The sequence below is a fragment of the Rhinolophus ferrumequinum genome, chromosome 11 (genome assembly GCF_004115265.2).
Source record: "Rhinolophus ferrumequinum isolate MPI-CBG mRhiFer1 chromosome 11, mRhiFer1_v1.p, whole genome shotgun sequence".
In the NCBI taxonomy this organism is placed as follows: domain Eukaryota; kingdom Metazoa; phylum Chordata; class Mammalia; order Chiroptera; family Rhinolophidae; genus Rhinolophus; species Rhinolophus ferrumequinum.
Window position 1 is genome coordinate 19,930,214 of NC_046294.1, and position 144,179 is coordinate 20,074,392.

Genomic DNA, 144,179 nt, shown 5'->3' on the forward strand with positions numbered 1-144,179 from the left:
GGTTGTTATACAAGGTTACTTACATGTTAAAGTTTTATAGAGCTATACAAACATACAAACAAAGAACATGAGTGTGTGTATAATTGAGGGATCTTGATTAACTCTGGATTTTACCAATGTCAATATTTTTGCTTTTGATACTGTAGTGTGGTTGTATAAATCGCTAATATTTGAGGGTGGCTGGGACAAGGGTGCATAGGACTTCACTGTACATTTCTTGGAACCTCCTATGAATCTATAATTATTTTTAAATAAAAAAGTTGAAAATATTATATTTTTCTCTTTCACAAACCATAAGATTTTCTTTTAAAACCATTTTAAGACCATATGTTTCAGAGTTTATCAGTATTTTCAAGGAAATATTAATTGTAAGTGTGAATTAATAGATAACTTGTCTCTGCTTCTTAGAGTATCTGCTCTCCTAACCAGTGGAGGCTGAATTGTAACCTTCAGTCCCCTGACCAGACTGGTAAGCATGGAAGTAAAATTTTGCCTTAAATCACATCAATTTACTACTCTTGGAAATTAGAAATTGTGTCACAAAAATTCTAGTTGACCCCTGTAGACAAATCTGTGATAATGGAGCATTGGGCTAAGGATGGTCATATCACAGCACACTCAAGTAAGGACAGACTATGGTAACATTCCAACAATTACCAGTGACCATTAATTTGTTGTCACACTTTTGCTCCGGGATTTGTATATGCCTCCTAGGGGATAACATAACATGTTTTTGTTTTCTACTACTTGCCATAAAAAGTTGTTAAAGCAATTTTTTTTTGTGTGTGTGCAGTGTTAATCATATAAATATTTTCCTAAACCTCATAAAATTTTTTCTTACAGTTACAGATTTTAAGAATTTTAATATAACATGCATTTTACTAGTACCTAATATACTCTCAAGAGGAAATAAACTCAATACTCATGTGTATCCCAGTGAGGTTGTTGGTCATACCAATATTAGAATAGAGTAAATGTTTTAAAAGTGCACATGATTTTTAATTCAGTCTTTCTACTTGGAAAAATTGGATCCTACAGAATTTGCTAAGGAAATACAAGAAAAGATTTAGTTTGAAGTATATATTTTGTAGCACTGTTTCAAAAAAGCAAGGAAACTAAATATCAGACATTAGGCTATTGACTCACTATATAAACATATTTCTAAGGAGTGGAATAAACTCAGCAAAGGATATTTATGTGGCATTTAAAATATATATATACAATTTATCTGTCTACATGAAAGCCTAGAGTATAGCTATTAAGAACAGCTTTGATATCAGTCAGAACTGGAGTAAATAATTGGTTCTGTTTGTTACTCATATTAAGCTAATTAAATATACTTTCCTTTTTCTGTATTTTTTTTTACACTGTTAGTATGCTGTATACCATAGACTGAGTGACTTAAAACAAAACACATTTATTATCTTAAAGTTTCTGTAGTTCAGGAGTCCATGCTGAGTCTTTTGGGAAGTGTCTCAAAAGGTGCTGATCTCATCTGAGTCTTCAGGTCCTCTTTCAAGCTCATTGGTAGTTGTTAGAATTCAGTTCCTCATGGTTGTAGGGCTGAGGCACTCTGCAGCTAGAGGCGGCCCATGATTCCCTGCCATGTGACCCTCTCCACAACAGGCCTTTTGTTTCTCCAAGACCAACAAGGCAGTGGATGAGCTATATAGATTAGGCCCACCCAGAAAAATCTGCCTTTGATTAACCCAAAATCAACTGATTTGGAATAATGGTTATATTTGCAAAATCCTTCCACCTTTGCCATATACAGCTAATCACAGGAGTGAAATCCCATCATATCTCTGTCCACACTCACAGGGAAGGTGTTATAAAACGGGTGTGAGCCGTTGGCAATCATCATCAAATTCGGCCTACAAAACACACTGATGTTCACTGTGTTTATCTGTAATACTGAGCTAATAATTTACCAACTTAATTGGAATTATATAATAATTAAAGAAGATCAAGAATTTGAACCCCAATTACGGTATCAAAAATATGATGTTTGTGTTATGGTTCTTATAATTAATAGTATTAGTGATATCAGTATTCAAAAAAAGGACTTACAAAAAGCATGTAAGGTAGCAAGATATGAAAAAGGCAATGTAGCAACATTTACAGTGGCTCTCTCTGGTTGGAATGGGATCATGCATAATTTGTATATTCTGCTTATCTATCTCCATTATTGTATTAATATTATTAGAGTCTTTTGTATTTTGTGCAATAATTACCGACACTTACAAAGCATCTAATATATACTAGGGCACTGTTACAAATTCTTCTCATAAATTAACTCATTTAGTTCATGAGCTCCTATGAGTTAGGTACTATTAATATCCTTAGTTTAAGCTGAAGAAACAGGCTGAGAGGTTAAATGATAGCTCAAGGTCACCTAGATACTAAGTGTCACAATCAAAATAGTCATTTAGGCAGACTGGCTTTTGGTACTACTCTATTTTGCCTTTCTATGAACATTCATTGTTTTAGTAATAATACAATAAAAGGACAATTTACATGATTTAAATAAAGAAAAGCCATAGTAAAACCAAAGCTTAACATGTTAAATATGCACAGAAAGGGATGAGAATAAATCATGCCTCTTTGCAGGAGTCCTAATATGGTTTTGCTGTAGGGCAACTAAAGTTTATTAACAACCAGAGAGAGAAACTGAGTTTGGAGGTCACTGAATCTTCCTCCATCTCCATTTTTTTTTTTTTTAAATATAATCTTCTATAGTAGAGCTTCAAATATTCCGTGAGTCCCTGCAGTGGACTAGGAACCTGCTGGAGACTGACCACATCGCTGACGGAGAGAGGGTGGCTATTCCTGGGAGAAAATCTGCATCTTCCCAACAGCTCTGTGCTTGAAAGGGCTTCCACTTTGTTCGGAGTTGGTTTGCATCCTCTCCAACGGCTGTCCTTTTCTTTTCTGTATTTTTTATTTCCTCCTTTGCAATATCATTTTGCACAGAACTCCCACATCTATGAGAGTTTCAGCTAAAAAATCTGTTCCCCTAGCAAATGGCTCCCACCCAATCAGACACAGGGATCTTCCAACTTGTTTGACTTCCTGCCGCATGTCCTTGGTGGTTTTTGGAGTATTTCTGACTCAGGCAGCACCTGCTGGCACATATCAGGACTCCTGCAATGAGACATGATTTCCTCTCATGCCTTTCTGTGCACGTTTAATGTGTTCAGCAACAAAACAGTTTTGGTCCTCTCCTCCAAATTGTGGTTCAAATGGATCCCCTTGACTACAGCTGCTCAGCATTTGTTCATCCTTAGTCACTACTGTCAGAGAGAATCCTGCTTTCCCCTACAATTATTATTTTTTCAGCTGCTTCCTCCATTGTTTGCTTTCCAACCTTTCTTTTGTCCTTTGCGAGTATTAAAATAAAAATACCAAGGCCAAATGCCTCATTCTTGTTCCCTCACAGCATGCTCTGATTTAGAAAATTTTTGGATTGGGCTTGAAATCTGCGTGGGTGTTGGAGTGGGTGGAAGCAGAGAAAGAGATGAGTGGGCAGGAAAGGAACAGAGATCGCTTGCTCCTTTTTCAAACTTCCTATCTTTCTTCTTCTTATTTGTGCCATGGCATATTCACAAAAGCAGAATGGGCAATTCATTATTTTGTTCATTTGTTCATTCATTCACCAGATATTTACTGTGCTAGGCAGTGGAGCTAAAACAATGTATAAATGATTGGGAAAAAAAAAAAAAAGCACCAGTGTTAGAATCCCAAGACCTTGGTTCTCCCTAGCATTTAAACTTAGTATTGTAAAACTGGCAAGTTGTTGAACATTCATCAACTATTTAGTAATGATCTCCTAGCTGCCAGGCCCTGTGTCAACTGCTGGGGACACACTCATGAACAATACAGACGTGATCCCAATCTTCCGGGAGATTTTGGTCCAAGGATCTATTTCATCTCTATTTCATCTCTTTCATCCTTACTTAGATCAGTACACTTTGACCTTATACCTTGTTTTCTTCCTAATCCTTTCTGTGGGTCTTTCTACTTATTGGGCTCTATTCAAGTACAGACCTGCTCACCCCAGCCCTTCCCCTGCCAATGGCTCCATCCACTGACACCCTTACTTCTCTTGATCACCTGGTTTTATCTTATGACACCAAATCCACAGAGCAAGTATAGTTTAGAATAATCCAATCTGATGCCCATTAAACTGTAGCATATACAACCCCTAACTATTCCTATACTGCCTTTATTTTTAATCAAGAGCACAGCAAATCTCAAATTGTTAGAATTTGATGCACTGTTAAAATTTAAGTATGGAATGTATAAGCAGTCAGAGGGAAAGTGCTTCAGGGTAGCCTACTAAAATATATATCCTGTATATCTGCTTTGGGTCAAAGAATGTTTAATTTGTGAGGAAAAATTAGAAATCATTTGTTTCCACCTCTCATTCAATGTGTAAACTGAAGCACATGTGTAAACTGAAGCACTATGGTTAACTAATGGAAGAGACTGCACTTATGATAATGAGAACAAAAATAGCTGAAATTTATTGAGCACTTACTATATGGATATATTAAAATGTTCTGTGCAGAATTATGTCATTGAATGATCATACAATTATGTGAAGTGAGTAATGATGTAATCTGCACTTTACAGATGAGAAAATTGAAAATCGGAATGGTTATGTTCAAGCCTAACAAACAGAGTGGCTAAGTGGTCCAGTGAGAATTGAAACTTGGTTATCTTCTTTTTCTCCTCTAAACAATAATAAAAACACAATATTCATGGTGACTTATGTTTCTGCCTTCCTTCTTTCTCAGTGTGTCTATCCACTATACCATATAGTTCATAAATGGTTCCTCATTTTCCCAGAAATTTTTATTTCTCTCATGTGAACCCATCAATTGTCTGTCTTTTTTTTTTTTTAAGTCATAATCCTCTTTCAGTAGTAGTGTAGGAATTTCAAATAAAACAAGGTAGAAGTAGCCATTGCAATTCTATACTTCTCTATATTTGGTCTAGAAAATGTTGGTATCAGGATTAAGTTAGGCTGGTTTTTAATACCAATTGCTTAAACAAGATAAAGTTTTATTTTTCAAGTAAAAGAAGTCTAGAGGTAGGCACTCTGATGCTGGTATGAGGTTTGTCTGCTTCCCCTTCTCCTTCTACCTGCTCTGCCTTCCTTGGCGTATGACTTCCATTCAAGATGGGCCCTAGACCTCTGACCATTACTTGCACTTTATGTCAGCAGGGGCAAGGCATTGACCTGAGTTAGGACTCAAAAGAGTTTTCTCAAGGTCGGTTATGATTTCTTTTTCCATTTTATTAGTAGCTATATCTACAAGTCTGTGAAGGTGATGTACACTGGAACTTCGCATAGACCATATGCCTTCTTTCTTCCAGTGTAGGGGTTCTGTTAACAAGGAAAAAACTGTGGTGAGTGTGTGTGAAATAACATACGGTGTTTACATCATTTTATCCACACAGAATGTCAGATAGACAGAGATTTTAGCTTAAATCTTCAAAGAACTATCAACCTTAGATGCGGTGTTTTGAACATTAATAGTAGTTTTCAAAAAAATATTTAATATTTGGGAACCCATGGATTTGCCTCAGATATTTCTGTAGTTTGAGAGGAATAGGAGATGAAATAGGAGGGAAACAATGAGATAGTACTTCCCTGGATCCTAGCCTAAATAAAGAAAGGGCCCTGCATATACTGATTCATATTGCTGAGATTTGTTTGATTGCCTTTAGGGGGGAAAAAAAGAGGGATACTATTGCAAAATAAATAAATAAAGAAAGAAAACGATTTGTATATAACTGCATTTTCAAATTTTAGTTGAAAGTGACTTGCCAAACAAATCCATTACAGGTGTAAGCCTAAAGAACCCAACTCCCTTGATTACCAATTTATTACTCATTATACTACATTTCATTAGAATTAACCGGGAGGATTCATATACATGTCCCTAAGCTTTGGAATTTGTGTTCTTTTGCTAGCTCATGCTCTGTGGTTCTAATTGATTTATTGATTTATTCAATAAAGCAGATGCTGCACATAATGAGCAGTAACTATAAACTCAAATGAAATCAGCACAGCTAAAGGAGAAACCTTGCTCTAATTGAATACATTATGTATATGCTTATGTATTAAAATTATTCTTGTATTAATAAGAGGCATATTAAGGGGGAAAAACAGTATTACTTACTCTGCTACCTTTAAAATTATTTGTATAAGACTATTTTTATACAAAACTTTTTTAGAACAATTCCACTTCCGTGATGCTTCGAATGTTTAAGCAGACAGATAAATTGTTTCTTATTCATTAGTACTTTCATTTTTACAGTAAGGAAACTTATGCTTCAAACAATTTGCTAATGGTCACATATTTCATTGCTAGAAAGCATTGGATTCAGGATACGATGATCACTGATGTCTATAAACTCATCTTCATCTAAAAACACATAGTGGTAGTATTTTTTGGTGTCACATATGATCCACTCTGCTGGTGTACTCTGGTCTTCCATGACATTTTAGAAAGTCCACACACACGTTTGTGCCCACACAGAAAAACACGGGGGGTTTCAGTTTCCCCCGTCATTCTTGGGATAATGGACTCCTTGTCTTGGAACACTAGACTATCCTTCTGAGGTCAGCTTCTGCAATGGGTTAGTCCCCCTGACCCATGAATTTGCTCATATTTGCTCAATTGGAGTTCTTTTCCTCTTTTAGCCATGCTCATGATTTGAAACTTTTCATGGTTGAGTTCCGTCTAGTCTAAATAGGAAGACATCATGGTGAACCAATTGGAACAATGTTTTCCCTGAAGGAAATTAAAGACATCTTAGGGTGTTTTGGAGGTATTTTAAACACAGTGGACAAAAACAAACAAACAAAAATAAAGACAACCTTTAGAGATTTAAGTTTTTTACCCTGGATAAGTTTTATATGATACTACTTCTTAATTCCAGAAAAAAGTCTTCCCCTCACTCAACTCTTTTTCCAGGTTGGTTTTGTTTTTGTTTGAACATTAGAAGTGGTCCCTGGACCATCTGTGGTAGAAATGCCATCTTCTGACTCTAGAGACTCAGGAATCTGGCTGCTATATGGGTTCCACCTTATTATTTTATCATGCATGTTTGGGATGGAGAGCCACCACCCAGCCCTACTTAAAGGACCTTTCATTTTGCACAAGAATTTTTTGTCTAGGTTATTGGGTAAGCGAGCATGTTTTTATTATGTGCCATGCATTTTGCCTGAAAATCTATAAACAGGTAGAAAGTGATTTGCAATCAGTGTAAGTTGGCAGTAAAGGTACTTTGTGAATGCAGTGTAGCTGATATAATATTGTATTTCAGGTTTCAAGGACAATTTTGATCCCTGAGCAACGTGATTTCTACTTTTCTTGCCTTGAGAAGTTTGTCAACAACATATTGAGGGTTTATTGTATAGGGGAACTAAAACAGAAATGAAATGCTCTATTCCATTAAGGGTTATTCCACCATTGACTATAGGGTTCAAGAAAGAAAAGAAAAGAATAAAAAAAAAAAACATAAAAAATGTTTGTGTAATAACGGAAGCAGGCAAACCAAGTACAGTTATACATGGGACAGGCAGGTGATACGTGCAAATGCATATATGAATATTTGGGTATATTTTGCTAAGTGCAATTATTTACTATTTTTACTAAGGCTTCCACCTCTTAGAAAAGCCAAAAACTTTCAGTTCAGAGTTTAAATCATCCTTATCTAACTCATCTTTGATTCAAAATTAAACTAGCTAAACTGTCAATACTTGGCCATTATCTCTCTTATAAAAGAATCAACTATTTTTTTTAATTAGTTTCAGGTGTACAAAACAATGTAATAGTTAGACATTTATCATTTATATTCCTCACACAGTGATAACCCCCCACCCCCAATCTACTAACCCTCTGACATCGCATACAGCCATTACGTTTCCACTGTCTCTATTCCTAATGCTGTACTCCACTTCTTGTAACTATATATATAATGTCAACACAAAATTGTAGTTGACATTCATTATTGTTCAGCTTCAGCTTCAGGTGTACAGTGCAGTGATCAGGCATCTACATCATCCCTGAGGTGGTCTCCCTAATAAGACAAGTGTCCATCTGATACCCTACGCAATCTTTATATTATTGACTACATTCCCCAAATTGACTTCCGTATCCCCGTGGCAATCTTGTGGTTACAGATTGTGCTTTCTAATGCCCTCACCTTCCCTTTTATCCACCCTGTGGGGACAGAGTCCCAGAGAGCAGTTTCTAGGCTCTCGGCCTCCTGTGGGGAGTTGCTGGCTCCGGTAGTGAATGGCCATCAACTGTGATTGGTTGGCCATCAGCTGTAACCAGTTAGCCAATTGGCTACTGTTGTAACTGAGGGGCTGTGTTGATTGGTTGGTTGGTTGGCAGGCAGATAAGTGAATGGAGGACTGCAGATTGTACGGCTACTACTGCGTGTGTCTCGACTGGCCGCCAGAGAGAATATAGTGGCTATCTATGGCTCCGTGGGTGTTCCCTTTTGGCCTCACCATGTCCTGTGTTCTTATGTGGAGAGCAGGACCAGAGGCCCCAGAGGCTGCCACGCACGACACTCCCCACCCCCATCTAGCAACACTCAGTTTTTCCTCTATGTCTCTGAGACTCTTTCTGATTCGTTCGTTCATTTATTCTTTTCTTTAGATTCCACATATAAGTGAGATCATATGGTATTTGTCTTTCTCTTTCTGACTTATTTCACTTAACATAATGTTCTCTAGGTCCATCCATATTGTTGCAAATGGTAAGATTTCATTCTTCTTTATGGCTGCATAATACTCCATTGTATAAATGTACCACAGTTTCTTAATCCAGTCATCTACTGATGGGCATTTCAGTTGTTTCCATGTCTTGGCTATTGTGTAGAGTGCTGAAATAAACATAGGGGTGCATAATTTTTTTTGAATTAGAGTTTTGGATTTCTCCGGATAGATACTAGGGAGTGGAATTGCTGGGTTATCAGGTAGTTCCATTTTCAGTTTTTTGAGATACCTCCAAACTGTTTTCCATAGTGGCTGCACCAATGTGCAATCCCACCAACAGTGCACAAGGGTTTCCTTTTCTCCACATCCTTCCCTGCACTTGCCATTTGTTGATTTATTGATGATAGCCATTTTGACTAGGGTGAGGTTGTATCTCATTGTGGTTTTTATTTGCATTTCTCTAATGGTTAGTGAGGTTGAGCATTTTTTCATATGTCTGTTTGCCATCTGTATGTCCTTTTTATAAAAATGTCTCTTCAAGTCCTCTGCCCATTTTTTAATTGGGTTGTTTGTTTTTCTGGAGTTGAGTTGAGTGAGGTTTTTATAAATTTTGAATATTAATCCTTTATCAGATATATCATTCGCAAATGTCTTCTCCCATTCAGTAGGATACCTTTTTGTTTTATTGATTGTTTCTTTTGCCATGAAAAAACTTTTTTGTTTGATGTAATCCCACTTGTTTATTTTTTCTCTTACTTCCCCTGCCTGAGGGGATATATCAGTAAAAATCTTACTCCGAGTAATGTCTGTAAACTTTCTTCCTATATTTTATTCTAGGAGTTTTATGGTTTCAGATCTTACATTTAAGTCTTTAATCATTTTGAACTTATTCTTGTATATGGTGTAAGGAGGTGGTCCAGCTTCATTTTTTTGCATGTGTCTGTCCAGGTTTCCCAGCACCACTTATTGAATAGACTTTTTTTACCCCACCGTAAATTCTTGCTTCCATTGTTGTAGATTCAATGAGCATATAGACATGGATTTATTTCTGGGCTTTCATTCTGTTCCATTGATCGATGTGTCTATTTTTATGCCAGTACCATGCTGTTTTGATTACTTTAGCCTTGTAGTATAATTTGATTTCCGGTATCATGATACCTCCCACTTTGTTCTTATTTCTCAAGATTGCGAGGCTATCTGGGGCTTTTATGGTTCTATATAAATTTTAGGATTATATGTTCTATTTCTGTGAAAAAGATCCTTGGTAGTTTGATAGGAATTGCGTTGAATCTGTATATTGCCTTAGGCAATATGGACATTTTAACAATATTAATTCTTCCTATCCATGAGAATGGCATGTGTTTCCATCTATTTGTATCTTCTTTAATTTCTCTCTTCAGTGTCTTATAATTTTTTGAGTATAGGTCGTTTACTTCTTTGGTTAAATTTATTCCTAGGTATTTTACAGTCTTTGAAGCAATTGTAAATGGGATTGTTTTCTTAATTTCCCCTTCTGATATTTTATTATTGGTATATACAAATGCAACTGATTTCTGAATATTAATTTTGTATTCTGCTACATTACTAAATTCATTTGGCAGTTCTAATAGTTCTTTGGTGTAGTCTTTAGGGTTCTCTACATATAGTATCATGTCATCTGCATATAATGACAATTTTAGTTCCTTCTTTCCAATTTGGATGCCTTTTATTTCTTTTTCTTGTCTGCTTGCTGTGGTTAGAACTTCCAGAACTATGTTGAATAGAAGTGGAGAAAGTGGGCAACCTTGCCTTGTTCCTGAGCTTAAGGGGAAGGGTTTTAGTTTTCCCCCATTGAGTATGATGTTAGCTGTGGGTTTATCGTATATGGCCTGTATTATGTTGAGATATAGTCCCTCTATTCCCACTTTCTTATGAGTTTTTATTATAAATTGCTGCTGGATTTTGTCAAATGCTTTTTCTGCATCTATTGATATGATCATATGATTTTTATTTTTCATTTTGTTAATGTGGTGTATCACATTAATTGATTTGTGGATGTTGAACCACCCTTGCATACCAGGAATGAATCCCACTTGATCATGGTGTATGATCTTTTTAATGTATTGATGAATTCTGTTCGCTAATATTTTGTTGAGGATTTTTGCATGTATGTTCATTAGGGATATTGGCCGGTAGTTTTCTTTTTTTGTAATGTCTTTGTCTGATTTTGGGATCAGGGTGATAGTGGCCCTGTAAAAAGTGTTTGGGAGCCTTCCCTCCTTCTGGAGTTTTTGGAATAGTTTGAGGCAAATAGGTGATAATTCTTTTTTGAATGCTTTGTAAAATTCACCTGTAAAACCATCTAGTCCAGGGCTTTTGTTTGTTGGGAGCTTGTTGATTACTGATTCAATTTCTCTGGTGGTAATCAGTCTATTCAGGTTTTCCGTTTTTTCTTGAGTTAGCCTTGGAAGGTTGTATGCTTGTAGAAAATTGTCCATTTCTTCCAGTTTGTCTAATTTGTTGACATATAGTTGCTCATAGTAATTTCTTAATTTTTTTTTTTTTTTTTTTTTTTTGTATTTCTGTGGTGTCTGTTGTCACTTCTCCACTCTCATTTCTGATTTTATTAATTTGGGTCCTCTCTCTTTTTTTCTTTTTTCTTTTTTGAGAGTCTGGCTAAAGGTTTGTCAATTTTGTTTATCTTCTCTGAAAATCAGCTCTTGGATTCATTGATCTTTAGTATTTTTTTTTTTTTGTCTCTATTTCATTTATTTCTTCTCTGATCTTTATTATCTCCTTCCTGTACTCCCTTTGGGCTTACTTTGCTGTTCTTTTTCCAGATCCCTTAAGTGTAAAGATAAACTGTTGATTAGTGATTTTTCTTGTTTCTTTAGGTAGGCCTGCATTGCTATGAATTTCCCTCTTAGGACTGCTTTTGCTGTATCCCATAGATTTTGGGTCGTCATGTCTTCATTTTCATTTGTCTTTTGATTTCTACCTGGATCTCATTGTTGACCCATTCATTATTTAGTAACATGTTATCCAGCATTTGTGTGTCTTCCAGTTTTTTTTTTCCTGTAGTTGATTTTAATTTCATAGCACTGTAGTCAGAGAAGACAACTGGTATGATTTCAATTTTCTTAAATTTATCAAGACTTGTTTTGTAGCCTAACATGTGGTCTATCTTGGAAAATGTTCCATATGTGCTTGAGAAGACCGTGTATTTTGCAGCTTTGTTGAAATGCTCTGAAAATATTGATTAAATTCAACTGGTCCAATGTGTCAGTTAAGGCTGTTGTTTTCATATTGATTTTCTGTCTGGAAGACCTGTCCCTTATTGTCAGAGGTGTGTGGAAGTCCCCTACTATGATAGTGTTACTGTTGATCTCTGTCTTTATGTCAGTCAATATCTGCTTTATATATATAGGTGCTCCTATGTTGGGTGCATAATGTTTACTAGGGTTATGTCCTCTTGTCAGATCAATCCGTTTATTATTATGTAGTGCCAATCTTTGTCTTTTAATATATTCTTTATTTTTAAGTCTATTTTGTCAGAATAAGTATTGCAATTCCAGGTTTTTCTTATTTCCATTTGCATGAAATATCTTACTCCAACCCTTTGCTTTCAGCCTATGTGTGTCTTTTGATCTGAGGTGAGTCTCTTGTATACAGTGTATGCAAGAGTCTTGCTTTCTTATCCACTCAGCCACCTTATGTCTTTTGATTGGAGCATTAATCCATTTACATTTAAAGTGATTATTGACAAGTACATAGTTATTGCCATTTTTTTTTATTTGTAGTTAGATTGTTTTCATCTTTCTTCTGCTTACAGAAGCACTTTTCCTATTTCCTGCAGTGCTATCTTGCTGGTAATGAATTCCTTTAGCTTATTCTTTACTGGGAAGCTCTTTATCTTTCCTTCAATTTTAAATGATAGCCTTGCTGGATAAAGCAATCTAGGTTGTAATCCTTTGTTTTTCATCACTTTGAATACCTCCTGCTACTCCCTCTTGGCCTGCAAACTTTCTGTAGAAGAATCATTTTATAGTCTTATTAGAGTTCCCTTGTATGTGACCCGCTGTCTTTCTCTTGCTGCTTTTAGGATTCTCTCTTTGTCTTTAACCTTTGCCATTTTAACTATAATGTGTCTTGGTGTGGACCTGTTTGGGTTTATCCTGGTTGGAACTCTCTGCACTTCCTGGGCTTGTATGTCAGTTTCCTTCACCAGGTTAGGGAAGTTTTCGGTCATTATTACTTCAAATATGTTCTCTATCCCTTGCTCCCTCTCTTCACCTTCTGGTATGTTGTTGCGCTTGATGTTATCCCAGATGTCTCTTAAGCCATTTTCATTGATTTTATTCTTTTTTTCTTTTTGTCGTTCCATTTGGGTTATCTCTGCTAACTTGTCTTCTAAGTTGCTGATTCGATCCTCTGCCTCATCTAACCTGCTGGTAATCCCTTCAAGTGTGTTCTTTATTTCACTTATTGTATTCTTTAGTTCTAACTGGTTGTTCATTATGTTCTATACTTCTTTATGTCGTCACTAAGCTCCTTAAACATTCTTATCATCAGTGTTCTGAACTCTGTCTCTGATAGGTTGGTTACCTCTATTTCATTTTGTTCCAATTCTGGAGGTTTCTTCTGTTCTTTTATTTGGGACATGTTTCTTTGTTTCCCCATTCTGGCTGACTGTGTTTGCTTCAATATACCAGGTGGATCCCCTAGGATTCTTGGTTTTTGCTGGGTGATCTTATGTAGTATGTGTCCTTTATATTTGACTTGCACCACTTCCCTATTCTCCTCTGTGTGTGCTCTAAAGGTGACACTTGTGTTGTGTGTTTTGTCCTGTTAAAGTTGAGCTTTAATTGCTTTTGGCTTGTCTGTAGGTGGGATTGACTCCTAGGCTGACTAGTTGTGAGACGTGGCTCTGCCCACAGTGGATAATCTGCTGCATGAGAACTAACTGCTCAAATGAGGCTTGACCCCTATGGGCTCTTGTGCCTGTAGAGAATTCCCTCTGGGTGTGTCACTTGTAGGTCAAACCCGGTAGTACTCTGGTTTGGTCTGGAGTTAGCCTCTGGGTGTGGAATCTTTTGCCTCTTGGGCTGGTTCCTGGTGTAGGGCAATTTCAGAACAAAGCAAACCACCAAGTGCAACAACATCAATGGCAAAGAAAAAACCAAATACACTCACATGTAAAAACAACCGATAACCCACATTGAACACAGGCAAAAATATCAAAAATCCAAAAACAAAACAAACCAAAAATGCAGTGCCAGTCTTGGCTTAAGCCCACCAAGTAATCTCCATGTTGTCCTCTGCTGTACCAAAGAGTCCTCTGCATCTTGTGCAGGCAGAGCCAGCCACCTAGTGCCCAGAGTGACCCTGGCACTGCAGTTCTAGATGAGTGGGTCTATGGGTCTGGATGATAGTTTTTACAAAGTCAGTGCTGTTTCTGCTCTTGCCTGCACATATGCGCACTGAGAGTACCACAGCCAGCCCTGTGCCCAGGTCTCCTGAGTCTTAGGGTACTTTTTCCGTGGATGTGTGTATGTGAGAGAGTGTACATGTGGAGGGTGCAAGATTTCTGAGCTGCTGAAAGCCCAGAGCTGCCTCTGCTACCTGCTGCTGTGCCCCTGATGTGTCTCTGCAGTTGTAATTGCCCTGCCCTAGGCAGTCCAGAAAAGGTGGGGGCTGGGGTTGGAGGAGTCTTCTCTCTCCCAGGCGAACAGTGTCACATGCTTCCCAGCCTCTTCCCTGGATCACAGGAATTGCAAAGCGGGTTTTCCCAGATTCTGAGCGCTATGCTACAGCTCCTCTGTAATCTGACACTACTCCTCAGTTCAAGGCCAGCTTGAGTCTCTGGAAGGACAGGGGTAGGATTGGGATATTGGGTGGGAGGGGGCCAGGTAAAGTATTTACATCCTTTGTCCTACCTAGGGCCCAGCTGGAGGTCTCAGCTGAGGTTACTGACTCAAAGGCTGGATATACTTCTTTCTAGGCAGGAGAGATCAGCTATAGGATGCAAGGAAAGAGCCCACCTCCTGGCTCTTGTGGTCTCTGTTCTGTCCTGAGACCCCCTGCGTCTCTGCAGCCTTGAATGCAGCAGTGTCTCCACTCTGCTCCCTTCCCTCTTCCCCTACTCACCTAGTTTGCCCACCTTCAAGTAATCCTCGTACAAATCTCTTAGCTGTTCTGTGTGATGAGCAGAGATTCCTTTGATGGGTTATAGTTGTTCAATTTGTGGTAGTTCCAGAGGAGAATTCACGAAGACCAGCTCACTGCTGTCATTCCTATGACATCCAAAGAATCAATTATTTTGATGTTTAAATGTCCTTAACATTTTTTGGCTCCCCCAAATGCAAAGATTACAAAAACAATTAGAATATTTTGCAAAATGTTTGTCATTTCAGTACATAAATATACTTGAGCAAAAGAAAAATGACTAAGACCATCATAGGATTTAATTTATTATTTTTTCTTAGCAATTATTTCTCCAAAGAAAAGAAAGTAATGCAAACATATTAAACTCTATCCTTTAAGAATTTTATCTTTAAGAATTTTAATAAAATAGGCTGTTTATCTAATATCAAACAAATCTATTGTCTACCACAGATATTTAGGTTCCATCCATATCTATACCTCATAGATTATGGAATATGAGAATAAAGGCATATGTGTGTATGTGTTACATTTGTGAAGGTTATAAGAGTATTAGTTTTCTATTGCTGTCATAAAAAATTACCACAAATGTGGTAAATTAAAGAATACAAGTTAATTATCTTACATTTCTGTAGGTCAGAAGTCTGACCTGGGTCTCACTGGGCTAATATCAAAATGTCAACAGGTCTGTAGTGGAGAATATTTGCTTGACTTCTCTGGCTTTTAGAGGTCTCTCTCATTCCTTGGCTCATAGCTTCCTTCCTTCATCTTCACAGGCACCACGAGTACGTTGAATCTTTCTTATGATGCTATCTCTCTGATTGTTTGCAGCCAGAAAGGGTCTCTGCTTTCAAGGACTTATGTAATTAAATTGGGCCCACCTAAATAATACAGGATAACCTTTTCACGTCAAAGTCTTCAACCTTGATTTTATCTGCAAAGTCCTTTTTGCCTTGGAAGGCAATATATTCACAGGTTCTGAGAATTTGTCTGTGGACATCTTTCAGGGTTCATTATTCTCCCTATCACTAGAGTAAGTGTTCAGAGGGGAAATAGAAATATATATTAAACTGCAGAATTTTTTTCTTTTGCTGCTTGTTTGTTTTATTATTATTTAAACAAATGCAAATGTATAAACCAGAAGTTTCTCTTTGAAGACAGTGATAGAAAATGTGTAACTGATGCTAGTGGATGTATTAGGAAGGAGTTTTGAAGGTTCAAGAAATCTGTAGGATACTCTCTGGTAGACTTCAGCCGCAGGAATTTTGTATTTTGTTTTCCCTTGTAATGTTAAGCTATGAGCTATCAATTATAATTCAGGATTTTACCCAAAAGTTACTATAGGACTGTACCTGGAGACATTGCCCCAATTTTCCATGGTAACCAAAAAGGTAGGTAAAAAAAAATTATATACATATGTACACATATATATATATATACATATATACATATGCATATATATATATATATATATATATATATATATATATATATATATTATACAGTGGCAAATGAGCATATGAAAAGATGCTCCACATCACCTGTTATCAGGGAAATACAAATTAAAACAGTAATGAGTACTTCTGTACACTTACTAGAATGGTCAAAATCTGGAACCCAGAAAACACCAACTACTGGTGAAGATGTGGACCAATGGAAACTCTCATACATTGCTGATGAGAATGCAAAATAGTGCAGCCACGTTAGAAGACAGTTTGCAATTTCTTATAAATATAAACATACTTTTACCATATGATCCAGCAATTATGCTTCTTGGTATTTACCCAAATTAGTTGAAAACTTATGTCTACACAAAAATAAATCACTTGTCCACAAAAAAATTATCATAGTGAGCTTTATAGCAGCTTCATTCATAATTGCCAAAATTTCAGAGAAACCAAGATGTCCTTCAGTAGGTGAATGGATAAATAAAGTGTGGTACATCCAGACAAAAGAATATTACTCGGTGCTAAAAGGAAATGAGATCTCAAGCCATGAAAAGACGTAGAAGAATCTTAAATATATATTACTAAGTGAAAGAAGACAATCTAAAAAGGCTACATACTGTATAATTCCAACTGTATGACTTCTGAAAGGGTCAAATTATGGAGACAATGAAAAGATCAGTCGATGCCAGAGAAGTGGGTGGGAGAACATGACTAAGTAGAGCACAGGATTTTTTGGGCCATGGAAATACTCTGTATGCTATTATAATGATGGATACATGTCACTGTAGCAATTTATCCAAACCCATAGAACTTGCAGCACCAAGAGTGAACCCTAAGGTAAACTATAGACTTTAGATGAGTATGCTGTATCACTGTAAAATGCAAAAGCAGCTTAGCAGCAGATGTTAGCCCCCTCTGGATGGGCGTTATTTGCAGAGTACCATTTTCCTTAGCTTAGAGTAAGAGCAAATGAAAACATAATTAGAAACTTGTCCTTAAATCTGGCAACTATCCCTGGATCTACCCAAGGCCATAGTTGCACAACGCAAGTCCCTACACTTTCTTGCTAAGGTGGTTTTAAGTAATAGAATTACTTTAGATTGCTTGTTGACCGAATAAGGTGGAGTCTGGGCCATAGCAGATATCTCCTCCTGTACCTGGATCAACACCTCCGGTAGTGTAGAAACTCAAATACAAGAAATTAACAAACAAGCCACTTGGATAAAGCGTGGAGATGCTCTTACCATAGACTCAAAGGGTGCATTTGCCTGCATGCATCCAAGCCAAACAAGACACGAACAGGAGATTGCAGCAAAGAAAGTAAAGGTTTATTTAAGGAATCAACACCAAGCCCAGAGACACAGGTGAGCTGGTACTTTCAAAGACACAGCTCCCTGCTGGCCTCTAGTAGCTATGTTATATAATGGAAAAATCATTCATAGTGGTTACCATGGGAGCTGGGGTCATTGGCTCTCCTGATTGGTCAGGACTAAGGCAGGGAGTAGTTGATCATGCCGTCAGGTCCTGGTGTTGGTCATGGCATCGTTCTGCCCAGTTTTCAAGAAATGTGGTCCATGGGGACCTTCCACTTTCGTGAGTCGAGCTGAAACATAACTGAGGCTAAGGTGTTATCTTTGTTTGACTAAAATCTTATTCTAGTTTGAGGTTTGGTTATAGTACCTTGGTCATGATTGAGAGGCCTGAAGCTTTATTCTTAAGTGAGTTTGACACCGACCAGAAACTAATATCCTAAGGATTTAATGATTAAAAGGAGTGAACATACAGTATATGTGCAGGCAGGAGGATCTGGTGGAAAAAATGCCAGTGAGTCCTAGTTCTATCAGGCTAAACAAAGCGAGCTTGCATTAAAGCAGAATGCATGCTTAAGAAATGAAGTTCATGTGTGGTTGCAATGCTTCTTTAGCTACTTTTTTGATTTGTATGATACTAACTGGTTTGGTTCGTGGGACCCGTGGCTAAGGAGCATGCTTCAGTTTCTTGGTGTTGTACTCCTGGTTGTCACCAGTGTAGTGTCCCCAGTGTAGTGCGTTCTCTCCAGTGTCTTAAATGCATGTTCACAGCCATCAGCACTACACCAGATATTCCCACTGCATTTGGAGAAATGGAACCAAGATTAACAAGATAAACAGAAAAAAGTTTCCATGAACCTGACATCAAACCTATGAGTTTTACAATGATGTAAGAAGGAGTTTACCCTGACGGTAATTGAGATTGGCATTAATGCCAAATTTTTAGTCACCCTTCCATGTACGAGAGGATGACCCAAAGGAGATCTGTTACGTCAGTAAGCAACGAGGTCATTAAGCTGAGGTGGCTGTAATGCCTTGCTAGTTTATGTAAGCAAACTTGAAACCTAAGCCAAATCATTGTAAATGCACTCAAATCCAAAAAAACAAAAACAAAAAGGAATAATTTAAGAACAGCCAATCACAAACCCCCCACTAGACTTTCCTAAATAAGGCAACTGATTAAGCTACAGCCAATCAAACAATTCCCTTGCTTTGATTCTGCATCTCCTCTATAAAAGCCTTCTTAGCTTCTCTACACAGAGCACCCCTAATCACTTGCAGTTTGGCACTGCCCAACTGGAATCAATATTTGTCTAAATAAATTAAAATTTTTAATATGCTTCAGTTTATCTGTTAACTTATAAGTCAGTCAGTTCAAAGTTATACTTCTTTTCTTAAGACATAGTTAAAGGCTGAAATTTCAAACTGAACTATTTGGAAGGACATAGTGTAGGAAAATACTGACACTGTTAATTTTCCTACGTGCATGGGTGATTGATAATGCGTCAGCGCTAGACTTTAGTATAAAACTGTATTCAAACAAGATCTTTATTTACATTCATATTCCTTTTCAATTATGAAGTTAGCTTACACCTCTTTCCATAATGTCTCTTGGAGAGTCACAAGGAAGTTTTAGGGTACTGGGAGATGCTCATATCCTCAGTTTCCTTTTTGTTTAGGTTGAATGATAAGTTGTAGAGATTAACAGAATTTGAATTTTTAAATTTTTCCTATGGCTAGTTCTTAAATGTTTTCTTATGTTAGAGGCCTTTTGTCTATTTGCCATTTTCTTTTTTCCAGATCTTCATTCCAAAGAACAGTTTTACATAAACCCAGGTAATCTATTAGAAGGTAATTCAGATATATGATTTTCTGGGCAACAGGTATAGTTTTCAAAAGAAAAAAAAAATTAATATACCAGAATTATACATTGGTAGGGAAACTAAAACGAGTCCTGGGGAGACAGATTTGGTGAAAATCTATTTCTAGTCCATGTGCATTAAATCTAAGGTTTTATGCAAAGGGGGTGGAGAGAGAGAGAGTGCCCTTTATCAGAAGCCCTCATCTATTAGTATTTCCAAGTTACTTCCTTTTTCTTTCCTCCCCTCTCTCCTTCCTTCTTTCCTCTGTCCTTTTAACTTCCTTTTGTTTTCACTTATGGGGAAAAAAAGACAGATATTTTATTTAACATACACAAGTATATTTGAGATTAGCAAGGTATATGCTTCTGAAGGGTCAAATTTAAAGATGACTATGTCAGTATTTGGTCCCGAGTAGTTGAAGAAAAGGTTTGCTTTTAGTTAATCTATTCAGACTAAGCTTTCGGTGTATGACAAGCTCTATGTAGGTCTCTTGTTCTTTCTAGCTGCTGAAACAATGAATAAGGAACTTGGGAAAACACTAAGAGTAAATTGTTTAATAATTTCTCTTCTTTTTGTGGATCCACATTTCTCTTCACAATGAAAATATTTTCTTACCAAAATATCGGGTGTTCAAATACCATGAAAATTGTATGAATGTTTTTTATTAGGTTTTTGTTAAAATTTGACAATTATGTTGTATTGACTGATTGAACTGTGATCTTTTCCCCAAAAGTAGACTATTAGAATATTTGAAGATGCCCTATTTTTATTGAGGAAATAGATTTATTTAATCCAAGAATCCTGGATTGTATACAAATCTTGATTCAGATAACAGTTGGTAGATAAAGTGTGATACAACAAGCAAGAGTAAGAACAAAAATTATGTCAGATTTTCTTGTTCCTCTGAATACTTTTGCTCCTTTCCATTCACTCTAGCAATATAAGTTTGTATGGCATTTTCTGTAATTCTTTTCTGAAAATACTGTCAAAAATTATTTGGAGGACAATATTTTAACATCCTTAATATTTTAAAGTACATAGCTTTCTTGCTTATATTAGGCAGGTACCAAAAATGGCATTTTGAATGGAATAATCAGAAAGAAAATCCTGCAGAAGCACAGAAAAGCAATTTTCAAAATGTTATTCATTTTTTAAAAATGTTTCTGAATCTAATTTTTTTTACATTTACTTACAAGGAATATACATAGTTTTCTTATGCCATACCAGGAAAAATTTATATATGTTTATTGAAAAAATAAAGAAAGGTACTACATGGCAAGGGAGAAAACTAGTACTTTTTCTTAAAATGCAGTGATGAGATTTAGAGAACAGATTTAAAATTGTTTTTTTAAACATGAGTTTATTACCAAGAAATCCCTAATATGTATAATGTATACTAAGAAATCCACTGTTTTGAAAAAGCAATTCTGACTTCCTAAATTAACTGCCCATCTCTTAATTCTGTTCCAGTGATGAAATTAAGCTGGTACAAATCGTCCTGTAAAAATGCCACATGACAACACTTGGGTAAACTCATTTGTTGAAACTACTTTATGTTTATAATTTTTTCTCTGCAAGATTGAGTGCAATAACTATAAACCAATCCACAGTTTAGGTCAGTGGCTCTGAAATTTGAGTGTTCTTTGGAAGCACCTGGACGTGCTTGATGAAAACGCAGTGTGCTACCTTCTACAATAGCAAGTGAGCACTAAATTATCTTCATTGAACACTGTGCTAGGAGTTGGTAAACTCGATAGCCTAGTGAAGACTGTTGCAGATAATATACAATAGTGAAATAACTAACAGAAGTATTTTTGCCCCTTTAAACCAAACATTTATTCATGGAATGAAAACTATTTTTAAAAAAGCATTTCTAAGGAGAGCTTTTGTTTTGAGGGACTTGTGAATTTAGGGACATATTTAAAATAGTGAGTTTTATACATCATTGCTAATAATACTATGTTGATACGCATTTGTGGACATTGGGATCAAATCAAATGATAAATTTTGAAGACTGGGATAACTTTACCTTGAAAGTAGAATGATTAGAAAAAAATTGTCAGCTAATATTTGACAAGGAAGACAAGATTGCTCAATGAAGAAAAGACAGTCTCTTCAATAAATGGTGCTGGGGTAATTGGATAGTCACATGTGAAAAAAAAATTAAACTGAATCCATATCTTACACCACTCACAAAAATTAATTCAAAATGGATTAAAAATTTAATTGTAAGATCTGAAAACATGAATTCCTAGAAGAAAACATAGGAACAAAGCTTCTTGACATGTGTTTTGGTAAGGATTTTTTGGATATGACACCTAAATAAAACACAAGCAAAAAAGCAAAAATTACCAAGTGGAACTACATCAAACTAAAAAGCTTCTGCACAACAAAAGAAACCATCAACAAAGTGAAAAGACAACCTACAGAAGGGGAGAAAAAATATTTGCAAAGCATATATCTGATAATGGGTTAATATCTAAACTATATAAAGAACTCATACAACTCAATAGCAAAAAACCCAAACAACCCAATTAAAAAATGGGCAAAGAACCCAAAGAGACATTTCTCCAAACAAGATATATGAAAGGTCACTGAGAGATGAAAACACGCTCAACATTGCTAGTCATTAGAGAAACACAAATTAAAACCACAAGGAGATATCACCTCATACCAGTTAGAATGGCCATCATCAAAAAGACGCTGTCACGAATATGGAGAAAAGGCAAACCTTGCACACCTTTGTAAACCCAGTGTTGGTAGGACTGTAAATTGCTGCAGCCACTATGGAAAAAAGTATGGAGGATCCTAAAAAAATTAAAACTAGAACTACCATATGGTCCAGCAATTCCACTTCTGGGACTATATCCAAAGTAAACACTAACTTGAAAAGATGTTTGCACCCCTATATTCATAGACATGGAAATAACCTAAGTGTTCAGCAATGGACAGATGGATAGAGAAGATATGATATATACATATATAAATGATGTTATAATAATATGTATGTATATAAAATTATATTTTCGGCGATTAAAAAAAAAGGAAATGCTACCATTTGCAACAACATGGATGGACCTTGAAAGCATTATTCTAAATGAAAAAAGTCAGAGAAAGACAAATACTATATGATCTCACTTGTATTTGGAATCTAAAATAATAATAACACATATAAAAAGAAATCAGACTTGTAATAATCAGAGGCAGAGAGGGGAGCAGGGAAGAAGAAATTGGAGGAAGCTGGTCTAAGGTACTAACTTCCAGTTATAAGATAAATAAGTACCAAAGATATAATGTACAGCACAATAAATATGGCTAACGGTGATGTGTTATAAAGGAAAGTTTTTAAGAGAATAAATCCTAAGAGTTCCCATCAAAAGGAAACTTTTTATTCTTTTTTTCTTTTCTTCTTTTTCTTTTTATTATATCTATTGAGAAGATGGATGCTAGCTGAACCAACTGTGGTAATCATTTTACAATATATGTAAGTCAAACTATCATTCTATATACCTTAAACTTATACAGTGATGCGTGTCAATTGCTTCTCAATAAAACTTGAACAGAAAAGAAATAATTTAACATCTTGAAAAAAATGACTTTTTAAGTCAGGTCTCCTCAGTTAAAATATACATACTAGAATTAGAGCTTTACAGAATGAACAGAGAATTTTCTAACATAAGATGTAGAAGGTAAAATTTGTGGAATGTCCTGCTGTAATACATTGCTAGAATTATTACCAGAACTAAGAGTGTGTTAATAGTCTCAGTTCCCATCAAGGCATCAATGTGGTTGGAGTTGATAATGTTTAATAAATACTTCCAAAATAATAAGGGTAAGGATGGAAAAGTTGTTATGAACCTTTCCATCACTCTAGGAAATTATTTTCATATCATGGTCCCAGAGCCTCCAGTGGACAATTAAAATTGTCGATTTGCTTAGGGTGTAGTGCTGCAGAAAGGAGGTGAGGAACATGAAACATGGCAGGCAAAGCCTGTTTTGGGAGGCAACCTGGCTTCCAAATTCGAATTCAATCATAATTTTTCTGTTACTACATTTTGGTAGCATTTGTTTTACATGTGAAATTCCATTTGACAAAAGTTGCCTGAAGTTGAATGTGTGTGTGTGTGTGTGTGTGTGTGTGTGTGTGGTGGGGGGTGTGTGTGTACACTTTTTGCTGAAAGAATGAAAAGGGATTCTTTCATTTAGATTATAAAACAACATTGTTTCTTTCCATACTTTCCTTGGGAAACAATACATAATGATGTGCATGTACCAAAGCCAAGTATAAGGAGATTCTGAAATATGAACCCTCTAATAAAGGCAGTGCTAATGAAATTAATATCTAGGGTGTAGTGATTATTCTGAAAAGTTTACAGAAATGTTACCTCAAGGTACATTCCTCCAGAAAGTGTGACATACTGTGAAATGAAAGTAGCAGAAAGCCCAGTTTTGCACCTAGAAACCAGGAATAGAGCAATCATAACTGAGAACAGCTTCTGGCTGATCTCTAAACCAAGTAGCAAAAAAGACCCAATAATCAATTTCTTGTAAAGTGTCTCTGGCTTTAAATCCATGTTTTTACCCATTAAGAATGTGATCAGGATTCTCTGGCTTGCACAGCTGTCTCTTTCCTGTCTTTTGGGTATTATCATAATTTTGCCTTTTCACAAGGGTTATCTAAAGTTGCTTCTACTCAGAATTTTATCTCATCACCTTGTATATTTCCTCCAGAGTCTTATTGTAATCTGTTCCTATCCACTTGGTGGAGTAGCTGAGTGGCTTGTTAGTTTGTTTATTTATCTACATTGTTAATTGTCCGCAGTTTCCATAAATCACAAGGAGTATGAGGGCAACTTCCTTAATTGTCTTGTTTATCAGCCTCACCCACCGAATGCACCCATAACAAGCACTCAATAAATAATTGTTGACTAAATGGAGGAATGAGTATCCTTTAAGATGCATTCAGTAACCAAATATATGGAGGATAGACTATATCTTGTCCAAAATAACAATATGGCCATTTCTTCAGTTGCTTGAAACATCTTCTTTAGCCTGTGCTTATTAAACTGGGATGAGTTGGCAGCCCTGGAGGAATGCATGCAACTAGGTGATAATGATACTTTTTTAAGCAGATTTTTTTTTCCCCTCAAAGATTAGAGAGAAAGTTAAGGTAAATTATTTAAAATATAATTTTTAAATTAAATGTGAATACCACTAAGGAATGGAACGCAAATTTACATAAGTCTTTAAGATAAATTTAAATGAATTTACTGTTACCTGGCCAAATCACAGAAGGGTTATATATGCTTTCTTCTCACTAGAATAGTAGTGGGTAAAACATTGTGAGAAGTATTTTAGGGCATTTGTTCTCTCTGATACGTCAACTAAAACTACTTGTAATAAATAAAACTTTATTCCCTTGGAAAGCCAGTCATTTATCTTTGAGAATATTTATTATAATGAATAGGAATTTCAAATGACACAGTTATACCAGTTCTGCTTTTAAAAATAGAAAAAAAAGTCTGAAAGCCAACTGATAAATGCAAACCAACATGTTATTCATGCGTGCTGTCTTCAAAGGGCTAGATTTGTCATTGTTAACCTATACTTGGTGGCGTGTGCTAGGAAGGCAGGAATTGCCCTCAGAATGTTAGCAATATAAAAGCATCACTGTGTTTACCGCTGCAGGAACTCTTTTTTTTTCATGTCAGTTTTTAGCTCTCCTTTAAGCAGCTGCTTGGCCAATTTGAAATGTTTTGCTCAGGGATGACTAGGGTACGATTTTGAATGCTTTTTTCTCAGGAGAAATCATCAAACATCACTGAAGATAATTTTTTTTTTCTGAATAGGAACTCTATATTGTCATTTTCACTCATATTTCAGTCCTGTTTGTGAAGCCTGGTAATCACAGAGGAGAAGAGGAGCAAAGACAGTTAAGGGTAAAAGAAAGAGAATATATGCATGCTACATAAAGAAGTGAGGTGGGAATATGAAGAAAGGGAGTAGATGGAAAGCAAAGAGAAAGAAAAATCAAGTGATTGAAGTAGAAGCTTTGAACGAAGACTGCCGTTCGAACGAAGAAGCTTTGAACGAAATGAATGCCGAAAATATTTCCTTTAACTTTTTTTTATAAAGGATTGATTATTTTTGAGAAAGAGACGTTTTTTTAGCATCATTATTCTGATAAATACACCTAACACTATGTGATGAAAAGCACAATTTTGAAATCTTTATAAGAGTCCTTTGTCATTTTAGACTTTCACAACAAGGACAACATAAATAGTTTCATTAAAGTTATTTATAGGAAGAAATAAGAAACTGGTGTAACATTCTGAATTAAGGAACTTGGTTTTACTTCGAAGTTTGGCCACGCAGAGGGCATGCCTGCTCTTTTAACATGAATTCTCCCATAGTTGATTGAGAGCTGGAAAAGACTCTGCTTTAAGTCCCTTACCAGGATTTCAATGCCATGTGCAAGAAATGTTGGCTAACACAGTCCCTGCACCCCTGGGAAGATTCATGAATACTCTTCCCACCTCAACACTCAAGTTCTTCTTACAGAAGTATTGTCCATGTCATATGGAAAGATATACATACATATACATATATATAATATAATGTATATATTATGTATAATATATGCTGAAATATATTTATATGTTTTATATATATTATAAATTATATATGTAATATATAATTATATGATAATATATAGATTTTATATATGTTAATATTATATATGTGTGTGTGTACATATATATATATAAAATGTACATATATATGTATGTATATGTGTGTGTGTGTGTGTGTGTGTGTGTGTGTGTGTGTGTGTGTATGCTGGATAATCTTGTTACCAACCCTTTGGGTTGGAGACCCAAACTAAGGTCCTTCTATCCAGTGCTGTTCACGCCAATACTCATAGAACGCAAGTGAGTTTGGTAAAGCCGAGCAGAAGCTTTTTTTCTTTGATCCAAGAATGGATAAGGGTGAGCATTAAGTGCACCTTCTTCCCTAATGGGGAGGAGCCTTCCTTGTTTATAGGCTGTGGCGTGGAGTGATTACATTCTTCCAGACATGAGTATTTTTCTGTTGCACTTGGCCCATTGCACACGGTCTTTTCTATACACGATGCCCTCATCATCATCTTGGATTTTGCACTCGACATTTGGTTGTTGAGCTAGGTCCTCTTCATTTTGAGGTCAGGAATCCTTTTCAGTTCCTGTAAACAAGCATAACTCCTGACATAGTTTAGGTATAGAGAAGCGTTAGGGACTTTCAGATGGTAGCCCAGTGACGATTTCAACCATAGTGATCAAAACTATCAAATTGTCTGTTTAAAGCTCTTAGAATAAATGAAGCAGAATGAAAGCCCATTTCTCCGTGAATTTTCTCCAGCTATGCATAGGTAGCAATATCTGTTCTCTACACGGATAGTAAGTGGGTGGCTACTATTACTGTTGGATTCTACACAGCTCTCCTTAGATATTAACTTCAGATTAAAATTCCCTGGGGAGAAGAATTTGATTGATTTCTCTAGGTCATACACCTACGGCATCACTAGGGCAGGACAGGAAGTTTCAATGTCAGGCTCACCCAGCTTGTCCACAGAGGCACTATTGGAATTCCCCAATAGGAAATTATGGTGCCCTTCTAAACAGTTAAAGAAATAGATTCTGAACCACCAAAAATCAGTGTAGTCAGATGTTAATGCACCTCAGTATGGAGAAAGGGTGAGGTCCTACACATGGAGATCATGTGTTTTAAAAGCAGAGAAACCAAAGTCCAAATTCAGGCAACATAGTTGTGTCAACATAGTTGCTATATGATTTGGGGCAAATAAGCATGTGTCAAGGTTTCCCTTCTCATTAAATTAATTTTGAAAACTTGCAACAGTGATGTGAAGAGCAAATGAAGAAAACCTTGCCTCTGTTTATTCTAGAAATATTTATTGACGATCTGTACTTGTTTTCATATGCTAGTGGACTGCTCTAATTTATGGCTAAGTTTTCTTTTACTCTAAGGATTAAGGAAGCATCTCTGTCTTAGATACTGTCATGCACAGACAGAAAATTAAACATACAGTAACTCTTCTTTGGCGTCACACTGTGACACAGCACTGTAGGTGAGAACTTGCCATGAAAACTCACTTCTAGCAATTTAAACACAGATGCCGAAGCATTTGTTCTGAGGCTGTGTCACCAAACCGAGACTTAATACCTAACCTAATTGCAGTTTCAGCCTCTCCCAGCAATGTAATTTCACCAGTCAGTCTGGACTTTCCTGGTCAGCACTCGTAAGATGGTCGGCCTGATAGCGCCATCCATCCCCCAGAGGTAGCTTACCTGAGCCTGAAACAACCTCCTTTCCCCCTTCGGTCTATGAAAGTCTTCCACAGTGTACAGCTCCTCAGCGCTACATTCTTTGTGCTAGATGGGATGTTGTCCGATTCATGAACTGTTCAATAAGGCCAATAATATTTTAAACTTTACTCAGTTGAATTTTGTTATTTAACAGGCATTTAGTTCTAACTTTGAAGGTGAGAATTCTTTAAAAGGAAATCCTCAAGTTGCTAAAGGAGTGAAACCACCTAAGGCTTTTTCAGCCTGTTTTGGAGTACTTTGGGAAAGTAGCCAAAACTCGTGTTTTCCTAGTTTTCATGGTTCTACAACATATAATAAGTATCACCATGACAATATTCTCATGTCTTTTATAAAAGATCCAAAATCACTCAGCCATTAAATATACTGATATGTTGAATATGAGACAGCAGTTGAACTTAAAACCCTACTCCTTCAATCTGGTTTGTAAAAATAAGAACTAATATAATCCCTCGTCAATTCAGTAGGAATTGTCATTTTTTGTTCCATTTATCTAAACCTGGATTTTTTTTAATAGATGGGAAATGTGGTTATTGCATTCCATGTAAAAGAGGAGAGGCTAGACTGGTGAAACATGAGTAAAAGCAATGTAAGGGTGATATTAACGAAAGAGACATCCTTCACTTAGAAATTAACCGTATTAGGAATAATCAACACAAAAATTGTTATAAATTATGCAACATAACATCTGTTTTCTTTGCCCAACTTTCCCTTCCCCAACGGTGAAGTGTGTGTTGTTCAGATGTGCTGGGTAGGGAGTTATTATAAGATACAATTGGTGCTAAGGTTTCGGGAATCCTGCTCATAACGCATGACTCATGCTTCTAATGTCATGGATAAACTGAAAGAAGGACAAGTCTTCTGAGAAGCTAGGCAGCATTTATTATGCACTTGCTCTCTGTGCTATTGTGATTTATAAGAACAACAACATGTATTTCATCATTCAGATGCCCAAAATATTCTTTTCCTACAGGGTTTCTGGCTCACAGTTCCCAAACTCCTTGGAATTCCTTAAGTGTTGATGAGAGTGGTAAAGGTATCTTTTGTTATAGCAATAAGGTGACTTTTGGAGAGCACCTCAGGATGGGGGCTGGTTGCCCTGGAGACGACCACGTGATTAGTTAGTGATTAGAGGGTTGGAATTTTTAGTCTACCCCTGACTTCTAGAGAGGGGAGAGGGATTTGAGTCCAATCACCAATGATCAATGATTCAATCTATCATGCCTATATAATAAGGTCTCCATAAAAATTTTAAAAGGACAGGGTTCAAAGAACTTCTGAGTTGGTGAACAGGTGAAAATTGGGCAGTGTGATATGCCTGGAGAACACATGGAAACTCTGTGCCCTTTGCTCACGTGCCCTGTGCATCTCTTTCATCTGGCTGTTCCTGTGTTATATCCTTTTATAATAAACCAGTAATCTAGGAGGTAAATATTTCTGAGTTCTGTGAGCTGTTTTAGCAAACTAAGTGAAGCTGAGGAGGTGGTCCTGGGAACCTCTGTTTAGAGCCAGTCAGAAGTACAGGTGACAATTTAGTCTGGAGATTGGAATCCTGAATTGGAGGGGGTCTTTGGAACCTCCAATTTGTAGCTGGTTGGTCAGAAGCACATGTAACATCCTGGGTTTGTGCCTGGCATCAGGAAAAGGGGGAGGGTTGGGAGGTAGGAGGCAGCCTTGTATAGCTGAGTCCTTAACCTGTGGAATCTGATGTTATGTCCTGGTAGATCCTGTCAGGATTCAGTTGTATTGTAGGACACCCAGCTGGTATCTGGAGAATTGTGAGTGGTGTGGGATCCCCCACCCACACGCCAAACACACACGCATTGAAATTGGGTCCAGGAACCCACAAGACCCACTGATCCCTAAGTTCTGCAAGGCCAAGTTGTAACTAAAGCTGACCTGATACACGTTTAACTCCACTGGAGATTCCATGCAAATTGGTATTTATCTAAAGATGACCAATATCTCCATGTGCCCAATACTGGCAATGAAACCGAGGGTCCTGATTTCATGTATGATTTTAATTTCATATGTAGCCCTAGCACTCTAGTCAGTTTCTTCACAACATGCCCTGTAAGCCTTAGCACTTTCCCTTACTAGTCGTTAACCCCCTGAGGCAGCCAGATACAATGGCCAGGGGACTGAAGGTCCTAAGGTAGGGGTTTTCCTTAAGCTAAAGAGAACATTTTGACTTAAGTTAGGTTTCAACTCCTGAGCCCTAAGGTGGAAAGACCAACCCCCTGGCTATTATCTCATGAAACCAGAGAGAGGGACCCCAGGGCAGACTTCAGAGCTGTCCTCAAGTCCTGAATAAATGATTTATTCCCCTCACCTCACTTCCAACCAATCAGCTCCTAACACAAGCCCAACCCCTAATACATGGTGTCTTGTGATTTTGCCCTATAACTGACATGCCACCAGGGAGTTTGGTCTTTTGCGCATTAGCTTCCTCTTCTCCTAGATGGCACCATACATAATAAAATAGCCAATAATTTATCCATTGCAATTCTCGGAGTTTAGTATTTGGCTCTGTTAGTGCCGGGTGGATAAACTCTTTCTGTTTGGTAACAGCAACAATCCAGGGCTAATAATAAAGTTTGGAATCTAATTAGTGGGTAAAAGGTGAGAAGTGACGGGTTGTAACTCACTTTGTCCAAATCATTTATTTGAATGAAGTGATATCATGTGTTGTAAAAATAGATTCATAAAAGAGTCAAAAATGTATCCAAAATCTGCTGTTTCACCTTTTATTACTTGTATTTATTACTTTTTCCTTTATTGTATGAGGAAAAGAATGTTTCAGTATACATCATTATTGTGCTTTCGAAAGATATAAAATTGACAAAGAGAAAAAAAAATACTCTCTTTATTCAAGGAGAAAACAATTGTATGAGCAGCAGCTATCTCTGTGTGGCTTCCACAGTGCCCAGACAATATTGCTTAAACCTGCCCAAGAAAAACTCTGCAAGGCATTAAAGAAGAATCAGATATGTGTCTTATTTCATTTTCTATTCACCATGAGGCCCTGCAACCCCATGGTAGCAAGGATTTTGGAGACCTTGAATGAATGATTCATGCCACATCGGTGACCTAATGTCTGTTGAGAGGTGGTACTTTTGATTGCTATTTACCAAGGCAGTCTCCCACAAAGAGGGTGACTCCTCTCTCATCAAAAATCTTGCACTAAATCTCCTTTGACATTAAAAAATGCTACGTCCTACCTCTGATGAGTTTTCAAAACTGCAGACCGGGCACCTTCTGGTGAATAGCTTTACCCCTATTTACAGTAAAAAAATAATCCAACTGTATTTTACAAAATGGGAAGTTGAGAATTTTTTCTGGGCTTGGTGTATAAATAACATTCTAAAAATACAGTTTACATAGTCTTGCTGATCTCTTCTTTGCCACTGAGTACCTGAACCGACTGTAACAGCACTTGAAATGGTTTGCCTCTTAGCAGAAAATGATGGATTCAGTAATGTTATAGTCATTCCCAGTATAAGTGCGGATGGTATTGAGGTAACATATGTGAGAGTCTCAATTTTGTGGCACCAGTGTCCTTATTAGAGTTCTTCATGGAGGAATCAAAAATATAAAAATAATCTGCTTTCAGCCATTAAAGATTTTTCTTCCCACATTCACACTTCTGTGATGATAGCAAAATTCCCACCCTCTCCCCAAAGGTACGGATTTGGATAATACCGTTACGACCTAAGCTATATATAGTGTTCGGCCAGAAGATGATATGAAGTTTGAAGAGTATTTTGAACACTTAGAGAAAAGCCAGCTTACTCCCTCCTCTCAAGCCACTGCTGTACACCCCCTTACTGTGTTATCAGCAGTCTTACATTTCAGGGGCTGTTGCTGTTTTTCATATTCTTCTTTGCATCCAGGCAACCCATCTCTATTCTTAACTTGCATCCTGTAAGGCTTATCTCAAGAAAATAGGACACAACAGAACACTGTGCAAAGCAATTTTACTAAAAATCCTTCATCAATTCAAAGGCTTTTTCTGTTCTCACTAACGTTCTAATTGACATACGCATTTAGAAATTCAAATTACTGATTTTCAGATGTCCTCACTTATACTCACTGTCCACTTAACCACTCTCACAAACTTAAAATTCAAAAGGAAGAGTGTTTATTTGACAGATACAACACATTACAGACTGCTGATAATATCAGTAAATGTGACTTTGTTTAGGCATGACTGTAACTGCATGTTTTCGTTGGGTGAGCTTATGAAGGTGAGATAGTTTCTTGCTAACCACAGAAACTCTAAATAGATTTTTTTTTTTTTTGTGGAACAACTGTTATGTGTAAAATTAGCTTTGTTTAAAATTCACATTCAAATACCATATGAGTCTGTTTATTACGTTATCTTCTTTTTCCACATCTAAAAATCGTAAAACACCCTAAAGCAGTCATTCTCTTTATCTTCATCTTACAATCAACTGTTTAATTTGAATTAGCAAGCTAAACAATCACCATTTTATAGAAACAGAAGCATTTACATTGATAATATCTGCAGGCCAACTATTCACAACTGAAGTATGCATGGACAGTTATCAGATAAAAAAGCAAAAAAAAAAAAAATCTAAGAGTGATAAAAATTTTATTCTGTAAAATTATCCCTAGTTTTCTTTTCTAATTTTTACGTTATCTATTGCTGTGTAAGAAAAAAAAATACAGTTCTTAGTGGCTCGAAAGAATCTTTTTATTTTCTTCATACTTTTAGGATAAGGTAGTTTATCTCTGACTTATGTAGTGTTAGCTGGAGTGATTAGGAATGGAGATGCCACTTCAAAAGTGGTTTCTTCACTATATGATGTAATATTGTGCCTTTTGGCCTCTTTTTCTCTCCATGAGGCATCTCATACTCCAGGGTATCTTTTCATGACTTTTCTTCTCACAGTGTAGCATTTCTTTTCACAGTGTGGAGGTCACAAAGCAGTTGTACTTCTTACCTGGTAACAGGTTTCTAAGAGCAAGTGTTCTAAAAATTAGAAAATGGGAGCAGCTAAACGCTTTATGGTTCATACCTGAAAATTAGCACTGCATCACTTCCGACTTATTCTATTTGTCAAAATGGACAGAAAGCTCTTACAGAGATCAAGAGTAGAGAATTAGACCCGCCTCTCAATGGGACAAATGTCAAAAATCTGTGGCTATGATTAATCTCCCACAGCAGGAGATTTCTCTCTCCAGTCTTAATGTCCTGTAGTATATTCTAAATGGGACCTGATGAATTGTAGTTAGATGTTGGAAGCCTTCTCTTATAATTGTCAACTTTAAGAAAGGACTGCACCAAAAGCTTCTGATATTCATTACCAGCTCTGACAAAGACAAATCATGAACATTCTCAATAGAATTGACTCTTGAGAAATTCAGTTATCCTTGTTCCTCCAAAGAGTAGATAGACAGCTTGCCAATTGCTAAACTCTCTTTTTGCCCTGCCTCTTTGCTTTTACGTATTTTTCCTTTCTGCATAATTGCCCAGAAGAAAAGCAATCTCCAATTCTATTTTTAATCTACGCTCAAATTCCATTGGACACATCTCTCAAAAGCTCCCTACTACTATGATGATATCGATTCCCCATAAATTATATATAATTCAGCATATATCCAGCCCAGAGGGTGTAGCCAGACTCCCTTTTTGACAAGTACTTGTCATGAAGAGGGAGAATGGCCTTTCCTTTTCTCTTCAACATGAAGAATGGGAAAAGTTTTGACACTCATCTCCTGTGACCAATTCACAACTCAGTCTTTCCTTCTTCAATTAATCTCACTTATAAATAGAATCTGGCAGTAGGTAATGGAACTTTGGATGGCAAGATATTATTCAGCATATATTTATAATGTGGAGATGTGTTACTTTTACTAACTTTGGGGCATCAGCAAAATTCTGAGACAACATCCTGTTATATCAGCCTGGATGGAGTTCAGAGAGGAGTTTCGTCTAAATGTTCAGAATATATATAGATGGGATATAGGACCATAGTAAAGACCAAAATCACCTACAAAAATTATGTACAGAGAAAAAAACCTATGAGCATATACCGGGAAGTTCCAGCATTTCTATTTCTGAAGGAGGGTGGGGGAAAGGAGAAGGAAGAGATCTGAAAGGAAACCAAGCATGACTTTAGTCACAAGAAAACATTCAGAAGAGTGTGGCATCGTGGAAACTCTAAAGATTAGTATTCTCGGTTGAAGACAAATAATGTCCTCTAGCTTGTGTAAGCAAAATAGGATTTATTAAAAATATTATATAGTTTATAGTATCTTTTGGAAGATAACAGAATTGAGCTTAGATGTATAATAGCCCAAACCAGGGAAAATGCCCAAACTCACCTTGATGTACTCTAGCTGACATCTCACTAAATACGGCATCTACAGCATTGGAGTGAGGCAATCAAACACTCCACTCCACTCACCCAGAAGAAGCAGATTTATCTGTTACCATCCAGCTGTACACCCAATATTCCTGCCTAATATCTGATCTTGAAAGCCTAGAGGTCATCAATAAAATAAAAATCCACATTGTTTTACTGGCAGAAACAAAAGCTACTCTGCACCTTGTCAAGAGGTAAATGGGGTACAAGAAAGTGGATAAAGGTTATGTATTCAACGCCCAAAAGCCTTGACACTGATGGAGAGTGGTAAAAATGGATTATAACTGCAAGCAGGCATTTACCAAGTAAAAATTTGCTTCAATTATTTTCTTTAGGATGATAGACATTAGCATACATTTATGTACTGATAAAAAAATACTTAGAAGGATTGTGAGAAAAATAAGGTATAGATTAAGTTTAAAAATTTTTTAAAAGGCAAGAGGTAATGGAAATAAGATTATATATTGAGCAACTGGCCTTTAATTGAAAACTACCCTTCCTTGGACATGAAAGAATGCATGAAGGTAAAAATATGCACAAATTGTTTTAGGTGAGGACAGGAAGATAGAGGAGTGCCTGTTAATATATAGAGAAAATATGAATTGTTATCTTCAGCTGATGAAATGATGGGGAGTGGAAAGTGGGATAATTTGGGAAATCTGGAAGGAAATGTGAAGTTCCTTAATAAATACAGTAGTAAGATTACCAAGCTGTGTTTAGAATTCATTTGACACATGAAATTATGAGTTTAATGTGAATCCAGTCTGCTAGGTTATGTGATTTGGGTGCGATTAAAATGATGGATCATAGACTAACCTGGATAAAATGGGAAGTGAAGACAGTAGGTTGTTGATAGATAGTAAAAAATTGATGACATGAATAAAGTGGAGGTCATTATGTGTTCAAAAATATGTAAGCAGAAACACATGAGTAAATAGGGAGGAAGAATAGAGAACTGTGGTGATAGAATAGAACGCATGCTTTCAGGATTTTGACATTAGTTAGAATTTGGTGGTGATAAATCCTGATATGTGACCTTGGAATTGAGTGTCTGAAATGTGTTGACGAGAGGGAAGTTCATTGATAACTGGTGATAAGGAAGTGAATAAACTGAGACTAGAATATTGGCTGGATCATTCATAGAGGTGTTTATGGTTCCAGGAAGAAATTACTGGAGTTCATAGGGAAAGAAAAACTGAACCATTTTGATAGCTAAACTCTTCATTGCATCAGTGGGGTCACCTGCAATCAAGGGGTGAGTAGGACCAGGAATTGTGTAGATGAAAAGTAAAAGAGCCTTGTATCTCTGGTTGTTGAGAATATCAGGCAAATAGGTTTTTTGTTTGTTTGTTTGTTTGTTTTTGCAATAGGTAGAAGCTTAGCATTCTGAAATACAAATGGTAAACAAGAAACACAATTATTCTACCAATTAGTGTAAAAACAAAATAACACTTGAGGAGGTCGTAGAGCCCTGGATGCAGTCACACATTTCAGTTAAAGAGATGATGGGGATATTTTGAAGTGAGATGGAGATGCAGGAGTGTTGGGTGATCATGGTTTAGGGATCCAGAGGACACATTGAAAGGATTTAGAAGGAAAGGGATTATATAAGGAAATTATTTGGTCACAGTAAGAGAATAGGAATCAAGGTCTGGAACATGATTAAATGAAGGAGAAAGTTAGCCTTCCAGCAGTGACTAAAGTAAGCAGATCTGGGAGCCACAGTGGTCGAAATCCTGATAGTCTTTTAGAAGGTATTGATATCAGTCTGAGTCCTCCTGGAAGCACACACTGGGACAGAATTAGATGTGAAAGACAATTTCTTTGAGGGAATGTCTGGGAAAGATAAAGAGAGAGCACTGAATTAATAGGAAGGGAGAGTCTTCAGACCTCACTGAGGGCCCAACCTTTGAAATAAATGATGGAAAAAGAGAAGTTTTTGTTGAAAGAGCCTCAGACAGTAGCATGGCTCTGAGAAAATGTGGGCCATGATGATAGGGAGACCCCAGTCAAAACTGCCCATGAGTGGGGTCCTCTGTTGAGCAGAAATAGTTCCACTCTATATCCTGCCATGTGCAGTCAATGGCTGGGAGCATCACCTCAGTGCACTGAAGATACCAGGGACCTCAGCCTCTAACTTTAGTTCCCTGATGAAGCATTTCTTGAAGAGATCTTGGTAACACACCTCCATGGCTGTCCCAGCTAGCCATTCAGTCCCAGTGCCATCAGACTGAATAATTCTGAATTTCAGGGGACCTTCCTTTGAAGATATTTCCCGAGATTGCACACTTTTCTTCCCAGAATAAATCATAACATACACTTTTTAAGGTTTCTGTTGTACTTACATTTTAGTGAAAAGGACAGGAAAAAGCTCTTCAAAAATAAATAATGTAATTATGTAATATGGTAAGTTCTAGGAAGCTTGTTATGATGACTTTGAAAACAGAGATAAAGATTAATGACTTCTGTTGTAGTGTAAATTGATTATAACTTTTGGAATGACCTTGCCCCCAAAATATTGAATTATCGATCAATGTTAGCACACAGCAAATATTTCAGTCGCACTGAGGACCTCATTTTTAACTGTGTCCCACACAACTTTTAGTTTTTTAATCAATGACTTGAACACATGAAAAGGCATCAGCAGGTGGTAGGACGCTGATGAAGATCACGACTGTTTTGGTTGTGAGAGATAAAAGAATCTGAATCCAAAATGACCTCAAGTGCCTGGCATGGCAAACTAGTAGAAATTAAATAGAAATAAGATTCATCTCACAGTTCCAACATTGTAAGTGCACGATGGGGAGAATCACATTCTGTTCTGCTATGTCCAAAAAAAAGACCTGGTACCACAGCATTTAGACTTAGAGGTAACATTTTGTAAAGATTGTTGACAATTGAAAGAGCTCAGTGGCCTCCTGACAAGGTGCAAAGGGATATGCACGCATGGATGGAGACACACACACACACACACACACACACACACACACACACACACACTGTCAAGACTTGTTTCTCCAGGGTCTAACATACGTAGAACCCATCACGTATGATTCATCCCGTTAGTATTTATTCAAGAATTGATATTAGGACTACTTTTTTAAAGACATGAGCATGCTTAACCTGAAAGAAGACTCCTGGGGAGAAGAGTAGAAGCTGAGCAATTGTTTAAAAGAATCGCAGGGCCTTCTTTTAGAAAATCTATTAAGTTGTTTGGGTTAGATAGCAAGCAGCAGAACTGAAGGAAACAGTTCAAAGCTACTGAGTCAGAGTTTAGCTCCACAATTGGGAAAGCTTTCTAAGAGGAATGATTATCTAAAGAATTGACTACTTTTTGAAAGGCTGAATTTTCTGTCACTAAAAATGTTCCAGAACCTTACTTGTTTATTGCTTAGGAACATTTACTTATTACAGTATAACATCTCTAAACTCAGAATATCTCTTTCATGCGATATTGTCCTAAAAGTACTATTATAATTATTATTTGCCATGAATTCCTGATCACCCAAAATTGTCAGCATTGAACCTGAAGAAAGTAGTCACTGAATTGAAAGATAACCCTGATTGTTACCTCCCAGGAATCAAATGGCTGTGGGAGGAGAGTGTTGGTGGTGACTGGATATTTAGTCACATTCCTGAAGTTGGCTGATAATGTTATCTTGCCAATAGTATTGATAACCCAGAGAATGATCTAGTGTGGAAAATAAAATAAGCATCTTGGACTCTTAAGTTGGTTGACTCAAAATCATAAGATTTGGGGAGTGTAGAAACTTTAGAATTTATTAACCAAATTACTTTGCTTTTATTTTTCTTTTGATATATGCACAAAAGTAATGTATGAAAAAAGGTGCGCCTCATTAAGTCTAAAAGGCGGCTTTACTAAGTACACAACTTAAATGGTGACGCACTGCGTTGTTGATTGATTGGCAGTATTTTTGCCCTTTCAAATGGTATATAAACTAACACATGTTCAGCAATCGATTTTATCTTATATTTTATAAAGTATGATTTAGATTCCAGATGATGCCACCTTTTAAAGGAGGTGTTAAAGAGCATACACTGGAATTATATGGACAATTGGAACCTAACCTATTTCAATTGTATTTTAACCTTAAATTCCTTTGCTTCATGCTATGGGTTAATTTGTGACCTAACAAATGATATCTTGAAGTCCTATCCCCTGTACCTGTTAATGTGACCCTATGTGGAAGTAAATTATTTGCAGATATAATCAAGTGAAGATGAGGTTATACTGAACTAGAAAGTGTCTTAAATCAATATGACTTGTGTCCTCATAAGAGACACGGGGTGGAGGACACAATGCGAAGTTATAGAGATACAGAGGGAAGAGAGCCATTTGAAGATGGAAGCAGAGATTGGATTTATGATGCCAAAAATCAAGAAACAGCTGGAGCTACCAGAAGCTGGACGAGGCAAGGAAGGTCCACCCTTAGAGGTTTCAGAGGAAGAATGACTCTGCCAAAACCTGGATTTTGGAATTCTAGCATCATGAACTGTGAAACAATGTATTTCTATTGCTTTAAAAGATGTATTAGTTCCTAGGGCTGCTATATAAAGTATGACAAACTGAATGGCTTAAAACAACAGAAATATATTCTTTCACAGTTTTGAAGGTTGGGAGTCTGACATCAGTGTGTTTTGAGGATTATGGCCTATGAATGGCTCTAGAGAATTTATAGTGAGCCTTTCTCTTAGCTTTGGTGTCTCCCGTAATCCAGTAGCTTTCCTTGGTTTGCAACAGCATAACTTCAATCTCTGCCTCCATCATCACATTTTCCACCTATGTCTTTATATCTTCTTCTTATAAAGGACACCACTCATATTGGGTTAAGGGCTCATCCTACTCCAGTGTGACTTCATCTTAACTAAAGTACATGTTCATGTACAGCCACCCTATGTCCAAATAAGATAATTTTCCGAGGTACTGGGGGTTGGACTTCAATATATCTTTTTGCAGGACACAATTCAACTCATAACACTTAAATTTGCAAAAATTGTTATTTTCTGTATTGATTAGCTAAATATCTCAGAAATATATTTTTAGTTTCATGATATTGAAAACAATTTTCTTGTACGTGCCTTTTAAACCAGGTCATTAGACAAAATGTTAAGTTGTGATTACAAAGTATTTGCAAAATGCATTTTAAGTCTTAAACATTCATACATGTAAAAAATGTTATTTCATCAGGGAGATTGACACCTAATTTCATTATAATATATATTTGACTGTCTGTATTACAAAGAAATAATAGATACCATTTCTAGGACACCAAAATTTGAATATTTGAATTAATTATTAATTAGTAATGAAAAAGGTAATCATGTTATCTATTCTTTTAAACATTAAAAATTTTAAATAGACAATTCAAATCATATGATAGCTATATATTTTCTTTTAAATAATCATGTTCTAAGCTAGTAAAAATAAGCTGCTGACTTGCAATTATCAGCATAATCTGACTTGAACCAACTGTTTTCAAAGATAAAGTTATCTAGCTGGTATCCATTAATAGTCCCAATTATAATAGTTTAAACACCTACCGCTCATATTTGTAATGTTACTTTCTTCCCTGATAAGTGATTTAATTTTCCAGTGTTGTTCTCAGTAAGTGCCTTGGCTTATATAATGAAATATACGAATCTTTCCTACAATGATTTGGCAATTTAATTGAAAGTATGTAGTATGTGTGTATAGAAAGCCATTTCTGATCACTGATTGTACCCATAGTAGGAATGAAAATGAGCATTTCATTCAAAAGTGAATTTAGAGTAGTTTTATTTTCATGGTTGAGGTACCACAAATTTTCCTTCCAGTAGACCTATCACAATTCAAAATGTACTAATGTCTAATTGGAACACGCCATCTGTTAACTAGAAATAAAATGCCTGTGTCACATTTATCAATTCATTTGTCAGGTATGGGATGATGAAAAACCACTAGTGTAAATCTAACTACTCTTCCATGGTTTATACCCAGTGTAATTCATGGCAACACAGAAGCTTCCTAGGTTTTAGGCCTATTTCTTGCTTCCTTTAAGGTCAAAGTCTTCTCCTACTATAAAAAACAGAAGAGATAGTATCTTTCCATGAAAAATGAGATAAGAGCTGGTGTGGGAAAGGTATAACCCTTTTAAAAAAAGTGACTGAACTATGATAAGGGAATCTTAAATGACTTATCCGAAAGAAATGCCATTTTGTGGTCCGCGGAGAGTCAAGCATATAGTTATATTTCTTAGCTCCTGCAGAGGGGGAAGGTCTGTCAATAAACTGAAAAGAGAACTGACAACACTTTCTGTGGCTTCCTGTTGTGAAGACTAAGGGCCTAAAATGATTCCACTCAAGGTCCAAGGGCTTTAGCTGCTCCAATGTGCCTCTATTAACCTGGCATTAAATAAGTTAAGCAGTCGAGTTTTCCCCATGCAGAAATAAAGAGGCTAGTCACATTCATTACAGTGCATCCTGTAAGCTGCAGAGTACTGAACACATTTTGATTAACACTTATAGGAGAAATACCTTTTCTCTATGAAATGTCAAGAGAGACTTTCATAAATCACTAGGTTTCCTTGGAAATCAGTAGATAAAATGAATATTAATACAGAAAGCCTTTGTTGATTTTCTTGGGATATCCTTATTCAAATGCATTGGAAATTCTAGAACTTATAGTTTTACCATTCAAGGGAGTAAACTATGAAAATAAGATATCCTATTGATAAACATCAGCCATAGAACGCATAGAGCAAGAGTATAATCCCTCCTACAGAACTGCAGGGAAAGAACGTGAATTAATGTGTGGAATCTATGGGCAAAACATTAGGCTTAAGAAAGGAAAAGATTTTCTACCTGGATGGAATGTTTAAGAGGAAGGAGTTCTTTTCAGAGACAGTGAGTTCTCAAAAGTGGATTTTTGGGGTGGCCAGATGTCTCAGTTGGTTAGAGCGCGAGCTCTCAACAACAGGGTTGCCAGTTCAATTCCTTCATGGGATGCTGGGCTGCGCCCACTGCAGCTAAGATTGAAAAAAACAGCGACTGGACTTGATGCTGAACTGCACCCTCCACAACTAGATTGAAGGACAACGACTTGGATCTGATGCTGTTCCCCAATAACACATTGCTGTTCCCCAATAAAATTTATTTTTTTAAAAAAGTGGACTTTTCAGGTTATGTTCTTTGCACTAGCTTCCTTTCCTCTTTCAGACAATGTCTGATTCTTTTGGCGAGGTAGGGAGGAGGGTCCATGTGATTTCAGGGTGGCCAACTTAACTTTCTCTTCCAGGTGTAAAAACACATGATCAAAGTTAAGCCAGATGGATGCATCTCATTCTAAGTCACAGTGATTGGCTCATGTTTGACATGTGACCTAAACTGATCCCAGCCGAGGAGTCTCAGGATCTTTTCTGAGAGTTTGGGGACAAATGTGCTCTCTCTTTGCTCAATGTGTATGCGCATGAATGTAAAGTACGAATGTAGAAAGCATGACCAAGAATATAAAATATGCAAATGTTTTTGTTACACAGTGTGAGGAGAGGGTAATCTGAGGGGGCACGAGGAAGAGGAAGCACAGGAAATGGCAGCACAGAAAAGGACCTGCGCCCTGATAACACGACGAACCCCTGGATCAAATGCTACCTGAAGTAGTCATGTCTCTAGACTTAGTGACTATATCCAAAAGTAAATTTTCACTCTTCTTAATGTTAGTCTGAATTAAGTGTTATGTCACTTTGAACCCAAAGCAAACTTATAACCTTTAACTTTACTTGCAGATATACAAGGCAGACGAGAGATTTTAACAGCATCACGACAGGCTGTTGTGTTGGAGAAATTTGCTCCTTTTATAGTTTGCAGTACTAAAGTTTAGAAGAATTTCCTCTTAAAATGAAGACTATTATAGGGTTTTTATATGACGGCATCACTATCACTTAATTGGGAGTAGAAGGAGTATTTTAGTAACTCTGATAGCAAGAATTGCACATAACTCATGCATTTAGTTTTATTATCTTAGCTCATACGTGCATGTGGGTCTATTGTGACCGTGAATATCATTCATCACAATACTACAGCTGAAAATGAGTGATCTGGAAGTCTCTTTATAGAGAATGTTTCCAACGGGCTGCAACTGTGAGCTAAAAGCAGTAGCGCTGGACTGTCAACCTAAAGACCTACAAACCCCGAGATCTGTGCTTCTATGATACCTATATTTGCAAATGAACTCCTAGAAACTGGAATCCTCTGTTTTCTTGCTTGTTTGTATGGTTTTATATTAAATCATATATATTTTTTTCATTCCTATTCTGTATTTCCACACTGTGAACAAGTGTCATTTTTAATTTCTGCAGATTTAAAGATTTTTCGAGCAGATTCATTGCTGCTCTAAAAGATTCACTTCTCTTTCCCTGTCCTGTCAAGTGAATTCAGTGTCTTCACCTGTATCCAAAAAATGGTTCAATTCATTTTAATATGTCAGTTCCAACATCTGGGCTAATTACTTAAGCTTATTGTGACTCAGCTTTCTCGATGAAAATGTGAAGCATAATACTTTTCTTACAGGTTTTTAAGAGTTTTGAATAAGATCAAGTGCTTAGCACAGATTCTGATGCTGTTAAGCACTCAGGGATTGTTTCCATGTGTATGAAATGCATCTGACATAATATATGACTTAGAGGGCCTGTGGTGTATCCTCACATTTTCAAACTCAATTGAGGCTGGAGAAGAAAAATTGCTAATAGTTATGTATTACAGCTTCTAAAACATTTTGACACATATATTTTTTTAGTCTGCATAGAAATGAGTATAGCAGCATTTCTTTCAACTTACAGATGAGGAATCTGAGATTCAGTGAAGGGAAGTGATTGTGCACAAATAGAAAGTGGAAGGGTCAGAACCCAAATCCAGGTCTTCTGACCCTTGGCCCAGTATTCTTTCTGTTATGACTTCACCAAATTTAGTCATCATGACCCTTTTGTGAAAGAGCTCAGAAAAGATCATATGCGTGCTGTGACAAAGAGAAGGAGCTGGAGCAGCCTGGAAGTTAGTGGGAAACCCATGCCCGATAAATCGTCGAGAGTCAATGTGAGTGTGTACATGCGAAATCCAGTGAATGCCATGTACTTACCTTCATGTCTTGAAAATATGGAGCTTTGGAAAACTGGGGGAATTTTACTCTATGCATAGACCTGGATTAAAGAACATGTAGAGATTAAATATAATCTCTACACATTTTTACATTAGGATAATACATTTTTTTCATAAAAATTTCTCTTTTTTTATTTGTAGCATTGCTTTACTGTATGCTCAGAAAAAAATCTTCAAAAGTAAAAATGTAAAATGTGTAGTATTTAGATTAAGCAATATGAACATTTCTCGCTTAACAATGTCTTGTATATGATCTGGATAAAATTATTTTACTGAGAAATTTCTAGACTTGGAGCAGAATGTATTTCGATGTAGGAAAGTGTCAAGTAAGTAAGAATAAACCATAGAGCTGTACTTTGGGACTATGTGGATTTGGTATGTGGGAATGTGTATGTTCTACTGTGAACCAGTATAGTATTCGGTAAACCATTTGAAAAAAGTTGGTCAAACTCTATCACAATGATAAACATGTCTCTCTCACAGGTCAAAGCACAAGTCTAGAAGTCATTGCAAACAGAACCAATGCAGTGCTTCAAAAACAAATCAATTCGATGCTTGGCATCACAGTTACAGGTTGTAGAGATGAACTTGTGTAAAAATTTTATCTTCATTTTGAGGCAGCAATAGTGTGTGAGACCTGCAATAGTTTTTGCAATTCTGAACGCCAAGCTTTAAAGGAACTTTGATGGCATTATTACTCATCTGCTTATTTGCTTATTCACATACTTTCTCATTAGTGATGTAGTACAGTGGCTCAGAGTGTAGAAATCTAGTCCGGCTAATTGGTTGGCAGTAGTCTCTCTTTGCCAGTTGGCACCACTCAGAGGATTCCATCCAACCTGACTTGGTGACTGAAAAATCAGTGCAGGCCATTACTAGGAAGCTAGGGCTCTAGCGAGAAAGAAGGGAAAGTTTCCCGATCTGGAGGTGGAGGTGAATAAACTGAGTGTGGAACCAGTTTCATCATTAAGGGTTATTAATATGCTAAAGAATTTAGGAAGTGATATAGGGAACAATTGAGGCATTCATGCTTTGAGAATGTGGTCAATTAAGACTTTCATAGCCATAGTTAAGACTGTGTGAGTGGGTCCACTGGTCTGAGTTAATGCTAACGCATTTTGTAATGTCCTTATGAATTAATAGCTGAGTTTATAGGATATAATGAAAAGATTTCTTGGTACTTCTAATACCAGTTATTAAACCTATTATTTGAGGCTGTAATCTGCTATTGAAATTCATTTTATAATAAATGCCTCTTTTCTTAAAAAAAATTCATATATTTCGTTACATACACCCAGACTCTCTGTCGGGCCTCCCAAAGGACTACTCATGGAGACATCAGCAGCAAGCTTCCATTTAATCCTCGAATATTTTAAATATCTGAAGCTCTTTTCATCACTTACCAAGAGCTGCTGTTGTTCAGCATTGACAGCACTGATGTTTTTTCTCTCTATGTTGTCATCATTAGAGAGCTCCAGCTCTGCTATAAGGAAGTAGGAATGATAAGGGATCCTTTAGTCAGTCAATTGTGAGGTATGTCTGTATAATAGGGAATTATGCCAATAAAAAAAAGAGAAAAAGAAAATACAAAACTGATAGTTCAATAGTAAACTTTTACACCCTAGAAACAAAATTGCACTTGAATTTATCCTCAAGTTCAAAAGTCTTTTTAGTGTAGATCCCTGCTTTGTATGCTAAGTATATTTTCAAAGCATCCTACTGGTCATTGCACAAACTGTTGCTAACTGCCTCTAGGCAACTTGACCCTGTACCTATCTGAAGTTTTTTGTTTTTGTTTTGTTTTGTTTCATTTTGTTTTGAGAGATAAATAGTAGCCACTGATATTTTTTTAGATGAATGAGGTTTAACTATATTCCACCACCATATCCCTGATTACAATGCAAGCCTTAAGAAAAATATTTTTTTTCCCCTCAAACAAATGCTTATGAAACATTTTCTTTAATCCAGGTCTATGAATAGAGTAAAATTGTCCCAGTTCTTCCAAGTTCCATATTTATTAGCAAATGCTGGGTAAAGTCCCTGAACTTTGTCCTTTTAGGAGCTCCAATCCCATTTTACATAAAAGTCTGCCTATGGTCGATACAACACATTTTCATAGGCAAGGTTCTGTGCCTTACTGCTGACATCTGGAATCAAGGAATCCTTCATAGCTGGGTACCAGGATTGTTTAGGGATCATGTCAGAGAGTAAAGCCTAGAGGCATCACTGGATTCTTATACTATGTTTGTAGAAAACTGGGAGATACCTCCAAGATATTTTCAGCTAATTCAAAATAACCTGGATACCTTTAACTATTCCAGAGATATTCAATCTCCAACATTTATCATACCATAAAACAGAACACTGTCTTTACTGATAAAAATACATTTAGAACATGCATTATGCTGATTAGCAAAACATTGGATTGTAATTAAGAAATAAATAACACTGCCTGCGGATTGTGCTTTCTTTATAGCACGTTACTGACCTGGATTATCACTTAACCTAAATTGTATACATGTAATATTTCAATAACTAGTGAGTCATATAAGTGAAAATAAATTATAGACACTACAAAAAATGTTCCTCAATTTTATCCAAAAAAAATGTAACTTATGGTGATAAGGCCAAGATAAAAAAGGCTTATTGGTTTATTTGGAGTATATCAAAGACTAAGGACTTGAATCCTACATCTTAAAACTGTGCTAATTCATAATCTCTTCTGTTGCTTATGAAGCAATGTAGTATTGTTAAAAGCATCAGAACTCCGGAATCAACAAGATCATGGAATAAACTTGAGAAATAACCTTGGGAAACTCACTAACTCTCAGACTCAGATTCCTCACTTGTGAAATGGGTTGAAATTCTCACCTTGCAACATTGTTGTGAGAATTCAATATCAACAGGATGAGATTTATATGCAGGGCTTGGCCCTACAGTGCCCAATAAAGATGCGTTTCCCTTCTCTTTGAATTGACAAAACTGAAACAGCACCTGATAATGCAGAAAGTGTTCTAAGTATGTACAGATTAAGATGTAATTCCAAAAAAAAATTACAGGTAAACCAAAAAATATCAATTTAGAGATTTTGTTTAGCTGAGGAAAAACCATAACGTTTTTAGTTTTAGGCTATCACAAGAAATAGAACTAATTAGACAGGAGAGCTGCATGTTTCAATGAATCCTAGTGGGGGAAGTAATACATTGCATTTAATTCTGAAATTTAATTCTGAAGGGCTTTGGACCACATCAAATCAGTGTGCTTTTCCATTGCAAAATGGCTTAAACCTTCCTTCCTGACAATTGTATTATTAATCATTGTTTTTTATCTTTTATTTTATTATCGTGGAATTACTGTGTAACTATATATATATACACACATATATATGTATATATGTATATGTTGTATGTGTGTGTGTGTGTGTGTGTGTGTGTGTGTGTATATATATATATATATATATATATATATATATATATATAATTCATCTTTAGTTCCTTCTTACCTTTTCCATTTTTAAACTTCTTTAAGGAAATGGGGCTGAAAGAAACCTGTCACTGATTGTTAATAATTGATGTAGTTTGCACCTGTGTCTTTGAATTGATACATATAAAATCGGAATAATACTCCCGAAAATAACAATCATTAGAATACCTGTATAATTCTTAACTCGAAAGAGATTCCTCTAACTACATGAAAAAAAAAAAAAGAAACGTTAGTCCTGTCATGCAGGGTCTCAGCTCCCACTCCTCGCACAAGAACGCAGGATATGGTGAAGCCAAGAAAGAACAACAGTAGAGCCATAGATAGGGGAGTCGTACCATTATATTCTCAATGGTGGCTGGTCAAGACACAAAAGCAAACATCTGCCAGTACCCCAACAAGGGGTCTTCCTACACCCCAGTCTCCCTGGTGGCCAGGTGAGACACAGGAATTAGGATGCACACAATTTGCAATCCGCCATCCATGTTTGATAACCCTCACTTGCTAGCCGCAATCCACAGTCCACTTCTCTGCCAACCAACAAACCTCCTAGCATAGCCACAACAGTTATATTAGTGGCTAATGACTAACTGGTAACAGCTGATGGCCACCCAGCCACAACGGATGGCCATCTGATTACAGCTGATGGCCATCTAATAACCAAGCAAGCACCTTCCACGTGAGGCTAAGAGCCTGGAAACTGCACCTCTGGGACTCTGTCTCCACATTTCCACCCCTCCAGGGTCTCGCATCACAATGTATGCGACAAATGTCTTCCGTGAGGGGCCCTGTGTCAGGAACCAGCTCACGAGAAAAAGTTTCAGTCTAGTTCAAGTAATGTCCCAGGGTGTGTCCCTCGATGTCCACCTACTTTCTGGGCACGACCAGGGTTTCTCAGGGTGCTGCCAGTCCTTCTAGGCACAGCCAGAATTCCTGGGCACAGACAGGGTTCCCAGGGTACCACCAGTCTTTCTGGGCACAGCCAGACTTCCTGGACACAGCCAGGGTTTCTCAGGGTACCATGCTGGAACAATAGTGGCTCACAGCCAAGGTGCTTACATATTCTCGACAGCGGCCAGTAGAGACACAGGAAGCAAACATACACCTGAATCACTACGTGGTGGTATGTTCCCAAGCAACCAGTCAAGCGGTCCATCAAATCAGGGATGGAAAGCAATTCTCTATAGTCCACAATCATTCACCAGGGCTGTGCATTGGCCCCACAATGTGTGCCTGGCCCTAAATTGTGTGCCCTCTCCCAGGGTTAGGACTCCAAGTCCTCCCCAACCCGGGGGTGAGGGATGACCATGACCTCACCCGCATCCTCCACCAAGGACTCAGCAAGCGTTTCCTCCTGGGAGTACAAGTCTCCCATCTGGGCTGTCTCAGCAACCACTTCTCAGCCCACACGGCTGCAACGACCTTACCCTTCTCCAGCCTATGCTGGTTGGAGAACCACCCACGTCTTTCCACCCCCTCCACGGGGGTCCAACTCCTGAGAACAGTGGCCACAGGGCACCTCACACTGTGTGGGGGCCACACATCCTCCTACCCATAGTCAGACATCATTCTTACCTGGCTGGAATCTTGCTTGCCATGCCAGGTATCCGAGTGGGTGGTGGCTCTTGTGTAGGATGTCCATAACTCTAAGAACCTATGGCAGCAGTGGACTACCAAAAAGCAGGCAACACCTGCTATGGCCAATAGGCTGGTTTGCCACCCAGAGGTTCAAGAGGACCAATTCACGGAGGGGTCATGTTTCTCCCAGGCAGATTGCGTTTCCTGCTCCTGGCACTGCTCCTCATGGGCTTCCTGAGACTGAGTGTCCACATGCACAAACTGCTCCTCTGCCCCTTGGAAAGCTTTGGTCGGCATCATACCCTGCTCACTGCGCCATCATCATGCAGTGTCTCAGCTCCCAATCCCTGCACAAGAACGCAGGATATGTTGAGGCCAAAAAGGAACAACAATGGAGCCATAGATAGTTGAGTCATACCACTATATTCTCAACGGCGGCTGGTCAAGATACGAAAGCAAACATCCACCAGTACCCCAACAAGGGGTCTTCCTGCACCCAGTCTCGCTGGTGGCCAGGCAAGACACAAGACGTAGGATCCCCATGATCCATAATCCACCATCCGCTCTTGCTAACCACACTCTAGCCGCAATCCACAGTCCGCTTCTCTGCCAACCAACCAACCCCCTAGCGTAGCCACGGAAGTTATATTAGTGGCTAATGGCTAACTGGTAACAGCTGATGGCCATCCAGCCACACCTGATGGCCATCTAATAACCAAGCCAGCACCTTTCCACCTGAGGCCGAGAGCCTGGAGACTGCTCTGTGGGACTCTGTCCTCACAAGTCCTATCAAGAAATACTTTCTTAAGATAAAAATTATTCCCTTTCCTTGAAAAAAATCTTTAAAATCTAAGGAATAACTTATATTCAGAGATATGTAGGGAGCCACTTGGGTCTGTCCAAAGACTTTGATGACTTTTTTCCCCAAAATTACAACTAAAATTGCTCTGGAAATTTAGATATTTTTTCTAAGGATAATATATTGTTCTTTACATTATATAATTGTTAAATAAAATTACATACTTTCTATCAACAACTACTTGTAAATTAAGAATTTTGCCTCAATCTAGTAAATATAGGAAAAAATACAGAGAGTTAAAATGAGTAACAGATTATAAGAGTACTTAGATTATCACTTGCCATGCAGATAATTGCCTAAAATTTATAGGACCTCAACTATATTCTGCTTTGGTTCTTCACATTGTAGCAAACCTCTAAACTAGATTATAAATACTAATAACCAGCAATTATTGAGTACTTACTGGTGTCAGGTACTTTTCTGAGCAGTTTGCTTGGATTACCTCATTCAATCTCAATATTAGATTTAGTTGACAAATATGAACAATTTCGATTTTTTATTATATCTTATTATTTTTAATGGAGGAGTTGAAAACCTGCAGCTTGAGCTACTTTACATCTTCCTTCATGGCATTCGGTTTTAGAGGACACCAGCCCCCACAGCTTTTAAAACTAATTCTCCAATCTGAGTGTCTTAAAATATTCTTCAAATTCTATTTCTGACTTAAGCTCTATTTCACATTTCTGTCTTAATATGTCTCCCCTCTCTTCTGACTTCTCTTTCCCTACGTTCTTTGCTTCTTACTCCTTCTTCTCCTACCCTTTGTATTCCCTTTTCTTTTTCCATCTTCATCTTTATTCTTCTCTTCCTCCTGTTTCTTTCTCCTATATCCCTAAATTGTGTTCTTCCTAAATTGTTTTTAGTCTGTTTGTTCATCTTGCTTTATTTTTTCTCTCCCAAATTATTTTTGGCCATCAGCATGTAACTAACTAATCTATTGATTCTTCTAAGACATATTTAGATAAGTATAACTTTTTTTGTCCCACATACATGTTTCATCTATTTCAAGAAACATTTAATCCAGGATAGCTAACGGCAAACCCAAATCCATGCTTTTTAGTAAATGTTTATTCTAAGGAAAAAAGATGCATTTGTAGCCGTGGGCAGACACGTTCAATATTAACACTGGCTTCTAATTCTCTGTAGCAAACTGTCAGTAGATAAGAAAGAAGGATGCAAAACTTGAGAGATAGACTTCTCTTCTAATTTGAAGCAACTCCTGACAATGACATATAAATACTATTGCAGTAGGATTTCCCTTTCATTATTTTGATTTTATCAAAGTTAGTGAGAATAAAAATTAGTGAATTAAGGAAAATTTACACATTATGTTATTTTTATCTGTGTTATTTAGTTCTTTGACCTCCTGCTGTCATGCTTTGAGAAATCTGTTTGATTAACCCAATCACTGCAGCTAGGAAAACTACATAGATTCAAGCACCATTAAAGTTTGAACCCATTAATCTTTCTGAGCCTCTCCTGCCTTGATGTAAAATGAGAAGATTGATACCTTAGCTGTTTGAAGGCCATTGGCTGTTCCATGATGGATGGTATGCACACCATCTACCTTATTCAATAGTAATCTGATAAACAGATGTTTAAAGCCTTACTTAATTCAATGAAGCAGCTTGTTAGATTTCTACCTTTAATAATTTAATAATACCAATGACTTGTTATTTGTTTTAACTGAAATGTTTATTATTAGATTAATATTGAGGTTGTAGTGGGAGGGTATGTGAATCAGAGATAGAGTTTAGCTAAGTCTCAAATGCAAATTATTTTGTTACATATCATGTTTCCATTTTTAGGGATGATTTCCCCATCCCCCACCTCTCAGTTTTTAACCTTGGTTTATATTGATCAAGTGCTCTTGTATGTATTTCACTTAATTGGTACAACCCTTAGAATGTAATACAAATGAGATTACAATGAAAACTTTTATTACATAAGCCCTTTTCCCTGATTAAATTTGTATAGACGTCATAATACCAATTCTCATCTTATTATCAATATAGCATGTTATCATTTTCCTCTGAGAAAAGCATAGTTTTATTTAATTTATGTATAAGCCACTAATTTTTAAAAGATTACGACATTTCTATATTTTTACTTGACTACATTAAGTCTAAATAAAAGAAATATTTGTGGCAACTTTTAATCAATTTTTAAAAACTGAATAATTTCCAAAATGAATTCTAAGTGATTTCTCAGTCATGTTTCCTATTATGCCTTTTTTGTTCCTGCTTCATTGTAGTTTCTTTACCATCCAGTTGATCTTACACATCCATACCTCCTTATTTCTAAAAGATAACCAGCCAAACAAAACTGGTTCTCAACTTATCAGCAAACTTAACAAAGTTTAGAGAAGTGATGTGTAATTATTCAAAAGAGATTGTCCTCCTTTTCTTCTTTAGATAGTTACAACTTTTATGTGATATCTTGCTTGATTTGCCCTGTACACTAGCTACTGTAGATAGTATTTATTTATTTATTTTTTATTTATTTTTATTTTTTTGACTATTGCCTTAGATTTAGGCCACACATCTTACTCTAGCTTTCATGTTCAATATGTCCACATTTAAGAAAAATTCCCTGGGTTCATACAGTCCATAATGTTTATTTGTACTTTCGGTGAATGGATTTAATACATAAAAAATACTACCATGATTCTTGGTCCAATAATTGTGTTGGATGTTTTAGTACAGGAACAAATATCAGGAAACTTTTGGAATGGACCAAATGTCTTTCTGGATGTTTGGACAGGACTAACTATCAAGGACCTTTGGTGTGGACAAAATGTGGATGTTTTGGATGGGACCAAATGTCTGGTATTCCAAGCAACCCAGTTAGAAAATATCACTGGACATGAAGAAGAAACCAAATATAATCATCCACTGATTGTGGTTAAGTAAATTGGTATAATTACATTGGACAGAAATATAATAATATCTAACCAGTTGTATATTAACATATTCTTCAACTCAGCAACTTTGCTTCTTTGCTTACTCACTAAAGTTCTACATATATGAACAATGAGACATGTACAAGAATGGCATTTGCATTACACAAAAACTACAAAAAAAATTTTAATGCTCATCAAGAGAGAACAACTCAAAAATATCAGGAGTATTCTTTCAATGGTATACTCTACATCAATGAAAATAAATAAAGTTATATGCTTGAATATGGATAAACCCTAGAACTCTTTGCTTAAACAATGTAAGTTATAATATTATATATATAACTCATATATATATGACATGTATACATATATATATCATATATCTGTGTGTATATATATGATATTTATGTGTAAAATACTATGCCAGTTAAGAATAATATTAAAACATTCAAAGCAATACATAAATAAGAAAATTATAAAGCTATTCATATAATGGTAAGCACCAAAAATGAAGGTAGTAAATTTCTCTGGGAGGTGGGTGGATGAAGTAATGAAGAAAGAGCACATAGTGAGACTTCAACAGTATTGGGGATGATGAGTATACAGATGAATGTTGCATACACTATATTAAAAATTCATAATTTTTTTTTTATATAAAGGGATGGAAGATTGGATAAAAGAGGATTTTAAAGGCTTATTCACTTTGAAGAAAAAAAATGAAGGCTCTAACTGGAGTAGAACATATTAAAAAAATGTCACTTTAATCCAAATCAGATTCAAGGACCATAATGCAAGAGGAATGGTTGGGTTGCCATCATACTGCTTGCTACCAACTGCACTGCATAGAGTTAGTTAATATAAATTCTTAAAACACTTCTTTCATTCTATTGGCATTGATCTTTTCTCTCTGGCATTTTGTAAAACATTTATTTACATGTTGCACTTATACTCTAGGGGCTAATTTTGTGAGCTTTGGAATAAAATTAAATATGTTGGAAGATTATGTAAGCTCAAATGTTATATTTAAATAATCGAGAGGCACTTAAATATAGAGGCACTTAAATAAAGGCAAAATGTCAGCAGGATTCACAATACTTTGCTGGGAAAGTAGTCCCATATGATAGCAAATATAGCCCTAGACTGATATCCCATTAAAATGTAAATAGAAAGACATTCTAAACTTTTTTCATAAAAATTGAGCTGTGCTTACACTTGTGGCTGTAGCTAAAATTGTCTTGTTGCACATCTGCATTGTGATGACTGGAGGTTGTAGCATTTGATGTCAAAAAAAAATGAAATGCATAACCAGATATCCATCTGGAGGAAAGTATGGCTGAGCAGACTCAGGAAGGGTAGAGTAAGATGTGTGGCCAAAATCCAAGGCACTGTTTTTTTATTCCTTGCATTGTACATTGTGGATCACTGGAATAAATCCAGAAAGTTCACATTAGTTTGAACCAAGTTGGAAAACCTGTAAGAAGATAGGGGCAGATTATTTAATTACTGAGATGTCTTTGATGGCAATGCTTGCATATTCTTTTTTTAAGTAAAATTTATTGGGGTGACAATGGTTAGTGAAGTTACATAGGTTTCAAATGTACAATTCTGTAATGCATCATCTATATAACACATTGTGTGTTCACCACCCAGAGTCAGTTCTCCTTCCATCACCATATAACGCTGACATATTCTAAAGTTAGTTTGTACCTAAAAGACACTTCATTATACTAAAGCATCTGTATATATTTGCCAAAGAATGTTCTCTAGTCAAATACCATTATACTTTCTGGGAGTTATGAAAATGTGATGGGTTAGAGTAGCAGTCTAGGAAAAACATAGCCTGGCATCAAATCTGTGCTCATAAACTAAATACATGACCAAGAGAGTTCCCTAACCATTCAGAGTTTATTTTCATCAACAAAGTGGGGACAATAAGCATATCTACCTTGTGATGCTTTTTTCACAGATCGAATAACATAAAGTACCTGGGATATATCTTGGACACACTGGGAAGTGAAAAGTCATAGTAATTTTTACTAATAGCACAATTATTTCCAAGTAGACCTATTACATAAAGAAATAAAACAGTTCATCAGATCCTAGATCTTCATTCCATGTACATATTTACTGTTATTGATGTTTGTAGGAAAGAACAACTTTTTGAAGATGTATTCATAGAGTGGTCACCTCCTATCTCATCCCTGCCGTCTCTCCTTAATTCTCTTAAGAAACAGTCTTTTCTATGTCACATCACACTGGTCTTGAATCCTTTTCTACCAAGTTATTATTCACTGTTTGTGAGAACACAGGTCTTCCTAACTATAACCAGACCTGCTTTGCTGTAATCAGACGGAGATCCAAAACTTGTAGTTGCATACAGTTCTGATATGCCATGGTGGAACTCTCTACAATTAATTATTTTAAACACTATTTTATTGTGTGGTTCCAGGGCATTCTGTAAGAAGCTAACTCTCAGATTCCAGCCTGTAGTGATGGTTTTGGACAATTTAAACCCTAACTTAAGAGTTACAGCTTTGAGTAAAAATATAATTGGCCATTAGAAGCTTTACTAAGCTTCCGTGTACATTTTTCATCATTAATTATCTCAAAAATATAGAACTTGTAATGGGGAAAATAGTTTGAGAGGGAAAATTTGGATAAAAAAATTATTTTCATATTTTATTGGTATAGCATCTGAGTTGAATTTAGTAAATGAAATTTAATTCCCTGATTATGTAATGAAACACATTTTCTTTGATTAGCCACTATATAACTATCTCTGCTTTGTTCAGTTTGTTTTGTTTTGTTTTGTTTTGTTTTTGTAGGAATTGGGAAGAATGATAATGAGGATATATGAGGAAAAAAAATTGGCAATTTGTAAATAATACACTCCAAAATTATATCAGTAAAGACTGAACTTTTCTTTAGCTTCTAGTACTGGTATTTGAAACGATACTCATATTTACATTTTTTGTTGTTGTTTGAAACAAACAACAAAAAAATGCATGTGTTATTCCAAAGGATTGAAGAAATGAATATACTACACAAGTTGCAGCAGAATTCTGTGCAGAGATATTACAGAATTCCAATCACATTTTAAAATTGGACTACAACAAAGATACTTTTTAGAAGGGGAGAGAGAGAGAGAGAGAGAGAGAGAGAGAGAGAGAGAGAGAGAAGAGAGATTATAAAACTGTCCTGAGTTTATTTCTCTAGGATTCATTCAAAAGGAGGGTACTGCTAAGGATAGATCAATACCAGGACAATTTTTAGAAGTCAGAAATTTTCTTCTCAGAATTAGTTTTTAAACATATATATATATATATATATATATATATATATATATATATATATGAAGGACCACTTCAAGTATAATGGAATCAATTTGCAAAAACTTCTGTTTTTGTTGTATAACAACCAAGAAAGTTAAAATCATATACGATGAATCACGTAATTGCTAATATTTCAGTGAAGTTATTTAGTGGCTGAGTACTAAAAGAAGAGAAAAAAGAAAGGAAAATTAACCTTAGAATAAGCTCTTTTCTCCCCTATATACTCTATTTGTCAATGTTTTATATGGGTGAGTTTATACTTGATAAAGATACGAGATTGTTTTGAATTTCACTTAGCTACCAAACATTTGGGCAAAGCCACGACCCATGAGAGATGATATTTAATGAAAGATGAGCTATGGATTGAATACTCATCTGGGTTCCAATAATGTCAAGGTCAGCACCACAGGGTAACAGTGCCATTATTCATCACGGTTTGTCTTCACGGGCAGCCTTGTTCTGTGACGAGAATCTGCAGTTTGGTAGACATTGCTCGTGACTAAATGGTTCAAACTAAATCAAATGACAAGGATCAGTTGATCTCATACTTATGCACAAAAAATGTTTTCTTCAGAGAAACATGACCAAAAATGTGAGGAAACTCTTATACATTCCTCTTAGAAATTCCAGTTAGCTTCCAGTTTGCTTCCCAATATGACATACGATTCACTCATAAACTTTACTCTCAGGAGGATTAACTTGAATAGATACCTGAAAAATATATTCTCAGATTTTTTTTTTCTGCTTACATATCTATTACCTTTTGCATTTCTAAACAAACTTTTAGGAAGTATTTGCTCAGTGTGGTGCTCTGAGAAGAAAGTTTTGACAACTCTGCACACTATATTCTTATGAAGGATACACTACAATAATGGATGCAGTGTTAAAAATTATGCCCTGACTACAAAAGGAAGAAAAATTTTAAAATATCCTAAAACATTTATTACTTAAGCAAAATTTTCTATCTTAAGGATATAGGGAGATTTGAATACATGTGAGGTTTGTATTGAATTTTATAAAAGTATTCACATTTCTCACATTATCATTTTATAGCAAAAACTAAAAATGAGCTAGATTTCATGCTTTAATGTCCATAATTACCAGGTATATGGGCAGCTATAATAAAATTTGAGATAAATCATTTTGTTTCAAAGCTAAAACTGAATATCTCACAGCTATTTTACTTCAAATAACTCATTTAAGTTTTCGGGACCTCTGTTCACTAATCTCTAAAATGAATACAATACTGTCTCACTCACAAAGTGATGTCATTCTCAGTTTTTCCCAACCTTGCCTTAGCTACAGAAATAATAGATACTTACTGCCCAGTCAATAAGGCAATAGTTTCCTAGGCTGGCGGTTGCATATTCAGAACCAGTTCCCCACAAACACACAGGGTCTGGAATTATTGTAGGACATAGTTTTCCTATATCAGACAGCACAGAGCCAATGTTCCTTTTTTATTATAAGATATGTGTTATGCTCATGGAAAATTCTTTTTTATATATATTGAGTCAAATTATTTAATAGAAACAGATTGTATATATTGATTCTTAGAATCTTTCAATATGGCTATCTTCCAAAACTAGGAAACTCATATACCACTACTATACAACGTTAAGCACAATTTAAAATGATATTGAATGTATGATTTTAGTAGATAATTCAGGTGGAATTAAATTTCAAATACCACCAAAAATATATGATAAAACTGACAAAATATGAAACTATAAAAAGTTCTGCTTTATTTCGTGTTTTTGCATATTTCCAGGAGTTATATAATGACATAGAGGGTGTGTCTCTTGAATTTTTGATATAAGTCCTTCATATGTAAGGATTTATACAATAATGTTATTAACTTTCATCCTAGGACCAGATTCATCAACATAATTTTAGCCTTGAGTTCCTCTATTGTGTTCACAGGATTATAGATATGTAACACATGAACTCTAAAGAATGAGGTTAAGAAATCTTCTATCATCCTCTTACATTTTCTCTTTAGTTTTTAGACCACAGCATTATGTATTGCTAAGTTGATAATATAAAACGACACCTAAAATAGGTCTTTGAAACTTTAAAATCTTCTTCCAAATCATAATTAACGTCTAGATTTAGTTCCATGGCTAAATAGCTTTTGAATTGCTGTCTATGTGTTCTAATAAGTCTTAGCTTAACTTCCATACTCTATTTTTTACATACATGCCTAGAAGTGATTAGGTAAACTCCTTAATTTTGTTGCATAACTCCAGTAGTCTCCTAGTGTCTTTCAATTCCCTTCTGTTCTATGTTCTGATTTATTAGATTTAGCTTATCAGAAATTTATTGAAATTTTAAGCCTGCTCAAACCTTACTGCCTAGGTTTTTTGGATCTTTGAATGACAAAAAAGTGTTCATCAGGACTTTCCTATCTACTGTATTTTGTGAAAATGAATAAAGGAAACTTCATTTAAAATGGAGTCAGGAAGCCCTGAAGGAAGAGCTCTCAATGCACCACCTCTTACCACACACTGCAGACTCCAATATGAGGAAGGATACCTTTATATTTCTTAACAGGAAGAAGTTTTCTTTACTACTCCAGCAGGAGGAAGATTTTCTCCTTGCCTAGCAACAGACCTGGTCAATGAAAAACTGCCATGACTCATCCAATGGGAAGCCGCTACACTTGGCACTCCCAGTTTTCTCCCACAGACACTGTGTTTATACATGCCCCTCCCAACTCCCTCCTCTTTCTCTCTAAAGTGACATTCCTCTTCTCTATTCACTGAACTTGCCTATGATTTTCTATAGCTTGCATATCCCAAATTGCAATCCTTCTACCATTCCCAAATACACTCACTTTTGCTGGTAAAATAACTATTTTATTTTTAAGGTTGGTAATTTCTAAGCCCTTCAGGCAAATTCAGAATTAACTTCTTCCAAATAATAGGACTTCCAGAAAAATGGAGAAAATGATGCATACCTGGTTGTGGTAGAAGAGGATAAAACATTCACATTCAGCATTTACCAAGGCATAAGCCACTGAAAAAATAGCCTAAGCATGGTTTCACACACACACACACACACACACACACACACACACACACACACACACACTGGGATCTATCAGGTTAAAAATTCTGTCCTTATGTAAATTATTACCTCTGAAAGCCCTTTCCTTGTGTTTATCAGGGGGATTACACTTTTACAATTGCCCACATGTATACTTTTACTGTTTTTGTCTTTGTGATTGTTGTAGGCTGTCTCCTTGTCAAGGATGAGTCTGAGGTATACACTCAAAGTCTCCTTAGGTCTTTTCTGAACCTTTGTCTGGGAATGAAATGCACTTTCTAATTTTCCTTATATATGAATTTGTTTTTTGAATGTCCTGGTCCTTAATGGCTAGATCCCCAAAAAGAACAAAAGTGAAAAATACACAAAACAAAAAACAAAGAAACAAAAAAACTGAAAAGGGAATAAAACGACATTGGCCCTTTAAATCCTCTAGAAGTCACTGCAGTCTGAGTGGGAGGGGTTTGAACAATGGAGGGAAGTTCTACAACAGTGGCTGCCCACCTCTTTGTCTGTGCCTCTGTGATCGGAGACAACAGCAATCAGTGATCAGAACACAGATTCCCACTATTTAGAGGACATAGTCCTTTTTGCCCACCCTACATTCCCACACACTGTGTTCAAGGTGCTCCAGGAACACATGCTGCTTGCCAGGTGACTAGAGGTGAGAGATGGATAGCTGTTATTGTGCTAAGTGCTGAAATTGACTGAAAATTATCGCAATCTATTGCCCAAGCCTTCCCTTGGAAGTCGCTAGCCTTCAACAGTCTTTAGAGTCCAAAATAATCACATCAGACAGATTCTGCCAATGCAATTGTTGTCTAGGTGGGGAGTCCCCTTCCTTGTGCTTCCTACTTTACTATCTTTCCAGGATCTTCTAGTGAGTTTCTTTCTAACAAATATGTTTTGAAGTGTTTGAAGCACAAGCATTATAATAAATTTCAAGCAGAAATTTGCTTATAGGACATGGATTAATTATTTCTCTAATGTTGAGTGTTTTTACAATTGCATATTCTTGAGGACAAGGAATTAATTTCTTTAAAAAATAATAAGGAAGATGAAAGATTCTGAGGAAAAACAATACAAATTAGCTCCTAGATTACTTAAATATGGTTCCTCATGAAAGTAATGTGAGAAACTGTCTGTGGGATTGGTGCAGCTTTAGGCCATAAACACCAGACCAGAAAATAAAATGAGTAGCCTACGATTGAGGATAAAATAATTGTATTAACCAAAAAAATAAGAAAACTAATTGTAGTCTTCAGGGACTCATCAGAGCCTAGAGGTCTTTGTTTCATCTCCACATTCAGGTTACCAACAAAGCAGTGAAGTCCATGTACCATCTCCCCTTGTTCTCTAGGAGAGATGCCAGCCTTTGGCTTCTCTTTGATAAATAGAAAGCAGCTGTTTTCTCAAGGATGGTTATTAATCTCCTTATCAGATGAAAATAAGTGGGAAGACTGAGAAATGCTTTGTAATTAGTGATTCACGCACTCCTTACCTAAGAATAAAAGAAGTTTGAAGTAGTTTCTACTTGGAAGATGGATACATTTTAATTGGTACATAGTTACCATAAGAAATCAGGAAGCACCAAACAGAGTCTAACTTAATCAAAGCTTCCTATTTAGGGTAACTATAATCTAAAGATGCCTATGTGATGGGATTTCTTGTTGTCTTGGGTTATAGAAAAGAAAAATTACACTGATCTTTTCTAGGAGGTGCCGACTAACTGATTTTTTTTTTTCTTCTGGGCAATTGTTTGTTTTATGCCATTTATTCAGCAATATTTTGGGGCTAAAAATCTGCAACACAGTGATTTAAGTTTTAGAAAATAAATTTCTGGAATGTCCTGATTAAACCTTAAACTGCAAAAACTGACGTACAAGTTAAATTCTTTCTATAGGAATTGGATATTCATTTTATATGAAGCTACACAACTCTTATTTCAGGTTTGTCAGCAAGCTATGTCTTACTACTAGTAAAATAATAAAGTGACAATTATGTTGTCATATACTTTTGGAGGCCATGGAAGATGTATTCTAGATTCTGTAATCAGGGCTACTCTTAATTTTTAAACTCCATTTTACAACATGTATAAATACTAAATGCCCTATGTGATTCTTATGATTGCAGTAATTAACCCCGAAGGTCTTACTTGCTGCATTTAGGAGGTTGGGTTAGAGTATTAGGTAACAGTTGTCATCAATTCTTCTTACTTTTAGTCTTGAGGTTTAGTTGCACAGATTGGATTAATCATAATTATAAATTAAAAATACACTATTATTATTGAAACATGAATAACACTCCTTTATATTTCTTTCATTAAATCATTTATATAAAGATGATATTTTTAATAAATTAAGCAAACCACAATCTAGCACATTCCAATTAACTTATATTTTACTTATTGGAACCATTACTGTCACATCCCATTGCCTCTCATAAAATGATTTACATTTGCAAGATTTTTGTTTATTTGTTTAGTTTTTTTTTTTCCAACTTTTGTAAATCAGGTAGGAGTCCTAGTCTTTAAAGTTTCCAGCTTTATTTGTTAAATAGTGCTTTATTTTGCCAGTGACTAGGCATGTCATCTCTACCATATATAAACATTCCATATGTGTACAAGTGTGCTAGACACACCATTTTGTTCCATTAGTCACTTAGTTTATCTCTTTACAAATACACAGTGTCTTAATAAATTAAAAATGGACTGTTTACTTAAACTCATTAAAGAAGATACTTCAATTCCTTCGTCTAGTTCTATTCAGGGAGAAAAAAAAAGTGGGGTTGCTGATAGGGTGTCCCACAAAAAGAAAATGATGTATTGTTTTAAAAATGAAAAAAAGGCATTTTCAGATTCTATATATAACTGGCTAGCATTGATACAAAACCAGAGAGAAATATATTTTTTTTATGTAATAATGCTAAAATCTCAGTACTTAAACTTACTTTGGAAAATTGCATGTAGAGAAATTTCTTCAATTACATGTAGAGAGCCTCAGGATTTCTTCTAGCTATATTGGTATAGCTTTCATCTAGACACTTTTTTTTGTTGTAAAGTAAGAGAGGTTGGGAAAATAGAAAACTAAATGAAACAGAAAAATAAACATGCATATGAAGACAGCAAGGGTTCCTAAGACATTCAAGACATAAGGTGTTGTAACCATTGAAGGAGAAGAAATGTGTTAGGGTAAGCCCAAAAATCCACTTCCCTTTTGTCCTTGGAGCCCTTTCCAAGTATTAAGTGGCACAGAGTGAGAGGCTAAGAAACTTAGTAGAAGACAACCAACATGATGCAGAGAAGCCACGGAGCCTTCAGTGATTTCACAGAATCAGAGTGAGAAAACGAAATTTGGGCCTGACTACCTCAGCAGGCAAAACTTGTGTAGCCAAGATCTTTGAGAGAAGAGATGTGTAGAGAAGGTTGAACATGACATTATGCCTGGCTTTTTCCTCACATTATTTTCCAATTTTTTTGTTTGCTTGTTTGACCTTTCTGCCTCTTTTATTGGCTTTTATTATTATTATTATTATTTTTTCAATTAGAGTTGACATTCAATATTATTGGTTTCAGGTGTACAGTGGTTAGACATTTATATAACGTACAAAGTGATCCCCCTGCTAAGTCTAGTACCTGTCTGACACCATACATAGTTACTACAATATCCCCTTGTGGGGACAGAGCCAGGCGTGAAGTTTCCAGGCTCTCTCCCTCAGGTGGAAAGGTGCTGGCTCAGGTAGTAAATGGCCAATAACTGTGATTAGATGGCCATCATCTGTGGCTAGTTGGCCGTCAGCTGTAACCAGTAAGCCATTGGCCACTAATATAACTGCCATGGCTATGCTAGCAGCAAATTGGGGGCTAGTAAGAAGGTGGTGGCTGAGCTAGCAAGAGCGGATTGCAGCTGGCAAGTGAGGATGGTTGTCAGAGAGGTAGATGGCAGGTTGCGGATGGTGTGGCTCCTGCTTCCTGTGCTTCCTGTGTCTCCAGCCCAGCTGCCAGGGAGAATATAGTCCTATGACTCTCCTGTCTATGGCTCTGTGGGTGTTCCTTTTTGGCCTCACCATATCCGGCGTTCTTATGTGGGGAGCTGGTGCTGAGACCCTGCATGACGCCCAGGCTGACACCCCTATGCTGTACTTTATATCCCCGTGATTATTTTGTTACTGCCTATACTGGGACAGATGTTAAGAAACCTAGTGGAAAGTAGCTGAAATGTTAAATGAAGCTTTTGACAGTCTCACAATGCTAAATATTTAGCTTTACTGAAAATAAATTGGATTTCAGGACCTGGCAAGTTGGAAAGGGGTGAAAGTGAAATAAATCATGCCAATTTCCAAACATTAAATATGTGGAAAACATTAGATTTACTCATAAATCTAATGATAACTAAGAGTAACTAATGGTAAACCTAGATGAATATTGGCTGTAGAAAACAATAATCATGAGTTATGGAGTTCAAAATAAATGTAGAAATAAAACGCATGAAAATAATAGCACGAAAGGCAAGAGGAAGTAAAAAGAGGTAATATGTTCAAAGACCATAAAATTATCTGGGAAGTGATAATAGTATTTATATTAGAAGCTAACAAGCCAAGAGATCATGTTGTACATTTCTAGGATTACCATTAAACAAGTAGGAAAATATTTTATAATAAACGACCTAATACATAAAAAAAAATAAAATAAGAATACTCTAATAAAAAAGGAGAGAAAAACTAAAGAACAAAGAACATGTAGGAAAATAAAACAAATATTAAAATGTAAATTATAAATCTGAATACATCAATTTACATCAAATGTAAATAGATTAAATACTCCATTATAAAGTTAAAGATAAAGAAGAAGTATACTCGTATTCTGTGTGGAAGAAAGACATTTTAAATCAAAATTAATAGGAATGCTGAAAATAAGAGTATAGAGAAAGATTTGCCATGCAAAGTTATTTTAAAAGGAAATCTAGTGGAGCCATACAAACAACAAACAAAATAGACCTTAGGGCATGACTTCTAGAGATAAAGAGGAATATTTCATAATAGCACAGGGGTCAATAAACTAGGAAAATGTTACAATCAATAATTTGTATGCAACTAATAACAGTATCATAATTATAAAGCAAGAACTCACAGAAATAGCAAACACATCATCAAAATAGAGAACTTAAACACACCTCTCTTGGCAATTGATTGAATGAGCAGACAAAAAAAAAAGGAAAATCTAAACAACCCAATTTCCTAAATTAACTTTAGTACCATATATGCAACATAACCACACACATGTAGAACATGTATTTAGTTAGCTGCATAAGAAACATTTAATAAAATTGCACATTAAATCTGAGGTACGTGTCCACAGTCAAAATATGTAATAATTTATCCCCTTAAATGTATATGACAATTTTCTATTGCTACAAAATAAACCAGCTTAAAACATCATGGCTTAAAACAATAAATATTTGATTTATCTTCTAGAGTCTCTGGCTTGAGGTTCTTTCAGTATGGCAGCTGGACTTCCAAAATAACAATTCCAAGAATAATTTCGGTATCAGATCTGAAGATAATTTTTTCAACCTCTTATATAATAATAATAATACAATTCTCATTTAGGCATTCAGTAATTCACAACAAAACCATTTTTTTTCACTTTACAAAATTCTGAAATTGAACTATTAATATAATAAATATAATAAATATAATAAATATAATAAATATAATAAATCCTGGAATTACTTCAGTCAATGTCATAATGCAAAGAAAACAACACCAGATAATCCATTGGTGTTTAGGGTCAGATGTGTCGGTTAGAACCACTCCTCTTCTCAAACAGAAAAGACAGAAAACCATCCTTGTTAGAATGGGCTTCCTTGGGTTCCAGAATAAAAAGTACCTATAAATCTATATAATTAATCTTCTACTTTGCTCTAATGCATTTAAATTTTTCACTTTACTTCTCTAGTCACAGCCATATTTTAGCAACATTCACAGAACTAACTTATGTTGAGTAATTTAAAGCTTGATACAATTAAAAGGAGAATGCATTTTATATTGTGGATGGTGAAGGGTGTGAGGCAGGCAGTGGTGGATGGGATAAAAGAAAGCATAATAGGAGTAGGTATTTTTATTTATTTTTTTAATTGATACTTCAAAAAATTAATATTTTTTTGTGTTCCACATATTAAGATTAAGAAGAAAGTTAAGTTGTAGCATTGATAGAAAAGGGGGAATGTTTTTATCTTTAAAAATATACTTAATGTACTACTCAAACATATAAACTCTTGGATTGCTCTCAGTTCCTTTTCTATCCTCCTTATTAATTAACTGTCTCAATTTATTTTTCCTACGAAAAGTTGAAGAGAAGGGGGAATGATCACACTAAGGTAATAGCACAATTGTTTGGAAGTTTGTGATTTTTAAATCAAAATGAAGATTAAAAACTGGTGTTTATCTAACTTTGGCTATATTAATTTACAATTTTATCTTAACTATTAGGTTTTCTTCAGTTACTGCCTAGCATATATATATAATCATTATAAATTATCATCAAAATAATTTAACATAGAATGTTGACACTGTGTTTTATTTTATTCTATATGATGTGTATTCTAAATGAAATATAAAACTAAAGTAACCGTGTTTCCTTTTCCTTCAAATCAGATTTTCATTATAAAGTTGACCTTTAAATGTCCCATTTTGTTAGGCAAACAACATTATTTGAAATTAGTCACAGGTTTCTTGTTTTGTGCAAGCAAAGCTTGATTACAAGCCTTTCTGTAAAGCTTCTGTGCAGTTTAATAATTCATACTTCTCTGCTTATCAGCTTTAGAATTATAAAGGAAGCATTTGCCTATAAATCTTTTCCACTGCTGCATTTTATTTTAATGCACAGCAACAGAGCACTAAGATAATTGGTGCAATCTGTTATTTACAGATATGCGGTGAGACACAGGTGGCAAACTCTTTTTTAGTGTTGTAAGGAAAAGGAAGATCTTCTTCACAACTTGAGTTATGTGAATAAAGATTGAGGTTGGATTAGGATAGCAGCCATTGTCACTATGGGTGTTCTCTGATTTCTGCAGTAAATCTTTTCCATATGGAATCCTTTTCAATTCTACCCTATGCCAGAATGCTTATTTTGTGTTAGGAACATCTATTCTCTAAAAAGCAGCCCCATAAAGAAATATTGTTGGGTTTTATATGTATAATCCTAAAAAATGTATATCCAGAGTAAATTGGTTATGATTTTGTTCTAATAAAAATTTATATAAATGCTTTCTGAAATGTATGTTACACACCACGCTTTTTGTGCCTCAACCAAAACTTCTAAATTTAAAATGTCAAAATTAAAGCTCAGACACTGGTTTCATTTGCCACAAAAATCTTTGTTATGTTTCCATAAAAAGGAAATGTTCAAATGAACATTCTGATAAGAATTTTTTGAAAAACAACTCTCCAATAAATGGGCTCAGCTGAAGGCTAGATAATATAAATCCACATTCAATTAACGGCAATCCTTGGGGTCGGATATAATTTGAAATTCAGAACTTCTTCATTTTATAAAGGTAATATGTTCACATATTGCACATTATATACAACTCAAGCACCATGTAATTGTGGGATAAATAATTATACAAAAAGACTGATTTTAGTTCTATCAAGGTTTGCATCAATTTTCAGTTGTTTGACATTTGGGGTTTAGAATTTGTACGTGAGTGATTACATTCTTTAATATGAATAAGTTGCTGATACTCTAGCAAAACCTTATATTTTTTGTCATTGATTTTCATTGACTTATATCAAGTGTCTAGAATAATGAATGGGAGATATAAATACTCAAAAGATACTTGTTGAATAAATGAGTTGAATGAACATGTGGACAAATTTTATTAACTATTATGTGTTGAGTAAAAAGCATTATCCAGGGATCTGGGAAACTAAGGATATATAATAATATAATAAAGTAAAATATAAAATAATAAAAAGTTAACATTTATTGAAATTTACATCGTGCCAATACTCTGTCTTGTGGAATTTTCAAAACAAGTTTGGCAAGTTTGGAATATGCTTATTATTATTTTTCTTATTTTGCATATGTGAAAATTGAAGCTTAGAAAAGATAAGATACTTGCCAAAGATGTCACAAATGGTAATCTCACAACTGGAACTTGAACACAGGCAATTTGACTTTGGATCCCTTAGAATTAAGGCGCTAGATATCGTGAACATGTCAGCAAGTAGATAATAATAAATGTCACATGTAACAGGGATAAGAAAATGACTGAAAAAAAAGTGTTTTCACATAAGAAAGAGGTTATAATGATGAAAGAGGGCTTCACTGAAGTGGCAGGGCAATATAATTCTTGGTGGATATATGCAGCATTTAGAGAGACTGTGATATTGAGAGAAATTCCCAGATAGACTCAAAGTCCAGAATGAGCTATTTCTAAGGATGCTAACATATGTAGAGCAGGACAGAAATCCTGTATTCATGGTACTACTGATGAAAGAAAATCCAATTTCCAGAAAAATCTCAATTTTATAAAAAAACGTAATTACAGAAAACAAAACACAACAAAATAAAGCACACCTCATTGACCCTATATCCCCTGTAGAGTTTCACTTACAAATTTCCTTTATTTAAAACTTATGAATGGAATATTTAATATTTTTGTATCTATTTCATCACTTCATACTTTGTTCTGCTCCATAAACATTGTCTCCATCACTCCCAATTGTCAAGATCATCAGTAATGACCATTTATCAAATCCAATGATCACTTCTCAGTCCTTATTTTACTGTCTTTCTCAATAGCATTTGATAAAGTTGGTGACATCCTTCCTTAAATTCAGTTTCACTGGCTTATTATAGGTATCTCTCTGATCTATTTTTCTCCTCCTTCTCCTCCTTCCCCTGCTGCTACTTCTCCATCTTTCTTGTTGGAGTCTCTCTTCTTATCCAAGTGCTGGAGTGGCCCATGCTCAGTTCTCCACGTTCATATATATATCTTCCTTTTTCATGACTTTATTCAATCTTAGTATACACAGTTGATTTTCAAGTCTATAGACTGATGTGCTATGGGACCTTACAACTAAGAACCTTACAACAAAGTATCTCTTGATATTTCTTCTAAAATGTATTTACATGTCCAATACATAACTACTTTCCAGTGCAAATAACCTCTAGTCTTCCCCATCTCAGCATTCACCTTTTATCAATTGCTCAAACCTAAAAATCATCATGGGTTCTTTGATTTTACTCATTTCCTGAACCCATTCATATGTCTTGAAAAATCAACTCTCAGAACATACACTGAATTAAACCAATTGTCTTCACCGTTACCATTATCACTCTACTCCAAGTTTCCATCATCTCTGACACGATGGACACTTCAATGACAACCTTAGTTGTTTGGTTATTTCTAATCTGGTCCAGTCTCCCATCAGGGTTGCCTTTTAAAACCTTGGATAAGTTCATATTACTCACTTACTCAAGATGTTCTGGTAGTTTACATGATGCTTAGGACAGAATCCATCTTTCTCAGTCAAGTTACCAGGCCTCATGTGATTTGATTTCCAATCTAAACTCCTTCCGGCTTCAGCTATGCTTACTCTGCCGCAATCACACTGACCTTCCTGTAATTTCTTAAAACACTTGTAATTCATCCCTGCCTCAGAGATTGCACTTGTGTTTCCTACATCAAAATGGTCTCCTTCTTCTCCACATGACTCCTTCCTTTCCTCTCTTCATTGAGGACACTATTTAAATATCATGTTCTCATAGAGGCCTTCTCTGACCACCTAATGCAAAGTAAAAAAAACAAAAAAACACTATTAATTCTATCACTCTCTATTCCCTTACTTTGCTTTACTCTTTCTTCATATTACTCATCATTACATTAAATTAGCAACATATGCCTGCTGATGTATTGATTCATCCAGAAGTTCCTGCTGCTCATAAAGGAGGCTGTCCATACCTTAACAGATAAAAATGCTTTGGGAAGTGTTTTGGGAATGTGTATCATTAAAACTATCATATCGATGATGTGAAGGTCCCACTGTGCCTTGGCCAAGATACAGGGTAACATAAGCTTCCAGAACATACCTACTGTTAGTAACAGTATGTTGATAAAATATAGGTTTGTGTGTGTGTGTGTATACACACACGTATGCTTGCATGTGTGTGTATATGAAATAATATGAAAAATATTTAGTATTTTAAATAAGTATATTTTCCTTTTCCTCAATGCTGATAAATTTATTATTTTGTATAAAATGACATTGTTGATTTCATTTCAATAGCTATAGCACACCTCAAACGTGCCAAACACGAGAACAGGTCTTAAAAAAAATGCAGGTTCCCTTCTCTGTGGTGCTAAGTATTATACTTAGTAGAAGTAAAAAATTTGAATACAACTGACAACTCATAACATGAGAGTGTACTAAGAAAACATATATATTTATATACCAATTTAAAAAGACTGTGACTGTGGAGATCTCAATGATTAGGTATAATGAGAACTCTTAACTGCAGGCTTAAAAAGGACTTGCAGTTTTAAGTAGGTCTCAACTTATAATTTATAATTTAAATTAGGACATCTGTTTATACGAAAGCCTATCAGTTAAGTGTATGTGAACTTGTATGTCCAAAATATATTAATTACGGCGCAAGTTCGCAATAGTAGCCCAGGAATAGTTATTACGATCTAGCTGATGTGAGGGAACTGCTTATTTTCGCAGGACATATTCAGAATGTCTTGCTTGGAACAACTGCCTTATTGCTCCAAACTGGAAAGAATATCGAACTATTTGTTACAGGCTGGCATCTTTGTTGATGTCTATACCATAAAGAGGAATGATCAAAGTACTAACAACAGATAATAAAAATGCTCTGGTTCTGTATAATTCTCAGAACAAAATATATTATTTCTATTTTAACCCATTTTTGTAAGTGTATTATTTCATTTAAGGTGCCATTGTAGGAACAGTCATGACCATAACAAATGCCATCTTAGGATTTTGCTAGTATTCTCACACAAAGGTTTCTGAAAATAATATGATTACTTTTTCAAGCTCTTTCAAAAGCAAACTGTATCTGAGCAGCATGTCTGTATTTCTTCCATTATCTTATGTCCACAAGAGTTGAGTAGAACCCATTTTCTCCAAAATAGATATTGGAAGTTTTTATGTAAGTTAACACTCCAAATAACTGAAGCCTACATTTTTACTTATCAAATAATTTAGAAATAGTTTGAAAGGTAACATCTGAAATAAATGTAGATCATAAATGCAATTTAGTCTTTTTACCTTGTCCTTAAGCAAATAAAATATTAAAATAAGTATAAGAATACAATCAAGAACAAGAAAAATAACAATTTCAGCTATTTACTAAGTACTTACTCTGTTCCAGGCACTGGTTAAGGGGTTTACAATTTTTCCTCCATTTAATCCTCAAACAACCTATGTTTGATATATATATATATATATATATATATATATATATATATATATATATTTGAGATATATATATATAGTATACATATATACTGAGTATATATATATACTCATATACTGAGTATATATATATACACATATATGTGTGTATATATACATATATAGCATATATATGTATATACTTATCAAATATAAGTATAAACATACACTGTTGATTATATATAGTATATATATGTATATATATATAGTATACATATGTATATATAGTATATATATGTGTGTGTGTGTGTGTGTGTATATTTATATACATCAAGTTTATCCCTTCATGATAGGTAAGGAAACTGAAGCACTGAATAACTGAATACTTATGTAGTTGCCCATCCATAATCATTTAACTAACAAGGGGATTTGTATTCAAATTCTGAGAAGCTGACACAAGAACCAGTCTTAACATCTATACCCTTGCCAAATTTTCATTCATTCATTCATTCATTCATTCATTCATTCATTCACCTTTCCTTCTGTTAAGAATGTAACTAAGACCATGCTCTCATGTTCAGATTGCCAGTATGTGATGCCCCACCTTGCCCCATTTTAGCTGTCTCATCTTGAACAGATTATTTCCTCTCTGCTTTAGTTTCTGCATCCACAGAATGGCAATACTAAAAAGGATGTACCACATAAGACAGTTATATAAGATAATAGATGTTAAATGATGCATGTCATGAAGAATTACTCATTAGGCGTAGAATAATATTTTTCATTTAAGAAATATTGTGGAGCATTAACAATTTGTCAGCCCTACCCAGGGTGGGGAGGATACTGCACAGACAGAGTAGCATTGGTGTCAGAAAAGTCAGTAACCAGCAGAATTCACAGTGAAGTGTGAAACTTAGCAGAGTCAATAGACAGCATGGTATACAGGGAAAGAAGATTGCAGCTGAACAAGCAAACAATAAACAAGTTAGGCCTCATGGCAACTCAACTGAGTCAGAAGCGTTAATGAGCTCAAGTGTAACATCCACCAGGATTCTCAGAAATATCGTGGAATTACTTTATAAGGTAGACTAAGAATTTTAAAATATGAATAATGACTGATTATAATGCTCATTTTACATATATGTTGGCGTGGGTTTGCATATACAATCATTCACATAATGATGTTTTGGTGAACTACGGACCACCTATATATGACAATAGCAGTCCCATAAGATTATAATGAAGCTGAAAAATTTCTATTGCCTAGTGACATTGTAAATGTCCAAACATCATAGTGAAAAGTTGTAAAAATCAACAAGGCTGCGGTTGAGATGACAAACAACTCTAACCTGCTGTGGATGAGGGTCACAATGAGGGCCTCCTAGAGGGGGTTCCTGAGGAAATGACTGAAGAGGAGGTGTTGGAACTGGAACAGGAACACATTGCTGAGGAAGAGGCAAGAGAAAAGGAAACTACAGGAGAAAAAGAAGAAGAACCTCCAAGAAAATTCCCAGTGAAGTGTTTAGCAGAAGCTCTTACAGACCTTCACAAGCTCTTTAAAAAGTCTGAAAACATGTCCCTCCACATCAAAACATTTTCCTTAGTAGAGAGAAATATCCATGAGACATTATCTGCTTACAAGCAAATCCATAATGAAAAAAGGAAACAAGCCAAGCAAACCGCCATGCGCATGTTTCTGAAAAGAGTAACACCCCCTCAAGAATTGCCTTCAGCAGGTGTTCCAGAAGAAGGCAGTGTTACTGGAGACGACAGCACTCTGAAGACCTTCCAGTGGGACAAGGTGTGGAGGTGGAAAGGAATAGTATTGATGATCCTGACCCAGTGTAGGTCTAGGCTCATGCGTGTGTGCATGTGTTAGTTTTGATCAAAAAGTTTAAAAAGGAAAATAAATAAATGCATTTAAAAATAGGAAAAAGCTATAGTTTAAGGATGTAAAGTATTTTTGTACAGCTGTATAATGTGTCTGTGTTTTAAGCTAAGTGTTATAAAAGAGTCAAAAAGTTAAAAAAAAGTTTATAAAGTAAAATACAGTAAACTAAGTTTAATTTATCATTGAAGAAAGAAAAATGTTATTTTATCAATTCAGTGTAGCCTAAAGGTACAATGTTTATAAAGTCTATAGCAGTGTACTTTATATCCTAGGCCTTCACATTCACTCAGCCCTCACTCACTCACTTACCCAGAGCAACTTCCAGGTCCTGCAAGCTCCATGCATGGTAAGTGCCCTATACGGAAAGACCAGTTTTTATTTCTTATACTGTATTTTACTGTACCTTTTCTATATTTAGATACATTTAGATGCATAAATCCTTATCATTGTGTTACCCTTGCCTACAGTATTCAGTACAGTAACATGCTGTACAGGCCTGTAGCCCAGAAGCAATGGGCTATAATACCCCGTAGCCTAGGTGTGTCGTAGGCTATTCCATCTAGGAGTGTGTAACTGCACTCTATGATGCTCTCACAAAAACGACATCACCTAATGACACATTTCTCAGAACATACCAGTTGGTAAACAATGCTTAGCTGTACTCAGATTTCCTAAGTCAGGTATGATCTCTGCCCTTAAGAAATCCATGGTCTCTTAGGTGAGAGACATAGAGATATGTATTTACTTAAAACATGGCTCTATAATTGAGTTCTATACAAAGTTCAGTAGCAACACAATCAGTAAGGAGGATGATTAACTCCCCACTCATCACTCCCCCTTGTTCTTTTCCATCTCGCTCCGAAGTTTCCTTTTATTACTATGATTGTTTCTGTAATATTTATGTTACACAAATTAAGCCTAAATCTTAATTCATGAGGGCAAATTCCTTCTACAAATGATTCATTTGTTCCCTCTTTCATTCTATGCCATACAGGAGCAGAAAACAGAGCAAGAAAAATAAATACAGTGACTTTTTAAAATCTCTGCTTGCTATAGTCTGTAAAGTCTCTGTAAACACTGAATTAATGATACTGAATCACTTATGCTAGCACAAATACAGAGCTCATTTCGTTTAAAGCTGTAGTCCCAACATATTCATTAACTAATCAATATATTATTTTATATGTGTTTCTGTTTAAAGATCCTTTTTTAATGTATAGTTTTGATTCATTAATACTGAACCTACAGCCAAAGGTACTGTAACTCATGCCTGAAAAAAATTTATCTAACATACATATTTTGTCTGTAAGGCATATAACAGCCTCCTTGGGCTTAGAAACACTAGACAGCACTTCAGAACTACCCTTGGGGCCACTTTAAACCACAAAATAGCCAAGAAAAAGCCCGAAAATGAAAAAGAATGTGGCAGTAAAGAAACTGCAAAAGATGTGAGAGATGAAATAAGCAGGTGAGAGTGTTGCCTTATTTGACCTCAGCTGGAAATGCATGCCCAGGGCAACTCAAAAGTTTCCTCACTCCGTGTATGTTTGTGAATGGCATGAAAGTACCACGTGTGTTGGTTTTGGGGGTTCCAAATAAATTTTAGTGAGTGGATGAAAATGTAAATACAGAAACCACGGATAATGAGGATTGACAGTATTGGGCAAATATGACATAATTGATTTCCAAAAAATCGCTTTCACTTAAAAATTGACTCTAATTGAAACCTAACTAATAATTAAAATAGAACATTTTAATCAGTAAAATAAGATATCTTTGCCCACAGATGATAATACATTAGAAAAACATGTAAAATTCTTAAAAACCCCTTGCTTATCATGGTATAATAGTCACTCACATTTTCCCTAATATTTTACAATGAAGTATATGTGTGTTTGATATATCTTTATGGCTAATCTATGAGTTTAGCATTTTTATTTAAAAAGTCATGTTTAGTTCTCTTGTGAAGAAATTGCCCCTGGATTTTTTTTTTCCCCTGAATAAATTACAATGACATGTCATGTTCATCCAGTAATCAGTAAATTTGGAGCTACTACTGGCCACATTTGACTATAGCAAGAATTGTTTTTGGAGTCAAAGGCAACCTGGTTAGACAGATCATAAAAAAGCCAACTGTCTTTGAGGTGGCTTTGTACAAAACCATTTCTATTGGGGTGGTACATATTGGATAATGATAAACTTACCTAGTCATATGGTATATTTTGACAACATTAATAATATGTTCATATGGATAGTGTGAAATATCACACTTCTGGTTTCATCTTATATGATGTTTAAGTATTTTTCTATTTCTCTCTTAACTACATCATTCCAGTTTTGAAACTCCAAGACCCAGGCTATTATACAACTGCTAACACAGTTTCTCATACCATGACATTTCACCACATATGCTTATAATAAACTCCCATCAGCAAGGATAAACTGTATCTAGCAATAGAAATATAATTGGTTATCACCAAGGCAATTGAGGCTCAAAGAATTTGAGTGAATTGGTTAAAGTCACACACTTAGAAGGGACATACCCACAAACCTGAAATCCTGATTTCAGAACTTCTGCTCATGCATATCATACAACAGCTACTCTGTTTCGTTTGTACTACCACTATCCAGATCACAATATCGGGACAAGCTCCACGAAAATTCAGTGAAGATGAAACACTTTGCATGTTAAAAACTCACTACAGTAGAAGAACTCAATTTTACTCTGAGGCATGGACACTGAGGATAAGTTATTTGATCTTCATCTATAATTTCATTGTGTTTTTCTTCTTTATCTAATCCTTTTTTAATAGACAACTGTTAAATTGGAAGAGATGTTAGCATGATGGAATTTACTCGCAGGGGGGAAAAGGCCCTCTGTCTATAAATAGGAGATAAAATAGTAACAGATTAAAGAAAAAAACATCTTTAACCTCAGGCTTACTAAGTAAAACCTTACAAGGACATAACACTTGACTTGATATTAATCAAAACCAGGCTCCCTAGGAAGGAGAGAACTGAACAGGTTGGATTCATGACATGATGCTTGTGAAGTGCCTCAAAATACTGTCACTCCCGCTGAGACCCCTGATGCTGCCACTTCTATTGCCAAACCTGCTGTCTCTCCATGTTTTCCTCTTGTTCACGCCACTTTGTGCTCATGTCTGATGAGCCAAGGAACACACTCAAACTCTACTTCTTCCAGGGAAATAAAAGCATTTTTAGCAACCAATTTAGGAAATGGTAGGGCTAAGTATCAGTAACCATGATTGATTATACTCTAGATCTTGCGTCTGGAAAGGGGGATCCAATAAAAACAAAACACCTTGAGTCTAGAGCTAAAAGAAAGCCATTCTCTAAAGCATGAAAAACAGAACAATGTAAAGTATCTATGTAAATTGAAGACTGGCATAATATTTTAATGGTTGTCAATATTACACTTGCCTAAATAACATTGAAATAGAGATTGCAAGAAGTAGATTAGAATGAAAAATAGAAAAGTACATCCTATTTCATATAGTAAAGTAAATATGTATTTAAAGTAAATACGAATAAAGTAAATATGTATAGTAAAGTAAATATGTATTGGTTTCTATAACTCATTTATTTATACACATAGAGATGTGTTTATTATATTAAAAATGCTAGACATTTTCTTACCTTTACTAATATTTTGCCATTTAATATTATTATTAAAAAATAAACATGACAAATATTGCAGGTCTGTATTTATCATTTCATTTATGTATTCAGCCATCCTAATTCCATGTTTCCCGGAAAATAAGACCTAGCCAGACAATCAGCTCTAATGCGTCTTTTGGAGCAAAAATTAATATAAGACCTGGTATTATATTATGTTATTGTATTATATTATATTATATTATTATATTATAAAGACCCGGTCTTATGTTATAGTAAAATAAGACCGGGTCTTATATTAATTTTTGCTCCAAAAGATGCAGTAGAGCTGATTGTCCTGCTAGGTCTTATTTTCGGGGAAACATGATTGTTGAATGGAAGCCATTTATTTATAGTTATATATTTAGCACCTGTCATGAAATGTACACCGTACAGACATTAACAATAGAGTGATGAACAAGATGGACACTACCTGGCTATCAAACAAGTTACCGTTTGGAAGAAGAAGAATAGAATTCCTAGAAGAATATAGAGGGAATATATACTATTAAATTCAGTAATAGATGTAAGTACAAGGTTTATGGGATTCCCTAAGAGGCAAAAATTTATTCTCTTAAAATTGGGTTTTCCTAGAAAAGGAAAAATGTTCACCAAACCCTGGTCAACTTAAGTATTTCCCCCAAATAAAGAAATGGGATGTAGAAGTATCAAGGACAGGGTTACAGTCATGCACTGATATCAGCACCTGAGAATATGGTGTGTTCAGAAAAAGTGTTATTGAAATTGGTTGGTGCACAGAGTGATAAAGTGGGAGAAATGAGGATAAAAGTAGAAGTGGGAAGTGGGGTTGCTGATCGATGAGGCTGGAGATAAGAATGAATTCATTAGTAATTAGGTATTTGCTGTTCACCTGTGTGCAATGGGAAAGCAATGAGGGCTTTTAAGCAGGGAACAAAGATAACCAGATTTGACCATTAGGGTAATACTACTCTGATTGCAACTGTGGGATGGACTGGAGGGGGCTATGCTGGAAGCAATGTACCAGTTAGGAGGAAGGTGATGGATATATTGAAACAAACTTGAGACAAGCTAGTGGCAATGGAGATGAAAGGAAGGAGTCATTATTGAATAAATACTCAGGATTTAGAATGAGCAAGATTTAGTGATTGACTAGAATAATAGATTTGGTTGGGAAGACATTGATTATTTAATCACTTTGAACATCACTTTCCTTCTTTATAGTATCAACATAATAAAGGTACCTATGCCATGGGGTTGTTGTCGAAGTAAAAGAAGAAAAGCTGACTTTTGATGTTCAATATTCAGAAAGAGTTATACCAGGATAACATCTAGTTGCCCAGTTTTGGCAAATGACTAGTACTGTTCTACAAAGCAGAAACGCACAGAGAGAAAAGGGTCCTAAAAGAAGAAATCATCAAATGGCTATTTTCAGGATCTTTTGTATATGTTTAGAATGAAATAAGGCGTTAGGATAAGGACTCAAATCCTTAACGTTGCTACAATGCCATTCCAAGCTCTACCTCTTGTCTCCCAATACCTGTACTCTCTGCTTGCTCTGTTTTCCACCATACCAGATTTCTCTCAGTCTTTAAAATAAGATGATTCCTACTGTTTATGGTCTGTAGGCCCTTGATTGGAATATTGATGGTCTTTTATTTTTTTTTTCTTGTCATCCTTTAGATCCCTCAACATTTACATTTTTTTATAAAGCATTTATTGCATGCTTACTGTCCGCTAAATATTTTTCTAAGCTCTTTACATCAGATGCTTTATCTAGTACTTACAAAACTCTATGTAGTAGAAATAATTATTATTATCTCTATTTTAAATATGTGGAAACTGAGGCAGAGAACTGAACTAAGCTATCCAATGTCATGCATATGCTAAAAGCAGAGTGCAGATATTGGAAAGAAACAGGATATTTTTATAGTCTCAAAGTATCTTCTACCAAGATATTTACTGATATTAAATGAACAATAGAAGCTTCCAGTGGAGGGACCCAGAAGACAGCAGCTTAACCAAATGACCAAATGAGAAGGACATATTGGTATTCTTGTTCAAATGTGTAATGTCAGTCCCATAATGAGAAAACACATCAGACAGGCTCCAAACAAAGAACATCCTACATAACAACTGATGGGCACATTTCAAAAGCATCAAGGTAATGAAAGACAAGGAAAGCTGATGACAAATCACAGATTGGAGGAGACGAAGGAGACATTAAAACTAAATATAACATCGAATCCTGAAATGACAAAAACAAAAAGGAATTACAGGAAAACTGTGCATTCTGAGTCAGTGCTGTAGTTTAGTAGTGAGTGGTATTGTACCGATGGTACTTTCCTGGCTTTGATTATTGTACTAGTTATGTAAGATGGTAACTTCAGGATTAGCTGAGGGAAGTGTTTGCAGGAACTTCCACTATTTTTACCAAGTTTTCATAATCCAAAACTATTTAAAACTTTGAAAGTTGAAAGAGAGAGAGGAGGAAGAGGAAGAGGAGGAGGAGAAGGAGGGGGAAGGGGTGCAGAAGAGAGAAGGCCACAGGTCAGAAAGAAGCCCACTTGGAAATTAAATGAAACCGTTTCAACTGGACTCAAAGATGTAGCAGACGCAGAAGGGTTTACATTGGCAAACATTCCCTTCTTAAATGTCAAGACATTTAAATCCTTGTTATTATTGACATTATTAAACAATATGATAGGCTTCTTTAATCTGATAGTATCCGAGAGAAAGGTGTTCTGTGCAAGTGCATTCTTCTGATAGTGATAAATTCCAAACGATTCCCCTTTCCTTTTAAAAAGCCAGAGTGCGTAAGGGACAGAAGCTTCAAAATGAGAAAGGCTGGACTTTTCATCCTGGTTGATGCTCCTTTGTAGCTTTGAGACTTTGGCTAAAATACACAGCTTCTTTAAAACTCAGTAAATTGGGAATAATAATATCTGTGCTACCTGATAGATTCTAATTAAATGCTACTCCTGCCCTCCCTTGCACATTAATATTAAGTCAATGCAAAGTTTACAACCATTTGCACATGTTTCTATGTGAAAATTTACTCTCACAATGTATTGTCATGTGAACACCGTACTTGCGCTTGCACTAAATACTCTCGGTTTGTGACATTCTTTGTGTCTTGTTCCTAGTTTAAACTTTTCTTGTCTCTACTCTTTTGCTATCAGCATTTTTTTTTTCACAGTTGGCAACGTGCCTTTCATCGAAGAAATAATATTATTCAGTTTTGTATCGGTCACAGCACATGGTGTGCACTCAAGGATTTGGCAAGTGACTGAATGAATGAAGAAGCTATAAATGAATTAATTATGCTTCTAATATTTCATAGATTGTGAAACTAATATGAGGAAAATTCAAAGTTCAGTGAGGCATTGAAAGGTATTTTCAGTTACGCCTTTTAGATGCCATTTGTGCTTTTCTGTAAGTCCTTTATTTTATATCAGAAAACTCCCTTGGTTTAATAAGAAATCACTAAATAATTAGAAAATATATTAATTGATTTTTAAAATTGAGCTTCAACATTACATTAAATATATAAAAATTATATCATTTAATTATAATGATCATTTCCTTGCAGGTTCTTAATTTATAAAATATACATTCACGGATAAATTCTTCATCTAAAATCAGCTACATTAATTAAACTTCACAGATATATCTTTTCTACTACAAAAAATATGATGTACAAGTGTCTCTCTCAGAGACATTAATTTAGAAAACAGCAGAGCGGATTTAGAATTACAATGCAAAGTTTTCTCATCGATTTTTTCTTCCATTATATTTTGTCATTTCCAAAATATTGAAAGTTGATCATTGGATTGATATTTCAATATGATTCTTGGCTCACAACTGCTTTTATGTAAGCCATCAGTATGCCACCCCCTCCCCCACAGTCCATCCCAGAATTCTTAGGTCATTGAGTAACATCAGACCAGTACCTTCTGGGAATCTGTAGGTGAGTCCTTTCAAATGGGAGGAACAGGGAGCAGCTGTTACCAAGACAGGCGCCAGGGCAGCTTCTCTTCTCTAACCGCTACTACTGCCCACCACTTAAGGTTATTTCAGCATTTGTTACAGATTTACAGCTTAGTTCAATGCTCAGCTGACCTGAAAATGGATTGCTTGCGTAGACCATGCTTCTATGCAGCGTTTACTGACTCTTTCCTCGTCTGAGGGCTCACTTGGTTCACTGTGAATTTATTTTTGGAAAGAAACACTGATACTCTGAAATTAATGTCTTTTATTATGTGTTTATTTACCCACGCCCCTTTTCTTGTTATTTCTCCTTTTTTGGAGCTCTGCTTTTCCAGACTGAATACCAGATATCTATTGCATTATATAGTAATAATTTGTGTTTTGATGAAAAACCACTGCTATAGTTTGGCTACCAAGAGGGCCATTCTGTTGTTGTTTTTACAATTTAACATTTGGATTGGCAGATGGGGTGGAAAAGACTTTGCCTAAGGTGGGGTTGTGTAATATATTGAGTCCTTTAATGCCCAATGCAGGAGTAAAACAGAAAAACGAAGGGGAGACTATGATATATATTGTGTTTGGCATACCAGCCACCCCAGTATTTGTCCTTGATAATATTTAAAGCTTTATTTGTAATTAATTTCATCCTTGCTAACGCCATGTGATTTATATCTTAAGCAAGCTACCAGAGGCTTGTAAAACACAAAAGAGTCAAGCAATACATCTTTTTCTGTGAACCAACGGAGGAAAGTGTAACTACATAAAAGACCTTTGATTATTTATTTATTATTATTTCTTTTATGATAGCATCCTGTTGCCATGGTTATGGCTGTAAATAGATTCATTGTAAAGTCTCTCAAGCTAAGTAGGTAGAGCATAGTAGGTAGGGCCCAGTTGGGTGATTGGAACAAGTTCCTACCTCATCTTCCTCTAAATGCTGACAAAACGATCTTTCTAAAATGCAAATCTAATTATGTTATTCCTTGCTTACAACTAGTCAACAGTTTTCCATCACATTCAGGATTCAGCTGCCTTATCATGTTAGTCATACGTAGGCTACCTTTCTATTTTTTCAGACTCAATTCCCAGAAGTCTATAGCTTCTACTCCTGAGCTCACTAGTCCACGGGGGGGAAAAAAATTGCACTGCCTAAAAATATTGGGCTGTTTTTTGTCTTTGTTGGTTCAGTTATGCAAAAACATTCTCTTCTTTTCCCTGCTGATAAAGTTCAACAGTGCTTTCAAAGTCAACCCTCTAATTGCTTCTTTGAAGATTTCATTGAGTCATCTCTGCAGGCAAAGCTTATAACAATCAGCTGTTGTGTTTGGGTTTACAACTATTTTTATCACTATAGTATACAATATTGAAAATTTAAATATAGTTTTCAATTTTAGTATATAAATATATTAATTTAAATATATATTTTCTCCAACTTCATGGTGGAATGTACTTTTGGTAATACCTGTTTTATTTATTATTCTATTTCTTTTGCCTATTACTGAGTCTGGCACATGTTGAGCTCTGAATAAAATACTTTATGTTTATCCAACTCTCAAAAATGTATATTCTTTGCCATAAAGTGCCCCAAATTTAATGACTTGCCACGTCAGCATGGTTTGATGGTATCTGGACTTGAGGGAAAATATCTTACAGTGACTCTGGAAGCCATTAAAGTATGTGTTTATTTAACCAATCCAGATGTTTACCTATTGTGGTGATTTTCTCTTAAGAAAATTAACAATTGAAACTTGATCTCAAAATCTCAGTCTAACCTTCTGCCTCTAGTTAACACATTGTACATTTGGTTAACAGAGCAAGCTTTCTATTTTATTACAAATTAGCCTAAAATAAAAATACACAAAATCCTGATTTAAAAATAACGTTATCGTCATTTCCACCACATGAAACACACTGAAGAAATTAAAAGGAAAGAGTTTTGAAAAAATGAGAAAAGCAATGAATAATGTGTTTAAGCTATGTATTTCCTCTGATTCAGGCTACTACTTCACTACTTTTGTATGTCACCATAGTGGTATATTCCTGTTTTTCTATATAATATTGTGCACTCCAAAATATTCACATATCTTGTTGCAGTTCTTCACCAGTTATTTTATCATGAAATACTAGCAAGTGAACTCTTCATAGATCTCTTCAATCAGACCAATAAAAACGAATGTCTCTATTTCATTCAAATATAAAATAAGTTAAATCCAACCTTTCTACCAATTGTATAAAATGACTTGATGAACATTAAAATATACCAGTAATAGCCTGTGATGAGTACTGCTTATAAAACCACGTGTGCCTCATTTTGAGTCAAAACATATTTATAAAGGAGCAAGATTGACTAAATTTCTCTTGCAACTTAAGTTTCATCTTTAAAGGTAATTCACAAAGTAACCTTTATGAATTTCGTGGAGGAATGCATCAATGTTTACATGTTGGTTTTAATCTCTTTGCCTTGTCCCTAACCAAGAATTCTTATTTTCGTTGCAAACTTCTAATAATTTTTATTCAGAACGTGTATGTGTGATTTTTAAATGTCTCTGCAGGAGAACTCATAACAATTGGAAAGGTTTAGACTCATCTGAATCTTCTCAAATATAAAATATATATCTAAAATAAGTAAACAGGTATTCCTAAGCTTTTAGAATGACTGCTGAGGCTTACTACACATTTACCTCTGGTGGATATCATCATCTCATTGTCAATTTCACTGCATGGGGCCTCAGGGACAATGCCATGCCTGTCAAAATTCTCAATGATTTCAGGTTGTTTTGAATTTCATATCTAGTCGCCCCCCTTATCTGTGCGGGGGATTTGTTCCAAAACCCCCAGTGGATACCTGCAACCTTGGATAATACTAAACCTTATGTACACTACATCTTTTGCCTATACATACATACCTATGTTAAAGCTGAGTTTATAAATTAGTTATAGTTAATAACTAATAATAAATTAAAACAAAACAATAAACTATAATAAAAATAATGTGAATGTGGTCTCTCTCTCTCTCAAAATGTTTTATTGTAATATACATACCCTTTTTCTTCTGATAATATGTGATTATAAAATTCCTATGTGATGAGATGAAGTGAGGTGAATGACACAGGCATTGTGACATAACATTAGGCCACTACTGACCTTCTGAAACATGGTATGGCTTATCTTTGGCATATTCAGATCGCCAGCATTACTACTCTTACTCTTTGGGGCCATTATTAAGTAAAATAATGGTTACTTGAATACAAGCACTGTCATACTGCAACAGTCCATTTGATAACTGAGACTAATTTGTCCACTAAATGACAAATAAATGTGTAGTGTGTACAGCATGGATATGCTGGAAGAGAGGTGATCACATCTTGGATAGGACACAGCGGTGCAAGATTTCATCATGCTATTCAAAAATGGCTCACAATTTAAAACTTATGAGTTGCTTATTTCTGGAATTATTCATTTAATAGTTTTGGATGAGGTTAACCACAGGTAACTGAAACTGGGGAAAGTGAAGCCTTGGATAAGGGGGTACTACTCTGTGTGTGTGTGTGTGTGTGTGTGTGTGTGTGTGTTACTGGTTTCAAACTTATACTACCGTCTGTGATTTCACTTCTCTTCACTTTCCAATGTTTGTAACTGAAATTTATTTTAAAACATATTACACTACAAGTGGTTAAATGAAGAATGTTACAAAAATAAGAAATCATCTTCCAGAATTTACATATTTTTGTTTTATCAAGAAATTCACTGTGTTGGGATATGGGGCTACAGTCAGTCCAATCTTTGTAAGCCAAAACTCAGTCAAGCATTAGTTCAACAAGAAAATAAATTGGTTTCTGAGGAGCAGTAGATTTTGTATAACAAGAAATTAATAATTCACAGGTTAAAGTGACAAGTTAGATGGGCTTCAGAAGTGTGTTGAGGAACATTGTCTTCTCTATGGGACATTAGCTCCACCAATAGGTTACCCAAAGGCATAAATGTACCAACATTTGCCTTCACTCACAACATACACAGACATCTTCCCCTTATCTTGCCCCCCCACTCCCCAAAGAGGAAGCTTGACCAATTTCAACTCCCAATTTAATTTTAAGAGTACAGAAATCCAAAATTTCATTGCAGCATCATTGAAAATATGATGTTCCTTCCATATTGCAATGTAATATTCTTTCTGGGGATGTTGCCCTAGTTTGAGATGCATGGTGTTCAAATGTTGCCAAAATGCCTACTAATGTTCATAATATTTTGATGAGAGAATAAAAGTGTCACATTTGATGTCTGTCAATAAATAGTTTTTGTGTGTTTTGTTTGTTTGATATTCCATTTGCACTTTCTTACATGTTTCCTCTCTATTTGTGTTCACCAGCTTTCAGGATTTATACTTGGGATATTTTTTCCTATCAGATACAATATCTTTGACTTTACAGGAACTTGAAATCAAGCAGTTTTGTTAAAAGGGAAAAGCAGCTTGAAGCAGCAATGTCACAACTCTGAAAACAATAGTCATTAGGCTGATCTAATCAGCTAGCTTTAATTGTTTTTTTTTCCCTCAACTCATACATCTTATGTGAATCCATAGAGTCTCAGAAAAAAAGATTTGCAATACACAAAGACTACTTAGTTCAATCCTCTCAGGTTGCAGGTAAGAAAACTGACTCCTAAAAGGAGATCATTAAAGTTATTTGCCCAAAGTTTCACACTTTCATGTAGAGATACCAGTAGGTCTAACAAACCCCTCAAGAATCCTGATTCCAGTCTGTCAATTCTCATACAACATAGATTATATTATTAGTAATATAAACGGTTTGTCTTGAAAAGAAAAAAAAAATCTCTAAACTTCAAAATAATGTGTTGAAAAATGAAAAAAATGCAAACAATAAGTTCATTGTTTCTAATTTTTGCCGGGTATAAAGACCTATGTATCCCATTCATTCCCTTGTCTCAGAAAAATAAAATAAAATGAAAATGAATTAGAGAGAATCATGTATAAATTGCTTATTAGTTATACTGTTAGAGAGCTTGAGCTCACATATTTAAAAACTGCTGTATAAACATAACTATAATCTAATTTTATTGAAGTGAACCTACACTACGTATAAGTTAATATGTTATAGAGCAGACGTCATATTATTTAGTAATAAAACATAAAAAATAATAAGCAAGCAGTTCATTTACTATTTCAGCTTAAGAATATTCTATTTTAGCAAGCATTTACTTTAGAACACTTGCAATTGTAAATTATTTCTATACTTCTTAAATATATAAATCATATCTCAGGAATATCTTGCTCAAGGACCTGGGAGCCATCCTTTCTTTGCAGTATAATCATTGAGAAAGACAGGACCCTGGTCTCCTAGCCTCTGTAGACAAGTAGAAGCTTAATTTTCCGAAGCACCGATTGGCAAATACAGGTGGAATAATCCTGTTGACCGACTCCCCACTAAAATCCTCCAGTACTTTTCCAATAGCTGACTCCAGCACTTAAATGTTCTCCTGTCTCGTTTCAGAGGAGCTAGGTTCAATTTGTCACCCCTATTGCAATAGTCTTGAACTCTACCAAAATGGTCCTGAATAGGCTTTCTAACCTGTTTAATGCAATCTGGTGAAATTTTTATTTGACACTTGAAATAAGTTTTCTGTATGTACATGTATATTTAATTAATAAACGGTTTTTCCTTGTTTCCCTTTGACATTCACATAGTGCTGGGAGCTTAGTGTTCTTTGATAACAAATAGAAACACTTTTTAAAGTGCTTTGAGAATATGCAAAACATGGTTTAACTTAATTAGTGATGATGAAGATGATGATACTAGATAACGACAAACATTAGTGATACTTATATAAAGCTAATAACATAAAATAAACACATTACATCATGTTTAAGGTTCAAATGCTCATTCTCTTGCATTACCTATACTGCTATTTCAGAAAGGTAATAAAAAAAAAGCATGTATATTATAAATAAGGATTAGAGTCATGGCAAATTGTTGGTAGTATACAATGTGTTAATATTGAAACAACACAGTGGTTCTAATTATTAAAAGTGGGGTTATTGTTATTATTACTTTTGATGATGAAAAAGCTTAGTGAAAGCTGTGTTACTAAAACTGGAGAACACCTCTCCTATTCAAAGGATTACACAGCTGAGGGTGCCTCCAGTAATGCTGTGACTAACAAAAATCTTAGTTTTTTTTTACACTTTTGTTTAATAAAAATTGATCATGCTTATTACAGCTTTATGCCATCACTTTATTGCAGGAACTGAGGAGGCACTTCTTGATAAGTCCTATTTGCAGCCACTTACAGCCTTCAAAAATGTATTGGCTTGAAATTCATCATCATTTTTCTTTCCTAAATGAGGACTTTCATTGAAAATTTGGTAAAATTCCAGTCTCCATTTTTTGAGTTACTGAAGCAATAAAATTAGATGTTTTTCACCGGCATGTTGTTTCAGGTAAAATTTTGAGTATATTTGTGGTGAAGGTCATTGGGAAAAGCTCTGTGTGAGCATAGTTCCAAAAGTGAAAAGATTTTTATTTGACATTTTATATACATAAAATATTCTCTATATATTTGGATTTTAAAGTTTAAAAAAATAAGTATAAAAACCCAAATAGCAATTTCTGTTTATTCTTAAATGACAGTATTTATATTTGTCAATTTCCATTTCCTGCTCTTTTTTCTAGTTCTCTTTTCTTATGGCATGTAGGATTCAGTAAGCAACTTATTTTATTATGATTTTATTATGTTTTCCACTATAATCTAAAAGAATAAATGTTTCAACACTCTATTGGAAATCATTTAAGCTATCTTAAAGGTGATATTCTCTGTTAATAATAAACTTTTATATATTTTTTTGTAATTTTTTTCATGAGTTAAACCACTGTAATAAAAATATCACATGACATTATCTGGATTCCATTTCTAGTTCCACTGTCAGTACTTGGATCATGAAAGCAAAAGAAATGCTTGAAAATAAAAACATTCATTACTATTTTAATTTAAAAATTAAGAGCTATTTAAAAATTAGGGAAATAAAATAAAATGATAACGTAAAATTTCTCCCAAGTCCCTATACCCATATGTAACAATATAAGCATGTAGTATTTCCCTGGAGTATTTTAACACACACACACACACACACACACACACACACACACACACACACACACACACACTCACACACACATCACTTATGGTAGGCCAAAAATAATTTCCCCCAAGTATAACTATGTCATAATCCCTGGAATTTTTGAATACTCGTTTATATATATTCCTTCCCGAGATCCACAAATGATAATATGACCTAAAATTATCATTTATTTCTCAAACATTTCTTGCTGAAGTACCTGTATTAGGACAACTGGAAATCTGAATTGAGATATGGCCCTCCACTCTAAGTACGAAAATTTGTAGAAGGGCTATTTTTTTTAAATTTGAATTCTCAAAAACGGTAAATATTGGGATTCTTGCCATGTCTTTGTCTCTTTCTATCAGCCACAAAGATTAAGTTTGACACCCCAGCTGTTGCTTCCAAAAGGAAGTAAAATATGGATACAGCCTTCATCACTTTGCATGTTTTCTCCCTGCAGGCCTTCCTACTGATATTTATTACTGACTTACTATGTCAGCACAGTACACATCTTCTCTCTGTCTCTTTCTCTGTGATTTCTGCCAATTCATCTATTGTGGTAGCATTTCATGAATCATTTACTCAACATGGTGTGAAAATGGTTACTTTGTGGTTGAGTATTGGAAAACAAGCTTTATACTGAATTTTAAAATGTGTACATAGTCTCAAAACAGCTTAGCATTATCAAAAGAATGAATATAGTCTCCAACCTTGTGAAAGGATCTTACACTCCATAGAGAAACAATATAGTATGAAAATATAAGGAAGTAAATTTAAAATATCATTGAGATGAATGGAAACACATCAATTGCCTTTAGACCATTACAAATATGAATGGACTATGGATCTATGGTTTGAGGAAAATAACAGATTAAGAAGTATTTATATTATTCTTATGTTACATATAGAGAGAATCAATGAACAGAGGTAACAATTTATCCCACAGTAAAGGAAGGAGTGAGTCTCTTCTCCACCTTAAGTGATATGACAGATCCTTTCATTTATGAATGAACTACACTTTTAGCCATATAAAACTCTCCTTGTCTCATTTTATAGCTGTAATTTATTTTTCATAATTACACATGTTAAGCAATGAAACTACAGTGTCCAGAAATCACTGACACTAAAATGATTACTTTAAAACTTAGTTTAATACTGTAAAGCTTGCAGACCTGTTCTTTGGTTTAGTTTTGTTAGGTTTTCTGTTTGTTTTTTGTATTGTTTTTTGTTTGGGCAGTACAGGATTCACCTCATCCCTGTGAAAGAAGGATCACAACTCTCAAATTAACTCTTCCATTTCTTCAATTTGTACAAAATTTTGTTTGTATCAGCTGTGTTATGTGTCTGTGGTGTGTGTGTGTGTGTGTGTGTGTGTGTGTGTGTGTGTGTGTATAAAAGGAGAGAGAGAGAGAGAGAGAGAGAGAGAGAGAGAGAGAGAGAGAGAGAGAGAGAGAGAGCGCAAACCTCAAGGATTATTCTCTAAAAGTTATTACTGAGTTTCTAAATGGTGCAATAGCCTATACTAGCATCTTAAGTTGCATTGCATTTTTGCTACACCAATGAAGATACATTTTAACCCTACATATTGGAGCAACAGTGATTACATTAAAATTGTTACAAAGTCATACTTTTATTTGAACTGTTGGGAATTCAAGGCAAGAAATAAATGGAGCAGGGGATATAGTTCCCTGGGGATGCCATAGCAAAGTACCACGAAGTAGGTGGCTTAAATAACAGAAATTTATTGTCTCACAGTTCTGGAGGCTCGGAAGCTGAGATCAATCATCAGCAGGGTTGGTTATTTCTGACGTTCTGATGGCTGTAAAGATGAATCTGTCCCAGCCCTCCCTCATCGCTTTGGGTGGTTTGGTACCAAGTTTTGGTATTCTTTGGCTTGTAGAAGATCTCTGCCTTCATCTTTAAATAGTGTTCTTCCAGTGCATGTGTTTGTCTCCAAATTTCCCTCTTTTATAAAAACATTTTTCATATTGGATTAGGGAGCCACGCTAATCCAGTATGATCTCATCTAAACTAATTACATTTGCAACAAGGCTGTTTCCAAAAAAGGTCATATTCTGAGGTAATGGGGATCAGAACTTCAACATAATGAATTTTGGTGGAACACAATTGAACCCGTAATGGGAGTTTTCTACCTGGTTTTACATTTCTTGTTTTTGAAGCTGTAATGCCGGCAGACTTCAACAAGATAATGGAACAGAAAATATCAGTGGTAGTACAGGACAAGTCCATGGGAAGTGACAATTCATGGTAACATTTGTTTAAAGATTTTTTTTTTTTAGAGAAACATTAAGTTCAAAGACAAATTAATAGGAAGGTACAGAGATTTCCCACATACACTTGTGCTCGACACATGAATAGCCTTCCCCATTATACACACTTCTCACCAAAGGTACCTATGTTATAATTGATGAACCCACACTGACACATCATAATCAGCCAAAGTTTATAGTTTACTTACCCTTGGTGTTGCACAAACATATAATGACATGTATTCATTTTTATAATATTATACAGAGTATTTTCACTGCCCTGAAAATCCTCTGTGCGCTGCTATTCATTCCCCTCAACCCTCACCCACTGGCGATTACTGATTATTTATTTATTTATTTATTTATTTATTTATTTATTTATTTATTTATTTATTATTTTTACTGTTTCCGGAGTCTTTCCTTTTCCAGAATGTCATATAGTTGGAAACATAGAGTATGTAGTCTTTTTAGATGGTCTTCTTTCACTTAGTCATATGCATTTAATGTTCCTCCATGTCTTTCCGTGTCTCAATAGCTTTTTCTTTAGGGCTGAATAACATTCCATTATCTGGATGTACCACAGTTTATTTATCCAGTTTCCTACTGAAGGACATCTTGGTTGCTTCCACGTTTTGGCAATTACAAAAAAGCTGCTATAAACATCCATGTGCAGGTTTTGTGTGGATATAAGTTTTCAACTCCTTTAAGTAAATACCAACTAGTGCTATTGCTGGATCGTATGGTAATACTATGTTCAGTCTTGTAAGAAACCACCAAACTGTCTTCCACAGTGGCCGTACCATTTTGCATCCCACCAGCAAGAAATGAGAGTTCTTGTTGCTCCACATCTTCACCAGCTTTTGGTGCTATCAGTGTTGCAGATGTCGGCCATTGTAATAGGGGTATAAAGGTATTCCATAGTTGTTTTAGTTTGCATTTCTATCATGAGATATGATGTGCAGCATCTTTTCATATGCTTATTTGCCATCTGTATTTTCTTGGTGAGATGTTTGTTAGGTCTTTGGCTCATTTTTTCATCAAGTTGTTTCTTTTCTTATTCTTGAGTTTTAAGAGTTCTTAGCATATTTTGGATAACACTCCCTTATCAAAAGTATCTTTTGCAAATAGGTTCTCCAAGTCTGTGGCTTGTCTTTTCATTTCCTTGACAATATCTTTCGCAGAGCAGAAGTTGTGTTTTTTTGCTTGTTTTGATTTTTAATGAAGTCTACCTTATCAATTCTTTCCTCATGGATTATTATGTCTTTGGTGTTTTATCTAAAAACTCATTGCCAAAACCAAGGGAATTGAGATTTTCTATTATGTAATCTTTTAAAAGTTTTTAGTTGTGCATTTTGCATTTTGACCCATTTTGAGTTAATTTTAATGAAGGGTTATAAGATCTATTTCTAGATTGATTGTTTTGTGTGTGCATGTGTGTGTGTGTGTGTGTGTGTGTGTGTGTTTTGCATGTGAATATCTGATTTTCTGGCACAATTTGTTGAAAAACTATTTGAACTCTATTGTATGCTGTGCTCCTTTGTCAACAATCAAGTGATTATTCTTATATGGGTCTCTTTCTGGACTTTATTCTGTTTTATTGATTTATTTGTCTAATTTTTAGCCATTTTCACATCATTTTGATTACTATATTTTTATAGTAAGTCTTGAGGTCTAGTAGTGTCAATTTCAACTTTTTCCTTCTCCTTCAATACTATGTTGGATATTCTGGATCTTTTGAATTCCCATATAAACTTTAGTATCAGTTTGTTGATATACAAAATATAGCTTGCTGGGATTTTGACTGCAATGCATTCAATCTATAAAACAAGTTGGAAAGAATTAATATCTTGACATCAAGTATTCTTATCCATGAACATGAAATACCTCTCCATTTATTCTGTTCTTTATTTCATTCATCAAAGTTTTGAAATATCCCTCATATAGATCTTGTACATATTTTGTTAAATTGACACCTACATAGTTCATGTTATTTGGATGCTAACACAAAAGATAATTGTGTTTTTAATTTAAAGTTCCATCTTTGCATTGCTGGTATATAATAAAATGATTGCCTTTTGTAAATTAACCTGTATCCTGTAAACTTGCTGTAATCACTTTTGGTTCCAGGAGTTTCTTTGTCAAATGTTTTGTCTTTTCTACATAGATGATCTTGTTATCTGCAAACAAAGACAGTGTTATTTCTTCCTTCCCAATATGTATACCTTTTATTTCCTTCTCTGTCTTATTGCATTAGATATGACTTTTTCAGTACAATGTTGAAAAGGATTAGTAAGAGGGAACATCCTTGTCCTGTTCTTATTCTTAGCATGGAAGCTTTGAGTTTCGTATCATTACACATGATGGTAGCTTTAGGTATTTTTTTGTAAATATTCTTTATGAAATTGAGAAAGTTTTCTTCTATTTCTATTTTACTTAGAGTTTTTATCATGAATGGATGTTGGACTTTGCCAAAAGCCTTTTCTGTATTTATTGATATGATCACGTGATTTTTTTCTTTTTTAGCCTGTTGATGTGATATATTACACTAACACATTTTTGAATGTTAAGCCATTCTTGTATCTATCTAGAATAAATCCTACTTGATCATAGTGTTTAATTCTCTTTAAACAGTATTGGCTTGAATTTATTAATATTTTATTGACAATTTCTGTGTCTATTTTCATGAGAGTTATTGGTCTGTAGCTTTCTTTTTTTTTGAAAAGTCTTTCTCTGGTTTTAGTATTAGGGTAATGTTGGCCTCATACAATGAGTTAGGACATACTCTTCCTGCTTCTATCTTCTAAAAGAGACTATGGAGAATTGCTATAATTTTATCCTTAAAAATTTGGTATAATTCACCAGGGAACTAAAGAGGACTAAATAGTATGTGCCCATTACTCTTGGCCTGTTAGCTTTGTGATACTTCTGTAACACTCAAGTCTATTTGGGAAATTCTATAAGATCTTTTTTGAAATGCTAGAAAGTTAAAATAGTGTGGATGAGAATGGAGCATAGTAAGTAAGAATAAGATAAGAACAAGAAAGTGTGATTGCCTAATGAGATTTTTTTTTTTTAAACATCATGTGGTTCAAGTACTATAGCAAATAGGAATCTCTCTTTATGAAGTAATTCACATTCATCATTTTTGTTTATTCAGACTCACCATACACATTGAAGGGAATAAATGTTCTAATTGCTCTCATTATAAAATATCAAAATACACTTTAAATTTTGGCAGCCTCAAAATCTTTCAGTAGTTATGTGGGAGTAAAACTAAGAACAATTTTTTAGTTGTAATTTCCATGTCTATGGATTTTAGGCTTATTATCCCGGTAATTAGCATTATGGAATGTCACAGAATTGACATACAATCCTCCCTCAGCCCTCCCGAAAATATTTGAAATTCAGGACAGATATTCTATTACAAGGCTCATTGATAAAGTTAATTATACTAAGCCAATTTAATTCAGGGCTAGGGATTTAAAAGAGTTCTCCTCACTTTGATGCTATCATTCCTGATTTTGTGTATGGGGGTAGATTTTAATGGCTTAATTCTTTCTTTCTTCCCATTTATATGACTTCGACTGTAACATAACTTCCTTTCTTGAGGTTAGGCCTTTTATTTTCATTCTTCTATGACCAGTAACCCAATCACACATTTTCTTTCCTTGGAAAACCGGGACTGTCATTTAGTGAAATTCACCAAAATGGGAGAGCTTTTTCTCCTCCTCCTCCTTCTCCTTCTTCTTCTCCTGCTAGTTTTAACTGTATGTGTGATACTGTTTTTTGGATTTCTCTGATTCTATGCCTTTATCACTAGTTTCATGAAATAAACCTTTAAGTTTCTTAGTCCTTACACATGTTTCAAAACTCTTGAATTTTTATGGCAAGCTTAAAAGATAAAAATGTGTAAAAATAATCATACTATTCATTGGGTAGTTCTTCATTACTGTCATTTTTTTTTGGAGTTGAAGTCTTTACTTACATAACTTAAGTACTCAGGAATCATAGTTTTCCTACACCACATACATGTGTGTGTGTGTGTGTGTGTGTGTACAATGTATATACATATATATGTATATACATGTTATATATGTACACACATATATATACATATATATGTATATACATATATATACTATATGTGTGTATATATATAATTTTTAGCTTAAGCCCTGTTGTCCTACCTTACTTCTTTCACTGACATGACCATTTTATGGAAATATTCCATCCAACAAAATTAGTATAATAATAAATGATCTCATTTGTGATAAATAAATCACCATTAAGTAAAATTTGACTGCACTCATGAAAGCATTTCCCTTAAGCAATCCTCAGACACCTTTCTCTGTGGTGTTTTCTGCAATGCATAACCATAAGTTTTCTTTAACTTGTTTATTATAGAATTATAATATTTTTTCTTTTGCCATGTAACTGAAAACCATACCTCTTTACTCATTCTAAAAATTGCTATATGATATGATATACCACCATGAATTTCATTAACTTAGTTTTCTGGAGGGCTCAGTATATAATTTTTCACTAGGTGCCAGACAGAGGAAGTCTTAAGAAACAGAAGTAAATAATCAGAAGTAGACAGTTTGCTAAAAATGTCTCTCACTTATAATGCACATATAACTGTCTTAAGAAACATGAAATTAAACATTTTGAATTATTTCTTTAAAAAACTTCAATTACTTTCTTAGAATGGCTATTTTAAGTTCCTAATATAGTAGAATATTTTTGGTAAGATTGTATCCCCCAGTTAAATAAAATCCAACAACAGCCACACCACACAAAAGCGGTGCTTCTTATGCTATTATTTGTGTTGTCATTCATGTCTCTCTCTGATTTAGGGGAGTTAAAATGGTTGAGTTCTAGAATTCTGAGCTTACTTAGATGACACGTCTGTGCTAATTTCCCTCAGTCTTTGATAAACTCTTATTTAGCCTCTTGAACTATCTCTATAAATTCTTATGGACCCTATTTTATGACTTTTTCAGATTAAATAGTGAAGTTGTATGTTTCCTTTGAGGACTTTTTTGTTTTGGTTTTGTTTCTGTTTTTGTTATTTTACCTAGCTAAGTTTTTATTATTATTATTATTATTAAATTTATTGAGGTGCATAAATTTTTTTGAATTAGCGTTTTGGATTTCTCTGGATAGATACCTAGGAATGGAATTGCTGGATCATAATGTAGTTCCATTTCCAGTTTTCTGAGATACCTCCATACTGATTTCCATAGTGGCTCCACCAATCTGCAATCCCACCAGCAGTGCACAAGGGATCCCTTTTCTCTACATCCTCACCAGCACTCGTTGTTTGTTGATTTATTGATGATAGCCATTCCGCTATGTTTATTGCAGTGTGATTCACAATATCAAAACATAGAAACAACCGAAATGTCCATCAGTAGACGACTAGATTAAGAAACTGTGGTACATTTATGCAGTGGAGTATTACTTGGCCATAAAGAAGAATGAAATCTTACCATTTGCAATGATATGGATGGACCTAGAGAACATTATGCTAAATGAAATAAGTCAGACGGAGAAAGACAAATACCATATGATCTCACCTTTTGTGGAATCTGAAGAACAGAATAAATGGACAAACTAATCAGAAACAGTCTCAGAGATATAGAGAAAAAACTGAGGGTTGCTGATGGGAGGGGAGTGGGAATGAGGGAGAAGGTGAGGCGTTAGAAAACATAATCAGTAACCACAAGATTGCCACGGGGATACGAAAGACAGTTTGGGGAATATAATCAATAATGTTGTAAAGATTTTCTAGGGTATTCAATGGACACTTGTCTTATTAGAGAGACCACTTCATGGATGGTGTAGGTGCAGTGTACACCTGAAGCTGAAGCTGAATAATAATGAATGTCAACTATAATTATATATATATATATATGTATATATATATGTATATATATACATATATACATATATATGTACATATACACACACATATATATATATAAACAAGGTGTGGAGTACAGCATAAGCAATAGAGTCAGTGGAACTGTAACTGCCAAATACAATGTCAGAAGGGTAGTAGATTGGGGGATGGGTGTTATCCTTTGTGAGGCGTATCCTTTGTGAGGAGTCTAACTATTACATTGTTTTGTACACCTGAAACAAACAAACAAACAAACAACAAGTACACTCTTAATAAATGATTTCTAAATAAAAAAATAAATTTATTGGGGGTGACATTTGTTAGTGAAATTATATAGGTTTCAAGTGTACAAGTCTATAATACATCATCCGTACATTGCATTGTGTGGTCACCACCCAAAGTCAATTCTCCTTCCCTTCTTTTCAAAAAGAAACTAGATATTTTGATTGTGTGTCAAATTGTTATTTACCAAATCTTCAATTCAATTCCATTTTATATCTCTTCTCTGGTCCGTAAAATTATTGCTTGTGGCATGACTTATATCTGGAAAATTATTTCTACAGACATAAAAGTGAGCAATCTAAAGCATGTTTTAGTTGTTTTATTTGTGGTAGGGAGAAGTTGGGTAGTCAACCTAGAAATGTACACCCCATTGTGTTCCTTTGTTAATTTTTCTAAAATTACAACCTTTTTATATTAAAAAATATAAAGCAAAATTTGCATAATTAAAAAACTGTTTTCCAAGGTTAAGTTGATCTTATCTTTAAAGAGTCTGAAAAAAAACTATTAAATTTAATTAAATTTATCCAATTAAATCCAATTAAATTTAAATAAAAATATTTTATTTCAATGACTATCAGTCATTTAAACATCCAGTTCCCTTTTAACAATTAACTGTTACATGTATCTTCTATGAAAACATTCTGTTCAAGTCTTCTAGTCTTTCAGTGACTTAAATTTAATTTCCAGGTTCTTCAATATCATTTTCTATCACTCACTATAACCTCAAACTTTGGAAAACAGGTTTTCTCTCTATTTGGATTTTGTAATTTAGTTTATAAGAAACTTTCAGGGGTCTGGAAATTTGGTGGATATTTTTAAGCTCTAACTCCAAATATTTACATAATTTCAACCCATATATGTAGAGAATCATATATTGCTATTGGCTATACTATGTGCTTCTTTTTCACTCTACCCTACAAAGACAATACGCTAGAGAAAAAAATCATAGAACAAAGACAAAAAATGAAATAATTAAAAGAAAAAACAAAGACAAGTCTGCCCTAGATAAGACAGCCACAATTAGGTGTATTAATTAATGTGACATATTAAGTAGTTTCCTAATTAAGTTCTAGAATGCTCACTTTTTTTAAAGAAAATTATCTAAATCTAAGTGACAAGAACATTAGTCAGAAGCAAATGTGAAATAGTTTCTATTGGCAGAGATTCAAGAAATGTATGCCAATGTTTCTTAACCTTGATTGTAACAAGAAAGATAAATAATCACTTACACAAAAATTTTAACAGAAGGAGTAGCATATTGTATTCACCCAATCCTTATGGCATAAGCCACAATTATTTGCCAAAATTATAAACTTTGAAAATCCAGTCTTTTGAAAACAAGATATTATTTGTGAGCTCCCTATGTTTATGGCAGACTCCTTAGTATAAAATGGCATAAGATATTCACAAAATGAAAAGATGTTCCTTATAACAAACATAAGAATAAATGTTAACTAGAAGTGGTACCTCAAATTAAAAATTTTAGAATACTTAAAAAATTTTAATTTAGTTATACCCATATTACATCTGGAAAGCACAGAAAAGAAAAAAAAATAGTTTTACACTACATGGATAACTACTATTAACATTTTGGTACAATTCTAGAGGTTTTTATTTCATCATACTTTATATCAAATTCTAAGTCTCACTTTTTTAAAGCATTAAAGCACATTCATTCTTTAAAAATAATGATTTTGGGATAAATTGTGTTGAAGTGTGTTTCTGTATCATAACTTACTTTTTTCCAAGGACTGGATACATATGGAGTTTCTTTCTTTTTAATTAATTATAATACCTGTCAAAACACAATTTGAATATAAGGATTTTTTCTAGATCTAGACTATTTCATTAAATTAGTGTTTATGTAATGAAGTTAATAGCTAAAATCTCTAAGTTACGTGTTGCCAAATTGTTTTTCCACACAGTGATGAAAGAGTCATCACACCAACATTAAACATTTTTTTATTGTTTGTCTTTGATCATTTGCAAGCAAAAAAAAATATATATATATATCTATATAATATATCGATATATATTATAGATCTATAATATATATCGATATATTATATAGATATATAATATAGATCTATATATAGTTGTTTTATATAAGTACATGCTTTATTTTTAGTAAATGCTCTTATATTCCACTCTTTTCTTTTTTTATTTAACAACGGTTATTGCTTTTTCTTATAATTTCCTTGATTGCATTTAACTTGAGTCTAGTTTCCTCTGAAGATTTCAAAATTGAACAAATATTTCCATATTTTAAAGGTTTTATTTTTATAATTTGCCTCTTTATCTTGACTTGATTTTTGATACAACATAATGTTTTATATTTTTAAAATAAAATTCATTGGATAACTGTCTTTCCTACATATATGAAATATTTTTATCATATACCACATTAAATTATTTTATATAATGTGATTTGTTTCGAATCTATTAATTTAGTTCCTATTATTTTATGGCAATGTAATAAAAAAATGTCTGCTTAGCGTCTTTAATCATTGTCTATACACTACTGCTAGAACATTCCCATCCTTCCCTCTGACAGTGTCCTATCCACTAACCAGTATTTCTGCCTATTGGCAATTTCAAGATATTCCATGCTGCTGGAAACCCATCTTATTTCCAGGCTCTGGCTATTTCTAGGCTTGTCCGTTTGCCCACTGAGCTACCATAATGGCCCCTATGACGATAAAACATAATGAATAAATATTTTACACACTGTAACTACTGAGCAAATGAGACTAAAATAGGTGTTTTAATCCTTCGTGCGTGAAAGATTAGGTAAAGCAAAGGTGGATTTTCAGAAAACTATCCATTAATTATCTAAAACAGTTTAATAACAATAACAGATGATGGTTGTAAAAAAAAATCACATAGTGATCGATACAAAAGATTTTACTCCTGTAAATAGAAAGTAGAATATGATACAATCTTGTCAATTGAGATATCACCCAAAAGTAAATGAAGCTAATTGTCATAGCTGGCTTCATTTTACAGTGACAATACAGTAATCAACAAGGAACAGACAAGAGAAACCTGTGACTCTAGAATACTAAAACATTTCAATAAATTACAAAAACAGCATTTGACTAACAGTTGTTTTTAAATTTAACATAACATTACCTTTATCCCAAGGGAAATCAATCATATTGGTATGCACAATTCTGTGGGTTTGGTTCTCAGCTTAAACTTTCAGTTAAATGGCCGAAAAACTATGCTTTTGAAAACTATGCTTCCTATAGGTTGAAACTGGAAGGAACTTGGTAAAATTCTAATCAATATAACAAGAGAGAGAGAAAGAAGGGAGGAGATGCAGAGGAGACAGGGGAAGGAAGAGGTGAAAGGAGGGGGAAAATGGAAAGGGAGAAGTGAAGAAAGAGGAAAAGAAAGGATATTTGACTCTGCTGAATTTATCTGTTCTTCCAAAACAGATAATGGCTTCTCTTTGCTCAATACGTATCAACTTTTTTCCCCCTTTTTTTCAAAGACATTATGACCAACTTTCTTGACACTTACAATTCAATCATTGCTTCTCATGAATCCTTATTTTAGCTTAGTTCACATATGAAATGTAAACTTGGGCCTTTGACATTCCTTGACTACTAGAGCCATGGTGGTACAGGTTCCATTTAATTCTTGTTTGCTTACGTTTACATCATATTTTATCTCCATTCCCTACATTGAAGTTACATTCCAAATTCAGAATCTGCTGATAAAATGTGATAATTGATGCTTTTTCTAAGAGATGAAAATGTATTTATTTCCTCATCATATTTTTGAGTGTTAGACTTCTTTAGTACTAGAGGAGACAGGATTTATTAGAATGGTTCTAATTTTTTCATGAAAACGTAAAAATTAATGTTATTCTGAAATTAATAGGCTGCTATTTGAATCACACTATGTTAGAGCATGAAACTAATAGTTCTTTAAGGAGAGAGAGAGAGAGGGAGAGAGAGAGAGAGAGAGAGAGAGAGAGAGAGAGAGAACACAAAAGGACCCAGTTTCCAGTTAAACACTGTTTATGTGTAGTTTTGGAAAGGAGGTGTCACGTGAATAGCTAATAAAAAAAGATTTTAAAAGCACCACTGGAGTCGGAACAATGAGCCTTGAATAAGCTGTTCTGGCGTATCTGAGAATGTCCCCATGAACATTTTCAGGGTATATGGTTCCACTGCCAAGTTTCATTCTGGGGCCTTGAGTAAAAATGCCCATAACTGAGTTTCGGCTATTTAGAAATACACTGCTGCACAATCTGCTAGCAAAGAAGAGATATATAGATTATTCTGAGAGGCAGAGAAGACTGAAAAACATTAGTAAAACACCAGCTGGCAGACAAGATAGAGGGGCAAGAAAAAGGAAAGAGAGGTGATGGAGACAGATGGAGAAACTGGGGTGGAAAATGGTATTAATATCAGTATATCAAGGGCAAACATACTGTAATTGATGAGCAGGTCCTGCAAGTTAGGTATGGAAGGTATTAAAATTATTACAATGCAATAGACATTATACTACTGAGTAACTGACAGTGAAAAGAGAAGCAGGCAGATATTAGCAAATATATGAAATGTAGATAAAAACAGAATGGAGGAAAACTGAGATATAAAAAGGAAACAGAATGATGCATAAGCTTATGTTTCCTTACTAGAAGAGCCATATCTAAAACAAGGTAAAGAAAACCCGATGCATGGAGCTTCTCCTCTGTGTAGCAAGATTTAGATAGATAGTCCTATCCCCTTTAGATAGCCTTAGATATTTCCCATTACTTAGAAAGTAACTGAGATCAAATCAATTTTAAACCTATGAAGGAACAGTTCTGTTTTGAATTTTTAGATAGCATGCTCTTGTCATTATGAAAATCAATTTGTGAGCTTCTACATTTCAGGGCAAGATCAAAGATATTTTTGTCCATGCCTGCCAGAAATTGACCATTCAACAAAGATTTAAATAACTATTTTAAAAGTATTTTAATATTTTAATAACAAATAACTGAGTTGTTACTATTGGCCTGATGGGCTAGACATTGAAGACTGAATTAGAAAAAAAGTGGGCGGGGGAATATGTAGTCTCTATTCTTATTCTTATAATGAGGGAGGAAGAAGGTAAAGAAACAATTCCACAAACTAGTGTACTTTATACACGTTGTAATAAAATATAGGAAGGAATAATACAAAGTACCATGTGAGTATATAGCAAGAGAATGTAGGACAGCACTAGGTTTGGGGACTAGAAGTAAGGTTGCCCTGAAAAGTAGTTTGATCCAAGGTCTGAAGGAGCAGTTAGGATCTCCTAGGAGTTGGGGAGATGGAGTAGGATGATGGGGGCTGAGAGAGTGCAAACCAAAGGTCAACATAAGGACCAGATGGGAAAGATCTGTCTTGGAGAATCAGAAAGAAATCAACCAGTTGGGACTCTGATAGAGTGAATGGATCTCAGGTGTAAGAAGAGACTGGAGGAATAGGCAGGGTAGATCATGAAGGCTTTTGTAGACCACGTTTCAACCATCTAGTGATAACATCAGTATACATTATAATGCAGAATTTAAAAGAATGTTCATAAGGGTAATGGCAGAATCCTAGGGAAGAACAGTGCAAGGAGAGATATTTCTTACTGATGAGTCATTGGAGGCTTCATAGAGGAGATCACATATGTGGACCTTGGTAAGAGATGCCATTTTAATTGGAGAATTGAGAGGAGACAAACATTGGAAAAGGGTGGTTGTTACAAAAGCACTGAAGATGATATAACTTGGTCTGTGAATACGGTCTGCTTTAAAAGACAGTTGGACACAAGGCTGAAATTAGAGACTGGAGCCAGATCATGGAGGATTGTCAGTGTTAGACAGTGCTGGTCACACGAAAACTTCCTTATTTTATTTTTCCTTATTGTGTAAGCATAGAAGAAATATACCATACTGCTTAGAACATGAGCTTTGAGTTTTAGTCCCAGCTCTATCATTTACCAGCTGTGATTTGGGCAATTTACTTAACATTTCTTTTTCTATTTTTTTTTTTTCATTTGCAAATACATCATTGGGTGAATAAAAGGATTAAATGAGGATTCAATAAGATGAGGTATAAAATTACTTAGCTCAGAAATTGGCATGCAAAAGCCAATGAATGGTGAATACTATTAGTTCTAATGTTAATAAAATAATTCATATTGGCATGTAAGATACATTGTAGAAATTAGGATACGAAGTGATAAAAATCTGAACTAAGAACGGCAACTGGAGTGGATTGGAGAGTAGTGTTGTCATATGGTCAATATGAAGACAGACAAAATATGACTTTGAACAATTGAACAGTGTAAGGGCAAGGTGTTGGCAGAGGTCAGATATGATTGAGGTTAGTTGGGTGGGGCTTATGAAGGTGGTGTCTGGCAGTCATTGAAATCAGAACATCAAGAGAAAAAAACTATTCTTGTAATCAAGCAGTGTGAATAGCATTCCCTGACAGTTGAAATGAGACATATCTGATAAGAGAAGACATATATTACCTATGATTTAAATTTAATTCTCTCACTTACCCCTTTAAGAATTGTCCAAAATAAATCTATTATGTTTGAAATTTACCTAATGATGTTTTGGAACCTACTACCTGTAGTAGCTTGATACACAATATACTAACACACACACACACACACACATTGATATATGCACGTATATAAAGAATATGTAATTGTGTACCTATCTTATTATTTTTTTTAAATATGATGCTTGCAAAAGTATATAATACAAATATACAGATAAAACGTTATTATAAAGAGAACACTCATGAAACCATAGCCAAGAAAAATAACTGCTGACATCGCCAAAGCCTCTTTTCATTCCCCTCCCTAACCACAGCTCCTCCTCCCTCCATATCCACAATTTTATTTTAATAACTCCATTGTTTGATTGTTTATAATTTTATCTTTTAACAATTTATCCTTAAATGCAGTCTTTTAGTCTTTCCTATTTTTTTTTTTTTTTTTTTTTTTTACATTTTAGGTGAATGATATCAAAAATTATGAATTCTTTTTTGCCTGGCTTGTTTTCTTCAACTGTTGTTTTCCAGTGTTATCTCTTGGGTTCCTTGAGTTTTTAGTTACTTATTTTTATACTTGTACATTATTTCCATTGATCAGTATATCACTATTTTTATTCATTATGTTATTCATAAATATTTCAATTGTTTCTATTAATGGGTTATTATAAATAATATGGTTTGGCTATTGTGTACATCTGATGGCACAGAAATGCATTCATTGCTGTAGGTAAACATTATAGTAGAGTTTTATATATATAACATTAAGTGTATCTTCAATTTTACCAGACAATGTAAATATATTTTCCAAAATAAGTAGGACACTTATACACCAATTAGCTATGAATCTATGGAAAAGCATTCCTATTGCACTTGTTCCTATATTTGGCAGCATTATTTGTTTTTATCTATTTTAATAGGTCTGCAGTGCTGTATCATTGTGACTTTGAATTTTATGATAAATTTTTGTCATTCATTATGGACCATTTATGGTTCTTCTTTTCGTAAGTGCCTGTTTAAGTCACTTTTCATAAATTGACCGGATTTCTATTAGGTTTTCTATCTTCTCTCTAAGCTGATATGTAAACAGTTTATACATATCAATTTATATATTATTGAAATGATTTTTATACTAGCTACATATGTTGCAGATATCGTCTGCCAGTCTTAACTTATATTTTAATAATTCCAATGGTGTCATTTGGAGAGATTATTCTTAATTTTTAATCAAATATTAAACTTTCTTTTATGGAAAATACTTCCTTATCCTGCTTAATGAAAATATTTTCTAATAAGAACTGATATTTATATCTTTTACATTTAAGTTTACTTACACAACCATATCATCTGTGATTAGTGAAGGTAGTATTTTTTTGGTATTCTTTGTGTGTGTGTGTATTTTTTTAATTAGTTTTAGGCATACAGAGCAACACAGTGATCAGACATTTAAATAACTCACAAAGTGATAACGCCACCAAGTCTACTACCCACCCAACACTGTATATAATTATTAGAACATTATTGAGTATATTCCCCATGGTGCACTACACATTCCTGTGACTATTTTTTTAATTACAGCTGACATTCAATATTATTTTATATTAGTTTCAGGTGTACAGCATAGTGGTTAGGTAGTTATATAATTTACAAAGTGATCCCCCCAATAAATCTATTACCCATCTGACTATACATACATTTTACAATACTATTGAATATATTCTTCATACCATACTTTGCATTATTTAGGTATTCTTTATCAGAATCAGGAAGTTCTATTCTATTCCTAGTTGTTATAATATTTTTCCCATTTACTATGTATATTTGCATGATTTTTTTATTCTTTGTTTCATTAATGCAGTGAATTTTGTGTATTGCTTCTCTAATATTAAATAAACACTCTGTTCCTGTGATAACCCTAACTTCATGAAGCATTTTCTGTTATATATGTGTCATATTTACTCAGTGATATTTTAGTTAGAAGTTTTGGTTCTAGTTTCATGAGTGACATTAGAATACAATTTGTATGTTTTATAATCTTTGTTGAGCTTTAGGATCAAGGTTATACCAGCGCATAGATCATGGGAGAATGTATCATGTTGGTCTCTTATCTGGGAGAATCTCTAAAATCAGTATCATTGACATTATTTATTCCTTAAATATTAGGTAGAACTTGACAGTGAAGTTTTCACTGTGACAAGATTTTTAATTATAGATCATTATAAAATAGATTTATAGGACTATTTTAATGTGTATATTTTATTGCAGTCAAATGTTATAAATATTGCTATATTAGATATTTTAAGTGTACAATTCAGTGGCATTAATTAAATGCAGTGTTGAGCAACCGTCAACACTATTTCCAAAACTTTTTCATCAATCTAAACAGAAACTTTGTAACAATTAAGCAATAAATTCCCCCTTCTTCCCTAGTCCCTGGTCATTTCTAATCTATCATTTGTCTCTGTGAATTCACCTGTTCTAGATTATTTCATATAATTGAAATCAGGTAATATTTTTCCTTTTGCATCTGGCTTAGTACTCGCTTTTTTCATTCTGGCTGTTGACAATAATTTTTTTTTTTTTTTTTTTTTGCAGTTTTACGTATTTATTTATCAAATCTTGCACAAACCTGACCTCATTCACCAACACAAAACACACAACTAGGACACACACACAGGGCCTTGATGAAGGCTGTCAAGTACTTTCAAGGACAGAAAGCAATGAATACAGCTGAGTGGGCTTTTGGTTTCATTTGCAGGTGCCTGAGGAGGGCTCTGGTCCCTCACGTGGGAAGATACAGGGATGAGAAAGGCAATAAATAGAACTTGTTTTCAGCCTGCTACACTGCCAGTGCATCCCTGTACATGGGCCCTGCAGCACTTGCCCCTAGCCCATAAAAAACAACAGGAGCCCAGAGGGACAGAGCTTGGTCAGCTGGGACAGGCAGGCCAGAAGTGCTGTGAAAAGTCTCCTTCAAATAGCCCCGCAGGGCACAGAGTAAGCCTGGGCCACTCTACATAGACCCTAGCTATTCATGTCTGAGGGTAGTTTTTTCATTGTTTAACCCTTCAGGGAGGGCAAGGTGCCATCCTGCCACAGCGGCTTCCACACACAGGCTCTGACTGTGGCCAGGCTGGAGGCTGGGGAACTACCTCTGTATCCAACCAACGTCTATCTTCTGGGTCATGGTTCTGCAGGCCCCCTGCCTGGTACCAATGGACGGCCTGATTATGGTTTTATTTTGATAACTTATACGTGTAGATTTCTTTGCATTCACCCTGCGTGGCATCGTAAAACTTCTTGAAACAATGAACTGACACAATTCATGCATTTTGGAAAATTCTCAAACGTTACCTCCTATATTACTTCTGCCTCATTACCAAGATTCTCAACTTTTGAAGCTCAAGTTAAACAATAGAATTTAATTAGTTACAGATTCTGTTGTATCCTCGTTGTTCCTTTTCTCATATATAAAATTTCCAAATTTCTGTCTACAAATGCTGCATCCAGCTTTGTTTCCTCCAGCCAAACCTCCTATTCATTATTTTTCTTTCACCTTGTATAATCTGCTATTAAGTATGTTCAACTGAGCCCTTGTTTTAGATTATTATACTATTCACTGCATCTAATTCTGTGACGATTTTTCTTCAATATCCCTTTTCATTGTTTCTGGTACTCTGCCCAGTTGTTGAAGTTTAGCTTTTATCTCCTTTAATACATAAATGCATATTTTTATCTTCAGCCTAGCTCTGATAATTCCAATATTTATAATTTTTATGTATATGTATTTGTAATTTCTATGTTTATCTTTTCTCTCTCTCTCTCATTTCTGAAGTTCTTGCTCAGGTAATTTGCTACCTCTTTTGTGTGGTTACCTTTGATTGTATAGGCAGGATATTGTCATTGAAAAAGTATTTGTAGAATTAATTTGAGGATTAGGATAATGCTGCCTGTAATGTTTTACTCTACAAAAGGATTCTCATTTACTTCTGCCTGTCATCTTTGGCTTATAGAATCTTTATTTAACGTAATCTAATGACATGGTTTGAGTTGTCCTGGGCTATTCAATTTATTCAAAACTGGACTTCATTCTGTATGAAGGTTGATTTTATTCCTTCCAACGTTATTCTCAGAGTGGAGCCTTTTGGGGTCCAGGAGGGAAATGGTTTACTAAGGTCTACCTTACATAGATCAGGCCGATTATCAAAATCAGGTTGATTCTTGATCTGACAATGAGACATACATGACAGACATGGATTATTATGCTGCTCTTGAGCAGAAATAAATAGATATCTTTCATTCAAAGAATAACTCTTTGTTGTGAAAATCCTAAAGATGCTTCATTATGAAGCAGATGAAAGCACACAACTCAAGCAACATCTCTTCCACCTAACGATAAAATAACCTTTCTAGGTTAACAATAGAAAGCATATTTAGCATTTATTCTGTTAATTCATGAAAAGAAATATTTTCCCTAAATAACTAAGCAAGCATACCTTCCTTTAGCATGTCATATTATTTATACTTATTGGTGAAAGCATATGAGCACTTTGAATTTCATAAGAAATATTAAGGGTTAGAGAAAAGTGCAGTGCTCCCTAACAAATATTTATCTTTCACTTTGTGCCATCAAATGCAGAGGTGGATGCAGTCTTCATCCTTTAGGATAAAGAGACTTTTATTATTTAAAAATTCTAATAAGGATGGTAATAATTTTTATCTTAGAGTAAGGCTGTGCTTTATTAAACAAATATATAACTATGCTAGAGAACAAAATTTCATTAATTTGTCAGTTTTTAGTTCCTGCTATGAACATTAATGACAGCATTAACAAAAGCATATACACAGTGGAATTAATTTTTGATGTTAAATCATATCTCAGAGTAATATAATTGAGAACATTCTGCTTAGGATTCAAGATCGCTGTTTTTGCCTAAGCTCTGTTGATAACTGGCTGTGTGATTACAGAAAGGTACTAGATCTCATTCCATATTCATAAACTATGGAACAAAGTAATTACTGCCTAAAATTTATTAGGAATTCAAAATTTAATTATAAAAACATTATAAATTATTATCTAAATATTTCTCAACATCTATAGCCCATCTAATTATGGTGCATATTCCATGGTATTTCCTCCAAATAAATTATATTTCTTAGAAAGTGGGGTTATGATATATTTGTATGGTTGTTCATTATTATAGCGTCCAGCATACTGCTGATTGCAGAATACCTGATTAGGACAGATCTACGTACTCTTTCTGTTTGATGGGAAAAACTTTGATACCTGCAAAGAAAGATCACAAGATATTTGATATAATTTTATCTGAATTTAATAACTTCATTTAAAAAATCTGTAAAAAGTATTTTCAGTGAAATCGGGATATTTTTCTGACTATACAGAAACAACTTAATCAATTTTTTGTTGAAAATTTGCAAAAACTATGAGTGGTTACAAGTGTTTGTAGTAATAAAGTTTGTCATTTTTCTCTTAATTATTCTTGAAAGATAATTTGCCCTGATTGAAAGAATAATTAATTTAATATCTTATCTAAAAGATATCCAGTATTCAGTATTTACTGACACAGAGAAGATGTTTTTTCTATATATCTTCAGGTAATATATACACACAAACTCATATATATATATATATATATATATATATGTGTGTGTGTGTGTATATATATATATATATATATTTAGATAGAGAAAATTGAATAACTCTATGAACATACATCACAGATAAAAAGAAAATATGGTATTTGGGAGAAAAAAAGTTCTGTGATTGCACAGACTGACCTATTCGGAGTACTCAGACACACTAAGTTCCTTCTGATATTCTCTATGGTATGTGGAAAATAATATAGTTTGTTATTCTTATTTTTGAAGACATATACTTTTTTGATAAATATTGTTATTATTGCCAAAATTGTTAGTTTTAAGTATAGAAAATAAACACAAAAATAATGAAAAACTGGATATCATAAACTTTTAAAAATCAATGATTAAATTTAACTATTAAAAATTTATCTTCTGTGCCTACCATTATTCTCATATACTATTCATTCCCTTTAGGTTCAGTTTTCATGTTGTTTTACTGAGGGTTTGGGATGATGACTTATTTTATACCTGAAAATATGTTTATTTTGCACTCACTCTTCATTGACAGTTTAACTGGATATAAAGTTTCAAGATGACAAGTATTTCCTGCTGTTTTTTTAAAGGTATTACTTAATTGTCTTCTAGCATACATATCTGCTGAGGTGAAGTTTCCTCACCTTTTAATTATGCTTTTTTCCTAGATATTTTGTATTTTCTTTCTAAAAGCTTTTAAGCTTTTCTTTTTATGCATAATATTCTGCAGTTCCTCACACAGCTTCTAGTTGGATATACTTTCTATATTTGATTGGTACTTGTAGTGAACTTTATATTTGAGAAGTCGAGTCATTAATTTTGGAAATTTCTCATCTGTTATCTCTTCAAATGTTGCTTATTCACCATTTACTCTATTCTCTTCTTTTGGAACTTGCATTTGATGTGTGTCACTTAACTTCTCTCATTGTTTTTCTGTCTTTCTGATATCTGTGGGTGAATTCCTTGGCACTAGCCTTCAAAATAATACCATTATCTTTATTTTTTTTAAAAAAATTAAATTACAGTTGACATTCAAAGTTGTATTAGTTTCAGGTTTACCGAATAGTGATTACACACTTATATAGATTATGAAGTGATCCTCCAATAAGTCTAGTACACACCTGACACCATACATAGTTCTCACAATACTGTTGGCTATACTCCATATGATGTACTTCACATCACCATGTAGTTTATTAACTTGAATAAGTTCCTAAGATTTTTTTACAAAACTGAAAATGTGTTCTTAATTAAATTATTTTAAATAATAGACTTAAATATCAGTTTATTATCATTGAATTGATGGTGAAAAAACTAAGTGTGTACAAAAACTGTACACTAGTAGAGGAAAATACGAAAAAAATTTGTGTCTGTGTGGAAAAACAATGACAGATTTTAAAGAAGAAACAGAACATGGATAGCTATTTCATTAATAAGTAATTTTTTTCAAAAGATATTAAATTAATCTCATAAATCCACATGAAATTAAATGTCTATTTTATCATATTTTAATTCAGGGCATTAGCAATGATATCTTAATAGTAATTACTAATGATTCAGAGCATTACATTTACTGTGAAGAGCTACCCTAAAGGATAAAAAGTGGACCTTATAATTTCCATCTTATGTGGTGATGTTTTAAAATTTGATTTTGTTAGAGCTAATTTGAGCAAAATTTGATTTTGTTAGAGCTAATAAACTAAAAAGTATTAAATTTATTTATAATTTGGGACTCGTATTTTGAGAGAGATTATAAAACTAGCATGTTAGTTTTTTCAAGACACTCGTGGTTTTGTTGAGTGTTTTAAGTTGGTATATCTCTCATGTGTTGTGTGTGTGTGTGTGTGTGTGTGTTTGAGAGGGGGTTAATTTAGTCTCAAAAGAGTTATGAAGGTTAGAAAAATACAGAAGAGGTGAGAATTTCCTGAAACATGCGTGTCTATTTCCTTCTACCAAACTCACCATATATTTTATCAAAGAAAAGTTAACATTGCATGTATTTATCTATATCTATTATTGCATATATAAATGTGTATGTGTATAGTATGTGTACACATGTAGAATATGGGAAGGGACATCAATCAAATCAAGAGATGTACTGCAACACACAACAAAATGAATCTAAGAAAGAATAATGTATAATTAAGCACTCTTTGATTTTTCATTGACATTTTAGTTATACTTGAAACTCCTGGGTTTCCTCACTTTTTGTATTCTTATAGAATTCTAAGATTTAGTAGGTCATTATCCAGACTATATCAATTCCTTGTGGGGCCACATATAAGCAACTTGCATGTTTGAAGTAAGTAATGCATTAGTTTGTACAATATGGTAATTTCTGTACATGTCTATTTTAATCATGAAACTATTATTCCTCAGTGAGATTCTGTCTTATTCTTTGAGTATTTTCTACTCAATCAAAATATGTTGGTTCAACTAAGTGAAACTTTCATACACTTAAAGATATGTGAAACATTTCCCGAAATTTTTTTTAATTAAACTTAAAATTTTGCAAGAATACTACAATGAGATATTATATATCTATCATCTATATATTTCTCTCTTATTAATTTTTTAAATTATATTAAATTTATTGGTGTGACATGGGTTAATAAAATTATATAGGTTTCAAGTGTATAATTCTATAACACATCATCTGTATTTTGCATATCTTCTCTCTACTTCTTGTCAACATTTACCATTGTTGCTTTCTCTCTTTTTCTTCCTCTTCTTCTCCATCCATGAATGCGTGTGTGTATGTGTGTGTGTGTGTGTAGACAAACATTATTTTTCCTTAAACGTAGAGATCTGCAGTTAATAGTAAAGCATGTATTATCAATGAACAAGAATATTCTCCAACATAAATCAATGTAATAAACACAATCAACAAGCTTAACATAGATGCAATACTTCTACTTAATATAACACAAATAACAATTTCCCCAGTTCTCTCAATAATATCCTATAGCTGTTAGTTTTTATGACCCAGGAGCTAAGCTTGAATCTGTTACTGTTACTTGTCATGAATTTAAATTCCCTTTACTCTAGAAGAATCTCCCCATGAATTTTTTGCCTTTCTTGACACTGAAACCTTGAAAAAGTATGTAATTCAATTTTCAAATTTTGCTCTTTCCACAGAAGCATTTTGTTTGTTTGCTGCATATAAGTAGGAATGTGTACATAGATTTAACATATAAATAGAGTAATAAAGAACGGTTCTTTCTAATTTGTGCCGAACTCAGTGCAATGACTACATTAAAAATAATAGCACTAGTGTTTTTTCCTACGAAATCACATTTGTATTGTATAATACAGTTTACTTAAATGTAAAAGATAATCTGTGCAGTAATATTTAAAGAGAAAATATAAACTCTTATCACACACTCTCTCTATACCATTAACTTTTCCATGAAAATTAAGTCAGTAACTTTCATCTGAGAAGTAATAAAGGTTTTGTTTTGAAGCAATTTTGCTAATATATGTAAATACTGAAAACTGATTAGTGTGGTTTATTGTATACTTTCCTTAAATGCAGTGAAATATAACTGTAGGTTTTTCTGTACTATTCTTTAGTATGTAAACATTGGCATGCATTTATCTACCCTACAATTTCATGGTGTTACAATGTTATTACTCAATAATGACTAAGCAATTACTCTATAATTACCCTATCACTGAATGGTAATTATCACATAATTAGAAGTTCAATTTCCAAAGATTGGAAAATATACAGCAATTTGGGCCATGTAAACAGTGCTTGTGAACTTAAATGTATTTATAACATTATTGCTTGCATATAAAGTAAAACTCAATAAATGTAATTTAGAATCCTATAACTAGATTGCAAGAGAAGTTGACTATTATGTTCATGAGAAATAAATAGTAGTGCACTTTTATTAATATTGACTAATATTTACTTCTCATTAAAACTTATTAGTAAAACATCCTTGTTATTTATAATAAGTGATGTACATGTTTAAAACAGTTGACGTTAGGAATTAGTAAATTATAGTTTTTATTAGTGTGAAAACAAGAAATAAAACACAGCTGAAGAGGATTCCCTCCATATGTCATCATACAAAAATATTATTCACAAGCATTAAATATGGGAACAATTTGAATAAAAATCAAAATAATTATACATTAAATGAAATAATTTGAGTTTCATTGTTTTTGTTGTTTTGCTTGTGCTGCATGCTGCTGCTGATACATATTTGGTGATGTGATTTCTCTTTAAATAAAAATTATAAATTTTTACATCTAATCACAATACTACAGGTACTTATTATTGATTATTCATTTTTCTGAAATATTACTTTTGTTTTTGCTTTTTACACTAGAAATCTCCTCCTTCCAGACCATCTATAAAGTGTGTCTTGGAGAGATTGATGAGCCTTTTCTACCTGCCTCAGATAAAAGAACAGTGCTACTATTTCTACCAAGACTTTAATATTTTATTCTCTTCATATTGAAATTCACTGGCAGTGTGAATTTTGAAAGTTCATTAATAGGATTGTAATGCAGGTAACAGATACAAATAGGGAATAAAAGGGATTCCTACATGGCCTAACATCAGCAGACTCATTTAACTGAGTGTCTACTGTGTGCAAAGTACAAAGAAGAATATAATCCTTATACTCAAGACTTGCACAGTCATTGTTCCCTCTCTGGAACCTCCCACTCTTCCACACATTAAAGACATTTTCTTAAAAGTCAGGGCTAGTTTTCATGTCTTTTCTTTATTGTCTTATTTTCCACTAAGGTGGAATTGTTTAAAATATGCTTCCTTGATTAAACTCCTTAACACTTAGTCCAACTACTTTTGAATAACACACGAGGAGTAGCCTAAATGTAGGTCCTGTTGAGACAGATGGTACTCCTAGAAAATTGCTTCCAATTCTCTTATTCAATTTAGTTTCTTGGAAATACACTATGGATTTTATCAAGTAAATGTATATGGTAGATAGACAAACAGGTGTTCAGATCCTCTAAATGAGATGAGAAGAAGTTCGTAGAGCACGCACACACACACACACACACACACACACACACACCCAAAAAAAAAAACAGTGAAAATGATGGAAGTAGATTAAGGATGGATGAGATCCTAAGAATAAGGCGATGTCATTGGCAGTAGCATGTCATACTTGGGACCTTGAAGACCAGAGATGCTTGCCCCTGAACTAGCAGTACAGCAGTGCTGCTGTACCTGAGAAAGAGGCCAATGTGCATTTGCATAGAGAATCTGATTCATGGGATCTGTACTGTTGGAAAATGGTGAGAGCTGCACTGGTGGGGAGGGGGGCGGTGAGGGGTGACATCCCCTTCTTGTACCTCTTGCCTTGTTAGGGACTCATGCTATCGCCCTCAGAGCCTCTCAATAGTCCCATGGGACAATAGAGCAGGATGACTAGTTCCATTTTACAGTTGGGGAAGTGTCCATTTTAAGATGTCAATTTTCTCTAAATTATCTAGAGATTCAATGAAAAACAAATTATTCTTCCCCAAAACTATATACCCACATTAAAAGACCTTAGATCTTATGTCTTTATCTATTGATGTCATTCATTCAGTCACATTATCATTGCATTGTGACAACCTAGTCGATATTTGTCATTTAATGTACGTATCCTTGTATCATTTAAAATAGGAGTGTCATATCTCCTAATAAAGAGGAAGCACTGTTATAATGATAGATAGGTTATTGCATCTCCTTATCCTCAGTATCTGGCATAGTAATCTGTACTATGAGTTGGTGCTCGATAATCGTTAAGTGATGACAGCCAAGGTGAAAATGTCAATCTAAATAAACGATTTGTGGAAGCCAGGATAGAGAAATAAGGACCGGGCTAAAACCTCTGCAAACAACTGGACATAAAAATGTAAATGTTTCTCAGACTTTAGAAAACAGACAATACAGGCATGGGAACATTAAGAGGAAGGATACAGAGTAAGTCCTATAGTCATCGTTGGTGTCTATATAAGGGCGTCTTCAAGACTCCGGGCACAGGGAGAGGGAACTCCATTTGAGCCTGGTCGCCATAATGAGTTAAGGAGATTAAGATCAGAATTAATGTTTTTCCAAATTTACTGAGGTATAATTGAAAAATTTTCAATAAATATAAAGCATGTAATGTGCTGATTTGATATATGTATATCATATATGTACAGGTATATTGCCGTGCTGTGCATTAGCACTTCAGAACTTATAACTGAAATTTGTACGCCCGTTGACCAACTTCTTCCCACTTCTCCCACCCCTCAAACACCACTGTACTGTGTGTTTCCATGAGTTCAACTTTTGTTCTTTAAGATTCCTCAAAGTAGTGACACCGTGCAGTATTTGTCTTTCTCTGTCTGATTTATTTCACTTAGCATAATGCCCTTCAAGTTCATCTATGTTCTCACAAATGTCAAGGTTTCCTGTTTCATATGGCTGAATAAAATTTTGATGTGTCTGTATCTAATTTACATCTGACTCTATATATCACATTTTCTTTATCCATTATTCTTCAGTGGACATTTAGTTCTTTCCATATTTTGGCTATTGTGAATAGTGTGATACAATGAACATGTGAATGCAGACATGTCTTTGAGATAGTGATTTTGTTTCTTTCAGATATATACCCAGAAGTCGGATTGCTGAATCATACATCAGTCTTTGCAATGATTTTTTTTGGATACGATGCCAAAAGTACAGGCAATTAAAGCTAAAATAAATAAATGAAACTGCAGTAAAGCAAAAAGCCTCTGCCACGCCAAGGAAATAATCAATAAAATGGAGAGGCAACCTAAAGAATGAGAGAAAATATTTGCAAGCCATATATATGAAAAGGAGTTAATATCCAAAGTATATAAAGAGCCTGTAAAACTTAATAGCAATGATAATAATAGTAATATAATCCCATTAAAATGAGCAAAGGACCTGGATATTTTTCCAAAGAAGACATACAAATGGCCAATGAAATGAAATTAGCAAAAAGACGCTCAACATCACTAATCATCAGGAAAACTCAATGAGATATCACCATACACCTGTTAAAATTACTATCATCAAAAATACAAGAGGTAGCAAGTGCCGGTGCATTTGTGAATAAAAGGGAACACTGTGCACTGTTGGTGGGATTGTAACTCGGTGCAGTCACTGAAAAACAGAGTGAAAGTTCTCAAAATATTAGAAATAAAACTACCATATGATCTGTCAGTCCCAATTCTAAGTATAAACCCAAAGGAAACAAAAATCACAAACTCAAAGAAATCTGTACTCCCATGTTAACTGCAGCATTATTCATAAAAAGCCATGATATGGAAACAACCTCAGAATTGAGAAAATATATTTATAATATTATTTTTATCTGTTTATTCATTTATTCTTTTAATTAAAATTTATTGGGGTGGCAATGGTTAGTAAAGTTACATAGGCTTCATGTGTACAATTCTGCAATACATCATAATATGTCACATTGTATGTTCACAACCCAGAGTCAGTTCTCCTTTCATCACCACATATTCGATCCCGTTTACCCTCATCTACCACTCATCTTCACCCCTTGGCCTCTGGTAACCACTAAATTATTGTCTGTGTCTATCAGTTTTTGTTTCTTTGTTTGTCTTGTTCCTTTGTTGCTTTCAGTTTTATGTCCCACATATCAGTGAAAGCATATGGTTCTCAACTTTTTCTGTCTGACTTATTTCACTTAACATAATAATCTCAAGATCCATCCATGTTATGGCAAATGGCACTATTTCATTTTTTCTATAATATTTTAAATAGTAAAATTCTTAAGAATAAATTTAACAAGAGGTACAAGATACGTGCACTGAAAAATATCCAAAAAAGAGAAAAATTAAAGGGCTAAATCAATTGAAAGATATATCATATTCATGGACTGAAAGACTCAGCATTGTTAAGATGTCAATTTTCTACTAATTAATCTTACGATTCAAGGCAAGACAAATCATTTCCCACAAAATTATTTCATAGAAACTGACAATCAGATTTTAAATTGTATGTAATAAAGAAATGAGCCTATTATACATAAAGGAATCTTGGAAAAGAAGAGCAGAGTTTGACTTCAAGATTTACTAAAAAGATAAAATAATCAAGAAAGTGTGGTACTAGTATTAGGATGATTAAACAGATTAATGGAACATAGATGAGAGCCCTAAAATAGACCCAAACTAAAATTATTTGGTTTTTAAATAGGGCACCAACACTGTCCAATAGGGAAAAGAAAGAAAGGTTTCTATAAATGATCTTGAAAGAACTGGCTAAGAACAAAAAACGGAACTTCTATCCCTACCTCAAATTTTAAACAAAAATCAATTTTAAGTAGATCGTAGGCCTGAATTTAAAGCAAAACCATGAAGATTTTAGAGAAAAATGCATGGTAATTTTTTATGATTTGGTAATAAGTAATATATTTAAACAGATCACTGAAAATAATAAACAAGAACAAAAGATACATTAATCTCCATAAAACTTTAAAAAAGTCTCTTTATCAAAAGTCGTCATTAATTAAATCAATTTCCTTGGGGTATATAACAAAAAAAGACTTGCAATTCAATAATAAAATGACTGGAAAAAAATCTATCAAAAAAAAAAGAGCCAATGATTTGAACAGTCAATTCAGAAAGGAGGATGTGGTAGGAAGAGTAGCACATAAAAAATGTGTTCAATATTATTTTTCATGACGGAAATGTAAATACAAACACAATGAGACAATACTACACATTTTCCAGAATGTTAGATGGACAAAATGTAAAAATCTAATAACACCAATTTTGGAGCTGCTGAAACTCTTATACATCGTTGCTGGAAATATAAAAAAGTACAGCTACTTTGGAAAAGTTCTGTCTGTTTCTTACAGAATTAAAAGTACACATAGCCTATGACCAGAACATCAAGTTTTATTTACTTAAACAAGAGATATGAAAATATATGTTAACAAAAGAATATGTGTACAACATGATCACAGTAGCCAAAAATGTGAAATACCCACAAGTGTCAATTAATAGATGAAGGATAAGCAAACTGTGGTATGTTCACAGAATCAAATAGTACTCGTCATTATGAAGGCATAAACAACTGATCATATGCAACATGAATAAATCTGAAAATCATTTATCAAACTAAGTAGCGAAAAGCCTTACACAAAAAAGTGCATAGTCTCTTTTTTCCTCAATTTTTCTGAAGCTCTAGAACTGTCAAATCACTTTCATGGTTAAAACAAAACAAAACAAAACAAAACAAAAAAACAGAGTTTATATGGTTACACCTGGGGGCAAGAATGATGGAAATTGACTAAGAAGGCGTATCAAGGAATTTTACTGGATGATGATAATGTTCTATATCTCAATAGTTATTTCATTTATGCAGGTATACGCATTTGTCAAATCTAACAAAGGTATTATTAAAATCTGTGCTTTTCTAAACGTATGCAAACTTTATATAGAATTGGTAAATAAATACTGAACATTAAGTAATAATTTGCATGCTGAAGTGTTTAGGGAAAGTATACAGAAGCCTGCAATTTATCTGGAAAACAAACATTGACTCTGGCCCTATATCCTACACACAAAAATACAGATCCCACAGAATGGAAGGAAATATTTGCAAGGTGTGTATCCATCTGATCAGGATTGATATCTAGAATATTTGAAGAACTCCTACAAGTCAACAACAACAAAAATTTTAAAATGGGCTAAGAACTTGAATATACATTTCATCAAAGAAGACATACAAATAGTCAATAATCTCAAGGAAAGTTAGACAAAATCTCTAATCATTAATAAAATGCAAATTAAAACCACAGTGAGCTACCACTTCACACCACTAAGATGCATTTTTTTTCCTTCATTTTTTATTGGGGAACAGTGTGTTTTTCCAGGACCCGTCAGCTCCAAGCTAAGTCGTTGTTTTCAGTCTAGTTGTGGAGGGAGCCCCTCACTGGCCCATGTGCGAATTGAACCAGCGACCTTGGTGTTATGAGCACTACGCTCTAACCAACTGAGCCAATGAGCTGCCCCAAGATACTAATTTTTTTAAAGGAAAATAGAAATTGACTAAGATGTGGAGATACTGAAACACCTCTGCATTGCTGGTAGGAATGCAAAATGGCACAGTTACTATGAAAAATAGTTTGGCAGTTCCTCAGAAAGTTAAACATAGAATTAGCATATGCTTCAGCTTCTAGGTATCCACTTCTAGGTATATCCCCAAAATAATTGAAAGCAGGGACTCAAACACATATTTTATAGCAATGTTCACAGCAACATTATTCACAATACCCAAAAAGTGGAAACAACCCAACTGTCTATCAATGGATGAATAAATTAACAAAATATGGTATATTATTCAGCCTTAAAAAGAAATGACATTTTCATACAAGCTATGAAAGGAATGAACCTAGAAAACATTATGCTAAATGAAATAAGATAGATGTGAAAGTAAAAATGTTGAATAATCTCACTTATATGAGTTACTTAAAATAGGCAAATTCATTGACATGGAAAATAGAATAGAAGTTACTAAGGGTTGATGGGAGCAGGGAATGGGAAGTTATTCAAAGAGTAGAAAGTTTTGTGTAGGATGAGGAGAATGTTCTGGAAATGGATAGTAGTAATAGTAAACACAAGATTGTGAATGCACTTAATGTCACAGAACTGTACACTTCAAAATAGTTAAAATATTAAATTTCATGTTATAGTTCTCTTACCACAATAGAAAATTATCTCAAAATGAATCATAAACTCTGAAACTAAACTTTTTAATTTCAAACACAGGAGAAAATCATACATACATATGTACATACCTACATACATACATATTTACATACACTAATGCATACATCACTTTGGATTGTTTAGCTGCCCCAAATTCCTCCAATATTATACAGTTATTTATGCAAATATGATTATGTAATATGGGCATTGAGGACCTACTTTGTGTCAGGCAATTGCCCAGGCCCAAGGAATATATTAATATGCAGAGATAAAGTTATCCTCAAAATCCGTACATTAATGATAAATAGAGTTCAGTAATAGTACTGAGTAGTACTATTCAGTACAGGGATAGAGTAGTCTGTGATTTTGGAAAGGCTATGTATGGAAGGACACTATAAGAAAAGGAAAAACTGGAGAAAATACATTAATTAAGTCAGAAAATTAGCCATGAAAATGTCTGAGGAGAAGTGTTGGAGACAGGGAGACAAGGGCGAAAGCTCTGAGACTGCAATGCAATTGTAATGTTTCAGGGGTAGCAAAGAGAGGGATTTGTAGCAGTCAGAAGGACAGTGGTAAGAAATGAGATCAAATACTCAGTGAAGGAGACGATCATGTCAGCGGTTGCAGGCTGTGAAACGTACTTGAGATCATGCATGTAATAATAACTGGTTTGTTGAGCCCTAGATTTCCACTGGAGTTCTTCACGAGCTATTTCAAGGACAAAAGTGAAGTTAACAATTAGGATTCCTTATATTTAACTTCTCTCATCTTCCTTAACTGACTGCTCAGAAGAGCTTGATTTTTAGTTTGCTTTCGGAGATTTGATATGACACTTCATCAAATTTTAAAATTACAAAATAAAACAAACAAACAAACACAGATAAACATGACAGAGATGAATTGAGAGTTCATGTATGTTAAATATATGTATCAGGGACAAGCCGGTATCCTAGATCCTTTACTTATTTATCACTTAACAAGTGCATGAGGTAAATGATATTGTTCCCACTTTTTAAAAGAAGCTTAAACTCAGTCTAGGCTGTACAGCAAGATGACACAACTAACAAGAACCAAGGAAGGATTCAAATCCAGCTCAGTCTGACCCTAAAACATGCTCTCCATGGTAACCACACTAATTCTTACTCTCCAGTTATGAATTACACATTCTCAAACTTAATCATTTCAGTAAAAGTGAGAGGTTTTTAATCCAGTGATGACAATTACTGCAAACTTTTGGAATTATTCTTAACAGATGCCTTGAATCAGGACATACTTTTTAGTTAGGGGTTACTTATCCACAATCATACATAAATTAGCATAGGATTTAGAAGTACATAAATCTCTCAATGGCTAGTAAAAGATATTGTTTTAAAAGACAGGTGCCCTATATTATTATAACAAAATATTCAAAAAGAAAAAAAAATTAAATTCCCATTGAAAAGAAATAGGATTTAATAAGTCTTTGGTCTTGGACATTATTAGATTTTTATGTTTTTAGTGACCTAGGACACTAGGTATCGATAAACATTTCTTTTAACATGCTGTATAAAATTAAATGACTACAAATTTCATCATAAAGCTGTACTAACTATTACATAGGCTTCTTTATTCTATTTGCCTATCAGTTTCTTGAGAATCATTAGCCATCAAATACAGTGATCAGCAAGAAACATCCAAATAGCCAATATCTCTGACTAGCATTACAGCAGCCTTAAAAACCTGAGGTTTATTGCTTTTGCTTAAATATGATGGATATAGGGAGTCTCATTCATTCTCAAGAGGCTAGGAAGAAAATGTATTATTGCTTTTAGGTACACAAGATCTGAAAGGATTCAAACACCAGCGAGCTTCAGATATATATCAAGATAAAAATCAGTATCTTTCAGATTAATCACCACTATACATTTACGGTAGTGAGTGGTTTTCTAAGTGTGCCCCCAAACGTTCCAATTCAGACTAAAAAGCATCACATTCAGTATGGTCAACTCTCTCATGAAAGTTAAATTATAGAAAGTTTTGAATTTAGCTCTGAAATGGGAATGCCAAAATTGATTAGAGAGCTGTCTTATCAGGAAAAATGAAAATAAATATATATTTACAGCTAAGCTGAAGGGGGAATAGGTTAATTTGCACACATATTTGAATAGAGCAAATGTCAGAGTAAAAGGGGAATTATTTATTATGGTACAAGATATTATACAGTTTCAAGCATCGGGATAAATACCAGGGGTGCCAAAAAAAAGTATACACATTTAAAGAGATGTTAGCACTTTGGTCAATGTTGCTCAAGCAATAGTTGGCCATAATCAGAAGTGTCTGGACACTAATGGTAACCACTCTGAGCACCTCTTGTAATTGCAGATGTTAAATGTGATTTGTATCCATCTTTTGTTATCGGTCTATATTAATACAGTTTTTTCCTTTCTTAAAATGTGTATACATTTCATTGGCACCCTTTGTATATAGAAAAATGGATATTTTGGTGATATTTGAACTGTAAGATATATGCATTCTTTATAGGAAAGTAGGAAAACTAAAATGTACTGACCTAGTTCTAAGAAATATGTTAAACTTTACTACTAAAGAAGTGGCAGAAACTAGATGTTTTATGCTTTCGTTGTTACTACTGTTACAATCGTTTTTTGTTTTGTTTTTTTTTGTGGGGAATGATGGGAGTCTTTGAAAAATTCCTGAGGATCTGTTCATTCTATATTTCAAGCAAGATGCATCCACCAACAAAAATAAGTGACACATGGATTGTCAACTATGTGTTATTCAAGTTGCAATAAAACATTTATTAAACTGTATTAAATAATGCAGTGTAAAGAATCCCAATGTCTAGATTTAAATTAAGTGAATTTCAAAATCTGTACCCTACATTCCCTAAAAGACAAAAGAAACGAGAATGATAACACAACACAACAGCAACGGTTATGACAATATCAACAATTATTTCAATTCTACTATGTAGAGGAGGGAACTGAGAGTGTAAGGTGTGAATTGATTGCGGCCTCATTAGACTCAGTTCATGGACACCCTACAGAATGAGGATCACACTGCACTCTGTGTTAATCTGGTGTTAAAAATAAGTAATTTTTATATAATGTCTTTATGTACAAGCAAAGCATTGTATCTTGTGCTATGTTGAGGAAACAAATATCTATTTTTAAAATGTCTGTCCTTGCTTAAGGAACTTGCTGGAGTGATTTTGGTCTATAGATAATTGACCCCTAAATGTTGCCTTTAGAACTCAACCCCTGTATAAGATGCAACTCCACTCTACTCAAGCTAACTCCTTTGATTATCACACCACTAGGCAGACACTGTCATTGACCCTGCTTATGAAAAAGAAATTAATAAATGCAGAAGTGATATAACTTATCCAAGACTGAAATCATAATCTCATAAGTTGCAGCACCTTATCCAAACCCAAACCTACCTGACATCCAAACCTGTGCTCTTATCTACTTCCCTACAGTTCAACTTAGTGATTTTCAACCTGTGGTATACATCAGAACAGCTACAAGTGGTAGCGTAAATCACTTCTCTGCTTTCCATGGTGTTGTATTTGCCATGGTGGGAGTATTTGTACCACAGGAACAGGCAGACACCATAAATCACCATCTTTCTTTTTTTTTAAAGACAGATTTCTAGAACCTACCACAGAGTGTCTGACTCAACCAGTCTTAAACGGGTTCTGATAATTTGTGTTTTCCACAGTTTCCCAGGTGATGCTGTTGTTGATTATCTGTGACTAAACTTTGAGAACCGTTAACTGAACCCATTTTTTTTTCCACGTATATATGTATGGTCTAACTACAAACATTGCACACTACATTAAGGAGCTATGGTTTCATAAAATCATATTTATCTTCACCTTTAATTGAACATTAAATTAATCTTTCATCAAAAGTTAGAAGACTAAAGATAACTTTAAACTAGTAAAGGGGAAAATATAAAATTTCATTAATGGTATGAGGAATTATCAAGTGTACGGTAGGTGAAATATGCAATCTTTTTCCCTGTTGTGGCAATTTATATATATATTTAAATTAGTCTAAGCATTTACTTAATATTGGAAAAAAATAACCTAATATCTTTCTGGACTCAAGAAACAAATGAACCAAATTAATACCTAAACTTACACACTAGCTCTTAAGACCTTTAAGAGAAATAAAGTTAATAAGAAGTCTCAGCAGTTTTAATATTCGTAAGAATTATGTTTTTCACTTTATATGTAAAACTAATGTTTTTATTTGTTTCAATTTTAGTTCTCCTGCTTCAGTGATTGATTCCCATATATTAATAGTATCTATCCTTAAGTCTATCCTTAAAATTATTTATCTCAAAATGTAGGTCTACAGGCAACAGAGGAGAAATCGAATGATGTGAAGGATAATAAAACATAAGAAAAATTAAGAATAAAATATTATGGTGAATTTATTTAATGGAAATATTTACAGAAATGTAATAACTACCATTAAAATTCTGGCTCAATTATTTTGCATTTACAACCGTGTTTCCCCCAAATAAGACCTAGCCGGACAATCAGTTCTAATGCCTCTTTTGGAGCAAAAATTAATATAAGACCCAGTCTTATTTTAGTATAATATAAAAACCAGATCTTATGTAATATTATATAAAACCGGGTCTTATATTAATTTTTGCTCCCAAAGAGGCATTAGAGCTGATTGTCCAGCTAGGTCGTATTTTCGGGGAAACGGTATTGCTCGACTCTTTATGAAAATAAGAAGGTATTGAGTAAAAATTGGAGGAAATTAAATTAGAAACTCTTAAAGAAAACATTTGACTGATTATAAATAGAAACTATATTAGGCACTATCTCCTAGTTTGAAATGTGAAGATAAGCTTGGTTTTCAAGGTATGTATATATATATACATATATATATATGCAGTATAGGTAAGACATAGATCTATCTATCTATGTCTATACCTATAGCTATGTCTTTCTGTTCACCTGTCTATATTACATCTGTATATATGTATATACATGTGTATACACAAATACACACACACAGACACTTGCAGGTGCACACACACACCAAAATACTTAGTATAAGCTTTTGAATCCTATCTTCTGTGAATTAGGGATGCCACATTGCCAGACTCCATGAGGGGGTGATATTGTACATACAAGCAGTACACAGTATACTGGCAAACATGGGGCACTGCTGTATACTTTTGAGTTAGATACAATTATTGGAATTGGTCCTAGAAGATGGTTTATAGTTATAAAATTGTACATGTGACAAATACATTTTCAGTGTTAAACTTAGCTCTCTCATTTTCAGGGGCACAAAATGGCACTTAGCACACACTTGTCATAGATCCATACTTATTGCATAATGGATATGATCACAAGGATTGTATCATTGGGACTTGGAACTATGGTCTAGTTTGGGATTTACATACCCATACTGCCTACTTGTTTTCTTCTTGATTAGTAGGGTTTACGGAATCTGTCTTTTAGGGATTGCTAAGTGAAGCATTCCTTTCCAAAATAAGCATCTTCAGGAAACTTGATGAAATGCTTCAAGACTTCATAGTCAAATCATGTTTAACAATTTTTTGAGCTTCACCAATCACCTGTATTGACAGGCATCACAAAACAGTTAAGCTTCTTTTGATGACAAGAGATGAATAAAATATCTTAGCTCTTGGTTCCAAATGCACAACACAATGCAAGTTGGGAAAGAAAGCAGATTCATTGCTTTTTGGCTCCAAATCTCTTCAGTGCCGGTTGCCATGAAAGAAGCATGTTTTCAGCAGGCAGACATTGACAGGAATACATAGCTGTCTTGGCAAGCACTGTTAAATTTGGCCTTTTCCAGTTGATGCACCAAGATGATGAAAGGTCCCAAATAAATTAACAGCTCTTTTTTTTTTTAATTTCCTTCTCAACTTAAAGTCAGTGGATATATAGTTCAAATCGGAAACAGATTCAAAAATGGAAACAAACAACGACTGAAAGAGATAACCATATGATCTCACTTATTTGCAGATTCTAAAGAAAAGAATAAGTGAATGAACTAATCAGAAACAGTTTGGGAGACAATGAGGAAAAACTGAGGGTTGCTAGATGGGCGGGAGGGGTGGGGGGGGGTGAGGGGATTGGAGGGCAGTCGGTGACCACAGGATGGCCACGGGTTTGAAAATTAATCTGGGGAACGTAATTTGGTGGTTACCAGAAGGTAAGGGGGTTGGGGGGTGGGGGATGAGGGTGAGGGGGATCAAATGTATGGTGATGGAAGGGGAGCTGACTCTGGGTGGTGAACACACAGTGTGACTTATGGATGATGTGATACAGAGTTGCACACCTGAAATCTATGTAATTTTACTAACAATTGTCACCCCAATAAATTAAAAATAAATTGGAAAAAAAAAAGAGAGATAACTGAGAAAATCAGAGGAACATTGAGGGGAAGCAAATTAATTTCCATCTGATATAGTGGAAAAATAATTCATCATTTGTTTATTAAGTGCTTCTTATATGGGAGGCATTAGGCTGCTAAAAAGTTGAATACATAGGTTTTGTTTTAATGGAACTAAAGACACTCCCAAAAGAGGAGTTCCAGAACTGCTTCAGAAAGTGGCAAGAGTGATGGGATAAATGTGTTCAAAGTGAGGGGACGTATTTGAGGGGAATACATGGCAACGTGTCTTTTATTGTAATAATTTTTATTTTAATTTAAACATTCAATATATTTTCTGATCACACCTAGTATAGTGAGACACATTGAGTATTAGTAGTATGAACAAAAAGCAAGGGGCACATGCGACCCGGTTAGTCCCTACCATTACCCTACTTTGCTGTGTCTTTGGGCAAGACACTTAACAATCTCTTTGAAACTAATTTTCCTTATGTCTGTCTCACTGAATGAAAACTAGAAGAAAATACTGAACTCTCCATCTCTATGTTTACTTAGTTGAGTGAGAAACTTATCTCCATTGCGTACTCTAAAGAGTGGGTATAGCATGGAGTCATCAAATCAAGTAGCCACAGTGTTTAGAAAGAAAATAAATGAAATGAGCATATGCTAATAGGAGGTATTAGAAACTCTGCTCAGATGGAGAGTATATGTCCCATATGAATGCATTCAAATTAAAAAAAAAAACAACAAAAACCACTCCCTCAGACCAGAGATGGGAGATAAACATATACCAAAACAAAATTGAAAAAGAGCCAATACTCTCTAACTCATTTTATGAGGCCAACATTACCCTGATTCCAAAACGTGGTAAGGATAATACAAAAAAAGAAAATTACAGACCAATATCTCTGATAAATACAGATGCAAAAATCCTAAACAAAATTCTGCAAATTGAATGCAACAATGCATTGAAAAAGATTATATATCATGAACAAACAAACAAGGACAATTACCAAGAAATCCTTACATGAATCTTACACAAAAAATAATATAAGAAGGAGGAAGACACAACTGAACTAATAGTCAAGAGAAGTGTCATAGTGAAGATACAATTTAGTTCAACTTTGACAGATTAGTATTTAGAATGCTATAGGAACAAGGGATTTTCTGAGGTGAAAGCCATGACTGATATGTGCACCAATTCAGAGACCGGAATTTTTTTCCCCCCAGAGGAGTTTGAGAAGGCAGGAGAACAAAATCTAGAAAGAATTAAAAATATAGATCAGGTTGAAATTTTATTGAGACTACCAATGTGATCTTTAAATTATTAGGAAATATTGAGAATGTGGGAGATGGAGATAATAGAGTTTTATAAAAGTGACAACCTGTATGTAAAAATATATTATTTGCCAAGTCATTCTCCTTATATTAAATTAAATATGGAATAAAATAGTTTTAAAAAGTCAAAGCCAGTTAGGAGACTTGGTATTATAATATTCTGTGCATGGCTATTATTATAGGCATTGCAGGCCTGGAACTAAAGTAGAAAACTGTTTAAGATGGTTTGAAGAAAGCTCCGCCTCAAAGAAGGGAACTGGAGTAGAGAAAGATTTTGGATCTCCAAATACGCGATTTTTGCTTTTTCATATGAAAATATGTATTGCATATGCATAGATTATTTTATTTTATATATAATATAAACTTCTATCTTCTAATATTAAATGTTATCAATGGACCATTGGGGTGATTAAAGAAAGTAAAATTATGTATAGTAATACTGACACATAACATTTGTTCCACTAAAACTATCTCCTGTTAAAAGTTTGTTGATAGGGTTTTTAAAGATGCATTTAGAAATCTTTGTTCAAGAAAAAAAAACTAAAACTTCACAAATAATTTTCTCAGTTGTATGTCAAATTTCAGTCAAAAGAGCGTATTCAGCATATTGGCTTCCAACATTTGAAGAGCTGCGAAACTGAACATATTTCATTTATATAAAAGAAAATTATTTGTTTTTAAATCACATTCCTCCTTTTTTAATCATCATGCTCAGAAGTTAAAGTATCAATAATTTCAGGTTACTAATTTATTAAGATCCAGAGATGGCTTTCTTTCCAACCTGGGAAATGCTCTCAGTGATTAAATGAAAAACAAATAAATTATATTAATTAGGAATCAAAACTAATTGAAGGGATACAGTAAATTCTAAAAATGTTATATCAACAGCAAATACTTGAAGAGGTTCAAATTAATTAAAGACTTAAAAGGCAGCAAATGAATCTGCTCTGAATGCCAACTACACTGCCCCATCTCTACTATTGCTACCTGGTCTATGTGTCACCATTTGTCACCTGGGCTATGCCACTAGCCCCCTAAATCTTCTGGCTGCTGCCTTTCTTGTTTTTCTATGACCCGTTCCCTGCACAGCTGTCTTTCTGTGCTCCAGCCACGTGGAGTTTCTTTCCATCACTTAAACGTGTAGGTGTCCTTTGGGTGTAGCTTCTGCTGTTCCTTTATCAGGATGCTCTGCAACCACGAACTCATTTGCTTGGCTTCTTCTTGCCAGTTTGGTCTCTGCTCAAAGGTCACCACTTATGCAAGGCTTGCCTGACTATTTCATTTAAATTAATTCCTATCCCAACTCACCCTCTCTCACATTCAACACTTGTGAAAGTCTTCAACACACTTAATTTTTATGTCTCTTTTTCCTTTAGCTAATACAGGTTCCATGAGAACAGGGCTTTCCCTGTATTATTTACTACTATAGTTCCAGGGTCTAAAAAGTTACTGGCATATAGGAGACTTTCAGAAATATATTCTAAATAAAGGAATAAGCTTTTAAGAAAAAATCTTAGGAAAAAATGGGGATTTTGTGAGATTCCAATAATTTACTGATACTGAGTAGTAGTCATCAAAAATTTAACTTAGAAGAGACAAGTCACAACTAGAACTGTCTTACAACACTTCTGTTGGCCTTGGGATGTGCAGAAGCATAAAAAAATAATAATGACGATTATGATTAACTAACACACATTGTGAATAGGTTTAAATAAGAATTAAAGCATTTTTCAAATTTTAAATATCTGTGTATTTCTTAAATCCTGATAACAATAAAAAGTGAAATGCTCTCACTCTTTCATTGTTTTCCTAATTTCTGTTTGCATAATTAAATGTCACTTTGTGTATTCATATGCTTAGTTGTATTTAAGTGTACTATATAGTGACCTTTATTCATTTGATTATATATTTCATATTTTAACTTTTAGAAAATTTGTTTTAAATGGCTTAAGAATACCTAATACAATGACTGTACGGTAGTCCCTCCTTACCCACGGGAGATATGATTCATGAGCCTGAGGGGACTCCTGAAAGCATGGATAATACTGAAATATATATAGATTTTTTCCTACTTATTACTATGACAAAGTATAATTTAAAAATCAGGCACAGTAAAAGATTGACAATAACTAACAAACAGAACAATTATGACAACATACTGTAATAAAAGTTATGTGATTGTTCTCTCTTTCTCTCTCTCTCTCTCTCTCTCTCTCTCTCTCTCTCTCTCTCTCCCTCTCTCTCTCCCAAAATATCTTATTAATCTGTACTCATCTTTGTACTCACCTTTGAAACACTTTACAGCTTCCTTTTTGCTTATCTGAATTGCAATCATCATAACTCATTTGCTTTAGGGCTATTATTAAGTAAAATAAGGGTTATTCGGACTCAAGGACTACAATACCAAGGCAGTCCATCTGATAACCAAGGCAACTACTAAGTGAGGAATGAGCATAAACAATGTGGAGATACTGGGCTAAGGGATGATTCACATCCTGAGCAGGATGCAATGGGACAGCATGAGATTTCATCACACTACTCAGAACAGCATATAATTTAAAACTTATGAATTGCTTATTTCTAAAATTTTTTATTTAGTATTTTCAGTATTGCCCTTGTGTAACTGAAACTGACAAAAGCCAAACAGCAGATAAGTGGGGACTACTGTAACTAATACCCATTTAGTTATTAGTTAACTAATAAGTTAACTAATATTAGTTAACTTATTAATTAGTTAATTAGTTAACTAGTTAACTAATTAACTAGTTGGTTAATTAGTTAACTAATATTAAGTCTTTAATATCTTTAAGTCAGAGAAATCTTTTTCAGGCACTTTTCTGAGAGCTTTTCTACTCTTTATGTTATTAATTGTCCACAGTGGACAATTTGTTTAAAAACAGAAAGTGACAGATACTTTTAGGTAGGTCAACAAAAAATAAAAGACATGTATTAAAGTTTCAAGAGATATGAAATATGTCTCATTGAGTGAGACCTGGAAGTTTAAAGCCTTTGTATTCTCCCCAAAAATGTTAGTCAGATAGATTATCTAAGTGAGAGTTATAGCTCTCTAGATTCTTCAATGAGTTCACACTTTTAAACACTGTGATTAAATATTTCAAACATTAGCATTTTCATAGTACAAAATGTAGAAATGCAAATTATTTGTTTTGCGAATGACTTTTTAATTTTCACAACTGTAAATTCTCTCAAAGCTGGGGATGCTAGAAGTCCAAAGATAGTGTTATTACTTAATCTCAGCATATATTCCACAAGTTTATAGTAGAACTCTTCTCTACTTGTTTTTAATGAAATCTGTAGTGTCTCACGAATGTCTACTTTGAATTTTATAAGCTTTCTCAACATTAGCTCATTAATCTTACAGCTTTTCTAACAAGTCATATACAATTGAGTCTATTCCCAGTACAAAAATCCACAGTAAATATTTAGCAGTAGGCTGTTTGTTATTAAAAGTTATAGAAATCAGGATGTGTTAAATAATATTACGGATGGCAAAATTAGGAATATATATCATATGCCAGTTTTTCCTTTCGCTATCCTGAACTAATATGCAGTCAAAATTATCAAGATTTTGCTTTCATAGGAACACTTCCTTCAAAACACAGACAAATAAATGGAAAACTTTAAGTCAAATCAGAAAGTAATTAGACAGGCTGCAAGGAATGGTCTGTATCCATGCCTCTCTCTTTCTTACTTTCTCTCCCTCCAATCCTTTTTGCTTTCTTTTCATCAGCTTATCTTTGTGAGAATCAGTGGAGAGATTAGTAAAGATATTGAATTCATATTAACTATTCACTAAATATATGATCTCAAGCAATTTACTTAATCTTTGGGCTCCAGTTTCTCATCTATGAAATGGAGACAATATTAGTTTTCTCTTAATAAGATTGTAGTATAGATCAAATAAATTAATATATTAAATCCTTTATAATTATGCTTATCAAATAGTGAGTGTTCAATAATTGTTAACTGATATTTTTGAAGGTAGAAATAGTAGTATTGGTAGTAATAGATAAGTACTAGTAGTAAAAATAGTAGTATATCTAATATATTCAATACTTGTAGAAGTTGCTGTATTTATAGTGGTGAATCAAACAAACAACACTTGTTTCAGTTTGGATATTTTCTTATAACCTGTCATCTATTTCATTAATTCTCTCTTCAGCTATGTCCATTCTATTATTACATCCGTCTAATTTATTCTTTGCTTTAGTTACTGGTTTTCCAGTTACATAATCTTAATTATTTTTCTTCATAGATTCTCAATATCTGCTAAAATTCTCCATTTCATTGTCTATTTCATTGAACATTTAAATTCCAATCGTTTTAATGTTCCCATTTAATAACTCCAAACTACCAACATGATTTTGATTAAGTACTGGATTTTTCTAATAACACTTTATAGAGATTATTAGCAGCTCTGGATCACATTATTTTCCTCCAGAAGGGATAAACTTCGAGTTCTTCAAGTGTTCAAGGTTGTTTCATGAGGACTCTGTGCCCTAGCAGTTGTTATGTCCAATTTCAGTCTGGTGTAATCATTAGACACTGCTCATCTTTTCAGTCCCTCAGCCACCAGTTTGAATAGCAGATGCATTTGAAGAAGAAAACAGGAATTAAGTGCCATGTTCATCTGTGTTTCCCTGCTACCTCCTCAAATTTTGGTTGCATTGATAGCCCTCAGATTCTTTCCAATAATTGCTTATGCTGTTAGCATTGGTCTCATGCAATCTCACCCAACACATTCAAACACAGAAGTGATTTCTAACATATTTGATAGACTTCACACATATAAGAACAAGAAAATTAAAATAATAACATTATTTCCACTACAAGTATGTAGAATTCCTTATGCAAGAATGAACCTATTAAAACATCTACAACAAAAAACAAACACAAAAACAACAACAAAAAACTGACTTTTTTACAATCTAAGATTAAAGATGCAGATTCTTCAAATGAGTAAAGTATTTGGGGCAGCATATGACTAAGTCTAGAATTTTAGCTGGGTCAATTAAGTTCTCCCAGTCTCAGATTACTCTCTTGAGGAAAGACAACTTCTTTATCCTCACTCCCTCTATGAAAAGAGTTTATATGACATATGAGAAAACCCACGGAGCTCCATAGAAGGAAGGTGCACTATAAAAGCAAAGTGTCTATCTAAGGAAATGCTTTACTGAGCAATATCAAAATGTATTGTGACATAAATCTCAAGCGATTCTATAATACACTGATCTGTGCCCCAAATTCTGATATGCAAAACCTCTGTATCCTCAGAATCCAATATTACTTTTTCTGTGTAATTTTAATAATTGAAAAGCCCTAATTAACTAAGTTAAAACTCCATTTCATGTCTACTTCCATTGTTTGGAAAGGTATAGTCTTGTTCACTCCTTTCATCTTTCTCCTAGGTCTAGGTCCTTATATACTAGAATCATAAAGAAGGATTTTTGACAGAGAGTCAATATTCTTTGTATTGCAGGCACTCAAAAACTCATCTCAGTGAGTAATGTGTAAGTACCCACTAAAATCCACCGTACGCCTCTACGACTAGAGAGATTTAGCTCAATATGGACCTTTTCACTGACTTCCTACCTTTATTCTCATCGTGCAGTACACATTCCACAGCTTCTTACTCTGGGAATTCACTTCAAATGGGTCAACTTGGTTGAGGCAACAGCGAGACATATTCACTCTGACTACATTCTGTAATTTCACTTGACCCATGCAGAACTTCATCCTTGTCACCTCACATTGGAAGAGAAGTACGTATGCAGGCTGTTCCACTACCATCCCTTCTTTATACCCTGCTATCTTTGTCTAAATCTATTCTTTCCTGCTAAATAAGCATAGGAAACAGCTCAGCAAGTTCCTGTATAAACACATTTTCCAATTAGAGAAAACATACCAGTTTCCTCTTTTTGTAAGTACTCCCATTTTTTATTAATGGTTCTTTGAAGTCTTATTACTTGGCTTTAAGATAGGGCAACTTCCATGGGCATAGGAAAAAACAAACAATCAAAAAAAAACACACACATAGGTTTCATTTGGCACTTGATTTATTACATACAAGTCCCAGAATTCTCCATTCTTTCCTGCTCCCCTGTCTTCTGCTTATACTGCCAAGTAAGTGTGTGGAAGAAACTAGGTTGATGTCTAAGTATATCAGAGACTGTTCAATCAATTTTTAGTAAGTTCTGAAAAAGTTATGATCCCAATTCTTTGTGGCTCTCTTTAAAATACAGTCTGTGTTTAAATACTCTCCAGCTTCTTATTTAGATGTCCCATAGCTAGTGAACTACCATCTTGGGTGTGGCATCAGCAAGATCTATGGGGACTGGCTACATTATATAGGTTCACTTGACTCAGGGAAATTTAAGTTCTTTGTTTTCAACTTTGAGGTTTATGTGCTGATTCTGTGGCAGGTTAAAAAAAAGTGCCACTTATGTATATTTTGTTCTATAAAAATGTAAATTGGAAACTTCATATTCTTAAACCTTATCATGTGGTAGTTGGCAAGTTGTCACCTGCTGCATTTATACAGTATTTCTCAACCCCTAATGTTATTAAAATGTTGCGTTAGATAATTGCTTGTTGAAGAAGTAGAGGGAGAGGGCTGCCTTGTGCATTATAAGATTTAGAGCAAAATCTCTGGCCTCTGGTTGATGCCAGTAACAAGTCCCAATAACAATAATAAAAATGTCTCCAGATAACGTCAAAAATCACCTGAGGAAAAAATTATACACAATTGAGAAATAGTTTTTTTCACAATCACATAGATTAAAAGCTTTGTTTCAATAAAGTGTCATTGTGATTATAAAATTACTGAACATTTAGATTTTTTTATTAAGAAATGATAGCAGTTGTTTGTATTGTACAGATAATATTTTGATAAAGGGAAAATGAAGATATTCATATAGATTAGGTTTGTTCGCTGCTTCATTTAATCTCTTTATTCATTTATTAACAAATATTTATTAAATGTTTAGTCTGTTTCAGGCAACATGCTAATTGTAGAGGCAGTAAGATAATCAAAACAGATTATCTCAAACAAAAATAATCAAAACAGAAATATACTCATTCATTGATAGTTCAACGTAGTGAATACAAAACATAAACAAAAAATTAAAAGGCAGTGCTAAGGAGAGTTGAGAATGCTGGAGGAATGCTTAATAAGGATGCCTTACTTGCATTTGGGAGTCAAGAGTGCCCCAAAGAAGTGACATAAAAGTAGGATCTGGAACAGGATGTAGGATTTATGAAAATGAAGCTTCTGGAATAAGTATTTTAAAGAGAGGACTGGTAATATGTTTGCAGAAGTAAGAAAATGGTTCGTTCTAAGAATAAAAACAGTTGAGCAAGGCCAGAGCATTAAATGCAAACTTTAAAGGAAAGAGATAGTGAGGTATAAGTCAAAGCCTGATCCTAAAGAACCTTGTAAACCGTATTTTCTCATAAGTTATGGCATGATTAGTTTTCTGAAATAGAAAACATAAGAAAAGTGGTATTAAAAAATAAGACTTTATTTACAACCCTCCTCCCCCCCACCCTCTGGTAATCTCTAAACTATTGTCTGTGTCTAGGAGTTTTTGTTTCTTCATTTGTTGATTCTGAGTGGTGCACACACAATATGATATATAGATGATGTATTGCAGAATTATACACCTGAAACCTATGTAACTTTACTAATAATTGTCACCCCGTAAACTTTAACTTAAAAAAAAATAAAATAAAAATTGGAAGTTAAAGTTAAAAAAAGAAAAAAAAAGGACTTATTATTAAATACCATGCAACAAGAAGGTGGCCCAAGGTAGGTGGTGCACGGAATGATTAAATTACTTGGCTATATTCAGGACTTTGGCTTTTTCTAGCTTTCTACCCTGCCTGCCATCCTTCAAGTACTAGATATGCCTCTCCACATGGTAGAGATGCTGTAATAGTGCCAAGCATCTCATCCTCACATAAAAGTCTCCAAAATTAGAACAAGATGGCTTTTTTTTATTCATCAAAATCAGTGATCAGACACTATTGTAGATATTAAGGTTACATCAATTGACAAAGTAGTCAAAAAAACCTAATGCTCATGGACTACATTTTGAGGTAGGGAGAAATACAGAAACAAAACAAAACAAAACAAAAAACACAAGAAAAGTAAGTGTAATATAGCATCTGCTACTTAGTAAAAATATCAACAAGAAAAGTAAAGAAGGACTGGAAGTATATGCATGTGTCTCAGTTTTATGTAGGGGGTTAGTTGCTATTATAGATTGCATGACCAGAACAGGTTTTAATAATAGGTGACATTGTTCTTAAAATTCAAAGGAGGTTGGAGAAGTTACCATGAAGTTACCAAAAAAATAAAGGGAGGGGGTAGGGTGGGCACAGTAGTCTAAGTACAATAGCATTCCTGCCAAGTTGAAGAAAAAGTAAAGAGAATGTTTTTAATGGAAGCAGTTAGAAAGGAGGAGAGAAGTAGAAGGGTAAAGTCACAGAGTTAAAACAGGGCATGAATGGGGGCATATAGATTATGTAGAAATTTATAGACTTTCCTGTGGACTTTGGTATTTAGAATAATACAGAAAACAAAATGACAGTTGTGAGTGAAGGAGTGTCATGATTTGACTTCCTTTTAAAGGACTTCTTTTTTAAATGGCTGACATTTTCTAAGTAGACTGTAGAGAAGCAAGGACAGAGTCAGTGAGAAGTAGGAGCTAATACAATCATCTTTACTCGTGTCTCTTATTTTGACACAGAGGAAAATGTTTGTGATAAGCTCTCTCATAGGTCATATCTCAGGCTCAGTTGGCCAATACTGAGTTATTTGCTTACTCTCAAGTTTCAAGTGGCATTTTCAGTGAGTTAGTGCTAGCAAGAAAAATGAGAAAGACAGCTGTTGGTTAGGCAATCAATAATGCTTTTCATGGTGGACTAAGAGCATTAAAATGCCTTGAAGATTTTGAGTATAAAATGAAATTGATAAAGTTTTATTTAGAATACTCTTTCTAAATACCTAGAATAATGGGGCAGGAAAGAGCAAGACTAGAAGCAGGAAATGAAATTAGATGTTGTTTCCATAATCCAGGTGAGACATGATTGTATATGCTAATAGCCTTGAATTGACTGATCTTGAGAATTGCAGGTGATGAAGAGGTGACCTCAGTGGTGCTGCTCAGACTGCATTTTTGGAATGGACAAATGGATGGATCACATTGCCATTATTTGAAATTTGTATATATATATATATATTTTAAGGAGAGCAAGTTTAGAAAGGCAATGACTTTAATCTCTGGATATGCCAAAATTAAGATATAAGTATGTTCGGGGGGAAAAAAAAACCTAATGTTTTACAATAGGCAGGGTCTGAAACTCAAAAATATAGATTTTTAGGGATACATATATATGTGTGTGTGTGTGTATATATATATATATACACACACACACACATATATATATCCCTATATATATATATATCCCTAAAATCTATATTATATATATGGATTCCATATAATATATATTTATAATTTATAATATATATAATTTATATATACATAAATAATTATGATATATAATTGTAATATATATATAATACTTATATATATTATAATATATATAATATATACATAATAGATAATAATTATAATATATAATTTATATATTCAGATTTTATATAATATATATATAAAATAATGTTCAAAGTATAAAATATTTAGAAAGAATAGATTTGATCAAGATGATGTTCTGAACAAATACTTTTACTCTCTCCTGACCTACATGCAATGAGATGAGAGAAAGACAGATGCAAATAGCATATAAAGAGAGGTTTTAAAATTCAGATGAAGGAATAATATTAGCAATGGTTTAGAAATGTTTAGTCTCAGAATATAATTGTTATATACAATTAATCTTCATAAATATACAGTGAGAAAAACCAGAATGCCAAAACACATGTGAGAATATTTTTTCACAATTAGAAGTAATTCTAGGAGTCAATCCAAGAATTTCTCCTTGAGAGGAGAAAGTGTAGAATTATTGATACTGGAAAAGTAAATTGCCAATGAAAGCAAGTGTTACTGACAAGCTCCTGTGATCATGCATGCCACATTTGTTGTCATAAATTTAAAGGGAGGCAAGTCAGTATCTTCGTTTCTGTAAATTCGGTGGAATTTTGCATGTGATCATAGTTGGGGTTTTGCCAAGTGAGAAACACAGAGGAAGACTGGGTTATGGGTTTTGTTTGTAGTAAGGGAGAAACGAAGGAACATAAGTTGTTTATTAGAGTAAATTGCAGACCTGGTGATGGTGGTAGACACTCAAAAAAGCGGTAAAGTCAATGGATTATATGATTCAGAAAAATCAAGGAATTGTTGAATACATTTAGTGAGTTGAAATGTTAGAAGGTCATATGCGAGTCTTCTTTAAATCAAGATTTTGGATGTCATGTATTTATTGGTAGTGAAAAAGTCTAGAAAATGACTATGAGATGGGTTGGATAAATGGGCTGAAGGAAATATCTATTTTTAAATGAGGATGCAAGGCTCTGAAGTTTTCAGTGGCATGGACCTTTAACCTACCAGAGGTGGAAGACCATATAATAAGCAACAATTATAACCAGTAAAGGGAAGGGTGACTCAGATGTTAAACCTTAAGTGTATGTTTTATACCATCTACAAAATTTAAAAAAATCACAGAATATAGTCAGAAAACATGTGCTTCAAAAAAGTTAGGTTTTAAGGAAGTGGAATGGAATGAATGTTTGTGCCACCCCCCACCCCCCAATTCTTTTGCTATAGCCTAACTCCCCAATGTGATGGCATTTGGAGGTGTGGCCTTTGGAAGTTCAATGGGGTTAGATGAGATCATGAGGGTAGTACCCTCGTGATGGGATTAGTGTCTTTATAAGAAGAGACACTAGGGCTTTCTCTCTCTCTCTCTCTCCTCAGCTGCATTAAGAGGTCATGTGAGCACACAGTGAGATGGCAGCCATCTAAAAGCAAAGAAGAGGGCCCTCACTAAGAACTGAGTTTGCTGGCACCTTGATCTTGGACTTACCAACCTCCAAAACTGTGAGAAATACATGTCTGCTGTCTAAGCCACCTAGTCTATGATTTTATGCTATAGCGATCCCAAGCTTATTAAGACAGGGAGGAATGAGGAAAAATCAGATGGAACCACCAATGAGGAGCAAGGAGAACAGTCCTCCACTCCAGCTCCAGCCCCATGGAAGGAACGTGGTATGAGAGAAATATGTAGCACCCTTAAGAGACCTAGAGTGGCAATGGCTCTCAGATTTCACATTGAAGTGTTATGAGGAAGAATATTTGGAGACGAGAATTAAGGTGCAGATGATCTGGATGGTGATAGATCACATGTATTAGAGGGCATGTTGGAAGCGTTCTAGGAGTTGGGGAAGAGTCTGAGACTAGCACATATAGAGAGGGAAGAAAAACCCAAGTGATGGCTTAGAGTTGAGTCAGGACTGAGGTAAATAAGTAGGTAAAGCAAAGATATCTTAATTGCCTTTTTTTCTTTTAATTAAACATGAATAATTGCTTCTAATTATAGCTTCCTGCAGACTAGTTATGGCGGTGAGTCTGCTGGTGTCAGAGGTGGCACGAGTACTGCTACTGCGGAGGACCCAAAGCTCTGTTGGCCTCCCTTACATTCCACTGAGTGTGATGGCACAGCTAGGAAGTGGGTGGTCCCACCACAGCACCTGGAGCACGAAGGTTTCACCCAACCCCCAGAACATCAGAACTTTGTAGGCTGCCCTTAAATACACGTTTGCGCTGATACTTTCTGTTACAACTCTAGTATTTTGTGCATGCAGCTGCTGATGATTGCCTTAAATATGTGTGTGGGTTTTATTTTTTTATTTTTCTAAGCATTCCTGTTAGTAAAGTGGTATTTCCTTTGAGTAGAATTTTACATAAACAATTTTTTCTCGCTGTAATTGTTTGAAACTTCTTACAAATTTAAAATGATAATTTAGTTATGTGTAATTACTTGATGAAGACATTTGTATAAACACTTTGATGATAAATACCTCAATGCAAATAAATGCACTAAAGCTGTTATTTCATAAAAATCATGTGAAATCATTTATGCAATAAATAAAATCCTATGAATTTATGACACATAACAATAAGAACATCTAACATTTATTAAGCTCATGGCATATGCCAGTCACAATCCTCGGATTGTTACATATATTATCTCGCCTGATATCTATCACGGCTCTATAAAGGGAGGACTATTGTCAACCACATTTTATACATGAGGACATTGAGGCATAAAGATGTGAAGAATTTACACAAGAGCACTCACATGTTATGGGAAGAAGCCAAGATTAAATTTTGACTGCAGACAAAACACTGGAATGAATATATATACCATACATATTCAAATATACATGTATTACATATATTTTATATGTTACATATATAAATAAAATATGCTCCATGCTATTTAAAAGAATTAAAGCACTAGGACTGTTCAGCAAAGGAGGTGATTACTTCTTACCTGAAAGGATAAGGAACAAGAGTAATTAATTATCAAGCAAGAGATGCGACCGGCTATGAGATATATAGTATGGGGATTTCAAGTAGAAATGAGTGGGGGCACACAGACACAAAGTGCATATTTATAGAATGTCAAGCAACATGGCTTAGATGGAGAGCTGGTATCTATGAAAAAGAAAATGATGGTCAATGGGAATGGAATGATAAACTGGACAGCATTAGTGAAGGTTTGGATTCCATGCTAGTTTTTTAGAGTCTATTTAATATACAGTGGAAATATGAAGATATTTGGTCAGATAAATTCTGTTTAGATAATCACTATATTTGGGGAAGCTTAATCTGGAAGAAGTTAATGATATAAATCAGCACAAGTACTGCTTAGTTGTAAAATCACTATAGTCTTATATTTCTATAATAAAAAATGAAAAAAAAAACAGGATCTTTTCACACTTTGCTATCACTTAAATAGCAATCTCTGTAGCTTTCATTAAGCAACTATATGACCTTACTTGGAAACTATGAATCTCATATTTCAAATCCTTAAAATTTCTGGCAGAAATTAAAGACAAAAACTAAACCTGAACTAATACTAAATTTTTAATTGTATTAAATAAAGAAAATATTCTTAGAATGTACTCCTTATTTCAACTTTTTCTACATAATTCTCTCTCTCTCTCTCTCTCTCTCTCTCTCTCTCTCTCTCTCTCTCTCTCTCTCTCTCTCTCCCCCCCCCTTTCCTCTTCCAAGAGAGTTATAGTAATATGCGATAAATATCACTTTTCTTGCATTCTGAAGGCGGCCTCTAATAGAATAATAATGAGCAACTCAATATACCTGTTTTCTTTCAGCACTTTACCTTATGTTTGCTAAATAACTGTTTAACAAAGCAAATGTAATATGACTAAAATGCATATTCTACGAGGGCAGCTGAAGAGCTTTCCAACCCAAACTGGTCATATAAGGACAGTTTTCGCCACACCTACTATATTCAGCCACTGTCCTTAAAAATTTGTATTAAAACTTCCACGTTTTATCAAGTAAATGATGTTTTTATCAACATACAAGAAATGAGATATTTCTACATTATTGGCAAATCACAAACAGACCAATATCTATGAGATGCAAAGGTTCACAACATCAATAATTTTATATAACTTATTCTATTATATTTTAGATAACGGAGCAACTTCTGAGAACACACTGACCTCAAAAAGTATGTATAATAATTTCCAAAACCTTTCAGAGTTAAGAATTAATAGCAGCTTGAAAAGTAAATGCAAGTAAAGTCACTTTTCCTGAAGGAAGATAAAACCAACCGCAGGTCAGCAGTACTGAGTATTTCTTTCTCTCATTAGCGAGAAAGCTTTTATCTTTAGTCCATTTATTATCCACAAACTTTTTCAGATCATTTCTGCAGTTCAAGCTATTTTTGTAATGGAAATTAGTCACAGGAAGTTTCACTGTACCTTTAAAATAAACCTGACAAACAGAAATTAATTTGCTTCGTAATATTCCATTATTAGATAAGCACAAAGTGTAACAGAAGAACTTGAGTTTGTAGAAAAACCAATAAAGCAGCAGAACCTGGCCTGATAACTGAACTATATAGACTCATCTACTCTTTCAGGTTTATTCCCTTCTCTATTTGAGATGAAAGTAACGTGGCCTTATCATTTCTGTGGTTAAAGTTGTAATTGGGAAGGAAGAACACATTGTAAATATGGTTAAGCAAAACCCTCCTCCTTTATATAGAGGATGTAATTAGACATATGCTACAGACAATTCCAAAAGCCCCAATTCCCAGGAATCTAAACATGTCAAATATATTTTTAAATGAAATGTTTCCTTGCTTTCTTTGTTTGGGGATTCAGAAAGTTATTTGCATATATTAAGTACAAACATCTAAATGTGTTGAAAATGATGTTTGCAATATCTAAAAATATTTGTTGTAAGGCAAGCAGCATACACATTTAAATCAATAACATTCTTTTTTTTTTTTTTTGCCAGTTTCTAGATATGAAAACTAAATTAGTTTCTTCAAGTGACAACCTTCACCTGGAATAGAAGATTTCTATATGAATGTTAGGATTTTTTGGCACAAAGTAACTGAGTAGTTTTAGCCTAGAATTTTTGACTACTTTCTGAACTGTTTTATAATCCTTTATACAAGTAATCGTGACTTTTTTCACCCAACCAAGGTATGTGATGCTGCCAAAAGTTTGGGAGTACATTATACACCTAAGTTATCTGGAGATAAGAGTTCCTACAAAATCAGCCAGTCAACTAAGACCCAATCTCTAGGGAGATTTACCAGCCATCACATTTATATTTTTCCCCAAAACTTGCCCATGTTTTATTCTAAAAGAGACTCTTGATTCTCTCTCAAAACTGAATAATTCTGTTGTAATAATCTTAATGTACTTTTTTAAAAATATATTTTTCCACAGCAGATAATAAATTAGAAGAATTGACCAAACGCTGCATTTAGCAGTAAAGATCCTACACAAAAGAGATGAAATGGGTGACAATTTGATCAAAGGTGCCAAAAAGCAAAGACTATATGAAGAGGGTATTTATGGAATAGCAGCAGCTTACTCAATTTTATACTCTGACAGGATCACTACATGCTATTTAGTTCAGTAACTCATGTTTCTCATAATCATGAATCATTAAGAAAAAGGTAAATCGGGTGCCATATATTATATTTAAAGAAGCATGGCAGTGTGTCAAATATCACGTTAATTTCTCTCAAGAGGAAAACAGGCTATTTTTTCTTTGAAGTTTCATGGCTCATGTGTATCTTCAGGGAACTGTTGCACAGGTAGAAATTTGTGTCACAAACATGGAGATGCAAAGTGAAGTTTGTGGATTGAATATGCCATTGATTCAAAACTGAAATTGGAATGCTTTATCACTAATCATGCTGAATTAGTCTTTGTATTTCGCAAATTGTGGTAGTATACATCATTTCACTTGATGATCACAACTCTGTGAAGTGGAAGTTCAGATTTTCCACACAAGAAAACTGAAGATTGAAGAGATAAAGGGAATCACCCCAAGTCACAGAGCTGTTGAACAGTAGAATGTGACCTTAAATCCAAATGTCATAACATTAAATTTGACACAGTTTCCTTCAAAGAGTTCCACTTCCCACTTTTCAAGATATTATACATATCAGTATGAATATCTGTCACATTATAGACTAGATAAAATCCAACAGTTAATTAAAAGTCACAGCTTACTATACATCATATGATTCCTTTGAATTCTAAGATAAAATTTAAAATACTTCCCCATGGGAAAAACAATCTACATTATCCCGATTTCCCAATGCTTGTTAGAGAAGCATAGCCTTAATTTCAAAGTCACGGCACTGCAGCTAAGGTCATACATGTGGGGCGTTTTGCCAATTTCTAGGAATGAAAAAAAAAAGTATCCCCTTCTTTTTTTGAATGGCCTCAATCGATGTCATTGCATATTTCTACAAGAAGAGCATAAACAGGCAAGATAAGTAAGTGGTTAGGAGTATTCTAGAACCAGATCCTCTAGGTGCAGATCCAGACCTCTCACTTCGTTAGGTTTGTGACCTTGAACAAAACACTGCCTCACTCAGTTGCTCTTATTTTCTTCTACAAATGGGGATAATATTACTCATCTCATAGTTGGTTGTGAAGAATTTTAGTGTAAGGTCATTTACATAAGGTTAAGTTTTTTGTATAAAATGTACTTTCCAGGCTTCACAACAACCCTAAGATATAGGTGTTTTTAATCCTTATTTCAGAGATAAGATCATTGAGCCTTAGAAAGTTAATTAATTTGTCCAGTGTCAAACAGGTATATGTGGCAGAGCAGAAAATGAAACACAAGACTCATTGTAAAGCTTCTGTTCTTACTTGTGTGATACCTTTCAACCTGGAGCTAGCTGATATGCAACTATAATATTCACTAAAGTAGTACATTATTTAATCAGTTCAAAACATAGAAAATATAAAATAATTTTTCTTAACTAGACATTCCAATGATTTCTTTAAAACAATTTTTAAAACTTTGTTTTTTAAAGGGCAATGCAGACTCCAAGGCTAAGTAGTTTACCAAAAAAATGACACAGTACTGACAATGGTTGCCCTCACCAAATAATATCAGTTATCATTTTTGAGCTCCTGTTATATTTCATCACATTTCGTACATTATATCAAGACCTCACTATAACAATATAACTCAACTTCTGATGTTTGCAGATGAGAACACTGAGGCTCTTCTAGGTTATGAAATATATTTATAGTTATCCAGAGATAAAGTTGCAGACCTGTGAAATGAAGCCAAGTTGACTTAGCTCCCAAGCCTGCAACTTTTCTACTATGCAAAAGTGCCTCTTATCATAAACTTCCTCCAACAGACAAAACAGTATCCTGACTAGGTATATCTATGCCTATCTAAAGGTAATATTCTTATTCACGTGAGATAATGTACCTCTCATGCTTCCATAGTCTTCATTTATTTTAAACTCAGGAATATATTAAATTCCTTTTTTCCATTTATCACCCATCCATCCATCCCCATTCATCTTTTTTTTCACCCATCTAGTCAACAAATGGTTATTGAGCCTCTTCTCTGTGCTAGAACTCTGCTTGGTGTTTAGAAAACATACATTATTTTGATATTATATAAGTGTTTTCTTTGTCTGTGTGTGTGTGTGTGTGTGTGTGTGTGTGTGTGTGTGTGTGTGTGTTTACTGATGGACAAGTTTTTCTAAAATCTGGATTCCTTTGAATATATTTTGCAAGGGTATTTTCTCCTTTGAGTTATTTTGAGTTTTGAGTCAGATTTTTCCTTTTACACATGGAACTATATTGTAAACATACATTGTGATATATGATCTATTCACTTATTTATTCTTTAACGTGGAAATATTCATTATGCTTCTACCATTTAGTAGACTCCTAGATACAGAAGAAAGTAAAACAGACAAAATATCTTGCTTTCATACAACTTATATTTCATGTGGAAAAGACAGAAGATAAACCTGCAGTTTGTGTTTACTGTATCACGTGGGACTATGGAGACAATTTAAAGCTACTTAAAGAAAATGTGATTATAGGATATGTAGCTAATATAAACTATATGATCAGAAAAGACTTCTCTAGTAGGGTGGCATTTAAACTGGCACCTGAAAGTAGCCATATAGGTATGTGGCAAGACCTTTAAAGCAGATGAAGGGCAAATGCAAAAGTCCTGAGGCAGGAACTCGCTTGGTACATCCAAGAAATATGGTCATCTTGGCTGTAACAAGTTAGGGGACATAAAGTGGTAGACAATGGTGCCAGAGAAAAGGAGAGGGTATGAGGGTGTACATGTAATCATACAGGGTAAAGTATGCCATTTTGAGAACTTTGCTTTTCAGTCTCCATGAGTTGAGAAGATAGTAAGTGATTTAAACAAGGAAATAACATGATCACACTTATATGTTTAAAATGTCATTCTGGACGTTGTATTGAGAATAAACTGTACAAGGCCAAGATAGTGGAGTAGGTAAATGCTATGCTTGACTTTTTTCATGATCACATCAAACTTACAATTAAACTACAGAACATTCATTTTTGAGAATCACCTGAAATCTAGCTGAACTGAAGTCCTACCTCTAAGGACATACAGAAGAAGCCACCTCAGGACTGGTAGGAGTGGTAGGAATGTAGAATGGGTTAAACCCACACCCATATCTCAGGGATATCTCAGAGGTTCTCCCTGCAAGGGATGATGGGTCTAACCCTATATAAGGCTCCCCAGACAAAGATTCCAGTGCTGGGGAGAGAGGTCCCTATAACTTTGGGCTGTGAAAACTAG